The sequence below is a fragment of the Eptesicus fuscus genome, chromosome 21 (genome assembly GCF_027574615.1).
Source record: "Eptesicus fuscus isolate TK198812 chromosome 21, DD_ASM_mEF_20220401, whole genome shotgun sequence".
NCBI lineage: Eukaryota > Metazoa > Chordata > Mammalia > Chiroptera > Vespertilionidae > Eptesicus > Eptesicus fuscus.
The window spans coordinates 40,373,302-40,509,088 of NC_072493.1; the positions used below are offsets into that span (position 1 = coordinate 40,373,302).

Sequence of the window (135,787 nt, forward strand, 5' to 3'; positions counted from 1 at the left end):
GAGGTGAAGGAGGCGGAACCAGGTGGTAGCCGCGGAGGAGTGTGAGGCAGTTGGACTCTGGAGCTATTTTAAAGGGAGAACTGAGGATCTGGCAATGAATTGCATGAGAAAGTTCAGCAAGAAGAGAAAGAAGCCCAGAAGACTTGTAGATTTGAGACTATGGAGAAAGCAAAGAGGGAAATTGGGTTTAGGGTGGGGTGAACCGAGCGAGAGCGCTCTTTGGACACGGGCAATTCAGGGCAGGCCCTGGCTGAAACCTTGCATCCAGAGAGGCCAGGACCACTGCTAGCTGGGGAGTGTGGCCGCACATCCTCACCCTCCTGAGCGGCCCCCTGGGCACTGGGAGAACTGGGGGAAGCCAACAGCCACACTGTAGCTGGACCACTTGTACAAACACGCTCACTCCTAATCCTTCCCCCACAGATACAGTTAGATTCAATTAGAACCTGGGTGTTGAAAATTATTTTACTTGGGTCTCCAGCTCCCTGGACAGATAAACACAGAGTCTTTTTAACATGAGGTGGCCTTTCGGGAGTGGGGGGTGGGGGGTGGGAGGGAGGGGCGGGGGGAAGCCCTTGTGGGTTCTGGGAGGGTAGGGGCCCTAGGGCAGGGTCCTTATAAATCAGGGTGGGGAACATCCGGCCCTCGGGCCATATAAGGCCCTTGTGGTCTGGCCCTGCCCAGGCATTAGGGATGAGTTCATTAAATGTTTGACCAAATATAGCAGGCTAATTTTTAAGTTGATAATTTTTTTATGGCCTGCGAATGATGTTATAAATATCCAAATGGCCCTTGGCAGAAAAAATGCTCCCCACCCCTGTAATGTAAATAAAGTATGAGAAACAGTTGTGTTGTGTTTTTTGGTGTGTCTGTTGAGAGAGAGAGAATGAGAATCTTTAGGCCAGGCCATAAAGGGAAATGACTGAGGCTGGGAGCCTGTGGCGGCCACACACCCCGGAGAGCAGTGATGGCGAACCTATGACGTGTGTCAGCACTGACACGCGTAGCCATTTCTGATGACATGCGGCCGCATGCCGAGGATGAAACATTTGCTGCTCCTGAGGATGAAACATTTGCGACTAGAGTCTTGGAGTTAGTTTTTCCTCAAAGTGACACACTACCCGAGTTGTGCTCAGTTTTTTGGCGAAGTTTGACACACCAAGCTCAAAGGTTGCCCATCACTGCGACTGGAGGGTATAGCACTGCTCATCTTCAGCCATGTGTTGCCATGATAACATGGACATCAACATGTACGTCGTGCTGCCACAGTCCCCACCGCCTAAGAGAAGCCCCAATTGGGAATGTTCATGCGATCCTTAACTATTTACAATGTATGCAATTAAAATTACATGTGTGTATACGTGCACCAAACACTTCCTAAGGGTTGTTTCTCTAGAAAGGCAGTATTGAAAGCAAAGCTTGCCCTAGCCGATGTGGCTCTCAGTTGGCTGAGAGTCATCCCAAGCACCGAAAAGGTTGCTGGTTCGATTCCCAGTCAGGGCACATGCCCAGGTTGCTGGCTTGATCCCCAGGAGGGGACATGCAAGAGGCAGCTGACTGATGTTTTTCTCTCACATCCATGTTTCTCTTACATCAATGTTTTTCTCTTTCCTCTCCCTTCCTCTCTAAAAATCAATAAAAAATCGTAAAAAGCAACAACAGAGTAAAGCCCTAGCTGGTTTGGCTCCGTAGATAGAGTCTGTGGACTGAAAGGTCCTGCATTGGATTCCGGTCAAGGGCACATGCCTGATTGTAGGCTCAATCCCCAGTAAGGGGCATGCAGGAGGCAGCTGATCAATGAATGATTCTCTCTCATCATTGATGTTTCTCTCTCTACCCCCTCCCTTCCTCTCTAAAATCAATTTAAAAAATTTTTTTAATTAATGATACCAACTCCATTTAAACAGAGTAAAGCTGCATTTAAATGAACCTCGTCTTAAAATCAAGTGTTTATTTGGTTATTGAATGCCTAGCTGTGAAAGGTTATATATATTATAACCATGTTTTTTACTGTGATAAAATATATACAAATTTTGCCATTTTAACAAAAACAAAAGCCAGAATAAAGTTGTAGGAAACACATAGCCTGGTTCAAATCTTAGTTTGGCTACTTATTAGCTGTGTGACTTCGAGAAAATTCTCAGCCTCTAAGCCTCACTTTCCAATTCTGGAAAATGGGTATAACAATACCTTGCCGGAGTTTCCAATGATTTATTCTTAGGATAATGCCTGGTGCATGGTGGATGCTGAATCCTTGGCCAGTGTGCCCGGGGCTATTCCTGCAGCCTCTGCTTTTTTCACCACTGAAGGAAGAGGTGAATTAGGAACCATTTGGAAGGTGTTGGAGGCTGAAACTCAAACTGATGCCAAGCTGGGTGCTGGGCTGGAATCTTGCCCCAGCCTGCAAGGCAGGATAATTAAGTCCCATCCCCCGGGGAGACAAGTCAACCAGAGGGAGGCAGGACAGATTTGAACCACTTGAAGATTGGGACTCCAGGCTTTGTGCCGTCCTTACTCCTGCACAAGAACCCAATTCCCCGGGAAGTTTCCTGCAGCAGTTCCACTGCCCCCACTTCATTACTTTTTTATTTTTATAGGACATGATTTTATTGATTTTAGAGGAAAAGAGCAAGAGAAATGATTGGTTGCCTCCCATACATATCAAAATCGGGATCATGTTCAGGACAATGCTCCAACCAGCTGAGCCATACCAGCCCGGCACCACTGACCCCATTTCACAGATTAGGGCATTGTGGCTCTGACCCGTTCCCTGACAGTGAAGGTGGCTCATGAGGGCCTGCCTCCTGAGTTTGAACGTGGCTCCATTGCTTCCCTGAGTGACCTGGGCAAGTCATTACCCACTAAGCCTCAGCTGTCTCATCTGTAAATTGGGATGGCTCCGGTATCTACTTCACAGAGGGTTGTTCCAATTACACCACCTAGTAAACATTCAACTTTAAAAATGTATTTTATTGATTTTACAGAGAGGGAGAGGGATAGAGAGTCAGAAACATCGATAAGCTGCCTCCTGCACACCCCCCGCTGGGGATGTGCCCACAACCAAGGTACATGCCCTTGACTGGAATCGAACCTGGGACCCTTCAGTCCGTAGGCCAACGCTCTATCCACTGAGCCAAACAGGTTAGGGCAACATTCAACTTTATAACCCCACACGTCTCCGCGTATGTCAGGTCCTCTCTGCTGCAGGATCCCTAGCTCTGCAGCTCACAGGCTCACAGAGTAAGCCAGGCTCTGCTTTCCACAGCTGTGTCAGACACTGACCCTGATCTCAGTTCTGCAAACTCCTGCACCACCTGGCCTTGGGCCCTATCTGAGAACAGAGACAGAACACAGAAATCTCGCTGGGGGAGAGAGTGATGTGTGTACATCAGAGGAAAACAGTTAAGGCCCTCCTTTCTCAGCTCTAACTCCCTCTATTTGTTAGAGAATTTCCCCTGATGGTAATTAAGTTGTAATTTGAAGGACAGCAGAGCTCAGGGGTGAAGCCACAGGCTCAGGAGCAGGGTGGGTTTGAATCAGCACCACTTCCTGGCTGGGTGTCCCTGGGAAAGTGACACCACTTCTGTGCCTCAGCTCCCTCTCCTGGGAACTGGAGGTAACTGCCTGCTCAGAGCTGTTGGAAGTCTGGTAAGCACAGAGCCTAGGGCTGGCAGCCTAACAGCGCAGCAGGTGATAGCATGATTGCTTTTTCTTATAAACATTTTTAAAACTTATTAAGAGAGAGGGAGAGAGAAACATTAAGAGACAAAACATGAAATAGTGAGTGGCCAGGGAAAGGTAGACACATAGAACCAATTACTTGAGGTTACTGGACACTTTAAAAAACCTGTACTTACTGATTTGAGAGGGAGAGGAGGGAGGAGGAGGAGGAGGAACATAGATTTGTTGTTCCACTTACTTATGCGTTCATTGGTTGCTTCTCGTATGTGACCTAATTATAGACGGGACCCGCAACCTTGGCCTACCGGGATGACCCTCTTCCACCTGAGCTACCTGGTCAGGACCTCGAATACCAACTGCTTTAAACAGGTATCTCCTCCCATCAGTGAGGGCAGGCCCCGGGCTGTCCCAGGCACTGCTGGGTCCCCAGGATTGCAACACAAGGCTGGACACAGAGAAAGTAAACAGTGGGGGATGTTGATCTGACTGAACAAACAGAAAAAAAGACCAGAAGAAATTTCAAGCAAGGCTGACTCATTCAGAGGAAGAAAGGAGATGGGGTAATGAGAAGCTAGGAAAGATTAAACAGGAAAGAGCAAAAGCTTTCTCTGTCCAATTCACTTTACAGATAGGGAAACTGAGGCATGGAAGGAGCAGAGAGAGGGCCTCTTCATCCGCTCAGAGAGGTCCTGATCCCAGTGCTGGGCCCCATGCTTAGCTGCCTCCCTCCCCCAAGTCCATCCCACTCACAAGGCCCTGGGAACAGACATGCCACTAGAAAAAAACAAAACAGGATTTTATTGTTCTCACATCAAAGGGCAGGTCTTTGCAGGACGGGGGAGTGAGCTGACAGCAGGGAGCAAGCCCCTACTTGCCAGCGATGAGGGGGTTCCGCAGGACCACGATGACGGAGTCCCCGCGCAGGAACATCTTGGAGATGTAGCGGTCCTTGTTGACGGGCTTGGACTTCTTCTTGCCCTTGCCACTCTTGGGGACCTCGGTCCACATCTCCTTCACATTCTCCAGCACCATGTTGCAGTGCCTGGTGGGACAGGGAGTGGGGAGGCACCGGGTGAGGGGGCAGCCTCCCTCCTGCAGCAGCACTGCAGGTCCTCAGGTGCAGGCTGAGGCAGAGGACATCATCCCTCTGCTGTTTCCTCCTCTAAAACGGAGACATTCATGGTGCCCACTCATAGGGCTGTTGCAAAGATTAAATGAATCAACACAGCATTCTTGTAAAGTACTTAGAACAGGGCCTGGCACAGAATGAAGACAAACAAAATGGTCCCTCTCATGCTTTTTGTTGTTGTTAATCCTCACTCCAGGATATTTTCCCACTGATTTTTAGAGAGAGTGGAAGGGAGACAGAGAAACATGGATGTGAAAGAGACACATCGATTCCTTGCCTCCTGCATGCGACCAGCCCGGGGATTGAGCCTGAAACCGAGGTACGTGTCCTTGACTGGAATCAAACCTGGGACCCTTCAGTCCAAGGGCCGATGCTCTATCCACTGAGCAAAACTGGCTAGGGCTGCTTCTGCTTTTTAACTCCCACCACTTCTGGAGGCATCAGCAAAGCAACTGCTTCTCTTTGAGAATCAGAGGCCGCTGGGGCCTGGGTAGGCTCGTGTGAAGACAGTATGCATTACTTCACTCAACAAACGCTTGCAATGAACAAAGCAGACATTATCCCTGTCCCGATGGGGTGTGCATTCTAGTGAGGAGAGGATGCTAAGCAAGTGAACAGAGCCTGGACCTGTAATATGCTGTCATGTGGTAACTGTTATGAAGAAAAACTAAAGCAAGGTGAAGGTATAAAAGGATATACGAAAATATCTTCAAATGCTAAGAAAAAATAAATAAATAAATTAAGAAGAATGAGGAGCCCTGGCTGGGTAGCTCAGTTGGTTGAGCATTGTCCCACGCACCAAAAGGTTGCCAGTTCAATTCCTGGTCAGGGCACATGCCCAGGTTGTGGACTAGATCCCTGGTGGGGATGCATGCGGGAGACAACCGATAGATGTTACGCTATCACATCGATATTTTTCTTTCCCTCTCTGAAAATCATTCAAAAATAATCTCTAAAAAAAAATGTAGGGAGCCCTAACCGTTTCGCTCAGTGGCTAGAGCGTCGGCCTGTGGACTGAAGGGTCCCAGGTTTGATTCCAGTCAAGGGCACATGCCCCGGTTGCAGGCTTTATCCCCAGTAGGGGGCGTGCAGAAGGCAGCTGATCAATGATTCTCTGTCATCACTGATGTTTCTATCTCTCTCTCCCTTCCTCTCTGAAATCAATAAAAAATATATATATTTAAAAAAAAAATGTAGGGAAAGCCCCTCTGGCGTGGCTCAATGGTTGAGTTGACCTATAAACCAAGAGATCATGGTTCAATTCCTGGTCAGGCCACACACCTGGGTTGTGGACTCGATCCCCAGTGTGGGGCATGCAGGAGGCAGCCAATCCATGATTCTCTCTCATCATTAATGTTTCTATCTCTTTCTCCCTCTCCCTTTCTCTCAGAAATCAATTTTTTTTAAAAAAAGAGAGAAGCCGAAACCGGTTTGGCTCAGTGGATAGAGCGTTAGTCTGCGGACTGAAAGGTCCCAGGTTCGATTCCGGTCAAGGGCATGTACATTGGTTGTGGGCATGTCCCCAGTGGGGGATATGCAGGAGGCAGCTGGTCGATGTTTCTCTCTCATTGATGTTTCTAGCTTTCTATCCATCTCCCTTCCTCTCTGTAAAATATCAATAAAATATATTAAAAAAAAGTAAAAAAAAAAAAAAAAAAAAGAGAGAGAAAAAAAGATGAGGAAGCTCTGTGCCTTGCTATGGAGTAACCACCAGGAGATCCTGTTGGGTGAAAAAGGCAAAGGGGAACAGTATACATGGAAAGTTACCTTTTGTAGGAAAAAGAGGGGGTGAGGTAGGAGAAGCCTATCACGCACTTGCTTGTACAATGCAGAATCCTAGGAAGACTCCTAGAGATTGGTGGCAGTGGAGTGACTCAGGGGACAAGCTGGAAGCAAACTTTTCATTGGACTGTTATTTAGTGAAAAAGCCAAGGCTTAGAACTGTGTGCTGCCCTAGCCGGTTTGGCTCAGTGGATAGAGCATCAGCCTGCGAACTAAAGGGTCCTGGTTCGATTCCAGTCAAGGGCAAATACCTCAGTTGCAGGCTGGATTCCCAAAAATATCCTCAGGTGATGAGAGAATCATTGATTGGCTGCCTCCTGCATGCCCCACATTGGGTATTGAGCCTATAACCCGGGCATGTGCCCTGACCTGGACTCGAACTGTGACCTCCTGGTTCATAGGTTGACGTTCAACCACTGAGCCACGCTGGCCGGGCCCCTCCTCCATCTTTATGTCTGATGTTATATTCAAATAATATCTGGGGAAGAGACCTGAGAAATTAGCTATGGTGGGATCCCTGAAGATCGAAACTGGGGGACAGGGAGGAAAGATTTGCCATTCATTGGGTGCCTTTTGCATCTTTCAAATTTTGCCTCAATACAAGCACTGCTCACTCAAGAAAGTAACACAATTAATAAGTAAGGAAGTTGAAAACACCCTAGCTGACTTCCAGCGATGTCCTCAGACCACTGGTTTATGTGAAAAACAAGATGCACAAGAGCACAGGGAAGATTCTCTTTTAAAAACAATTGATTTTGCCCTGATTGGTGTGGCTCAGTGATTAGAGCGTTGGCCCATGCACCAAAGAGTCGAGGGTTCAATTTCTGGTCAAGGGCATGTACCTGGGTTGCAGGTTCGAACCCTGGCCCCGGTTAGAGCCCATATGGGAGGCAACCAATTGATGTGTTTCTCTTACATGGATGTTTCTCTCTCTCTCTCTCTCTCTCTCTCGTTTTCTCCCCGATTCCCCAATCCTTTCCACGCTCTTAAAAAAAAAAAAAAAAAAAAAATCAATGGGAAAAATATCCTCGGATGAGGATTAACAACAAAAAACAATTGATTTCAATTTTATGATATTACTAGTAGCCCGTTTGCACGAAGATTCGTGCAATAGACCTTCATTCACCTGGCTGCCTGCACCAGTTTTCTGCCGGCACCGGGGACCCAGGCCTTGGCTGTGGCCACTGCCCTCTACCTTCTTTCAGGGTCCGGGCTTGGCCCTGGGCGGTGGCCTTGGGCTCAGCTGCACCCAGCGTCCCTGCGACCCGATTGCAGGAGCAGACACCCAGGTCGGCTCGCTCCTGCCATCGTAGCAGGCACCCGGCTGGCGCCCAAGGCCCGGAAAGCCCCGGGCGGCTTTCCGGTCCTTGGGCTCGGCCGCACCGCACCCCAGCCGGGTCCCTGCTCCGATCGTAGCAGGCACTCGGCTGGCGCCCAAGGCCCGGAAAGCCCCGGGTGGCTTTCCGGTCCTTGGGCTCGGCCGCACCGCACCCCAGCCGGGTCCCTGCTCCGATCGCAGCACGCACCCGGCTGGCGCCCAAGGCCCGGAAAGCCCCGGGCGGCTTTCCTGGTCCTTGGGCTCGGCCGCACCGCACCCCAGCCGGGTCCCTGCTCCGATCGGAGCACGCACCCGGCTGGCGACCAAGGCCCGGAAAGCCCCGGGCGGCTTTATGGTCCTTGGGCTCGGCCGCACCGCACCCCAGCCGGGTCCCTGCTCCGATCGCAGCAGGCACCCGGCTGGCGACCAAGGCCCGGAAAGCCCCGGGCGGCTTTCCTGGTCCTTGGGCTCGGCCGCACCGCACCCCAGCCGGGTCCCTGCTCCGATCGCAGCAGGCACCCGGCTGGCGACCAAGGCCCGGAAAGCCCCGGGAGGCTTTCTGGTCCTTGGGCTCCGCCGCACCGCACCCCAGCTGGTCCCTGCGATGGGAGCAGGCGCCCGGAAAGCCACCAGCCCCAGCGTCCCTGTAACGGTTTCCTGGTGGGCGTGGTTGATGGGCGTGGCTTGGTTGGTGGGTGTGGCTTGGGCGTAGCGAAGGTGCGGTCAATTTGCATATTTGTCTATTATAAGGTAAGATGACAGGTCAATTATACTTCAATAAAGCTGTAACCAACACCACAAGACTCCCTGATTCAAATGTGGCAGGATTCATACTAGGGTGGGAGGCTGGGAGGGCTGGAGAGGTAGGAGGTTTATATGAACTAGAGGAGGAAACAGGGGAAAAGAAAAATCTCATCCCAGGAGGTAAACACCAGTGTCACCTCCCACTCCTACAGCAGAAAACTGAACGCTGGGATGATGTGACTCACCCCAGGTCACACATTTTGGAATGACAGAGCCAGTGTTCCAATCCAGACCTATCTGCTCCCTTGTGCTCAGCACTTCCTGTCCTTATTCCCGTTTTACTCAAGAGGAAAGTGAGGCTCAGAGGGAAAGACTTGTTCGTGGTCATGTAATAGCCAGTGGCCAAAATGTTCCAGAATTAAGCCTCAGCACGCCACTGTGAGGAAAATACTTTACAAATGCTAACTAAAAAAATACAAATTACAGCCTTAGCCGACTTGGCTCAGTGGCTAGAACGTCAGCCCTCAGACTGAAGGGTCTTGGGTTCAATTCTGGTGACAGGCATGTTCCCTGTGGCTGAAACACTCAGACCCTAGATTGCTTGTTCATCTTACTCAGGTCTGTTTATTGCTGTCTCTTCAGATGGGGCCTCTCTGATGACCCATGTAAGACAGCACCCCCTGCCCCAGTGCTCCATGTTCTTACCTGGCTTTACTTTTCTCCGTAGAACTTACCAATTCCCGTCGGCTTTCCTACCTGCCACAAGCTCCCTGAGTTTAGGAACCATGTTTGTTTTAGTCATTGCTGTGTCTCCAGAGCCTAAAACAGTACCTGGTACAGTGCACACTTTACGTGTATTAAGCCACTGAACCTTTGCAACCACCATGGTTACTGTCACTGGACAGACAAGATACTCACTTGCCAAAGGTCACGTGGCTGCTAAGAGACAGCGTTGGGACATGAACCCATGAGGACTGGCTCCTAAGTAGATGCCCATAACCACTGTATTGTACGGCTGGAGGGGCAGCAAGAGACAGTCACACCTCGGGTTTTAAGGTGCTTACTCTCCTGGCTTCTGAGGAACCTGGAATGCAGGCTCCTCGGACTGCAGCCGGGACTGATTCTCCAGGCCTGGGCAGAACCCCTCCCGAGACCCCATCCAAAAGCCTTCACCTGTCAAAAGCCTTCACCCGGCCCAGGAGCTTCTTGTTGTTGCGACAGTTGATGAGCACCTGCGTGTTGTTCTTGACGGACTGCGTGAGCACCGAGAGTGGGCCCGTGTTAAACTCTTCCTCCTCCCGCTTCTGCAGCTCCTCCGGGGTCATCTCACTCTTGGGCTTGTTGAGAAGGCTCCTGAGTGCGCAAGTGTGAAACCCACCGGTGAGAGAGCTCGGAGCGGGAGCACGGGTGGTCATGCTCCCGTGTCTTCCCAACCTTTCCCCAACACACCCGCCCTCCTCAGGCCTCGCAGGGCATCACCGTTTGGATGCCTAACAGAGTTCCAATCTTGCACACCCTAGATTGAGCTCCACAACGCCCAACCACCTCAACTTACTCTATCCACAGCCTTCCTCATCCCCATCAATGGTAACACCATCCTCCCAGCTCTTCAAGCAAAAACTGGTGTCAACTGGATTCTATTCTTTCTCACACCCTACATTCAACCTGTGCAAATCCTGTCATCTGCCTCTAAAATATATCCTGAATCCAACCATCTCTTACCTCGTCCCGAACCTCCACCATCTCTCTCCTAGAATCTTACTGGTCTCCCTACACTGCCCGGCAGTGCTCTATGGACCCAAGACCTAAGTCACAACATCTCGCTCTTCAAAATCCTCTCAGAACTCCTATTTCAGTGTAAAAAGCAAAATCCAACGTTTTTACCAGGCCCTGCATCTACCCCTCTCTTTCACTCTGTTTCAGCCACAGTGGCCTCCTGGGTGGTTAAGATAGTAGGCAAATTTTCATCCTGGGCCTCTGCGTTTGCTTTCCCCTCCGCCTGGATGCCTCCCCAGGTATCTCTGTGGTTCGTTCTCTCACTTTCTTTACATGTGTCCTTCTGTGCCAGTTAAGTTACTGTCTCTCAAAATGGACATGAGCATTGTTTTTACTCTGCTCTCTTGTTTCTTTATTCATAGCCCTGGTCACCAAACACACCATATACTTTACCTGTTTACTATTATTACATTTACCACCTGCCTCTTCCCTCCCCACAAGCTGCAGCAAGAGGACTTTTCTTGGGGAGGGGAATTCACTGATAGATAGACCCCAGGTAGGTAAAGCAGTGCTTGATATATGAGCACTTAAGTAATTGTTTAATGGATAAACAACTAAAAATAATTCTGTGTTTCATTATTAGAAAATGTCACGAATTAGATCTCCAGCTCAAATTATCCGGATAGTCCCTCATCTCAAATCGTTATTCCTGCAATTCCGCATTTTCCTCTCGAGGTTCTTTCTGTATTCGTAAAATCGCTCCCGCTTAAAATTCACTTCAGGAAGACTAATTATTTGGAAAAGCCGCCAGCCCGTTATCTGATAAAGCTGTTCCCTCTCCGGAACTCAGGAGCCATCAAAAGCCCCACGCGCGTCCTCAAACTCAACAGAACAGTACGCCACTCGACCCCCAAAATCTCCGTCTCCGCGCCTCGCTCTGCCCATCCCCTTCCACCGGTAGGCGGCCAAATTTACACCCTCCACCCACTCCCGCCGTTTAAGCCTCGCCGGCCTCACATGGTGGCGGTGGTTGCGCTCTCAAAACGCTCCTGTCCTCCGCGTTGCGACGGCCTCCGAAGAGAAAGCGCGAGGAAGGCGGGACTTCCGCTTCCTGCAGCCCACTTCCGTGGGCGCCTGCGCAAACGCAACCAGCGGTGTGGGTGTGGCCTGTTGGTCCAGCGGGCCCGCCTTGGTTCTATTCAGTTCCTTGGTAGAGGCGTTGGGGTAAAAGCATTGCTTAGTGGTTCAGGGTCATTCAGGACCATACGGGTTAGATGTTCCCGACAACGGAGAGAAAAAGAAAGCGGGTCCGATTTAAACCATTTTGTTGTAGAACGGCTCAGGTGGCAGGAGGGAAAGGACGCGCCAATTCTAAATGCCCGCCGGCCCTCTCTTCGGAGGCGCGGTCTCTGATAAGCCAATCCGCTCTTCTCTTTCAGGGATAGACTCCGCCCCTTTCTCTTGGGGGACGGTTCGTTTACGTGTCTATTGATCTTTCCGACTCCACGAAACCAAAGCTTTGCCTACATCCGGGAGGGGCGAGGACTTGAGCCCCGGACGTCCACGGTTTTCCAAGATCAAACGCTTCTCATTGGCTTCCCCTCTCACGCTGAGGCGGAGCCTAGCCCTTCCGCGCTCCCTTTAGGGTTGTGTAACTCTCAGGGGAATCGTCGCCTTAGCCGCTGGGAGGCTGGGGGGGGGCGTGTCCTCAGAACGAGAGTCCCTATTGGCTTCACTGCTCGCGGGAGGGTGGGACGTTGCAGCCGCTCTTGTTGTTCATTGGTCCGGTAATTCCATGGGGTGGGACTTGGCTGGGCCTAAATTCGATCCGCGGTCCGGGACCGGCTTCTGGGCAAAGCTACCATGCGTCCTGGGGGCCGCGGGCGGCCCCGGCTACGGCTCGGGGAACGCGGCCTCTTGCAGCCACCTTCACCGCCCAAACGCCGCCTGCTGCCGCGGGCGCAGCAGCTACCGCTGCTGCTGCTGGCGCTGGCCGTGGCCTCGGCGTTCTACACCATCTGGAGCGGTTGGCACCGCGGGACTGAGGAGCTGCCGCCCGGCCGGGAGCTGCGGGTGAGGCCCGGCGGGGGCACCACGGGGGCCCTCCTCCCTCTCCTCCCTCTACCTAAGGTTTCGGGTGGACGTCGCTTTATCACGTCCTAGCTGCAGATGCTGCAGTTGTGGTCTTTAGGACGCATGCCCCTTGTTAATGGAATAAGGCTTCAGGCTTGTTCTGTAATAGTGGCTCCCCTTTAAGAGGAAGGGTCTGGAGTGGTGAAACTGGGATTCCTGGGCTCTAATCCTAAAGTCATCTATTTGGAAGAGTCCCTTCCTCTCGCTGGGCCTCGATTTCCCTATCAGGATTTGGGTAGGATGGAGGGGATGATGGGCTTAGAGGGACTTTTCCTGTGTCTAGGATTTATCCTAGAAACCTCTGATGCTGGAACCTGCAATTAGGAAAAGGAACCGGGGCTTCTTAGAGGCGACGGCGCCCCGAGTAGGATCAGAATGGGGGTTGCTTGTCACGCTCCGCTCATCTCTTTCCCATCCCACCCCGCTACCCAAGGGCCCATTGATCGCGAGCCTCCCCGAAGCCCGAATGCGGAAGGTGGTGGGGCAACTGGACCCACAGCGTCTCTGGAACACTTATCTGCGCCCCCTGCTGGTTGTGCGAACGCCGGGCAGCCCAGGCAATCTCCAAGTCAGAAAGGTAAAGGGGTCACTCACACCTGACCCCTCAGACCGCTAGGGAATGGGAAATGGGCATTCTGCCCAAGACCCAAAGTGAGTGGAGCTAATCTTACTCTAGAGTGACTACCAGGCTGTACTGCCCTCTGTACTGCCCCCACTAAAAGCCTACTATGTGCTTGGCACAAGTAACTACAGTACCAATGAGACCTTCATTATGCAGATGGGGAAATTGAGGCCCAGAGCAGTTGGGCATTTTTTGCCCAAATCCCACAGCTAGTAAAATGGTGTACCTACGGTTTCGATCCAAACAGGTTGGCTCCAGAGCCGGTGCTGTAACATCTCTATATTGCCTCCCAGAAAGCACCCAGAGTCATTTGAATACTACCCGAGTTCAAATCCCACTTCAGCCCCTTGGAGTGTGACCCTGGAGTAGTTTCCTAAGCTCTCTGAGCCTCAGTTTCCTCAGCTTTGAATTGAGCCCCTGATGGTCCCTACCCCACAGAGTTCCTAGAGCAGGGCCTGGCACACAGTGAGTGCTTTTGAGGAGTGAGCTGTGGTTAGTCTTGGCATCAAGAGGTGGGGTCATACCATGGCACTTAGTAGGTACTTAGCAGAAGTGTGAAAGGAATGATTAAAACTAAAGTGGGACTTGTGAGTCAACCCGACTTGCTCTGCATGGCTCAGGTCACATGGCCCCTTTTCCTATATACTCCCCAGTACCCCCACCCACCTCTCTCTTGCCACTAGTTCCTGGAGGCCACTTTGCGGACCCTGACGGCAGGCTGGCATGTGGAGCTGGACCCCTTCACAGCCTCCACGCCCCTGGGACCACTGGACTTTGCCAATGTGGTGGCCACACTGGACCCAGGGGCTGCCCGTCACCTCACCCTTGCCTGCCATTATGACTCGAAGCTCTTCCCATCGGAGTCAGCCCCATTTGTGGGGGCCACGGATTCGGCTGTGCCTTGTGCCCTGCTACTGGAGCTGGCCCAGGCCCTGGACCAGGAACTGCGTAGAACCAAGGATCAGGTGAGGAGTGGGGGTAGGGGAGGGGTGGAGGGCAGGGGCAACCTCTCCCTTGGTTGAAGCCACCACCCTCCCTTGCCTGGTCTTGTTTTCCTGTCACCACTACACATACAAAGTCACTGGGACCTTTCCGACTCCTGAATGTCAGATCCTGTCCCTTCTCTGCCCCAAATTCTCCCATGGCCCCTACCTCATTCCGTGTATAAGCCAGAGAGTTCTTATAGTGGCCCATGAGATGGGCCCCATCCCACTATCTAGTCTCATCTGCTACCCCTCGCTCATCTTACTCTAGCTACCTACTCCTGTGTACCTCAAATCCGCAAGAATCACTCCCGGGGGAGCATTTGTACTTGCTCTGGCTAGAATGTGCTTTTCTCAGTTATCTTCCTTCATTCAGGTGTCCATTCCGATGTTACCTCCTCAACGAGGCCTTCCCATGATGTGGTGCTTATGTTGATTTGTTTGTCTCACACTAGAATAAGCTCCATCTAGTCAGGGATTTGGCTGCTTTTGTTTCTCCTCTATTCCCTGGGCCCAGGGTATTGCCTGGAATGAAGTAGGATGTCAATGAAAATGAGTGGAAATAGGAAAAAATGAAAAATAAGATGAGTGGAATGAATGAATGAATGAAAACACTAGTTTCCTCATGCTCCTCCCCTGCTGAGACCCCCTTCCCAGTGCCCCAAAGCCTGGCCCTTGCTGACCCCTCAGGCCTCTTCTCCAACTTTCTCTGACCCCTCCTCTGGCCCAGCCCTGGTCCATGTTGCTTCCTTGCCTGGGAACACTCTTCCCTCTGACCCATTTTGCCAGGCCAGCTCCCACTTACCCTCAGTACAAACATCCCTTTCCAACTGACCCGACATGCCCCCAGGCCAATTATCCTCCCCGCCCCTCCTGTGTTCTTTTAGGACCCTATAATTTTTGGGAGCATTTGTCTCCACCGAATTTCACTGTTTGTATAATTATTCATTTCTGGGTGTGTCTCTTTTGCTAAACGGGCTAGAGGAATAATGATAATCAGAGCTAACCCTTTAGTGACTATGTGCCAGTTACTATTCTAGGACCTGGTTCGAATCCTACCCTATAAATAGAACTGTTATTAACCCCATTTCTTTCTTTTCTTTTCTCTCTCTCTCTTTTTTAAACCCCATTTCTACATGAGGATACTGATGCTTTGAGAAGTTAGTAACATACCCATGACTGCCAGGAAGCAGCTGAGTCAGGATTTGAACCCAGGCAGTCTGGCTCAGAGTCTAAGCTCTATGAGTGAGGAGACCTAGTTTGTCCCATTCAGCTTCGCAAGGGGCAGGAAATGGGGGTGGGTCAAGACCAGGGCTGACACTGAGCACCAGCTCCCACAGGCAGCCCCAGTGACCCTGCAGCTGCTCTTCTTGGACGGCGAAGAGGCGCTAAAGGAGTGGGGACCCAAGGACTCCCTCTATGGCTCCCGGCACCTGGCCCAGCTCATGGAGTCTGCACCCCACAGTCCTGGCCCCACCAGGATCCAGGCTATTGTAAGACCAGGGCCCCACTGGGTTCGGTGAGGGCGGGAGGGGGTAAGGTAAGGTTGGCAGCATCCCATCTGGCCTCTCCAGTCCTGGCCTCTCTCCCTAGGAGCTCTTTATGCTTCTTGATCTCCTGGGAGCCCCCCACCCAACCTTCTACAGTCACTTCCCCCGCACAGCCCGCTGGTTCCATCGGCTGAGGAGCATCGGTAAGGGTGACGGGGGAGGCAGGCTCCAGCCTGGGATGCAGGTGGGAGGGCCGAGGTGGGGCAGGCACCTGTCCTCTGAGAGGTCATCCGGCCTTCTCTCTAAGGCACTAATACAAAGGGCAAGACACAAACAGACCCCACAGCAGTCGTGATTATAAACAGGGCATGGGGTCAGGTAGCCCTGGGTTCGAATCTTGGCTCTCCTTACCAGCTGTGTGAACTTGGGCAGGTGGCTCCATCCCTGAGAATTTCCTGTCTGTAAAGTGGGCATGATGCTAATGATAATAGGGGAACATGGTACAGCTGCAGGAAGGGGTAACTAACATTCATTCTTACACTGGGATGACCAGTGCTTTACCTTCAGACCCCCTGCCCTCCTCTGATTTCTGAGCAGAACCTCTGACCCCTGAGGGGACTGACTTTTGCTCCCTAATCCCCACTACCTCCAGAGAAGCGCCTGCACCGTTTGAACCTGCTACAGTCTCATCCCCAGGAAGTGATGTACTTCCAGCCCGGGGAGCCCCCTGGCTCTGTGGAAGATGACCACATCCCCTTCCTCCGCAGAGGTACTGGTTGCAGGGAGGCGTGGGGGGAAGGCGTCCGTGGGAGCCACCGATGGGACCTGGCCCTGACCCCTTCCCAGGGTGGGGGACTGCTGGCGAGTTGCTTAACCTATTTGTGCCTTGATTTCCTCATCTTTAAAATGGGGATAATAGCCCCCATCTCAGTTCCTCTCTTGTTGAGAGGTTGAATGTGCTCATAAAAAATGTAAAGGCCTTTCTTGGACAGGTGTCTGGCACGTAACAAGCATTTGAGAGATGTGAGCTGTTACTGTTTGTGCCTTAGTAATTGCAGTTTCTTCTAGCTCTTGGACTTTTTAAAAAATATATATTTTATTGATTTTTTACAGAGAGGAAGGGAGAGGGATAGAGAGCTAGAAACATCGATGAGAGAGAAACATCGATCAGCTGCCTCCTGCACACCCCCTACTGGGGATGTGCCCGCAACTGAGGTACATGCCCCTGACCGGAATCGAACCTGGGACCCTTCAGTCCGCAGGTGTCGGCTCTATCCACTGAGCCAAACCGGTTAGGGCATAGCTCTTGACTTTCAATGCCCTGGCAGCCCAGCAGAATCACCCGAGGAGCTTAGAAGAACACCCAATCACATTTTGGGCCCACTGAGCCACCATCTCGGGCCTCTGTGCTATTTTTGCAAAACTCCCAGGTGATGTGGATGCACAGCGAGGGTGGAAGACATCTGGTCGAGGGTTTCAGATAGTAGGTTTCAGAATTGGTCTGAGCTCTGGGATCTGCCACTTACCACTGGTTGACCTAAGGCAAATTATGTAGCCTCTCTGAGCCCCCGTTTCTTCTGGGAAAATGAAGAGATTTACACATAAAAAGCACATCTATGTGTATATTCCTAATCACAGTGTTGGGAGGACGAGATAAGATTAGGTATATGAAATGCCTGCTTCCAGAGTGCTTGGCATATAGTAAGTGCTAAAAACTGCTTTTAAAATTTTTACTCTGTAATTTACTCATTCAACAATTATGCATTACTTACAACACCTTTGTTTTTTAAAAAAAATATTTTTATTGATTTCAGAGAGGAAGGGAGAAGGAGAGATATAAACATCTATGATGAGAGAGAATCATTGATCGGCTGCCTCCTGCATGACTCACATTGGGAATCGAGCCCACAACCTGGACATACGCCTTGATGGGGAATCGAACCATGACCTCCTGGTTCATAGGTCAACTGCTCAACCACTGAACCATGCCAGCTGGACTATAACATCTTTTTTATTGATTTGTTCAACAAATACTTCCCAAGGCAGGTACTGAGCAAGGTATCAGGGATACAGTGATGCACCACCAGAATACACCTGCCTCCTGTCTAGTGGTGGGACCGATATTTAGCAAATCTGGAAAAATGCAGAAAGAAGTGCTCTGAGGACAGGAACCCAATGCAGAACAGTGATTAAGAGCACAGACTCTGGCCCAGCCAGCGTGGCTCAGTGGTTGAGTGTCGATCTATGAACCAGGAGGTCACAGTTCGATTCCCGGTCAGGGCACATGCCTGGGTTGTGGGCTCAATCCCCAGTGGGGGGCGTGCAGGAGGCAACCAATCAACGACTCTCTCTCATCATTGATGTTTCTATCTCTCCCTCTTCCTCTCTGAAATCAATAAAAATATTTTCAAAATGGGGGAGGAGGAAGAGCACAGACTCGAGACACAGGGCCTGGGTTCAAATTCTGACTGTTTACTAGAGGCGGGATCTTAGGCAAATCACTCTGCCTACCTCTGCCTCAGTGTCCACATCTGTAAAAAGGCTGTAGTTACGGTGCCCACCTTAAAGGTTATTATAAGGATAAAACGGTGTGTATTTGTGATGTATGGCCTTAGACTAGGGCCTGGAATGGAACAAGTACTATGTCAGTGATAACTATGGGTAAAGAAGAGAAAAAGAGCCTGGTAAAGTAAACCTGGTGAGGCTAGTCAGACACCTGTCCTTTCTCCTGGCCTTTCCATAATGCATTAAATGTTGAGTTTCTCTTAATTTGTGAAATGAAAACAATATACTGGATACATATTTTTAAACTAACATGTACCCTCATGCACTTAGAGCGATTGTTCAGAGTTCTTCAAGCGCCAGAACAGTTATCTCCCAGGGGGAGAGGCCTGGGCCTAGGCTCCTGGGTCAGCCTGGGCCTGAGTCTTCTCTCTGTTCACAGGGGTCCCGGTGCTCCACCTCATCTCCACGCCCTTCCCCTCGGTCTGGCACACCGCTGACGACTCTGAGGCCAATCTGCACCCACCTACGGTGCACAACCTGAGCCGCATCCTCGCCGTGTTCCTGGCCGAATACTTGGGGCTCTAGCCTGCAGGGTTGACTGAAGGAGAAAGACCCAGCAGGGAATGTGCCAGGGGCCCCGGGAGCCGGCGGAGCTCAGGCCGGGCCCACCTCGGGGGTGCTGGCTCGTCCTAAAAAATGCCTTTGGCTCTGCTTGTGCTGTTACTGGAAGACCCTTCTCTCCTTTTGAGCATCTCAAGCTGCCACTCTTCAAAGACATGGGAGAGACCGCTGTGGGTGAGAGCCAAAGGAATAAGAGCTTGGGTCCTGCTCTGAGGGAGACATTGGGCTGAAAAAGTTCGCAAGGGCAACTGCTATTCTTGGTTTTAGCCAGCAAACCACGGACTGGCATCTGGACCAGCACCATCACCTGACCCAGTGAATTCTCTGGGGCTGTTTTTGTGGCAGTTCATTCTCAGAGTGTCAGCCTCGCTATTGCACCGGTCCAAACCCGGCGCCCACGTGGATGTGCCACGTGGGGCCACAGAGGGTGTGCTCGCAAGCAGGAGCAGGAGGTGGAAGCCAATACTTGGGAACTCCAGGTTCTGCAGACCCAAGAGGCAATAATCTCGTGTTTCTGCAAAACATGTTCTGCAGAACGACCCTGATAGGTGCTGCATGAAAAAAGGGACCAAGGAAGAAGGGCGAGCCATTAAATGAGTTCATCGCACAATGTGATTTTCAGTGGAAAGGCAATGCGTTGTTTCCCAAGTATTTCACCCCTTCTTTGGGAAGCACCTCACAGAACTAGGTACCTCAGAAGATACTCTGGGAAACACTGGGATGTTTATGGAAGGAAGGACAGGCCAGGAGTCACTACAAACTAGTTATACCAAACCATCCTGTCTCTTTTATGAGTACAGGAGTGCGAGATGGTGGGTGTAACTCCAACTCCAGGGATGGCCTGAGGAAGTATTTCCCAACCATACCAAGTTTTCAGACTCCACTGGAGTACTTATTAAAAATGCAGACGACGCCCTGGCTGGTGTGGCTCAGTGGTTAGCGTCGGCCTGCACACCAAAGGGTCTTGGGTTCAATTCCTGGTCAAGGGCACATACCAGAAACCTTTCAGTGCACAGGATGCCACCCAACCAAGCCACCCAAGCCAGGGCCTAGTTTTGTGACTTTGATGGAGACCTGGTAGGTAGCAGGGACATCAGGCCAGTATGGAGGGTTATTAGGTAGTAAAGGTGAGCATTGATTGGCCTGAGTCAACGCAAGGCTGGAGAAGATTCAAGAATTCATGGGCTTAAACTCAGGATATCAAATGCGAGGATAAAGAGAAGGTTCTCGATTCACATTCTGCCACAGTCGCTGACATTTATCGGGCTCCTACCACAGGCCAGGCCCCATGAGCACTTTATATATAGCAACTCAGTTTCCCCCCAAACCCTGAGGTAGGTATGGTTTCGGTTCTCATTTTGCAAATGAGGGGGTTGGGTCTGAAATTTATGAACCCGTTGTTTACAGATTCTTACACAGGGCCATGCTCCGAACCCCATGTCCTACCTCCCTTCCAGGTCACCCGTTTGGGACCAACAGATTGTTAACAAAAAGTAGCTCCTCCTGAGGCTTTTCATTGGGTGCAAGTTAAGAGTGGGGTTGGGGTGGGTGGATGGACGGACTAATAACCTCTTAGAGGTGGAACTGGCAGAAGTCCAGGGTTCAGAAAGGGAAATGGACAAACATCAGCCAGAGGGTCTTAGACCACATGGAGATTCCTGTGGGCCACCATGTCCCCTTAGCCTCACAGCCATCCAGAAGTACATGAGACATCATCTCCACGTGAGAGCGGAAGCCGTGTTCGGTTACATCCCCAGCCTGTTTCCCTACAAGACACTGTGGTTGAGTGTACCATGCCCCAGGCACTGGGCAAGGAGCCTGGTGAACAGTTTTTGCGTGAATCCGGGACAAGGATTGTGAGCTCCATTTTACAGATGAGGCTGCTGCTGGGCAAGACGCTGCGTTCCCCAGCTCCATTTGTCCCCCAAACTCGGGATCCCCAGCCTCATGCTCTGAAGGGGCCTCTAGGTGTATTTTGTAAGCACAGTTGAGTGCTCTGGACTAGACGTATCACGCCAATCTTTTGAGGAACCATCAGTATTCTCGTTTTTCATTTTAAGATACAGAGATTCAGAGAAACCCTTTGCCGAAGATCACTGCAGTGTGTCTGGGGGTACATTTCTTTTTATTCATCCTGCTTGACTGGTTGGGCTTATTGGTTTTTTACCAGCCTGGAGTAAAGAACATCTTTAAATATCTTTGCACTATCCCTGCTTCTGATTCTAGAATGCCAATTAAATATTTTTTCACTCTATCCTCTATAACTTTTCTTTAAAATAAAAAATAATATATTGATTTCAGAGAGGAAAGGAGAGGGAGATAGAAACATCAATGAGAGAGAATCACGCCCCACACGGGATCGAGCCTGCAACCTGGGAATGTGCCCTGACCAGGAATCAAACTATGACTTCCTGGTTCATAGGTCAACGCCCAACCACTGAGCCACACCAGCCGGGCTATATAAACTTTTCTTTGCTACTTTGTGGACTTACCTCTGGTTTAATAAATCTTCAGTTGTGTCTAATTTGCTGTTGAGCCACACTTGAGTTTTTACTTTTGGTTATGTTTGTGGGCTTTTTCCTTTCACATCTGCTAGGCTATTATTTAATTCTGAGTTCCCTGCAGATATTTGCAAGCTCTTGTATTCTCATCTGTGATGGAGTCTCATCGTCTGAAGCCTGTTTTTGCTGTTGTTTCTGCTGGTTCTTGCTCATGCTGGTGTATTTCCATGCATATTTGGTTATTGGACTCTACCACTCATTGTCTGAAAATTATGTGTGGGGGACTCTAGGTGACAGTTCCTTACACCAGAGGGTTTGTGTTTGTTTCTGCCAGACATCTCGGCTAGAAGTACCCTGGGAAACATCACTGATGCAAAGCTACCTGCAAACCCACGCCAGAGCCAGCCTACGGCCGCCAATTTTCAGGTCCACCTTTTTCTTTCTTTGGTCTTGTGCTCCCCTCAGTGTTCAGAACATCTGCAATCTTCTGGGTCATCCTTACCTCAGCCTATGGTTCAGTGGGATCTCAGCTATTAGATTTATCGCCTTGGGCAGGCTTTGGCCTTGACTTCTGCCTGCCCCAATAAGGCTACAAATAGGAAACCCGTTTGTCCACATCAGCAAATGCCCTCAGAGCAAAAAGTGGCTTCAGGGCCCCATGTACCTTTCCTTTAAATTTATGGCTTAGTGTATCCTTAACTGTATTTTATTGGCTATTTGATGCTTTAAAGATATTTAACTTATATTTTCAGCAGCAGAGTCCCAATAGTCTGGTCTTCCCTCCACAGGGAACAGAAGTCCCATAAAACCAAGCCAAGATTCAAACCCAGGTCTCTTTTATTCTAAAATCTAAGCATTGAATAACTACTATGGATATATCCTAGTTTCTCTGGACATTTTGATTCCCTGATAAGAATATCAAAGAATGTTAGCTGCCTCTCAAAATCCATTTTCCCTCTTCTTTTATACTTTAATTTCTTAAATGTCTTAATCCCTTTTTATTTAGTAAATAATCAAGTGAATATTTTAAAACTTTCATTATAGGGATATTTAGTAAGAGTTCTTTTGTTGGGCATAACGCATCCAGTTAAAAGACTACATTTCCCAGTCTCCTTTGCAGCCCTTCCATTTGGCTAAGTTCTGACCAGTGAGAAGCAAATGACCTTGAATGAAATGATGTTAATTTGAGGACCTACTGTATAGTGTAGTGCTCCCGGGAGGAAGGGGGTTTCCCTTCCTGCAAAATGGTGATGGCTAGAGTTCTAGCAGTCACGCTGGACCATGGGTTCCTGATGACTTCAGGGCCACCATACCTGCCCAACACTGGATTTCTAAAGAAATAAAAAACTAGCTTGTTTAAGCTACTACTATTTTGAGATTTGAGTCCAAACTGACACAGATGAAGAGTCAAAAATAATTCCATGTTAAGGGACTTGGCTAAGGATCCTTTTCTCAGCTTTTTCCATCTCACCATGCTTGGACCCAGGACTCCCCTCTCTCCCAAATCCCCTCCCTGAACAATATACAAAACCAGTCTGTGCTCAGCCTTATAAATATGGATTTTATAGAAAGGACCAATTCAAAACTGGTCAGATGCCACACGCCAGAGGCTTCCAGAACCACAGGGATGAAAAAACAAGAACAACAACAAAAACAAAACAAAGCCCAAACAGAACAAACAAAAACACCCCAGACCCAACTGCCTGAAAAATCAAGGTCTCAGTTAACCAAGGCTTTTTCTAAAGAAACACATGGCTCAGGGTAGAGACCCTAAAGCCTGAACAAGTACCCAGAGCAGAAGGAAAACAACCAAATTCAAACCCACAGTCCCTGCCCACTGGCCCCCCACGCTGTCAAGAGCGAGGCAAAGGGCTTCACAGCTTTTTTTTTTTTTTAAGCGGTGGTGATGGTAAATAGCTTAAATAATGGGAGGAGGGAAATTTTTATAGTTCAACTTTCTTTTTCCTTCCCCTTGGGGGAAGTGGAGAGACTAGTTGCTTGAGGTTAAGGAGAAAACTGATTTTTATTGTTTTAATGGGGAAAACATGTAGAAATGGCAGGCTGCCATGAGACGTACCCAGTTTGATCTGTGATCGAATGGCCCCCAATTCCTGAAGAGGAGGTAAGCCCTGGCACAGGTTAGGAGAGGTACCAGCCTTGGGTGCTGCAGCCTCTTGGGAGAGAGAACACAGCTCCAGAGACAGAGAATGGGGATGGCTAGGGGGGAGCAGAAGGGGGCCAGGATGGGGGAACCCTTAAGTAGTACCAAAATTAGCTGCCGTCTGCTCCCTGCTGGTGGGTCCCTGGGGCGGAGAGTGGCAGGAAGAGTGCTAGGGCTGAATGGAGAGGAAACTTGAGATGCTAGTAAAAAACACCCTCCACGAGGGTCCCTGGCCCTGGGTCTTAAGAATAGAAAACCAATGGGGGTCAGTCAGTCAGAGTGCTTTCTTAGGTCACCCCCCTGAACCCCAGCTCAGACTGGAGGGGGATGACACTGCCCGGACTGGGGGCAGGTAGGGCTGGTGACCAAGTCCTGGCGCTCGGCACCCACGGAGAGGGGTGGGCATGGTGGGCTCCCCCCCTCCCCTGGCTTCACCTCCCCTCCTCCCGGCCAGCCCGGCCCCCGCCCCCACCAGGCCCATTGCAGGGCAGCACCCAGTTGTTATCGTGCAGACCCAGGCGGCAGCCAGGCGTCTCTCGATCGGCTCGGCGGCAGCACATCCAGTAGGAGCGTCCGTAAGGCAGGTCATGGTGGTAGGGCTTAGGGTGCCAGCGGCAGAGGGACACGTCGCCCTTCTCGTATCTCTTGCGGCACTGCTTACAAGGGTCATCGCGGTAGAGGGGGTCTCGGCTCCAGCGCGAGTCTGTGGCCCGAACACCAAACGCTTCGATGATGCCCTTGAAGTGGTGGCAGGTGCACTTGAGGGCGGCCAGGGCCCGCGTGGGCAGGAAGCTGAAGATCTTGACCAGCACGTGCTCGGGAAGCAGAAGCATGTACTGCCGTGGCTCCAGCAGTCTCTGGATCTTGAAGCGGATTTCCAGGAAGTCGTGCGACACGTGCCGGTACAGGCGGCACAGGGAGGTGTCTGCTGTGCCCTCAGCGTCATCCGGGCCTGGTGCGGTGGCCGGCGAGTCTGCTGGGGGTGGCTCGGGAGGCCCGTCCGGCCCCCGGGACTGGAGGAAGAAGAGCTGGCCAGGTGGGGGTGGCTCCTCAGGACTGACCGTCAGGCACACTGTCTCCTCCTTCACATTCTTGGTACCATCCTTGCCAAAGAAGATGCACTCGTCCACCACGCCTGTCACCACCACGTCCACGTGGAAGCCGGATGCTCCGCAGTCCCGGGCAGGGGGTGGAGGGGGTGCCGGGGGAGTGTCCTCGGGCCTGGCAGGGGCTGGGGCCTCCCCCTCGCTGGCTTCGTCTGCCCTGGCCAGGAGGAACTCCACGTTGCTAGGGAGGGCGTCCCGAGAGGGACTGATGAGCTGGTACAGGTCACAGGTAATCTTGTCCTTGGCTCGGGCCCCTGGTCCTGGGCTGCCCGGGTAGGCACAGCCCGGCCGGCCCCCACTCCCGTTGGGCAAGCTGCCGTCTGGCGCACGGGGCTCTCGGCCATTGGAGATACGGAAGGCGATGCGTACCTCCCCGGGGCCTGGCCCAGGCCTCTCCTCCTTGCGGAGGCCCTTGGCTGGAGGGTTGTCCCGCTGGGCCTCGAAATGAGCCACCGCCTCAGCCACACGGCTGCAGTCCCCGCCACCGGACCGCCGTTCAGACCCCAGCCCCTTGGCAGAACCACCCTGCTCTGCCGACACAAAGACCACGGGTGCCGGGGTGCCGGGGTGTGGATAGTTCTGCAGGGCCAGGGCCGCCCGCTGTTCCACCAGGGCCACCATCTCAGCCACAGAGAGCAGGTCCACATCCTCACTGGCTGCGGCTGGGGTCCCCTGAGCAGCAGGGGGCCCCTCCCGGCCCCCTGGGTCCGGTGGCGCTTTAGTAGGCTCAAGACAGCGCCTCCTCCGCTTGGCCTTGGAGCTGTCGCTGCCCCAGTGCCCCTTGACCTTCATGGAGCTGGCCCGGCTGCCGCCACCACACTGGTGGGCCACAAAGAAGGCCACCTTCTCCTTTGTATTCCCAGGCTTGATCACATACCACGTGTCCAGCAGGACTCGACCCTCGTCACCAGCAGCTGCTGCCGAGAGGAGGGGGGCAGGCTGGGAGGAAGGGGCCTCCGTGGCCAAGGCGGGTGGGGTGTTCTCTGAGTGGGCAGGCCCATGGTCTGGCTCAGCCCTGCTGCCTGCCTCAGAACAGGCCGGCGGCTTGAGGGCGGTGGAAGGTGGGCGCGGCTGGTTCTGTGAGTAGGTGCCAAAGGGCCGAGGGCACCACAGCTGGAAGGGCAGGAGGCCGCCACGGTCCATTGTGGGGAATGGTGGCCGACGGGCGGGGATCACTGCATCTCAGGACCTGGATGGTGGTGGCGTACTCCACAGGCCACCTGGACACGGGAAAGAGGAGGTTGGGAAGCTGGAAGTGCCTGCCCTCCCGGTGCCACCCTGACCTCAGCCCGTCCTGTCGAAACGGACCAAGGGAGACCACCAAGAACTCTATTCCTGCCCCACTGCACAGGTGAGCCAATGGAGGGCCGCCGGGGGGATGGGACCTCTCTTAACACCGTGAGCATGAATGGAGAAGGCAGCTTGCTCCAACCCTATGGAGGCCTCCTGCTGTCATGCTCTTAAACTTCAGTGATAATATCCCCTGACAGCTCCTCCTTTCTCTATTTGTCATCCAGCAGCCAGTTCCTGAAAAGACAAGAATCCCCAGCCCTGCCCACAGCTATCGACTCAAACCCACAGAAGGAGCGAGATGGGTTGGGAAGGGGGAATCTGAGGCCAAGCCTGAAAGGCCCTTAAGAAACTGGCTCCTCCCAGCTCATGGGGCCCTTTAAGGATTTCTTAAAGCCGTGTATCCTCCCCCAGAAAAACGCATACACTTGCACAATACTGTGCAGGTAATTCCCTTAGGCACATCTACAGACCCCTGGGATAAGGAAGCCTGTTCTAGCCCAGCCAGCATGGCTCAGTGGTTGAGTGTCGACCTGTGAACCAGAAGGTCACAGTTCAATTCCCAGACAGGACATATGCCTGGGTTGCGGACTTGATCCCCAGTGTGGGGTGAGCAGGAGACAGCCAATCAATGATTCTAAATCACTGATGTTTCTCTCCCTCTTCCTCTCTGAAATCAATAAACATATATTAAGTAAGAAAATTAAAAAGAAAGCCTGTTCTAGTCTAGCCTCATCAAGTAGCACGGGTAAATTGAGGTCAGAGTGAGGGAAGGTTACATGGTGCAAGACCAGACCCTCAAACTTGCTTTCGGGACTTTTCAATTTAGGCGCCCCCCCCCCCGCCCTTTTTTTTAATATACTTGTATTGATTTCAGAGAGGAAGAGAGAGGGAGAGAAAGATAGAAACATCAATGATAAGAGAATCATTCATTGATTGGCTGCCTCCTGCACACCCCCTACTGGGCATCGAGCCCTCAACCTGGGCATGTGCCCTTGGCCAGAATAGAACCTGGGACCCTTCAATCTGCAGGCAGACGCTCTATCCACTGAGCCAAACCAGCTAGGGCCAGGCTCTCTTAATAATGACCATTTTATTTTGCAACAATTTTGTGTGCATGACCTAATCTCGAGGCAAATCTGCTTATGAGTCAGACATGACCACTTGTCACTGCAGGAACAACAGGTAGCATATCCCTGTCTCAATCCTTCCCTGACCCATCTGTCTCCAGACATTTCGAAACCAAAATACCTTCCAAACCTCAAACCTTCCACATGTCTATAGACCAGAGGTCAGCAAACTACGTATGGCCCGTGGGCCGAGGCTGGCCTACAGCCTGTCTTTGCAAATAGTTTTATTAAAACATGCTTATTTGTTTATGGCTGCTTTCCTGCTACAATGGAAGAGTTGAGTAATTGCAACAGAGAACACATCGTCTCGCAAAGCCTACAACATTCATTATCTGGATCTTTATGGAAAAAGTTTGCTGACCCTTGAAGTGCAGAATATCCTTGTAAATACAGGCAATTCCACAAATACCACTAAAACCCCATCTTTCATGATCCATTCAATATCGACAGCCTCCAAACACCCACAGCCGCCAGTCACAAAGACAGTTCCAATCCTAAAAATCTTTGCCTAATCCCACCTACCACAAAAATTCTTACAGCCTTGCTGAAATTCCAGTTCCTTACTAAAAAAATAAAATAAAAAAAAATTACACACAGCCCCTAAGACCTATAGATGCCTAAGTTTACTAACCACCAATACATCTAAATGCCCAGGAATGGATATTAACACAGCAAAGGTGCTATCCCTCTCAACTTAACCACCCCGAAATCCTCCGATCAGTTCCTATCCTCATCTCCAGAATACCAATGCCCCCCAAAATATCCAGACCCTTCCAAACTCTACTTTAAACTTCCAAACCTATAAATATCCCCTCCAGCACAGAAGACCCCAATCTCAAAGACCCCCTCACAAATCCCAGCCTACCAAGAACTCCTACACAGTAATTTCCCAAACTCACAGATGCCCGAAAAGTCCAGTTTTCTGCAGGTCACTGGGAGCTAATTAGGCACTGTTCTAACAATTCCTGCTAATCCTCCTGGTCCCCAAGAAGCAGGCAGTGCATTAGTCCCTGTGTCCAGATGAGGCACAGAAAGGATAAACCCCAAATCTGAAGCCAGATAGGCAGGAAGAAGTAGGGACAGATAGGCAAATGCCCAGGCGTTCTTGCTCCAGAATTGGAACGCCTGTATTCTTTACTTTGCTTCTAAGTCTCTCTGTGCGCTCCTCAAATCATGTATCCACCAAACATCCCAAACCACAGAAGAGGCCCCTACAACACACCGAACCTGTCACATTATAAAAGAAACCCAAACCCCAAGGCACCCTCTAAGCTCAAGGGAACCCCAAGTATTCCCAAACCCAGCATACACTTGCCCAAGGCCCAAAATATCGCTTCAATACAAAGGGAATCTCCCAATTTTGTAAACGCCCCCCCAGAATTCGCCAACCCCCTGAGACGACCCTCAAAAGCTAGACACGCCCCCCAAGGCACCCTCACCCGCGAGCCCCGCCCCCTGCGGCGGGAGAAGCTGGAAGCCCACACGCATGCGTACAAGAAGAAACGGGCCCGCCCACTCACTCCTTGCCTCCGGCAGTCGCGCGGTAGGGAGCACGACTAGTTTCCCTCCGCCCCTTTGTTGACAGAATCGCGCGTGACGTCCCCAGCCAATGAGCGGCTGCCGTTCGGGGCCGTGCCCATATAAGGAAGGCCTTGGCCAAGGGGCCCAACTTCGAAAGAGGGAGGAGTAGGCAAGAGGTGACGAAGTAGGTGCGGAAACAGCGGCGCGTAAGAGAACGAGGAACAATTCCTAACTTCCTGCTAAACGGAGGAACAAGGCCGGGACCGAGGCCACCACATTCAAGGAGAGGTTTATTACAGGACGTTCCCTTTAAACAGGAGCCCTGATTGACAACTGAGATTTAAAGGGCCAAACAGCTCTGAGATTGAGACTCCAGGGCGGAAGCAGGCAAGCAGGAAGATCTGAGAGTGCCCAGCTTTGGTTGGGAACCATGGGAGCCAAGATTTGGGACAGCGGGATCACCTCACCCTGAAAACCAAACAGCAGAACTCTGCGACGGCTACGGCCAGTCTAAACCCCTGGGCTTGGCATTCAAGGCTCAGGCCCTGTATCCAAAAGAACCTCTCCTTCCAGCCTTTCCAACGAGGCACCCCAAATCTGACTCAAACTTAGTATAAAAAAATATTGAACACCTCAGCAATGACTTTCAAATACTGATTACCTGTTAAAATACTTATATAATTTAGTTAAATAAAATACGAAATCTCTTTTTGACCTTTTTAATGTGGCTAATAGAAGATTTTTTAACTACACATATGGCTTGCATTATACTAGTATTTCTATTGAACAGCGCTAGTATAGATCCTTTTAATGCTGGGCTGATTGAAGAGGCACCCAAAGGTGCCTCCACTGCAGGCACCTGTCCAAGCATCACTTATTTCCCCACCACACTGCTCCAGCCTTACCTGCTTCCAGCCATCTCACACATCGCAGCTAGAAGGGTCTGGCACAAACCTGACCCTGTCCCTACCCAGTTCAAAACATGCCAAGACTCCTCAGTGCTCTTGGGGAAAAGCCCAGGTACCTGACCAATCCAGCCTCATCCCTCCCTAGTCCTCTACACCCGCAATGGGCACCTAATCAGCATAGAGGGTAGTTATAATAGCCTTTTTGATGCTCAGTAGGAGCTATTATCATCTGCATTATATGAAGAAACTGAGGCAGGACAGGCTGACTAACCAGCCCAAGGTCATACAGAACTGGTGTGACGAGCATATTACTGTGCTCTACTCTCTCACTATATATTTGCTGGGGTCTCTGCTCAGCCATCCCCTCTTCTAAGATGCTAACCCCCCAGGCTAGGTCAGGCTCCACCTCTGGGCTCCCACCCTTGGCCTTGTTATCTACACTGAGTGGCCAGATTATTATGATCTCTGAATGCATAATATCTGGCCACTCAGTGTGTGTGTATGTGTGTGTGTGTAGATAGATAGATAGATAGATAGATAGATAGATAGATAGATAGATAGAGATATGAGGCCTGTTGCATGAATTCGTGCATGGGTGGGGTCTGGCCAGCCTGGCCAGGGGGAGGGGACATGGGCGGTTGGCTGGCCTGCCTGCTGGTCAAACTCCTGGTCGAGGGGACAATTTGCATATTAGCCTTTTATCATATAGGATATACACTGAGTGGCCAGATTATTATGCGTTCAGAGATCATAGTGTATTCCTCAGAGCTCTTTCCCTCTAGTCTTTGCATTTGCTGTTTTTGATAACTAGAATGCTTTCCCCCCAAAATCTCCACATAGCTCAATTCCTTATTTCATTCCAGTCTTTGCTCAAATGTCATTTTAACAGAGAGCCTTCCCTCAGCCCTCTTCCTGGAAACTACCCACCTGCCCCGAGGGGGACCTTTGGGTTCCCTTGTCCCAGCCCTACCCACTCTGGGTCATCACTGCCTAAAGATGGATTAGTCTCCTCCCCTGGACTGGAAACCCCCTGGGGGAGGGGAAGAAGGGCCAGACTAGCATGGCCATCGTGGTGTCCCCAGCAGCACTGCCCAGCGTGAGACCAGACGAACCAAAGCTCCCTTCCCTGCAGCGCCACTCCATGTCCTTCCTTCATGAGGCCTTGGCAGTCTCAACTCTGTTTCACACCCAGATCTGTCTGTGCCCTAGCTGGAGGGATCACTGGGGCAGAATTTGCTAAATCCTCACACACTGAGCCAGGAAAAGGCCCTACGTTGGATCAGCTTCCAGAAAATGATCACAACACAGAAAAGCAAAGTAAAAAGATGAAAAAAGACTGACCAAGCAACTACGAACAAAGAGACAAGTAGACTGACATTACCACTTACATTTTTTTTTTTTTTTTTTTTTACAAAAGCAAAAGCTATTATTAGGGACAAAGATGGTGATAAAACAAACTGACCCATTATACAAAAAAGTTCTCAACGTAAGTGCTCCTAAGGCAGAAACCTTAAGTAAATAAGTATCATGTCATAATTTGGCCTCAAAATAGAAACAGTCTTGATTAAAAACAAAAAACTATGTGGCTTAATTACTTGATAGTAAAATAAGAGAAAAATAGTCAGCGATCTAAATTAAAGACTCAAGACAGGCGCTAGAATATGCTTTTAACAATATTTAAGGCTGTTTTTCCCTCGCCGTTAGGCTCAGTGATTAGAGTCAAGGGCATGCACCTCGGTTGCAGACCCGTTTCCTGGCCCGCGTTAGCATGTGTTTGGGAAGCAACCAATTGATGCGTCTCTCTCACATCAATGTTTCTCCCTCTCTGTCTCTTCCTCTCCCTTCCACTCACTCTAAAAATCAACGGGGGGAAAATATCCTTGGGTAAGGATTAACAAAAAATATATATACATTTAAGGCTGTTTGGACGAATGCACTGTGAAAATCAGTCTTAATGAATTCTTTAATGTATGTCTAAAACATGGTATAATACACAAGGTATTCTTGCCACTGGATAGTCTTCAATAAAAGTTTAACTGCAAAATAACAACAACAACAATAACAATAAATGCTCCTAATACTATAGCCTCAAAATATATACAGCAAAAAACAAGATAACAGAGAGTTTGACACATCCACAATTGTAATGAGGAACCTTAACATCTCTCTCCATAGAGATCAGCCGAAAAGATAAAATTAGGAAGGATCCGAACCACATAATGAATACCCTGGACGGGTTGCCCCCAACAATTTGAGAATCGACATTTTAAATCCCTAGCCTGACGGTCAGAGGTTCTCCTGCATGCTGGCCCTGGGTTGGGTGCTCGGGACACAGAGATGACACTGAGCTCACCAGGAAGAGCTCATGGGAAAGGGGCAGACATCCGAAGGAGCAATCAGGACCACCATGAATATATTAGAGAAAATGATGGCCACAACAGCAGTTATCACTGGAGCACTCACTGGGAGCCAGGCTTTGCTCTCGGTGCTCTATAAACATTAACCCACTCAATTCTCATCTCTCACTATTTTTAATCTCATGCCAAAGATTAGGAAATGAAGACACTGAATGGCTAATTGGCTTTGGACACAGCTTTGTGGCAAGAGCTTTGAATCGAATGAACTTGGCTGTCTCCAGAGCACAAGTTCATGGTTTCATTCACTGAGTATACAGAAAACTTTGCAAGGATCATCTTGTTCAGTCCTCAGTACCTTTGCACTCTCTCTGCTCCCCCTGCCCAGGATGCTCTTCCCTAGAATCCACAAGGCTTTCCCCCCTTACTCCTCCAGGTTTGGCTCAGAAATCACCTTCATGAGACCCTCCTTGATTTAAAACTGCAGCACATCCCCCACCCCCACCCCCACAGACATATACCCCTTCCCTGATTTATTTCCTCCTTAGCATGCATTACTATCTACACTGAGTGGCCAGTTTATTATGATCTCTGAACGCATAATAATCTGGCCAGTGTATATCCTATATAATAAAAGGCTAATATGCAAATTGTTCCCTCGACCAGGAGTTCGACCAGCAGGCAGGCCGGCCAACCGCCCATGTCCCCTCCCCCCTGGCCAGGCTGGCTGGACCCCACCCATGCACGAATTCATGCACCGGGCCTCTAACACACACACACACACACACACACACACACACACACACACACACACACTGAGTGGCCAGATTATTATGCATTCAGAGATCATAATAATCTGGCCACTCAGTGTAATATACTATGAACTTCACTTATAAAGTTTGTCAGCTTCCCCTCACTAAAATAAAAGTCCTTCTCCCCCACCCCCGCCGCCGGGGCACTATTTTTGTCTAGTTTTGTCACTGCTATATCCCCAGCTTCTAGAACAGCGCTGAGCATCTGGCTACTCTAAGTGTGGGCCCAGGGCAGCAGCCCCTGGGAGTGTGTTAGATATTCTGCAGCCTACACCTGCTGCGTAAGAGCATGATCTTCAACAAGATCTCTAGCGCTGTGGTATGCACATCTGAGTTTGAGAAACAATGCCCCAGCGCCTCACAGGTGTGCAGCGTATCAGTCTGAGTGAGTGAACCAACGCCTAACACTGCCACTCACTCAGGACATCATCTACTTGGGACCTGGGGGGGGCGGGGAGAAAGCTGGTTCCAGCCACGTCCACCTGTGGAAATCCTGCGCCCAGGACGAAGGGGTCCCAATGCCCTCCCAAGCTGCATGCACTCTCTTCCTCTTGCAGCACCGGCACTGCTGAATGACAACGACCTCCGCTCCACCTGTGGGTTTCTGGAAGGCTGGGGCCTCACCTCAAAGGCGCAGCTCCAGCCTCCACACCTGGCTCACTGGGATAGTTCAGCTCTTCCCACCCCATCCGAGCCAGAGAGCGCTTTCCAGACACAAATCGGGCCATAGCACTCCCCTGCTTAAAACTCTTCCACAAGAGGTGCAAACTCATAAAAAAAAAAAAAAAAATACATGTCCATAAATCCTTGCTCAGGAAGCTACTGGAGAATTTACTTCTCCAAAAATGAAGGGGTAACCAAGAAAAAGGAAGCGATCAGATTAGATAAATATGACCCAGCCCAGAAAAAAGGCAACAGGAATCCCAGGGAGAGACCAGGACAAGCGGTGCAGCAGGTCGAGGGAGGTCTCCAGAAACGCCCAGAAGGAGAAAGGCTGACAATTAAGGAGCTATGTGTGCAACTTAAGATGTAAACAACATCAACAGCAAACCAAAGAAAGAAGAAATGATAAAAAACAGATGCTGCTCCCCTCTCCCCGACCTTGGGGTGCCTCCACCCCAGCGTCAGGGCCGTCAGGGTCATGCCCAGCACAGGGCTGGGCACAGAGCAGGTGCTCAGGGCATACACTTGCTCAATCACACAGGAATTAGCGGCAGGGCACCACGGCCCTATTCCCGGTCCTGCTCCTTCTATCCCCAGCTCTCTAGACCCTGCCACCCACCCCACCACCACTCTGTCCATTATCCTGATCCATCCATACCTGTCTTGGCTTTTAAGCCTCAGGATCTGCTGACCTCTCTCTCTCTCTGGCAAGTTTTCCTTCCTTTCTTTTTTTTCTTCTCTCTCTTTTGTTTAAAGGCAGACTGCCACGTGCAGCGCCTCATTTGGATGTGTCCGGAGTCTCAGAAGCTTGACTACCCTACGTTCTCCTACAAATGGACCTTGAGAGCTTGTTTGGAGGTTCTAACGGGAGCGAAGCTACTCGTATACCCTTCACCAAACACTGGTCCTCTCCTCTGGGGAGGAAGGTCCTCCTCTTAGACGGAGCACAGCTTCAGGAGGGATGCACAAGGATAGGTGAGGGAGGAGGGGGACACCCGCCTAGCCAGCCAGATCAGCCAAATCAACCCTGGCAATCAATGGGGTGACAGATGTCGCAGCCAGATCACCGTCACATCCAAGTTGTCCTTTCTGATTAGTTAATAAGCTCGCTAACAGTAGGAATCATATAAATCCAAACGGTCAGGGTCTAGAGACCCAGGACACAGACAGAACCCAGGAAAGGCCTGTCAGCACCCCAGTGCTCCCCACTTCTGGGGGTGTGACCTCAGGCAGGATGCTTAACCCTCCATGCCTTAGTTTCCCCCACTGTAAAATGCAGATAATAACAGCACCCACTCACGGGTTAGCTGATGACTCACTGAGATCAACCACGGAGAGCATTCAGTGCCAGCTAGGGACCAAGGGGAGCCTCATTACTCAGGTGCTGGGATTATTAAAAAAAAGTAAGACTGCCTAAGAGTTTGAAAATCACTGATGGGAGCCAAAGACTTCTTCCCTCTTTATTTCACACTAGAGGCCCAGTGCATGATTGAATCATGCACGTGTAGGGTCCCCTACACGCTTTCGCTTTTCGCGGTGGAGCTGGGTGCCTGTCCGCTGGTGCACCAGGCCTTTCAGAAGCCTCCGGCTCAGCGGAGGCTTCTGAAAGGCCTGGTGCCGGAGCAGACAGGCATCCAGCTCCCCCACTTTTGATGGTCCGCGGCCGCTGAGGGGGGCTGCCGCAGACACCTGGCTACCCTGCTCTCAACAGCAGGGTAGCCCCCCTCTGTGGCAGCGGATCCGTGCCTCTCAATGGCCGGATAGGCCACTCCGAGTCCCGCCCCCCAGCCTCCCGCCGCCCAATCGTGGGCGAAGCGGAGTGATGGTAATTTACATGTTACTCTATTATTAGATAGGAGGATTCTGAAATTAAACTGATCCTAGTCCCTCAAAAGAACCAAGATATAGCCATTCCTTTGTTACTGTTAGGTATTGGATCTCACTTATTAATTGAGCAGATATTTACAGAGCAGCTACTGTGTGCCAGGCACTGTTCTGGAGAGAGGGACAATAAATACACAGTAAGTTTCAAGGTGGCAAGTGCTATGAGAAACCAACACAGTAAGAGGGATTGGGAAGTATAGGAAGGAGGAAGGTCAGATCTTTTTCTATTTTGTTTATTCATTTATTTTTTAATCCTCACCTGAGGATATGCTTACTGATATTAGAGAGAAGGGAAGGGGGAGAGAGAGAGAGAAACATTGATGGGAGAGAGGAACATCGATTGGTTGCCTCCTGTATGCCGCCCGACTGGGGGATCAAACCCCCAAACTTTCGGTGTATAGGACACTGCTCCAACCAATGGAGCCACACCAGCCTGGGTGGGAAGTTATGATCGTAATGAAGGTGTCAGATGGCATCACAAAGCAGGTAATAATAAGCCACGTCTTTTTTTTTTTTTTTCCACTTATTATTTTTTTAATCCTCACCCGAGGGTATTTTTCCATTGATTTCTAAAGAGAGTGGAAGAGAGAGGGAAAGACAGAGAGAAATATTGATGTGAGAGAAACACATAGATTAGTTGCCTTCTGCACACGCCCTGAGCAAGCCCAGGCCAGGGAGGAGCCTGCAACCCAGGTACAGGCCCTTGACCGGAATCAAACCCGGGACCCTTCAGTCCACAGCCGAAGCTCCATCCACTGAGCCAAACCGGCTAGGGTAGCCACGTCTTTTTAGAAGACCTGTGCTTTTAGGAACAATACGGATTACCACGGCTGCTAGAAATATACCATTAAAAGTGGTTAAAAAAAAAAAAAAGCAGCATTTTGTACAAGTAAGCTTCAGACAAACACAGGCTAAGAACACATTTAAGATGTCAAGAAAAGGCAAAGCAACTTGGAACGCAGACATAGTATTTTCTAAGACAAACAAATAAAGGAAAGAGGGGGGTTGGTGTCACATCACCCCGGGCGCCCAGACGTGACATACAGGAACAAGGATGAATGAGAGGTTGGCAACTTTTCCCCAAAGCTATATGATTACAGATAAGTCACCGAGAGTTGGAGACAAAGTGTTAAAAATCCATGAAAACAATGACAAGCAGGCAAAGCTGGCATGAGGGGCTGAAAGTGAATCAGCAATAGAGAAACCCAAACCAGAAAAATGAGCACAAGTGCCACCAGAGCTGCACAAGTGCCCCAGCGTTGTGGCAATAACGAGCTCCCTGAGGGCAGGCCCCGGCACACAGTAGGTGCTTTATCAACACTGTGGGCTACCCAAGAAATAAACCCACATTTCCCAGAAGAGAAACCTGAGGTCCAGAGGGGTTAAGTGACTCGCCCCAAGTCACACAGCTGATGGGTGATGGAACCAGGATTCAAATCTGGACGTTCTGGTTCTGGAGTGGACGCTCAATAAATTGTTCTTGAAAGAATGAAAATCATTAAAAGACTTCACACTTATTAAGGGCTTCCTGAGCACTAGTCATTTCATATATTAACCTCACCAACTCCTTACAAGAGCCTCACGGCGGGAATGTAGCCCCATGTTACACATGAGAAAACTGAAGTCCAGAGAGAGAACGCAACGCGGCTAAGGACACACAGCGGCAGAGGTGGGGATCTGAACCTGGACCTCTCTGACATCAGTGCTTTTCTATCACAGTCAGAGAACTTGCAAGATAAACTCAGGACCAAACTGTTTCAAGATGAATTTACAAAGTTGCTGAATTGCCATGTGAGGCCCTAATGACCAAAAGTGTGAGGGGTAAAAAAACACAAAACCCACAGTTGTTAGAAATATTTCCTATACCTGGAATTGGGCCAGGCTGGGCATTGGCAAGTGAATTATTTATATTTGGCTGGGGATGGAGATGGGAATGAGGACAGATTGAGTTTCTGAGCACCCCCTCGGGGAGTCACCTTGGGAGCCCAGGGGTAGAGGATGGGGAATTAGAAGTCAGGATATGGGTGGACCTGGGAGAGAAAAGGAAGGAGGCAGCCTGGTTGATGTCTCTCACTGGTCCCTCTCTACTGCCTTCTGTATTTCCCATTCACGTTAAAAAAAAAAAAAAAAAAAGGCACTCGTGTACTGAGCACTTCCTCCAAGCGCTTTACCTGTTTACCTCCATGAACCTCCATTATAACCGACCCGGGGTTACAGATCCCATTCTATAGTTGAGGAGGGGCCAAAAGACTTGCCCAAGGTTACAAAGCAAGTAAATGGCAGAACTAAAATTCAAACGGAAGAAAAGTCTCTGTCCCACTCATGACTCTATTCATGACACTGTACTTCAGTCCAAGGAGAGGGGACTGAATTACAGTGGTGAAAGCCAGACTCTGAGCCCGGATGCCTAGGATGGAATCCTAAATCTACCATTTAATGCTGGATGACCTTGGGAAAGTTGCTTAACCTCTCTGTGCCTCTGCTGCCTTTCTGTAGAATGGAAATACCAGCACCTACCTCTTAGGAGTGTTGTCAGAACTAAATGAGTTAATGTGCACACACAGCTAAGAACAGGGCCAGGCACTTCCTAAACAGTAAGTGTTAGCTGTAATCTAGTAAGTGTTAGCTGCAATAGACAGCGGGGAGCCCCTGCCTGCTTCTGAACTAGGGTGTGCCCAGATCAGTGTCAGGTTTTCAGAAAATGCCCCCGGGGCTGGACTGAAAAGGAGGGAATCCATTAGCACCTGTGACCCAGTCACATTCCTGGGGTGGGGAACTCACCAACAGCTCTGAGCCTGAGGACTCATTGCCAGGGCGCCTCCCCTCTCCTCAGTGGCAAGTTGTTCCCACAATACAGATAAGGGCACACTGAGCTTCAGAGAGGGGAGACTTGCACAGGCCACAAAGGAGTGGCAGAATAAGAGGATCTGCATGCTGGATTACCCACACCCATAAACCACTACACTTTTCTAAATCCCACTGGAGAAATAAGAATGCAAAAGGTTGTCTCGATGACCGGTCTGGTCCTATCACCTTACAGTTCTGACTGTCCAGTTTATCGGGAGTCTCTGGCTGGACTACAAAAACTATCGCTACATCCAGGCTCCTGATCTCATGTTCCCATCCCAGCCCCAGTCCTGGAGCCCAACTCACACACCACTCTACCATTGATTTCTCTTTCCCACTATCTAAACTTGCTCTCTGGTTCCCAATCCGACCCAGAGGCCCACATCCACAACTGGCCTCTCCCTCGAAACCTCCGGACCCCCTCATTCATCTAGCCCTGACCACCCATGCTTTTTCATATCCCCCAGGTTAACCCCCTCAAAACTGCCCCCATCAGGGCCTCTGCCTGGACGCCTAGTCCTTTCTCCAATTCAGGACTCCCTTCCCTAGCTCCGAGCCCCCTTACAATCAATCCCAAAGCTCGACTCCCTCACCACCTCAGCACCCATCCCCAGCCCCCATTCCTCTACTCCCTCCGGCTCCCATTCCCCCCAACCCCCTCCCTCCAGCGATTTCCCTTCGTCCAGCCCTTTCTTTAGTCCCTACCTTTTCCCTCTTGCCACCCGGTCCCGAACCCCCGCCTCGGCTCTTAAGCGTCCCCCGGCCCCCGCTCAGGGTTCTCACCATCTCCCCGCGCCGAAGCTCCCTCAGCTACGCGGGTTTCCCCCCACTCGCTCCTCTCCAGCCTCCCCTTCCGGGTTCCCGCCCCGAAGCCCGCTGGGAATTGGAGTCCGTGGGGCCACGGACTACACTTCCCAGAAGGCAGCACGGCCAAGCTTGGAGGTGGGGAAGGAAGCAAACGCGGCGGGCAGAGGAAAAGAATGACTCTAAGTCCCTGGAGGCAAAGAGAGCACTTGGCAGCGCAGGCGCAAAGAGCGCCCCCGCCAGGCGCTCTGGGAGATGCAGTCCAGCCTCCTCCATTTTGGCCCGGGGCCCTTAGAAAGAGAATTGAGAAAATTGCAAAGGGACGGTTGTGAGAGGTGGAGAATTTGGAAAGAACAAGTTTATCGATTTACTTAAACTGATTAACACAATAATTAACAGTGCCCTGTATTTTGTCAAACACTTTCCCATCCATTTCCCCCCTGGTTTTCTTACCACTACCTCCTAATTTACAAATGAGAAAATTAAGCTTTAGAAGGGAAGATACCCTATGCACTAGGAACTTGTCCACATCGTAGTAGGAATACAAGCTCCACGAGGACAGGCGCCTTTGTGTATCTTGCACAAACACCCGGAACAGCGTAAAATAAGTGTAAAAACAGTGTAAATTCCCAACTTGCCGCATGTTAATTAGACACCCTGCAGACAACCCTAGTAAGAATTATTCCAAAATTATAAATATGGCAGACAGAGATTAAACCTCTTCTCCATGGCAACACAGCGAGAAAGTGATTGGCACTGAAATGTGTTGGACACCAGGGCCTCTATCCTGCATTTACTTTCCAGGCCATCCTCCTCAACGGCCATGCGTGAGCTTTCTAAAATGGAGAGTTTGCTACATCAGAGCACATACATCTTCGCGAAGGGAACTGCTACTAAGGCCCAATTCCAATGGTCCCCTTCTTTGAATGGTTTTCTCAATGTATTGCACTTCGATTAGCCCCTGCCTCACTGTATTCTCAAGCTCTGTGAGCCTTCCAGACAGAGCTGGGAAAATCACGGCTAAATCCCCAACTTGCCGCATGGTGCTTGGCAACAGTAGGCCCTCGTTAGATGCGCGCTGAAGGGAGAGAAGATGGAAATGGGATACTGGAGGGACTGAAGGGGGACAGTCCAGTCCAGAGGTGGCCGTTGAGAAGACCCCGCCTCCTCTCGATTAGGATCCGGGGGCCCAGGACCAGCTAGAGCCCTTAGGGGGCGTGGTCTGTCGAGGCGTGGCCAGGCGGGGCGGGACCCGCAGCACAAGCGTGCAGCTGGCTGCGCGCTGATTGGTCGGCCCTTTGGCGCGCTCCAGCAAAGAAGTGCCAGGAGGCGCGAGGCCGAGTTCGCGCCATGCTGGAAGACAGGGCCCTTGGCCAGGCGCGCATGCGCACGTCCACTTGCACCCTGCCCTTTCCCGCTTCCAATCTCGCGCCCAGCACTCTTGGCGGGAACTGTGGGGGCGTGGCTTGGCCTCAGGGGGCGCACGCGGCTCGGCCCCAGGGGCGCACTCTTGCTCTTCTCAGGCCTCGCGCAAGGTCCCGGCACCAGGGCATTCGTGGCTGCCCCACGCCTGGGATGGGAGCGAGGGGGCCGAGGCCGGCCTAGGGCCCGCGCGCACCGCCAGCCTTCCAGGACCAGCAGGAGACGCAGTTTGACCCGGCTCCCAAGTGTGGGGCTGGCGCTAAACCAGAAGGGGTGCCTCACGCCATTTTGCACGTCCTGAGGCGGGTGTTGGAGGCTGAGGGGAATTGGGGTGGGGAACTGACCGGCACGACCGGCCTAGCTCCACTCAAGAGCAGCGCTTTGGGGCGGCGGCCTCCCGCTGGGGGCTTCCAGGGTTCCAGGGCGGAGGGGCCGGCTCCCACGCTCCGCCCCCCACGCGCCGTGCAGGTGGCGGGTGAGGCGGGACTGGAATAGCAGCGCTGAGTCAGGGTTTGAGGCTGGGCCTCGGTTTGGGGATCCAGGCGCAAGTGTGAGATACTGCAAGGCGCTTGAATAGGTCCGGGGATCTGGGGTCTCGGGATTTGTGTCTGGATGTAACTAGTTTTGGAATCTGAAGGCCTTGGATTTTGTGACTGGAAGCTTCCCTGTTGGAATCCGGAGGTCCTGATTTGAGGGTGTGGGAGTCGTTTTGAGTCCTGGTGTATCATTTTGAGGGCCTGGGGTCAGATTTGAGAGGATTGAAATCTCAGTGTAGATTTGGGGTCCAGAATCTCAATGTAGAGTACAGGGTATGAGATTTAGGGTCTGGAGTCACAGTTTGGAACCTTGAGAATTAAGTTTTAGGGCCTGGAGTCCCTGGAGTATGGGGCTTCAATTTTATTTTATTTTATTTTAGTTGGGGTGGGGGCTTCAATTTTAGAGCCTGGGTCTCAGGGTAGGACTCACATGCACGATCTCTGTTTTGGGGTTTGGGTCATCACATGAGGGTCTGAAGTGACACTTTGAGGGTCTTGAGGTCTTTATTTTAGGATCTGAAGTCAATTTGGAAGGGCTGAGGTTTGCTTTGCGGGGCTTAGATTTCTTTAGGATTTTGGTTCTCGTAAGGTTTGTGGTCTGTTATTTTAATGTTAGGATTGGGGTCATATTTCTGGGTTAGAAGTTGACAGTTGATGGGTCTAGGGCATCTCAGTCTTAGAATGTAGGGTTTTTAGGTTTGGAAGGTCTCCTTTTCGGGTTCTAAATCCTCACTTTGGGAGTTTAAAGTCACATCGTTTTAGTGTCTTAGTATCACAGCTCGGGGATTTCAGGCCACAGTTTCCAGGCCTGGTGGTCTCTGTTTCAGGGTCTGACATCTCACTATTAAGACAAACTCTGAAGTCATCGTTTGGGAATTTGCTCTATAGTTTTAGCTCTGGATCATGATGTAGAGGCCCCCAACGTACAATGTGGGGTTCACGGGCTTCAGTGCAGAGTTTTGGAGTAATAATTTGGTTTGGGGGGCCCATATCTGTGGGGCTTGGGACCACCATTTTGGGATGTCTGGTGTTCAAAGGAGCACTGCGGGGAAATGAAGGCTGTCCATCATGCCGCCCCCTCCTCCTGGAAGCCCGAGGTCACTAACAAGTCTTTCTCTTTCCCTCTTTGCAGATGTGGGGTGCCAGCAGATATTTGTATTTCCCCGAAAGTCCCAAAGCCAGTTCTCCGAGTTCCACTGACAGGTAACCACGCCCCCTCCCAATCTTCCTTACAGCTCCAGCCACTCTGGTGGACAATAATAGGAATAATGTTTACTGAGCATTTTGTTTTGCCAGAGTCTTTGCTAAACCTTTTGTTTCTTTGATATGCTTTCTTTTTTATATGCTTTAATTATTTTTTAAATATATATATATATTTTATATATTTTTTATTGATTTCAGAGAGGGAGAGAGAGATAGAAACATCAATGATGAGAGAGGATCATTGATTGGCTGCCTCCTGCACGCCCCCCACTAGGGATTGAGCCCGAAATCCAGGCATGTGCCCTTGGCTGGAATCGAACCAGGACCCTTCAGTCCACAGGCCGACGCTCTATCCACTGAGTCAAACCAGTTAGGGCCATATGCTTTAATTCTAACAACTCCACAAAGAGTATAACTACTATTTTCAAGGTCAGAGAAGTCTGAGGTGGTTGACAAAGATCATCCCTAAGCCCTTGCAGGCTTTGGCATTCTGAGTGTCTTAAATGCTCTTCCTTCCTTTCTTTTATTCACATATTCATTCTTCCATCAAGCACGTACCAAATGTCAGGGATCTTCTAGAGGGGATTTTCACAGCAGATTGAGGGTTGGATCACTTTTCTCCTTCCCTCCAAAGTCAGGATAAAGAAAAAATAGCCTGGCTGGTGTGGCTCAGTGGTTGAGCATCAACCTATGAACCAAGAGGTCACGGTTTGATTCCTGGTCAGGGCACATGCCTGGGTTGCAGGCTCAATCCCCAGTGTGGAGCATGCAGGAGGCAGCCGATCAACGATTCTTTCTCATCACTGATGTTTCTATCTCTCTCTCTCTCCCTTCATCTCTGAAATCAATAAAAATATATTTTTAAAAAGAAAAGAAAACATAGTCTGCCCTTGCTGGTATGGCTCAGTTAGTTGAACATCATCCTGTACACCAAAAGGTCACCAGTTCAATTCCCATTCAGGGCACATGCCTGGGTTGTGGGCTTGGTTCCCTGCAGCTGTTCGATGTTTCTCCCTCCCTCTCCCTTCCTCTCTAAAATCAATAAAAACTTAAAAAAAAAAAAAAAGAAGAAGGAAAAAATAGCCAGAGATCATCATATACCCTACTGTTTCCACCTCCCCCCATGATTTTCTGTCCATTCATCTCTTCATTTATTAACTCCAAAAATAAGTGTCTACTTTGTTCAAATTCTCTACTTAGGTACTGTGCTCAGAAGGAGCACTCTGAAGAAAAGGAAGAATGCCTGTCCCGCTGCCCATTCCTCCTGGAATCCCAGAGGTCACCAGCAATGCATTCTCTTTCCCCCCTTTCTAGATGTGGGGTCCTTGTATTAAGAAAGACTCTTAGTTGCAGTTAACAGAAACCTAGCTGAAACCAGCTTGAGCCTAAAAGGGGATTTATTGGATTCTTCAAACAAAAAATTCAGAGGCATCAGGCTTCGCTGGCTCCAGGTGGGGGTTAATGGTGTTGACATGAAACTGCCTTTCTCAGCTCAGCTATGGTCCATGTTGGCTTCCTTCTCAAGCAGGCTCTCCCTTTGTTAGGATACGATGGCTTCCAGAAGCTCTAAATCCAGATCTTGCTAACTTGACAACCCCAGCACAGTCTCACTCCAGAATCCATGGACTCTAATTGGCCAAACCTAGGTTACGACCCCAATCCTGAACCAATCTGCTTGCCTGGATCTTGATTCTGAGCTCCCTAGTAGAAGGGGAGGTTGATGTTAGCCTCTCTGAGAGAGGGGCAAGGGTGTTCCCCCAAAGGAAACTATTACCAGAAAAAGGGGGGATTGGATGTTGGTCAACCCAAAACAACAGGTTTATCAATCATAGTTATACAATAAATACCTCCACCCCATTCTCTAATATCCTTTATCCCTAAATCATTCTGACAAATGACTGTTTACCTTCTGTCTTGAACTAATCTTTTGTGAGCACTCCCCCTGTTCCAGGTACTATGTTGAACACCTTCCTGACAAGATCAAACTTCCTAGCCACCTGCATTTTATAAATGAGTTAAAAACAGGCTCAGAGAGATGAAAGCAATTGCCAAAAGTCACACAAGCCAGTGGCAGAGCTGGGATTCCAGTCTAGGTCTGTCTGCTTTAAAAGTTGAAGCTTATAGCCAATTATTATGCTGCCTCTCGGGATTGCTCCCTGATTTGTTCCACTTTGGGGCAGCTCTAACTCTTAAGTTCCTGTGCATATTAGAGCAAATTAAGGACCAGGCCTTGGTTTTCCCACGCCTTATAGAAATTTGGACTGGCTCTTGGTTAAGGCTCCTTCCAGCTCCCATAAAATAAAGGAACTAGGAAGTGTTTAGGCTATTTAGCTCAGGAAAGAGGAAACACAGGAATTAGAGTCATTTGCCATTTCAAAGCCCAAGAGGCTGTCACAAGGCAGAAGGAGTATTCATTAATTCAACAGTTTTGTGTGTTTTTTCATTGATTTTTTTACAGAGAGGAAGGGAGAGGGATAGAGAGCTAGAAACATCGATGAGAGAGAAACATTGATTAGCTGCCTCCTGCACAACCTCCACTGGGGATGTGCCCGCAACCAAGGTACATGCCCTTGACCGGAATCAAACCTGGGACCTTTCAGTCCGAAGGCCGACGCTCCATCCACTAAGCCAAACCAGTCAGGGCAATTCAACAGTTTTTTATTGAGCACCTACTAAGTGCTGAGCATTATTCTAGGAGCTGGGGATCAAGTCAGGGCCACATTATGACATTCATGGCCATAGGCAATTTTGTCTTCCTGGGCCCTTCCCTATTACAGTGGTCAGCAAACTGCGGCTCATGAGCCGCGGTTTGCCGCTCTGTTGACTAATGAGTTTGCCGACCACTGGGATAGGGGCTTAATCACAAGGAACAACAACAGCCTGTAATTATTGGAATAGAGAGTCTAGGTCAGTGGTCGGCAAACTCATTAGTCAACAGAGGAGCCGCAGTTTGCCGACCACTGCCCTATTAAAAGCATATTAAAAATTACAGTTAATTACAGCATTGATATAAAGATGAATATAATCCAAGTTGGATTATATACATTTTTTCTTCTGATTTTAAAGAAATTAAAACATTTTCATAAGCCCCTAAAGGTATGCCTACGAGATGTCAGCCTGATATATAGCAATAAATAAAAAAGACAAAAATCCTTCCCATTGTGGAGGGGTTGTTTATAATAAACAAGATTTCGTATGCTGATTAATAATATAGCAAGTAACAAAAATGTGCTTATTTAGATGGAGTGATCAGAAAAGAACACTCTGAAGAGGTTATATGTTTTTTAAAATATTTTTATTGATTTCAGAGAGGCAGGGAGAGGGAGAGAAATAGAAACATCAATGATGAGAGAGAATCATTGGTCAGCTGCCTCCTGCATGCCCCACACTGGGGATCGAGCCTGCAACCCGGGCATGTGCCCTGACTGGGAATTGAACTGTGACCTCCTGGTTCATAGGTTCAACCACTGAACCACGTCAGCCGGGCAGTTACATATTTTTTAAATCCTCCCCTGAGGGTATGTTTATTGATTTAAAAAAAATTTTTTTTAGAGAAAGAGAAACATCTATGTGAGTTCAGTTGCTTCCCATACACGCCCCGATTGGGGATTGAACCCGCAACCTGGGTATGTGCCCTGACCGACAACACTCCAATTAACTGAGCCACTTGGCCAGGGCTAAAGAGGTTACATTTAAGATCAGCGGTGAATGGGGAAAAAAACCATCCATGCCAAAGTCAGGGCAAAAGAACATTCAAATGGAGGGAATAGTAAGACCCTAAGGCAGAAATAAACTTGGCAGTTTAGAAAAACAGAAAAGGGATCCATGTGGCTGGAGCTGACCTATTCCCCACAGACCCAGAGGGCAGAGCTGGGTAAGTGGGTGAAAAGTATAGAGACTATGAAGAAAGAACCTTAACCATCAGCCAGGAAAGGGGCAGCCTCGGGAGGGAGTATCTGGCTCCCAGAGGCCCCTGTGAGCAGAGCCCAGGTCACACCAATTCAGGACTACTGCCCAGAAGATGCCAGGGGCCGAAACCGGTTTGGCTCGGTGGATAGAGCGTCGGTCTGCGGCGGACTGAAAGGTCCCAGGTTCGATTCCGGTCAAGGGCATGTACATTGGTTGCGGGCACATCCCCGGTAGGGGGTGTGCAGGAGGCAGCTGATCGATGTTTTTCTCTCATCGATGCTTCTAGCTCTCTATCCCTCTCCCTCCCTCTCTGTAAAAAATCAATAAAATATATTAAAAAAAAAAAGAAGAAGAAGAAGAAGATGCCAGGGTTTTGTGATTCTTAATCACCCTTTTGTTCCCTCCAAAAAATGTTTGCATAGAAGGCTCTCTTGGTGCTTTGCAAAACCCAGAGGAAACACCCAAACCCTTTTGTTCAGACATGGCCAAATGTCTGACACTAGGCCTGGATATTTTTTCTTCCTTGCTTCCTGTGTTGCTCCTCGCGGCTCCTCTAGAATGGAAGAAAAGCGATATGCAAAAAATAAATATCAGGGATAGACAGGGCTTTAGAGATCAGCCTACCCAGTTTTCCGCCAAGAATAGAACCCCAACATCCTTGCTCTTCAAAGTTATGGTGTCTACCAGGAGGTAACTAGAGACCAATTGCTGATATTTTTCTTTCTTTCATTCCTTCATTTAGTCAGCTAATATGTATAGTTTTATGTATTCATAGTGGTTTTGAGGAGATGAACTAATGATGTCATCCCCTGTGTAAAGCCCCCTTTTTTTTTTTATGTGCCCACAACCAAGGTACATGCCCTTGACCGGAATCGAACCTGGGACCTTTCAGTCCGCAGGCTGACGCTCTATCCACTGAGCCAAACCGGTTTCGGCTGTGTAAAGCCCTTTAATGGCTTCCTGATGGTCTTAGAACAAAGGCAAAAATCTGTCTATGAGTCTACAAGACCCTGCCTCTTCTGGCTTCTATATCGTTCTGCAGTCTTGTCTCACCCTACAGGACTCTTTGCTTTCTATGCTGCAGACACTACAACTTTATTTCTTTTGGATTCTCCATGCTTTCTTGTGCCACAGGGCCTTTGCACATGTTCCCTCTATCTGAAATGTTTTCTTTTGCTCTTTACCTATTTATTTCCTCTAATCCTTCAGAACAGGTTCTGGCCAGGTTTACTTCTTCAAAGAAAGCCTCATTGATTAGGTGAAAGCCAATAGTCAAAGCTATGCCCTGGCTGTTTTGGCTCAGTAGATAGTGTTGGCCCATGGACTGAAGGGTCACAGGTTCGATTCCCGGTCAAGGGTGCATGTCTTGGTTGCAGGCTCTTAATTGTTTCTTTGTTTTTGGAAGAACAAAAGCTAAAACTCATTTGATTCATTCAGGGTTCATTAATAGTCCATTTTGCCCTAGCTCGTTTTTCTCAGTGGTAAGAGCTTTGGCCCGTGAACTAAAAGGTCCTGGGTTCAATTCTGGTCAAGGGTATTTACCTCGGTTGCAGGTTCAACCCCCAGTCCCTGTCAGGGCTTGTGCGGGAGGCAACCAATCCATGTCTCTCACATCCCCTTCTCTGTATCCCCTCCTCCCATCCACTTCTCTAAAAATCAGTAGAAAATATCCTCAGGTGAGGATTAACAAAAACAAAACACAAAGCTAATTCAAGCTTCCATAACATCAAGCAACACCTCGCCTTTGTCTCCATCAGATCCACTTCATGGACATGTGACTCATGTAGTCACAGAGCCCTAAGCTTAGAAGAGCCCGATGCTTGGTTTAGTGCTCTGCTCTCACCATCTTGAAATGATCAGTTTTTGAACAAGGGGCCCCACATTTTTATTTGTAGTACTGCTCCCCAAGCAAGTTATGTAGCTGGTTTTGGTCCTAGTTGCAATTTTATGTTTGTTTTCGTGACAGTTTGATTAATGACTTTATCCCTGACTATACTGTGGCACTAGAAGGGGCTGTGTTTGTTTTTTATATTTTTACTAGAGGCCGAAATTTGTGCAAGAGTAGGCCTTCCTTCCCCCAGCTGCCGGCACCGGCTTCCCTCTGGCACCCAGGACCTGGGCTTCCCTCGCAGCCCTGGCTTCATCTGGAAGGACGCCCGGTCTAATTAGCATATTATGCTTTTATTATTATAGATTGTTATAGATTCCTATCACCTATCACAGATTCTAACACATAGTTGGTGCCCAATAAGTAATTGTTGAATGAATGAGTGAGAAAGACATTTTCAGGATGTCAGAGTTTGGTTAGGGGGATAGTGTGTCGTTCACACTACTCCATTTCCTCAAGGACAGAGACAGTGATTCTTCTCCATTTCCACGGTGTCCATCCAGCCCAGGGCCAGGCAGGAAGGCAAGGGAGGTTGGGGCAAGTGACATTTGAACTAGGCCCTGAAGGAAGGAGAAAAAAAGATTGATGGAGACAGAGGTGTTTGGGCATTCCTGAAGGAGTAGCAAAAGCAATGGCATATGTGTGTGATTTAGGAGACAGGCTCCAATGTCTTTGTGTCTCCATCTGTTAGGAGAGTGTATGGAGGTGTGTATGGGGGCATATTATGAATTATTAATTCAGGGATTAGACCCCAGAAGTTCATCTGCCCAGGAGTCAACTGCTTTCATGTCCTTTTGTTGTTGTTGTTGTTAATCCTCACCAGAGAATTTTTTCCCATTGATATTTAGAGAGAGTGGAAGGAAGGGGGAGAGACAGAGTGAGAGAAACACAAGGATTGGTTGCCTCCCAAACACGCCCTGACCAGGGGGCCAGGGCCTGCAACCGAGGTACATGCCCTTGACTGGAATTGAACCCACGACCCTTTAGTCTGTGGGCTGACACTATCCACTGAGCAAAACCAGCTAGGCCCTTCCACAAAATACCACGTGTGGGCGTGCACGTACAGTGCGATTGAAACTTTGTGGCCCATGCACAGAAGTCGGTTTTTGGCCTGGGCGAGTCTATTTTGAAGAAGTGGCATTAAAACACTCAAGGGGCCAAAGAGCCGCATGTGGCTCGCAAGCAGCGGTTTGCTGACCACTGAGCTAGGGCATGCCTTTTTTTAATCGTTCATTTAGCAAACATGCACTGAGTTCCTGCAGTGTACCAGGCCCTGTTCTAGGTACCAGGCCCTGTTCTAGGTACCAGACCCTGTTCTAGGTGCAGCTCTCAGCCCAGTTCAGGGGTCAGAGAAGATCATGAACCCTGGGGCTGGGGGACCATAGCAAACATACCTCACCTTCCTGTGGAGTTAGGGTTAGACAATGGGAGAGAACCAAAGGAAGTAAGAGAATGGCCAGCCAGGCCAGGCCATGAGGGGTATTGTAAGCCACATTGAGAGTTTTTGTGTTAAAATATTTATTAATTAAATTGATTGGGGTGGCATTGGTCAACATGAGCATATAGGTTTCAGGCGTGGGTTTCTATGTCACAAGTTCTGTATATTGCACGGTGTGCCCACCCCCCAAATGTTGAGGGTTTAAACTTGATCCTTAATAACGGGATGGTATTGAGATGTTTGAAGCACCCATTAGGCAACTAATGTGTCAGGTTCTGTGCTGGGCGATTTCACACGCTCTAATTTATTTAGTCCTATTGCTAATCCTCTGACCCTGAATGAATATCCTCATGCCCATTGCACAGATGAGAAAACTACGGTCAGATTCATATTTCAGAAAGATCACTCTGATTCTACTAGACAGTATGGATTGGAGGAGGCCAGGTGGGAAGCTGGGAGACCCATTTGTATGTCAGTAAACGGACTAAGCCAGGAGTGCAGGGATGGAGAGAAGGGATCAGAGGAGGAATGGACAAGATTTGGTGACTGATTGGACAAGGGGCTAAGGGATGCTGTCCAGATGATGCCCAGGACTCTGTCTCAGGTGCCTGGGGTGGGGGACATCCCTGAGATGAGGAACAATGAGACAGGAGGTTTGGGATTCAGATACCAAATTCCATTTTGGATGTCCTAATCAAAACCTGTTTTTGGCCCTAACTAGTTTGGCTCAGTGGATAGAGCATCGGTCTGCGGACTCAAGGGTCCCAGGTTCGATTTCGGTCAAGGGAATGTACCTTGGTTGTGGGTACATACCCAGTAGGGAATGTGCAGGAGGTGCTGATCAATGTTTCTCTCTCATCGATGTTTCTAACTCTCTATCCTCTCTCTTCCTCTCTGTAAAAAAAAATCAATAAAATATATTTAAAAAGCAAACAAAACAAAAAACACACCTCTTTTTGTCCCAAAACAGGAAGCCAAGAAAAAACCACACCAGCAAACTCCATGAGTTGGCATTGCTGCTACCTCTGGCCCCAAAGACCAGTAGCAAGAAGCTTACTAAGGTATGTGGACCGAAGGAGTGGAGGTGGATTTGGGAGCTGGATTTTAAAATGTCAGTAATCTGGTTAACTTCCCTTGTCCTGAGAAACCTACTAGTAGACAGACTCTCAGTGACAGCACTGCGATGGGACTGGGAATTCCTGGGAGTCTTTGAGCACATGACTCCAAGATTCTTTCTCACAAAGGAGGCAGGAGGAGCTGGGAGGGGGAAATAGGCAAGGAGCCAGGTAGAGGTCATTGCTTTGGGAGTCAACCAGCCATGGATTTGAGCCCTCCAGCTCCATAACTACAGAACCCTGGGCAGGTCACTCAGGTTATCAGCCTCTCACGCTTTGTGTTTCTCAGCTGTAAAATGAGTAAAGATAACTCCTCCGACCCAGAGATACTGTGAAGCCAAAATGACACAATAGCCATGACAGGCCCTGAATAAATGTCGGTTCCCTCCCTGTTGTGGCCCGTGGGTATCATCTGCACTGGGGAGAAACAGACAAAGCTTCTCTGCGTGTCCCCGTTGGCTATTCAATAAATGTACATGGTGCTGAGCTAACACCTCACTCCCAGTGGGAACAACTTACTGGGAAACTAGGAGATCCTGAAGGCTTGGTGTGATGTCTTCTTGCTATAGTTCCTCTCACTCAGTCATTTATTTGTTCATTCATCAGCCATTTTATGGAAAGATTATTGGATGTCAGAGCTTTTATGATTATGACAAGGGGAGGGAAAGAAATTTGAGACCCAGTCCTCATCCTCTGGGAACTCAGAATTTGGCAGGAAGATAAAGCTTTGAACACAGGAGTAACTGGTCCCAGCTAAAGCGTGCTACTTGCCTCCAGAGAGGGTCAGAGGAGCAGGTGTTTTGGAAAGATTTGCCAGACCCCAACCCTAAGCTTCTCCCTGCCTGCCACATTCCATCAGTCCCCAGTCATGTTGATTCTCCCCCTAAATATCTCTCAGTCATGTGTGCTTATTTTATTATTATTTTTTTGTTGTTAATCCTCACCCAAGGATATTTTTCCATTGATCTTTTAGGAAGAGTGTAAGAGAGAGGGAAAGACAGAGAGAAATATCGATGTGAGAGAAACACATAGATTGGTTGCCTCCTGCATGTGCCCTGACCAGGGCCTGGGCCAGGGAGGAGCCTGCAACCGAGGTACATGCCCTTTACCGGAATCGAACCCTTTGGTCCACAGGCCGACGCTCTGTCCACTAAGCCAAGACGGCTAGGGCCTTATATTAGTTTCTTGTTGCTACTAATTACCACAAATTTACTGGTTTAAACCAAAACAAGTTTATTCTCCTACAGTTCTGGAGGTCAGAAATCCAAAATTAGTCTCACTGGTCTAAAGTCAGGGTGTCAGCAGGCTTGGTTCTTGGAGGCTCCAGGGGAGAATGTGTTTTCTTTCCTTTGCCAACTTCTAGAGGTCACCTATGTCCCTTGGCTCACAGCCCCTTCAGAGCCAGAAGAGTAGCATTTTCAAATCTCGTCTTCTCTCTCTCTGCTTTTGTTGTCATTTCACCTTCTCTGCCTTTGACCTTCCTGCCTCCAGCTTATAAGAAACCCTTGTGATTACAGTGGACCCACTGAGATAATCCAGAATAACCTCCCCAGCTGAAGGTCCTTATTCAGTCACATCCAGCACATCTGCCAAGTCCCCTTTGTCATAGAAGGCAACGTAATCACAGGTTCTGGGGACAAGGACATGGATGTTTTGGGGAGAGGCATTACACAAACCACCACGGTGCTCAAAAATACTGGGGGGGTTTTGTCCTCTGTCGTCAATCGTTGGAGTATTTGGTACACAGATGCTGTCCTAAGCTCTTGGCAGGAAGGGCAGAGATGTCTGGGACACGGTCCCTGCTCTGGAGGAATGACCTTGTGTCAGGGGACAGGCCTAATTTTATCACTGACCAGATGGCCACATCTCCTCATGGAATTCTCCCCAGGCCTCAACCTACTTTCTTTACCATTGATTTTCTACATCTTCATCCTAAGTTCAGTCCTGGGACCCTGCTCCACATACAACCTGAGTTCCTGTCAGTCCCCAACTTCCCACTTGACCAGTCTGCTTAAAGTCCATCACAGTTCATCAGGGCTATGTGACCTGCTCAGTCTGCTGCTCAGTGAACTAATGGGGGCCATCATGTGTGGCCTCTCCTGCGTTTGAGACGGGCTGCAGCTTAGATCTGTGACATCCTAACGCACCATTCTGGCTGGTTAAGCGCCCCCTGCCCTGTATGATGCTGTAGCTTCTTCCTCTGGCCACCAAAGCCTTCAGCATATTACTGATTGTTTTCGTATCTCTGACCCCCTTTACATGCAGAGTTCAGAGATGGCAAGGACCATAACAGATAAATCTCTATCCCCAGAGCCCCACAGAGCCTAGCATAGAGCAGATAATAACCATTGAACAATTGATCCCAATGGACTGAGAGTTCTAGGTGTCAGACCCTGAATGCCAAATGTTTTATGTACATTTTCTTATTTAATCCTCCCCACAAAGCTTTTTTGAGATGCATATGTTTATGCTCATTTTTTGGTTTGAGGAAACTGAAGCACAGAGTGGTCATATTGTGCAGAGAAACACAGCCAGCTTACAGTGAGAGAGAGGCAGATGTGTCTTTTTCCAAAGGCCCACATACTCAACCACTCTGTCATTCAGTGCTCAATAGATGTTTGTTAAATGAATGAATGAATGAATGAATGAATGAATTTCATCTGTTGAGGAAGTTGCAGGACCTGTCCATCTCACCCTCTGAAGATCTCTGGTATTTGAACCTTTGGTGCAGTTCCCAAGCTAAGAAATTTCAATTGCTGAGCCTTTGTCCTGAAATCAGAGATGAGGCCCAATACCCTCCTGCACAAAACCTTTATACCAGTAATAATAAGTAACATTTTATATTACTTTACAGTTTACAAAAACTTCAGCTTAATGAGTGCCCACCATGTGACAAGCCTGGTGTTGGAGATACTAAACTAAAAACATAGTATCTGCCTGGTCTAGTTATAAAAAGTTAGAAAAGGTTCTCATTTAATCCCCTGAGAACTTACCGAAAGTACTCTCACTGTCATCAACTAAGCATTTATTAGGCAACTAACGTATCAGGCTCTGTGCTGGGCAATTTCACACACACTAATTTATTTACTCCTAATGATAATCCTCTGAGCCTGAATGAGCATCTCATCACCACTGCACAGATGAGGAAGCTGAGGCTCAAAGAAGTAAAACAACTGCTCCCAGCACACAGCCAGGAAGTGGCAGATTGGAACCAGGCCCTTCCAAAGTAATAGTCCCTTGCTTGTGTCACATGTGTTCCTTAGTTGGATCATAGCTTCCTTTCGCGGATCAGGTTAAACAATTTCAGTGACTGTCTGTATCATATTTTATGGAACGGTTTCACATAAGTCCCCTCTAGAGACCATGTTTGGGTTTGGAAGATTACTACTAATGGCTTTATTGTTATTCTAGGGATCCAGTACGACCCAAAAAATACTTATTGATGTTCTTCCCTCATGTCTTGACCAGGCTAACTCCTTTCATTATTCAGGTCTCAATTTAAATGCTGCTGCTTCCAAGGGGACTTTCTGAACATCTAAGTTTAATTGCAGAATCCCTTGTTATACTCTTATTCATAACTAGAGGCCCAGTGCACGAATTTGTGCACAGGTGGGGTCCCTCGGCCTGGACAGCAATTGGGGCCGATTGGGGCCCTTCTTGCCCAGTCCTGATCAGGGCTGAGCAGAGCCGGCCTGGGGGAGGGACCACAGGAAGATGGCCGGCTGCGGGAGGTTGGCTGTGGGAGTACACTGACCACCAGGGGGCAGTTCCTGTGTTGGGCGCCTGCCTCCTGGTGGTTACTGCACATCACAGAAACCGGTCGACTTGTTGTTCGGTCAACTGGCTGTAATGGTTGCTTAGGCTTTTATATATATAGACTAGAGGCCCAGTGCACGAAATTTGTGCACGGGGGGGTGGGGGAGGTCCCCTCAGCCCAGCCTGCACCCTCTCCAATCCGGGATCCCTCTCACAATCTGGGACCACTGGCTCCTAACTGCTCACCTGTCTGCCTGGCTGATAGCCCTTAACTGGCCCCCCTGCTGGCCTGGTCACCCTCAACTGCCCCCCCCACCGGCCTAGTCACCCCCAACTATCCACCCTGTGGGCCTGGTTGCCCCATGCAGCCTGCTGCTCAGTTGTTTGGTTGCCCCTCGCTACCCACCTGCCACCTGGTCACCCCACGCAGCCTGCTGTTCAGTCGTTTGGTCGCCCCTCACTAACACCCCTGCTGGCCTGGTCGCCCCACACAGCCTGTTCAGTTGTCCATTCGGTTACGATGGTTGCTTAGGCTTTTATATACATAGATGCTTAATGATAATTTTGTATGATTTATGAGTTGATTAATGTCTGCTGCCCTCACTATATGGTAAGTTCCATGAAGGCAAACTAAAGTATGTCTAGGTCATCCTTACACACTTGGCCCTTAGTGGGGAGTAGTCTTTATTTGTTTGTTTTGTTAATCCTCACCAGAGGATATTTTCCCACTGATTTTTAGGGAGAGTGGAAGAGAGAGGGAAAGATAGAGAGAAACATCGATGTGAGAGAAATACATCAATTGGTTGCCTCCTGCAGGTGCCCCGACCAGGGTAGGAGTGTGCAACCAAGGTAAGTGCCCTTGACCGGAATTGAACCCAGTACCATTTGGTCCGCAGGCTGACGCTCTATCCACTGAGCCAAACTGGCTAGGGCAGGAGTAGCTCCAATACCAATACCAATACCAATACCAATACCAATACCAATACCAATACCAATACCAATACCAATCAGTGTTTGGTGGCTGGACGGGTGATGCCTGGTGGGCAGGAGTTTTCACACTTGGTGCTGTGGGGGAGATTCACTACTTTAGCAGTCATTGGCTAAGCCACCTCTCGATTCTGTGTGCTTGAGATATAGAAATCAGCTAGTTACAGTCTCTACCCTCAGCTAATCCAAGGTCAGTGGAAGGGAATGATGTGTGAACAGATAATTATAAAACAGTGTGGCAAGTGCCTTGGTGGAATCAGGCCCAGGGTGTTATAAGAGTGCCTAGGAGGGACATCTGACCCAGCCTGGGTGAGAGGGGGGAAGGGAGAAAGCTTCTGGAAGCTCAAAGGAGGAGATGCCCGGAGAGGGAGTATGTGGGAAGAAGAGGAGGCTTTGCAGAAAGACAACACGGCATGTGCAAAAGGCCAGGGGTGGGAAGCTGAACAGTGTGCCGGAAAACTGGACCTGGGTTTAGATCCCAGCTTGGCCGTGTCATCTCTGTAACCTTAGCAAATGCCATTACACTCTGAGCCTGTTTCCTTACTTGTAACGCTACCTTGCTGGGCCACAATGAGAACTAAAGAGCAAAATAGAAACATGCCTGTCAATGGAGGAATTGTTGGGGTGGGGATTGGGGTCCTGGAGCCTTTCTGCCTCTGGTCTCTGGCAGCCTCTCATTGTCTCAGGCCCCCACTCTTGTGCATAACCCTGTCTTTCTTTTGTGGGCAGAAGGAGATTCTGCAGTACATCCTGCACTACATTCAGTACCTCCAGAGAAACATCGATGTGGCCAAGGCCTTGCTCAAATTCCACACTGCCAATGGGGAAGGTGGAGCTGGGGGTAAGTCCGTTTCCCAGGGCCTGCTACGTCAGTATTGTCCTGCTGTCAGGGACCCTGGTGACTTCAACCATTCCAGGCCCTCCAGGATCACACAGCCTCACATCGGGGCAAAGTCAGAGCAGGGTGTCTGGGAAGACTGTGCGGGGAGGGGTCTTGGCGCTGGGCCTTTGAGGACAGTAGAAGGGGGAGCCCTGCCAAGTAGAAGAAACAATCTGAGCAAGCGTGCAGGCATGAGAAGACATGTGTGGAATGTCTGGGGACAGCCAAGCAGATGGGTGTGGTTGGAGGGGCCATGTAGCATCGAAAGGACAAGCGCGGGCTCTTGAGCCAGATCCTGACTCAGATACACGTCTTGTTTCCATAAACTCTCGGTGCTTCTGTTTCCTCATCTGCAAAACGGGACTTAGACCAGTACTTCCCTCCTGTGTTTGTTGTGAAGATTAAATGAGTTAGTACAAGTAGAGAGTATTGTAGCACGATGCCTAGAACATGCCAGTCATCCAGTACTGTATGTGCTGGGTGCTATCATTGCTGGTGTAAAACATACACAGGCAAGAAGGGTAGGAAAGAGGAAGAGACAAGATCCTGAAGGCTTTTGAGCACCCGCCTGAGGAGGGAGATGAAGATGAGACTTACTGAAGGACTTTCAGCCAGGGCAAGCCATGATCAGGTTTTTGCAGGTTTTGTTTTGTTTTGTTTTGTTTGTTTTTTAATGTTCTCTGTGAAAATCTTTGACATATTTTAAATATATTTTTATTGATTTCAGAGAGGAAGGGAGAGGGAGAGAGATAGAAACATCAATGATGAGAGAGAATCATTGATCGGCTGCCTCCTGCTTGCCCCCTACTGAGGATCGAGCCAAACACCTGGGCATGTACCCTGACCAGGAATCGAACCAGTGACTTCTTGGTTCCCGGGTTGATGCTCAACTGCTGAGCTCACTCAACACTCGGCTGGGCTGCAGGTTATTTTTTAGAAAGAGGTGCCTAACATCTAGCATGGAGGATTGGTTATTAAGTGAGAAACTGGAGTCAGGGAGATCAGTGAACATACTTTCAGGAGTGGTCCAGTCAGGAGACAATGCAGCCCCATCTGGCATGATAGCTGAGTGTAGGTAGAAGAGGGTACATCTGGGAGGTGTTAATGGGGAAGAACTGAGAGGCCTGAGGGAGACCTGGTGACCCAGGATGGGTGGTGGAACCCTCGCTGTCTTGAGGAAGGTAGGAGGAGGAATTGGTTTGGGGTGGGGAAAATGGGGGCGAATTTGGGAAACACTGAGTCTGTCTTCCCTCTCTGCCAAGGCCCAGAATGGCCTGGGGAAGCCCCAGTGTTCTCCCTGCACCTTTGGTGCCTGACTGTGCAACCTCAGACAAGTCTGATCTCCTCCCATGGACTGGGGTGGACCACCCCGCACCCTGCCCGCATTGGGAAGCATTGTCTGGGAGGGAGGATTTGGGAGGGCATGACCTCTCTCCTTCTTTGTCCTGTGCAGGGCTGGGCCGGAACTCCACTGTGGGCTCAGCAAGGCAGAGACACGTCACCCCATCCAGCTGCCTACACTCTTGTCAGTCCTGCCTTGGGGGAGCCTGTCAGAAACCTAGGAAAAAGAAGCTGACCCGAGTGTCAGGTACAAGCTGTCAGTGGAGGCAGACAGGAAGTTGGGTTCAGATGGAAGTGGGGCTCCTTCTCCAGGGTCATCACACCCCTCGGAGGCCCAGTCAGCAATCCTGAGCCCCTAATAAGGCTTCAGAGTCGGACACGCCTGGGTTCAATTTCTGGCTCCTCCTCTTACTAGCTCTGAGACCGGGAGTGCACTGTCCTCTGAGCCTCATCCTCCTCATCTGGAAATTGCAGTGCCTGCCACAGGGAGGTCTTGAGGATTAGGAGCCTGAAAACGTACCACTCAAGCAATGCTTAAGTGGAGAGGCATATGCCAGTTCCCAGTGAAGGAAAGCTACTGTCAGCATTTATTGTCTTTATGGCCAGTAACCCATCCCCGGCCAGAGAATCAGGGAGCATGGACGTCAAGGAGGAAAGACCTAAGAGTGAAAGACCAGTGTCCTGGGTCCAGCCTCAGCCTTGCTGTGACTCACTACATGTCCTCTTCCTTTTGCGGGCCTCAGTTTCCATGCCTTTAAAATGGGAGTTGGACTTAGTCAGTGATTTCCAGCCCTGGCTGCACATCTGAATCATCCAGGTGCCTTCAAAAGTGCCTGTGCCTGTGTCTCACACCAGAAGGTCGGTTTCAGTGGTCTGAGGTGTAAGCGGGGCTTCAGTCTTTTTTCCAAGCTGGCAAGGTGATTCCAGCCTATTAGCAAGGGAAGGGAGTGTCAGACTGTGGCCTGTAACTAAGGATCCAGGCTTATCCAGGAAGCACTGATGAGTGACTGGGCCAGGCAAAGCTTTGAGACAGGTGGTTGGGCCCAGAACAAAGAAGACCTCCCACCTGAGCCATCTTCTAGTGGTACTCAAGGCCCAGCCGCATCTGATGGCATCTCTCTGCTGTCCCGGAACGCCAGACCCGGGCCCAGAACCCTTGTTGCTGTCTGGCCCTGGACAAGCCCAAGAAGCAGGTGACCCCTCCCCCAGACCAGAAGGGAGGAAATGTGGAGGGGACCAGCACTCCGCCAAGATGCTGCATTGTCTTTGCCTTAAGGTGACAGAAATAGAGGAAGGTCCTGGCTGACATTGCTGGATGTGGCTAAGAACAGCGTTACTGTGACATCTCAAGTTGGTCTTCCCTCATCATTAATTCAGCCAGTCACTTGTACACCCCTCATTAGGCATCCGCAACATCCAGTCACAGTCCTGGTTAGCTGGAACGTCAACGTCTCTCACCTCATACAGCTATGGTCTCTTTCCAAGTGTTCTTTTCCCTTCAGGCTCTGCTGTGGGTGTAAGGGCAGGACAGAGTCAGTGCCACCCTTGTAAGGGCTGCGAGTGGCAGAACTCTAGGGACTCCCTGTCCCTGTACCAGCTTCAAAAGGCGTGATGGCTCACTCAGCAGAGAGTCAGGCGAGAAAGTGGGCAAGGGAAGACATGGCCTGAGCCATTCTATCCTCTATCCACCTGTTCAGCCAGCCCTTACTCTCTAAGCATTGCCTCGGCCAGGCCATGTGCTGGGTGCTGGGGACAGTCCATTGAAGGAGTCACACACTATCACTGACGGTCCAGAGTGATCCCAACACCCTGGGGTTGTCCAGGGAGCGTGAGGGCCCAGAGGAGGCGCCTGGCCCACCTGGGGAGGGAGGGCTTCCCAGTTTGGCTAGTTATGTGGCTTTGGGCAAGTTACTTAATAGCTCAATGCCTCAGTTTACTTAACTGTAAAATGGGGGTAATAATGGTACTCTTTCACAAAGGGTCAGTGACTAGTATGTAGAATACTTACAACTGTGCTGGCCATGATAAGCACTCTGTACTTGTTTGCTATTATCATCTTCATCGTCATTTTTCCACTTAAGGATTTTATCTTCCTTACACCTTCTGATAAAGGAGTGGAATTCCAGAAACCTAGTGCTGATTTGGGTGGCCCCTGAGCCCCATGCAGAGGTCCCAAAGCTTGAGGTTTTGCCTAGGATGGGGGAGGGGAGGCTGTGGCACCTCTTCACCTCAGCATCTGTGAGTCTGGCAGAGGAGTGATCATCCTAAATTGCCTCCTTAGGCAAAAACAGTGTCCAGGATGATGGGCCTTACCCTGCCTTCGGGGCCCAGCAAGGGGCCGAGAGGACCTATTTTCTCTACAGAGCACAGCCCTATCCCAGGTAAGGAAAAGCCAAGGGCTCTAGGTGGGGGAGACTGTGTTTGGTCTGGAATGGCTGAGGGGCAGTGAGGAATTAGGTTGATTTACATCTGATGGTGTCTGTGGCGCGAGCACTGCTGTGGGCCTAGCTTTCCACAGGCATCATAAGCTCGAAGGAGAGATGGGCCCCAGCCTCTCACCATATCCCCGTCTCCCGTCTCACCCTTCTAAGCCATCCTTACTAGTCACACAAACTTAGACCATGTCAGTTTGTGGCTTAAAGCCCTCCCTCAGATCCCAGATATCTTCATTGGCATTTGAGAACTTCTCTGGCCTCAGCTCACCTTGCCAGCACCCTCTCCTGCCCCTCACCCATGAAACTTACCCTTAACACCTGCAAATACTCACCACTCCCCCTGGGAGCCATGCCCTTGCCCCCTCTGGACTCTGATCCCTCTTCCCAGCAAGCCTGGTCCCCTCATCTCTACCTCCTTCAGGCTAAGCTCAGTGCTATCCTCCCTCCTGCCCTGCCCACCTGTCTGACCTCCCCAACCCCCCATAACTGTGTGGTCAGTGCCTCATTACAGCTGTCTCTCCTCACAAACCTTGAAGCTCTATGAGGGCAGCACCTCAAGCTGACTAAGCTTGCTGCCCCCAGCTCTCCCCAGCAGCCAGCATGGAGTGATCCCTGTCTTACCTCACAGTGGGCAACACTGAGTCACCCATCGGGGAGGTAGCTCACTCAGGGGCACAGCATTCCCAGCCTAGGGATCCGGCTCTGCCTCTTGAATTCCACCTCTTGCAGGTGCAAGCTGGTGTTCTACGATTCCAGTGAGGAGATGGACAAGGAGGCCCCAGACACTGACCCTTGGCTTCCTGCCTGGACCCCAGAGGGCAGCCCTCATGGTGACTGAAACTCTGTCTCTCTTCCTTGTAGGCTGGTGTGGGGCCTTCTTGGTACCTCCCTTCTGAGGATCTCAGTAGAAGGGGGGAAAGTGGGAGGGTGAATAGATGTCCGCTAAGCACAGGGATGGCAAGCACACAGTCACTAGCCATTGGTTGCCATGGCAGATATTGTTAATCAAGCATCACTGTTTCTGGTGATCCCAGACACTACCTCAGAATCCTTCTTAACACAGCTCCGGGTAGCTACAATCATTCTGTCAGATCTGACACATTATGATACTGACTAGAGGCCCGATACACGAAATTCGTGCAAGAGTAGGCCTTCCTTCCCCCGGCTGCCAGTACCGGCTTCCCTCTGGCACCTGGGACCCGGGCTTCCCTTGCAGCCCCAGCTTCGTCTGGAAGGTCGTCCAGAAGGACATCCGGTCTAATTAGCATATTACACTTTTATTATTATCGATTTTTTTATTTTATTTTTTTGGCCATCCCTGGTATAATGACAGGCATTGTGCCTCTTAATTTCCTCCACCAAGCACTCAAAATGAGCAGTTGACAGTCATCTTTCCCCAGCATCTGGCACCATCTCCTCAAAGCCAGCGGGGGCAGAGGGCAATCTGTGACCACACCCCAAGCTTGATGTTTCCTTTTCAGGAAGCCCACTGGCCTTGGAGCCTCCCCAGATTGACAACTGGAGTGTGATGGGCCAACCGAGCGAGATCCTAGGTCTCAGTCCTTCCCTCTTCAGCTCCCCAGGGAAACTGCTGCCAGAACAGGTCTTGGAGGATGGCAGCGAGTACCTGACCCAAGGTGAGCATGCAGGGCTGGACCTGACCCTTGGTTCATTCAGAAAACACACGGTGATCCCACCAAGTAAGTGTGCAGCCTTGTGCTGGGCAGGGCTGGATGCCCAGGGATGAATGCTGTCCGGGCCCTGCCTCGAAGAGCCCATAGCCTAGTGGGGGTGTGGGGGAGCCCCAGGCCGGCGTGGGGAGCGGGAGGCTCCAGAAGCCTACAGCAGGGACCAACTTGCTCTGCCTAGGGGGAGAGGTGGCCCCGGGGAGCTGGCCTGGGAGCTAGATTTGAATATGGCGGAGGAGATCCCGAAACCTAGGGAGTGGCACAGAGCCCTGGTGCCGTGAGGGAACCATTTTCATCCCAACCTCTGGCTTCCCTCCCGGACAGCTCTCTTTGAAGAGGTTTTCTTAGATCCTGTGTCTTCACCTTCTGCCTGCGTGCTGGAAGTACCCCTGAGGAAGGTAGGCATCGCTCCACCCCTCCATCCACAGGAACGGCCGTCCTGCTTTCCGTGAGTCACTTGCCTGCTCGATTCACTCATCCATCCCCTCAACGTTTCCAGAGACTCATCTGCTCATCCTTTGAATGCTCACTGTTGGCCACCAGGCGCCCACCCTGTGCTGGGCACTTGGAATGAACTAGACAAAAGGGATGAGAGCTACAAGGCTGTCAGGGCCTGGCTGGTGTGGCTCAGTGGTTGAGCATCAGCTCACGAACCAGGAGGTTGAGTGTCAATTCCTGGTCAGGGCACATGCTCAGGTTGCGGGCTGGTCGCTAGTAGGGGGCGGGCAGGAGGCAGCCAATCAGTGATTCTCACAATTGATGTTTCTCTCTATCCCTCTTCCTTCCTCTCTCTAAAATCAATATATATATATATATATATATATATATATATATATATATATATATATGTTTTAAACTGCTAGGTGCCCATAAAAGACCCCACATAATATTACAACTGCTCTATGAGACCAAGGTCTCTGGACCCCATTTGACAGAAAATAGATGAGCAACCTCAGGAATCCTCAGTTGGAAAGAGCTCCCTCCCAAGCCCCACACTGACCTCTGTCGCCACTGTCTGCTCCAGGAGCTCGCTACCCATCTGACAAAGGGGCAGCCCCAGCCCTGGTCCCCAAACCATTCTTCCTCCAATGTGCGTGGGCGGGGGCACTGCCTCCCTGAGTAGTGAGTGGGCAGTAGTAGGAAAATAGATCCCCTTAGTGGAGGCTTTAGTAAGTGCCAGGCACTGTGCTAGGTGCTTCTCAGCCCTGCAAGACATGTAGTGAGCACTCGTCTGTAGAGGAAATTGATGCTTAGAGAAGTTGAGACTTGCCCGGGACATCATGGCTACCATGTGAGGTGGTAAACTGATGCGATTAAGAGATATTGCCCCCAAAATAGGCAGAAGAGCTCAGCCCAATAGAGTCCCCCTCTGACCCCTGTGGGAACTTGGGAACATTTGTTTGAATGTCCAGGGGGTGTTTGGATGAGGTTGTCTTAAATCTGAGACATTTCTCATGCTCATTTCCTAGGAAAGCAGTGACTTGGGGCATGAGGAGACACCAATGTCTGCTCACATCCCCTCCCAGGACACCCCCCCCGAGGCTCCTGAAGACCTTTCTGACTCCCACAGCCTGGGCCTGTCCTCAGCGTCCCTGGACCACCTCTCGCTGAGTGAGGACAGCCAGGCGTCGTCCAGCTCTGAGGGCCTGGACACCGACGTGGACACAGAGATGGTGTGGAGGCAGCAGGTGAGGGGGACAGCCGTTGAGGTGGATCCCGCTTCTCCTGCCAGCTCTCATCTCTCTGCCCCCACCCAGGACGCTCCGGCCAACCCTGCGGACCTGAAGTCCGCGAGCGATGAGGATGGAGACTACACGTGGACCCCCACCCGGCGGGTGTCCACCTTGCCCTCAGCCAGGAGGAAGGGCAGGAGGGGCGGGGCAGACAGGCGCCCCGTGAAGCTCAAGAACAAGAAAGCCGCCTGCCCCGCGCAGCCAAAGAAAAAGTGTGTCAATGGCTTCATCATGTTCTGTAGGATGAACCGGAAGCAATACATCCGGTGGGTCCTCTTTGGCTGCCCGCCTCCCAGACCATGTTGCCCGCTGCTGGCTGACCCATTGGCCCCGTCCTCAGCCACACGTTCCCCCAGAAAATTGCTTACATAACCTGAAAAAAGTCAGGGGTAGATTAGGTTCCGATGTGGGCCCAAGCGCCCACAAGATGCTGTCTGGAGTCCTTGTCCCTCTTTTGGTGCCACTCTCTCCCAGATGGGCTTCCGCCTCAGGCAGGTGGAGCCGGCTGGGCAAGGTCAGTCCTGGGCAAGGCTCATGTCCTGGCCCCCATCCTAGCAGCCTTGTGGGAGGAGAGCTCCTCATTCCTAAGTTTGCAAGAAAAAGTTCTTGGGTCCGACTTGGTAGATCAGGAGCCCAACCCAGAACCCATCATTGCCAGCCTGAAGCTGGGGGATGGGAGGCCCCCCAAGGCACAGGGGAGAAGATCCAGGGGCTGATATTGGGAGCAGTGGATACAGGTGGCGTCTTTCCAACAACCATTTAGTCAGCGCCCCCCTTTTTGATGCCTCAGCTCCAGGGTGTAATGGGGGCCTTTCAAGACACCTAACACAGGAGGGAAAGAGCTGAGTCCTCAAAGGAAAAGCTGAGGCTCTGAGAGGGCAAGGGTCAGGTCAGACCTGGGTCTTTGCCCAAGCAGGCCTCCCCTTACCGCCTCCCTCCTGTCCCAGAGCCTGCCCGGGCACTGCATCCACAACTGCCACCAAACAGCTGGCCCAACTCTGGCGGGAGATGACAGAGCAGGAGCGGAGACCATACAGGTGAGCAGCCCAGCGGCCTGCTGGGGCGGAGGGCCTCCCTCCACGCCTCACCCTGCGTGGCTGTCAGAGCCTTGAGCTTCATGAGATTGGAAACAGGCTGGGAGTTTCCTGGGGTGGGAGGTTTGGGTGTTGCAAACTTATATGAAATATTTGGGGTGACAGAAGTAGAAAGGTGCTCTACCTTGGAGCTTAGAAGGGCAAGTACCTTAATTTGGGATTGGCCCCGCTGCCCTAAATTTCTTCTGCCCTCTCTGCCGCAGGGCATTTCTCAGAGCAGGAAACTGGGTCTTCCCTTTCACTAGGCCTCCTCCCTCTCTCCCCACTTCCTCCTCCCCTCCTCCCTCTCCCCTCGCTCTGAAAACCCCCTCCCCTTCACCTGTCTCTCAGTTGGCCCTCAGTGTGCAGAGACTGTAACAGGAGTGTGGGGCTTCAGCAAAGTGCCCCTGTGGAGTCCTATTATATAGACGGGCCCAGAGGTTCGCCCGCCCTGTGGGACCAGGTCAAGCCCTGCCTCCCTTTCAGCTCAGGCCCTGGCCACTGCAGGGCCAGAGCACTAGTGGTGAGGCAGAGCCCGAGAGGCCAGTGAGGAACCGCCCATCCCACTGCCTCTCCCCCCAGCATCAAAGCTCGAAGGTTCAGCCGCCAGCACAATCGGATTGTGAAGCAGGAAAGCTCCAGCAGCGAGGATGAGGCCTGGGGGGTGCCCAAGCCCTTCTACCAGCTGCTGGCCGACAGGGCCCGCTGCTCCGCACAGCCCGCCTCTCAGCCACCGATGAGCGGGTGACCACTTCGCCTCTCCTCCTCACCACCTCGCCGCTCCACAGCTCGTTTGAAACCTGGAGCCCATGAGGAAGAGGTTGCCCCCTCCTGGGCCTCAGCCCTGCTAGGCAGGTCTCCTTGGCCAGTTCCCGCAGGCTGGGAGGGGGTGGATTTATTGACCCCATGCTTTGTGTGTTTGCCTTGTATGTGGACAGCTGAACTCTGCCCTTCTCACAGCTCCTTTCTTCCCTGGGGAGGGAAGCTCTGAATGAAATGCAGGGAGAAGTTAAGGAGATGGGGCTCCCCTCTGACCTGCCTTTGTCTACCCCAGAATCAAATGGTTTCAACCCTGTTCATTCTCACCTTATCCTACTCCTCCCTCCCCTGTTCTATTTATAGGTTATTTATTGTTGCCAACAAAATAAAGTGGAACCCTTGTTACCAGCAAGGGAGACTAGGCTGCCCTGGTCCCCTGCTCCCGCAGCCCTGGGGGCGCTCCTTCCACCTGGATCTGGAGGCCCCAGGGTTCGAAGTTTGAAAGAAATCACACTCTCCCTCCTACCACAAACCTGATTTCCACCCCCAACCCCTCAGGGTGCAGGGATCAGAAAGCCAGAATCTCAAATTGGGTTTTGTGTGGCTCAGTTTTTCTTTGGGAAAGTTGTTTGGAAAGTAACCCAAACTCCTGGAGCTTTTAGTTGTCTGTTAACTTTATTTTAATGAAATGTAGGCATAACATGTCCTAGAAAAATAAAGATTTAGGATACAAACTAGACACGGGGGACAAGGTTGCCCCGCGGGTGCGGGGATCTTTGGTCTGGGGCTGGACGTGACAATGAGGGCTGCAGTCCAGGGGAGCGGAGGGGAATCCTCGCCCAGGCCACCCCACACCTGCATTGTGTTGCAGCTGGAAGAGCCCAGCTGGGAGGCTGTCAGTCCCTGGGCACAGGACTGCCCGTCCTCCACCCTGATTCCAAGCAGTTCTGAGAACTCTGGAGGTCAGTGGAGCTATTAATAGTGTTTTAGGGAGTGATAGGGAGAGGGCTCAAGGGGGTTGGAAATCCAGCCATTTTGCAGGGTTTTCAGCTCACAGCTCGTACCAGGTCAAGGGGGGCAGAGCTCCTGAGTCAGGACCCCCCAGATCTCCCCACATATATGGGGCAGAATAAGGAGAGGGCTGTAACAGAGGAGGCTTCCCATCCAGGGGGACGGTGCCCTAGGACAGGGAGTGACGGGTGAGCCCCGCACGTCCAGGGCTTGGAGGTTAAGCAGCCGGGGAGAGGGTGTAGTGTATGTGGAATCTTCAGATCAACAACTGTGTTCCTGAAAGGTTCCCTCCTCCCAGCTGTCCTGGATCTCAAGCACCGTTGTCAGGAGAGGCGATGGGGACTGGCGGGGTCACAGTTCCAAGGGCTCTTCCACAGGCACCGACTGTAGCTGGGTCAGGACCTTGGTCTCAGCTTCCAGCCCCTCCTCCACCTCGCCCCCTGCTGTGGCCCCCAGGAGCAGCCCCTCAGGGTCAGGGTCTGGGAGCCTCAGCACAGTGTGGGGGGCCTGCGTCCCCAGCCCCTTCTCTGCTTCTAGCAGCCCCTCTGTGCCTGTGCTCAGTTCCAGTCCCGATGGCCAGATGGGCACGGCTGCAGGTGACAGCATGAGGCCCTCAGGTGGGGGCGCAGGGAAGCCAGCCAGGAGGCAGGAGGAGTCTGGGGAGAAGGGCAGGCTGGCAGCAATGGTGGCGGCAGGGGCAGGCGGTGGCTGTGGCAGCTGCTGGGCAGAAAGTGCGCCGAGGGCGTGGGCCTCTGGGAGAGCGGGGCTGGGGGCCACGGGGAGGGCTCCTTCGGGCACTGAAATGGCCGCATCTGGCTTCAGGGGCAGGGCCAGGCTGGGGGCAGGCGGCAGGACCTGGGAGACCAGCATGCTGGTGGGGAAGGTGGCCGTGAGGATGATCTTGCCCTGCTGCACGGCCACACCTGTCACGATGGGACTGCCAGACACAGGGTTGGCCAGGAGGAAGTTTCCTGTGGGGAGAGATGTCAAGGCACAGGGTTAGAGGGGGCTGCTGGCTGGGAGCAGAGGTGGCAGTTAAGCTGCTGGAAGGCAAGGGGAAGGAGATTAGCCAGAGGCAAACCGATCCCCTCAGAGTGGGATTAAGTCTGGGTGGTTTGAGCCTCCGCACAACCTGGCACAAGGGGGTTCTGGGACATAGCAGGGATGAGCTACCCCCAACCCAAGCCCACCAACAGCACTCTCCCTCCCTGAGGTAACTACCCCCACCCAGGCTGGACGGAGGCAGAGGGGTACCTGGGGCAGTGGCCGGAGGCAGCTGCAGGGCAGTCACGCCCACCCCGGAGTTTATCAGATGCACATTAGTAGGGCCCGCTGTAGCTGCCACCTTCACGGGGCTGCCTGGCCCAGCTGCCAAGAGCTGCAGTGGCCCCACAGCTTGTGGCAGAGTCACCACCTGTGAGGTGGGCACCACCTGGGGCAGATTCAATAGTGGGGAGGTGGGGCCCAGGCCTGCAGGGTACCCCGGGGGTGGGGAAAGTGGCACCACTTGTGGGGCAGCCACAGAAGCCACTGGACCTGGGGGCAGAGGAAAGGCAGCAGCCGGCGGGGGCCCAGGCACCACTTGGGGCAGAGGCACTGGCACCTCCTCTCCAGGTGTTCCCAAGGCAGCCACCGGGGGCCCCTTGGTGTCAGGGGCCTCAGGCTGAGCTTCCTCCAGTCGAACCTCCCCGGTCTGAGGGTCCAGGACCAAGGAGGTCTTGCCCTCGCTGGGCCCCGTGGGGCTAGGCTGTGGTGGGGGGGCGCCCCCACCCCCTGTGAGCAGCAGGGGGCCCAGGCTGGAGGCTTCACCCAGGGCCAGGCTGTTGATGATGACAGGGCTCCCATTGAGAAGCACCGCTGGTGAGCTGCTGGCAGCCAGGAAACTCCCGTTCACCAGGATGGAGGAAGAGGCAGGGCATGGCGCAGGAGGGGCGGCCCCAGCCAGGAATATGGAGCCCTGGGCAGGGGCCTCCGTGGCCACTGGAGCCACCCCCCTCTCCAGGTCCTCAGGACTGCGGCTGGACTCATCCTCAGTAGCGGGGTTCCCATCAGACTCGCTGTTCAGAGAAAGGATTGTGAGTTGTGGCCCTGAATGCTGTTTCCCCACTGGCCAGCTTCCCGCCCAGAGCTGCAGGAGCCTCCCCATCTTCCCCCAGCCCAAACTTTTGGGAACAATGGGGGGATGCAGGTGGGGGAGTAAGAAGCCTCCTCTCCGAGACCACCTAAGGCCCCCACGGGCAGAGCCTCTGCAAGCCCTGCCTGGACATCACTGCATGAAAGCTAAAGCTGTCCCGATCCGGAGTGAGGAGGCCGGAGCATCCAGGCTGCCCGGTCCCGGGGTCAGGCTGAAAGCAGCCTGGAGGCTGCGGAGCCGGGAGGTGGCCGCCAGCTCAGTCCTCGGTGCCCTCCTCCCAGGGCGTCAGAGGAGGGAGGGAGAGGCTGGCGTGCTGGGTGGGAGGGGAAGGGCTTGGGTTACAGGGAAACCGGAGCTGGGGAAGGTTCACGTTTCACAACAAAGACAGACGACCGACCACGCCGTTTGGGCCCCGGGGGGGGCGGGGGGGTGGCGGGGAAGGGTGTGTGAGAAAGCCGGGGTCGGGGAAGGACCGGGCAGCGCAGCGGCCAGAAAGAAGCCCCGAAGCCGGTGCAGGAACAAAGGCCCCTCCTCTTTCCCCGTAGCCCCTTTTTCTCACTGTCTCCCCAGTCTAGCCTACACGGATGGGGATCTAGGATGGGGTCCTGAGTGGAGCAGAGGAAAGAGGTCTCCCAGCCTCCGCGAGAGAAGCAGCGACGTTGGGGAGAGGGCCGGGCCGTGTGCCCGCGGCATCCACACTATTCCTCACGCCTGGCGGGCGCCAGAGGTGTGAGCGGGAGGCATCGGAGGAGTTCGCGCGGCTCCAGGAGGGGGCTGGTGGGTAGCACGTTCCTGGGAAAGCGGGACTTGCGCTGCCCGGGTCCCCTCACCTCTTGCAGGGCGCGCCGCCGCCGCCCCCGGTCCGGTCGCGCTGTCGCCGGTTCTTGAACCAGTTGCTGACCTGCGTGAGCGAGAGGCCGGTCAGCGTGGCCAGGCGGCGCTTCTCGTCCGGCGTGGGGTAGCGGTTGCCGCGATAGCAGGCCTTGAGCGCGGCGCGGGAGCGCTCCTTGAAGCAGTAGACGGTCTCCTCGCCGTCCCAGATGGTCTTGGGCAGCGGGAACTTCTTCCGCAGACGGTACTTGTCCACTGCGCCCAGCGCGCGGCCCCGGGCCCGCTCCGCCTCGTGGTAGCGCGCGCGCAGGTAGAGGTCCTGCAGGAAGGCGTGGTGGGCAGCGGGGAAGGGGCGGCTCTCGAGCAGCCGGTAGAGCTCGGCGTACTCGCCCCGCTGGAAGGCCACCAAGGCCCGAGCGCGCAGCACCGGGTCGCTGCCACGTAGGCGCTCGGCCGGGGGCAGTGCTCCCAGGAAGCGGCTCAAGCGGCCGGCATGGCCCGCCTGTAGCAGCGCCTCGCAGACGCACGCCACCTGCTCCGGCGAGAAGCGGAGGCCCGTGGGCGGCTCGGCAGCGGCCTCGAGGGGCGACCCGGGAACGCCCGGGGACCCCGGGCCCTCCGCTCCCGCCGCCGCTTCGCCCGCCCCGGCCCCGGCCGCCGCCGCCGCCTCACCCTCGGCCGCCTGCAGTGTCTGCAGGAGCTGGCGCGCTTCCTCCTCCTCCTCTTCGGTCGCCGCCGCGGCCACCGCCTCCCCCCCTGCAGCCGGCCCCGCGTTCGGCTCAGCAGGCAAGGTAGCCATGTTTTGCAACTTTGGGAAGTTCCTCCCTCCTTCTCCTCCTCCCTCGGGCTTTCCCCAGCCCCCTCCCCCGCCCGTCCCCCCACTCCGCCCCCCCCCCGTTCGCGCTTCCCGATCTTCTCCCCCTGTCGACCCTGCGAATCCCCCAATGCCTGGCCCAGCGCCCCAATAGGGTCTCCCAGGGTCTGTGTGTGCCCGTTCCCCTCCTCGTCTGTCCGTGATTCTCCCTTTGTTTTCCCTCCGCCTCAGGCCGCTCTTTTTGCCTCCCCCCGCGTGTGCCTCTTGCTCAGGGCCTCAGTTTCCCATCGGGACAACGGAGAAGGTAACGGGCCGTCCGGGAAGGCTAAGGGCGCGAAGCCACCTCCGCCCCAAGACTGAGCTTCTGCACGCCTCCGTCTCCAGGGTCCTCTGAATGCCCCCACACTCCCCATCTCGGCCTGCGCTCCGCCCCTCGGAATTCCCGGCTCCACAGGGGGGCGGGTCTGGCACGGAGAAGGGGCGGGCGAAACAGGCTAGAAAGTTTGCTGTAACTTTTCTAAAGCGTAAGTCCCTGGAACGGATGCGCGTGGCCCGCGCAGGCGCAGTAGGAGGAGGATGGACGCACGCGCGGCGGGTGCTGCCCACTTCTTCCCCGCGAGCCGGTGGCACAGCTGGGCCACAGCTGGACAACGGGCGGTGTCTTGGGGGTGGGTTGCCCGTCTGCCTCCTCTATTGGTCAAATTGTTAGGCCACGCCCCCTGACACCCACCCACGTCCCTGATTCGTCCGCCTCGGCTAGTCCCCGGCAGGCCATTGGCCGCTTCCGCTCGCCTTCTGATTGGCCCACCAAGCAACCTCTTTCCCGCAACGCAAACAGCAGAGACCGCCGAGTTCAGAGCTTTGGGCAGACAAGGGAGCCTTTTATTCACGAGGGTCGGGGGTGGGGTTCCTAGGTGGGGAGAGACAATAAATACCGAGGAAGGTCGGGGTTTCAGTGCATCCAAAACGTGGATTAGGGTGCAGGGTCCTGGAGCTTTCAGCCGGTCGGAGGACAGGTCAATAAATACCCAAACCGCCCAGGCGGGAGGAGCCGGCAGAGGCTCCGAGAGCAGCGCACGTGAGGAGGGCGCGGGAGGCCCCGAAAAAGCGGGGCTAATAAAAGCGGACGGTTCCCGAGAGCAGCGGGGCTCGCGCTAGACATTCTCTCGCAGAGAACGGGCGAGCAGGGCTTCATGCACAAGGATTGGTGGTTTTCGAGCCGATGTGGGTGGGGTGCGTGGAGGGTGACAAACAGATGGCTGAGCTCTGGCCCTGATGCCTTCTCTAGATCGCAGTTTGCCGATCTACGTCGCGGCCTCAGCCAGGCCGGAGGAAGTGGTCCGCGTTTCCACCCACAGCACCACGTCGGGTTACAAGCCTCCTTTTAGCCCCGCGCTCCGGCCTTGGGCCCGGCTCCTCCCTCCCCGGCCGCCAGGGGGCGGGCCGGATCACAAGGCTGCAGCTGGGGTGGAGACCCACACTTGGAGTGGTGTGAGCCGGGAGGCGATGTAAGTGGCTTCTGGGCCGAGCCCGCGTCACCCAACCCTCCAGCGGGGCCCGAGTGGAGGACAGGCCGGGGCTCTAAAGTTCAGGGGACGAAGACGGCTCCTGGGCGGCGCCAGACCCGGGCGGGATGGCCTGCGCAGGCCACCAACCCAGTGCAGCCCAGGGCGGCGGTACCAGCCAGAGCAGCGGCGAACAGGAACAAGGAACGCGCCTCCGATAGGCCAGACCTAGGGTCCTGCGGAGGAGAGGGCGGGATCAGCGCCAGTGTAAACGGACACCTGATTGGTTGCTGGGGCTCGCCCCGCCCCCTTCGTAGACGGTTCCTCATTCTTCCCACCCCCAACAACTCGGGCAGCTGTGATTGTTCGGCTTGCAAGCCTGTGGTCTTGTCTGACCGCTGTCATTGGCTGCTTTTCTAGCGGCCTGTGTTGATTGGCTTCCAAAGCACCCTCCCCCGGCAGAAGCCCAGCCCCATAGAGGTGCAGCTAAGCACAGGCGGCTTGGGGCTCCTTGAGGAGGCGGGGGACGCGGAGGCGGCGGCGGGTGGGTGGGTGTAAGCAGCCGGACGTACCCTGGCAGGGAGCAGCAGGTGGCGGCGGTGCATGGGGCTTGGCCCCACCAGCGGGCACTGGCCCAGAGCCACGGCCGGGGGGCCATCTAGCTGGAGAGAGAAGGGACAGGTGACCCAATCGGAGCCCGGCCACCTCGGTGGGGGGCGAGAGACGGGGAACCGAGGTCGGGGAGGGAATCGAGGGATTTGGTGAGAGGCCTGAACCGTGGGAGATCTGGTGGATATGGGGCTGAAGGGAAGGTTCTGTTGCCTGGAACCCCAAAGGAGTATAGGTGAGCCCTAAATCTGGACGGGGAGACGGGGACAGGGTCTGCAGAGGGGGCAGCAGGCTTGACGCAGGGGAAAAAGAGGGGTCTTACATGGGAAGGTGGATCCGTGGCCCGGGGACTGGGGACCCCCGTGACAGCTGGAAGGAGAAGAGAGAGGTGTAGGGTGCGTGCAGTGACTGAGGAGGACAGTGGCGCGGTGTGCCTCAGCCTAGGCCACTCTCCCTCCCCCAGGTGTCCGCACACACTGGCGAGCCCACCTCCCCGGGTGCCCGAGGGAAAGGAGGTGAACGAGGGACTCACCTGCTGCTCCCTGCGCCTGCAGCCCCTCCATCCGCTCTTGCAGCTGCTGGATGTGCGCCTCTAGGTCTCGGTTCCTGGCATCAGCCTCGCGGAGTTGACTGAGGGGAGGTAAGGACCGTGAGCCCTTTGGGGTCCCTGAGAGAGGCTGCTAAAGGTAGCGACAGGCCCCTGTGCCCTGACCCCGACCTGGCGAAGTTCTGGTTGGCCGTGCGGATGGCCTCCAGCTCCCTGCTCAGGCTCTCCCGGGTGAGCATCTCTTCCTCCAGGGCCTCCTGGAGCTCCTGCAAGGTCACCGCGGCCTCTGCCACATCCGCTGGGATTGCCACCGGAACTGCCACTTCAGCCTGCACATAGGGACTGGGCTTAGGGCTGCCTGTGGCTCCGGGGGCACCCGAGACTTGGGCATAGGTTCCAGGCCTGGGATCCTCTCTTGCCTTCTACACTCCTAGATCTTTCTGGAATCCCCACAGTTCCTGCGATGATCCAGGCACCCTCCCTCCCTAACCCACCTCCCGCCCTGGTCTCCAGCCTGTCATGGGCTCCACTTCCAGCCACCTCCTTACAGGAACCAAAGGGTTGTTCCTAAAACACTAACAACGTGACCACGTTGCAGCCTTGCTCAGAACGTCTCCAGCTCCTCGTGCCCGGTTTGGTTTGGTTTGGTTTGGTTTGGCCTCTGCAGCCTCCCTCCCCTCACTCTTCACCCCGCTTCTGCTGGAACAGTTCAGCTTCAATACCCTCCTTTCAGGGTCAAGGACAAACCAGCTGGTTCCCACCTCAGGGCCTTTGCCCTGAAGCTCTTCTCTGCTAACGAGTGGGCACTTTTCTTCCCCTGGGTGGTCCCCCTCCTGCAGGGCTTCCCCTGCCCAGAGAGTCCCCTGCACACACACTCAGTGCCCTCTGATCGTCTCTGACTGAAGTAACACGTTTCCACCTCTGAGTCCGCTCAGAGGGCTTATCGCTCCACGGCACGCACTACCCTGGAAATCTTGGCCTCTCCTCCAACAACTCACCTTTTCCTCTGGTGGGGGCACCGTGGGCTCCAGGCTGGGCACTTGCACAGGTGGCTCAGGCAATGGCTCGGCCTCCAGTTCCATGGGCATGGGGCCCTGGACCTCATCGTCCCTGGGGAGGGGGAGAGAGCCAGGACTCCCTAGCCTCTGGTCATGGGGCAGCTAGATCCAAAGACCCGTGGTTTGAGGAGGGCGGGCAGAGTGAAGGGAACAAGTTGCTAAGTCGGTGTGACAGGTCTTCCTCTTGGGAAGGAAAGAGCCTGCCCTCCGCATGGCCTCGGGGCCCTGGGAGCTGCCCTCTGCACCTTCTGTGGGAACTCGGGGAACAACACCCATGTTCTAGGGCCCCTCATCGCCTCCCTCTCCATGTGACCTTTGCAGATCCCTCTCCTTAGGGCCTCGGGACAGTGAGGGGACCCACTGAGTGGAACACTGCCCAGCTCTGGCCACCTCCAAAGGTAAAGCTTTATGACTGTGTGTGGATCCCAAGACTGTGACCCTAGACATCAGCACCCTCCCTCATACCGGCCGCTGGGCGGGGGACCCACGCTCCCTACAAATACCAAGTGGCAATAAAAGTAGTTGTTCCTCCCAATCCAGCAAGCCCCTCATGGAACTATGTCTCAAGGACCTAACCATCGGCACATGCATGCAGCCTGGCTTAGGGCAGAGGACAGGCTAACTGAGTCCTGACCTGCACAATAAGGAGAGTGTACACAGCGGGTCAGGATCAGGTTGTAGTTCATTCATAACAAATGGTGTTTGTCATACATTGTCGGGTAACAAAACAGGCTACAATGCAGCAGGTTCTTGAGCTGCTAAAAATGTGTGTGTACACATGAGCCAGGGACCGTCGCTGATGTTGGGCTTCCTTTCATCCACATATTATAATTTACTAATGCCAAGCAATGCATTATTAGTGGGGTTCATGTTTTATTTTTTATCGATTGATTGATTTTAGAGCAAAGAGAAAGAGAGAGAGAAACATCGATTTGTTGTTCCACTTATTTATGCTGTCATTGGTTGATTCCTGTATGAGTCCTGACCGGGGATTGAACCCACAACCTAGGTATTTTGGGGTGACACTACCAACTGAGCTACCTGGCGAGGGCTAGAATTAATGTTTTAAAAAGGCTTTATGTGAGTGACTCATTGAATTGGTGTTGTCCTAAGATTGATTTTAAAATTCTAAATTTTGCTTTCTAGGATTCTGAGGTCCCATGACTCTGTACTAGAAATCTAAAAGTGGCTCCGAGGTTTCACAATTGAATCTTAAAATTTCAAAGTACGTGATCTGAGATTTAAGGCCCTACAACTCTGTGTTCCGGAGTCCTTGGTCCCAAGTCAGTAAGGTTCCAAGACTGACCCTGCAATTCTACTGGGCGCTGATGGGCCCGGAGACTGTAACCCTGAGCGGCCTCCTGGGGCCTCGAGGCCGGCACCCCCAGCCTGCTCCGCACAAGCCACACAGGGGCAGCTCTTACCTGAGGGCCATGCACGAGTAGGAGTAGCCCACAAAAGGCAGGTGGATCCCCAGCGGCATGCCTTCCCGCATGTCTGACAGCGTCTCCTAACACAAGAGAATCAGACAGGAGGTGACCACCAGTTATGTCTTAACTTAAATTTCCCCCCAAACCCACCCTTAGGACTCATGTAAAGTGTCCCTCCGTCATTTATTGTGTCCTGTTTCCCTCAAGGTGCCCGTAAATACGTATCAGTTTATACTTCTCCAAACTGGAAGTGGATGCGGGACCAGGGCAGTGCCCAGCACAGCTGGGGGAAGTGTTGAGAGGCGGCGGCCTCGGGAGGAAGAGTTTCCTATGTGCTTTCCTGCCTTCCACCTCCTCCTTCGGGTTCGGCTCCGGGAGTGCCCTGATAGTGCCCTTCTCCAGGAGGCCCTACCCCTGGTCTCCTTCATCCCAGCCCTGATTTCTCTGGGGTGTCATTGTTTGGGGACATGTGTCCCCCGTTGGACTGTGAGTCTAGGCCACCGCTGGGTTCCCAGCCCTGGACAGGCACAGAGCAGTTGTTCAGGGGAAGAAATTGGGTCAGGACCCCAGGAGACGGGCACTGAGGTCACCCGAACTTGATGGAGAAGGGATGAGGGGAGCAGGGGTCGCAGGTACCTACCCCGCCCCCGCTCACCATGGCAGTGAGCCCATCTTCCACCACATCGAAGTTGCACGTGTCGGTGGCTCCCTCAAAGTCCGGCGTAAACGGAGGCACGCTGTCTCGGAGACCATCCCAATCGAGGCCGAAGAAGAAAGGATGCTTCTGGAAATCGCCTGCTCCGTTCCGGCCCAGCCGCGTCTCCGGGGGACACAGCAGTCGCTGGATGAGGTCGCGAGCCTCCTCGGGGACTCCCGCATCAGCCAGCGGCAGAGAAAGGTGCTCCTGCTCAGAGGGAGAGGAAAGCGGGGCGTCAGCCGGGGCGCAGGTGCGGAGGGGTCGGGGCTCCGGGGGCGCTGCTCACCTTGTAGTGCACGATCTTGCCGTAGGTCTCCGCCGTGGAGTCGGCGTAGAAGGGCGTCTGCCCGTAGAACATTTCATAGGCGAACACGCCCAGGGCCCACCAGTCACACTCGGGGCCGTAGCTGCCCGTGCCCGGCCCGCCGCCCACGGCCTGCAAGATCTCGGGGGACAAGTAGTCAGGGGTGCCCACAGCCACCAGCGACCGAACCTGGGTCAACAGAATCAGAGTTGGGCTCAGCCCCACCCACTGAGCCCTGGCCCCGCCCCAGCGCTTGGCCCCGCCCCCTGACAGCCTTGGGGTGGAGCCGGCCGCCCTGAGTGGCCTCCTCCCCTTCGCCCCTCCCAATCCAGGCCCCCCTCTATCCTGGCTCTGCCAACACGCGTCACCCGCCCCACACTCCGCCCCGGACCCCACCCCTCATGGGTGGCACCGGGCGGGCGCACCGCTCACCATTCCGTCCGCCCGCAGCTTGAGGCAGGAACCAAAGTCGGCCAAGCGGATGTGGCCGCAGCGGTCGAGCAGGATGTTGTCGGGTTTGATGTCCCTGCCCAGCGGGAAGATGGGAGTGGAGGGATAGGTGAGCCTCCCTCCCGCCATCTCACAGGCTCAGGCCCCATTCTCACGGGGACTAGACTCCCAACTCCCAAGCCTCCAGGCCTTGCCCTCAGGCTGTCTCCAGGTCCCTCTCCAGGCGCTGCCCCGCTGGGCTCCACCATTTGTCCAGGCCCCACCCCCAGCCCCTGAGGCGCCCACCTGTGCACGTAGCCCAGCCGGTGCACCGAGTCTATGGCCATGACAATCTCCGCCAGGTAGAAGCGCGCCATCTCGGCCGGGATCCGCTCCCCGAACTTGCTCAGCAGCGTCAGCAGGTCCCCGCCCACGTAGTACTCCATGACCAGGTACTGGGAGGGGGCGTGTCACGGGGGTCAGTCAGCCCCTAGAGACACCTCGTTCCTGGGCAGCAGCAGCCCCAAGGGAGCCCCAGAGGTCTTCCAGGCCAAATCAGAGACCCCCCCTCCCCTCCAAAAACCCCCAAATTCTTCTCTAGGCAGCGATTCACTCCCCGAGAGAAGAGAACCCAGAGGCCTCCTGATGCTCAGAGTGTAGAGCTCCCCAGATACCCACACAGACCCTGCCGAGCTCTCCCATTCCAGGTAAGATCCCCCAAAGGCGGCAGCTTTCTAGAGCCCCCAGAATCAGCCCTGGGAACGGACAGGAAGGAACATCCGCCATCCGGGAAAGGAGGCTATTCCTTCCACACACAGCCCCCCACCCTAAAACCTCTCCCTGCCCCGCCTCCTTGATTGACAGCCTTGGGGTGGAGGTTCGACCCCGTAGTCATCGGGCCGGGACTCACCAGGTAGTTCTCATCCTGGAAGGCGAAGTGCAGCTGCGTGATCCAGCGCCGGTCCCCGTTCACCAACACGTCCCTCTCTTCGCGGAAGCACGACACCTGCGGGGCAGCGGGCGGCGCTGAAGCGGCTGGGGGTCCGCGGGAGGGTCCCCAGCGCCCAGCACAGCCAGCCCGGGCCTCACCTCGCCTCTCTTCAGCATATCCCACTTATTCATGATCTTCATGGCGTACACCTGGCCCGTCTGCTTCATCTTCACGACCGCTACCTGAAGGCCGAAACGGGGTGGCTGGGGTGGCGGAGGTGAGGAACACCCCAAAGCCCAGACGGGACGCCACCAAAGCCCCGCCCACCACGCCACGCCCATTGCCGTAAGCCCCGCCCCTGCTGGGTTTAGGTTCTAAACTCATTCATCAATTTCTCAGGCCCGGCCCCCAGGCTCGGGACCTGCCGGCGGCAGGGAAGGTCCGGGCTCCCGCTGGCGCGGGGCTCACCTCGCTGAACGCCCCGCGTCCGATCACCTTCAGGATCTCGAAGTCATCCCGCTGCAGCCGGGCCTCCTTAAGCCTCGCCGCGATGGGCTCCACTGGGGGCGGGGGCGGGGCGGTGAGAACCGAGGGTCACCGGGACTGACAGTGGAGACGAGGAGGAAGTCCCACACACTGTTCCTCAGTCTCCCCTCTCTGATCCTCACTCTCAACCTCCCCTTCTCTTTGCTCTTCCCTTTGTGACTGTTCGCCTCCCAAAGGCTGCCCCACGTAAACACTGTGAGGTTTGGGGGATGCAAAACTGCCCTCCTACAGAAGTGGGATGCCTGGGAACCCCTTTTTGGACAAGGCAGGGGGCTCTTGTGGGAGCAGGGGTGGGGTACGGGGGACCCCAGAACAGAGGGAGGACAGGCCCAGTTCTAGCTCCTTGGGCTTCAGGCCCCCACCCCCAATTGGGATGATGGGAACAGGGTCCGAACATGCAGCTTTACGCTGTCCCTCTAGGTTCAGAGGCAGGCGGCTCCTGGCCCACACTTAGGGAAACACTGACTTGGGGGGCGGGGCTGGGAGATGGAACTGAAGAGGGGACAAGGCCATAGTGGACCCGCATCCAGGGCTCCGGGCCCAGTTCAAATGTGCTCTCAGTCCTTGCAATCCAGGAGCAGCGCTCTGCTCTCCCTTACTTACAGGTGGGGACTCAGGGCTCAGACAGGTGAACTCATTTGCCCAAGGTCCTATAGCTGGGAATGTTAACCCAGCAGTTTGGGAATGCGCGGTTGGGGGTTGGGGGTTGGGGGTTGGGGGTGGAGGCAGGAGACGCAGGGACTTGGGAGAGGGAGGCCTAGACCCCCAGGGGTGGAAGCCACTGGAGACCTCGGGGTAGAGTGGAGAGGGGATGGGGGTGAGGAGGAATGAGGGGAGATCCAGTGGTTATGGAGGGGGGCTAGGAGTCCGGATGGGGTTCGGGGAGAGTGGGCCAGCAGGGAAGAACCAGCGAGGGCCCAGGATTGGGGAGGGAGGAGAGAGCCAAGGCATTGAGCCCTTTTAAGGCAGTGGGAACCCAGGCCCCCTCCCCCGCCCAAGCCCGCAGGGGAGGGGCCGCAGGAGGCTGCTCGGGCCACAAAAGGAGTGCGCCTCCCAGGAGAGCCAGACCCCTGCCCCCACCACAGGTCTCAGTTTACCCTGCAGGTCAAACGGCATCCTCTGCAGAAAAGCGTCTAAGAGAGTGACCAAGGGGCTGGGGGGAGGTGGGGGTAAGGCTCTCCCAGAGGCTGAGTGGCCTTGACCTCCATCTTCCCATCTGCGAATTGGGAGGTAGGAGGAGGAGCAGGGCCTGGGTTCTGAAGAGATGGACACAGGAAAGGAGGAGAAGGCAGAAAGAGGAAGCCGAGGGGCGGACAGAGCCTTAGGACCCAGAGCCAGTGGAGGGCCAGAGTGGCAGACTGTCACAGACAGAAGCCCAAGTGAGCCTGAGCCCTGGGCCAGGAGAGGGTGGGGACAGACGAGGCAGGAGGCGGAGGTTCAAGCATCTTCCCTCCGGAGGACTGGACCTATTTCTGGGGAAGACTTGGCAGGAAGGGGCTCTGCGGGAGACGCGGAGGGTGGAGGTCATGAAGAAGTAACGGGTCTGTGGAGCTGGAGTCAAGGCTGACCTGTGCAGACTACAAGGGACCGAAATGGATGGGGGTTCCTCCTCCTGGGGGCAGACAGGGGACAGGATGGCTCCTGTCTCTAGAGCTGGTTGTCCCCTAGGGCCTGCCTGAGTCACTGAGCCCTGTCAGTGCCTGGGCACCTGTTGGGGCAGCTGGAGAGGCTGGCGCCTAACACCTGCCCGTGGACCGCGCCCCTGGCAGCTGCCCCGTCCTCTGTGCTAGCCGCTGTGCTCTGGGGACCAGGGTGGAGGCCATAGGGCCATTTTGGTGTGTGTGGGCACCTAAGCGACAGGACTCCCAGCATGTCCCTAGGCCTGGACTTGGGGAAAGGGGTGCAGGGGGCCATGGGAGGCTATTCCCAGCCCAGCCTACCATGGCTTCCAAGTCATGGCTCTGAGTCATGGTTGCCCTGGCCTCTGCTGACCCCACTCTGCCCGGCAAGAGTGGCTCAGGGGTCGGGGCATGTCACCCCAAGAACCAGTCCCAAGCTCTGGGCCCCTGAATAGGAAGCTCTCCCCATGTCTGCCCTGCCCTCCAAGAGCCACCGGTGCCCAATCCCATTCCCTGCCTCTGCCCTACCCCCACCTTGCAATGGGGAGGGGGGCATGCAGGCGGGTACTCACCCCACTGCAAGAAGTCGGCCACATACTTGTCCTGGGCCAGGTCGGAGGCACCCAGCTCCTGGTGGACGCCCAGGAGAAGGTCGAGCAGGGGCTCCAGCCCCAGGAAGCCGGGGTCCAGCACCAGCTGCTGGAGCCGCCTCAGCCGCACCTCGGCTGACATGTCGGGCAGGCAGCACCATGGCCCCCTCCCCGGGCCAGGGCCTCGGGGTCCTCCCGTCACGGGGCCTGGCAGCCCCTGTTCAGGCCCCAAGGCCCCGGCTGCATGTCCGCCTGTCCCTGGCTGTCCCCTGGGCCTCTGGCCACTTCTCTCTGCAGGATGCAGAGGCCTCCTCCCCTTCTCCCCACCCCTTGGCCGGCCCCCTCCCGCCTACCAGCCTTAACCCCTCACAAGCCAGGCCCCCCCCCAGAATGCTTCAGTGTGAGACTGGGGGGTAGAGAATCTCAACCATTCAACAACCCTCCTCCCCCCAATAAAAGGCGGAGTACAGAGGAAGCTAAAGCAACAGGTGTGACAGGCCCAAGATGAGCCCTCCCATTCCCCAGAGGGGGCCAATTAAGGACCAGTGACCTGTAACACCCCTCCCGAGCCCTGGAGCTGCGGGGAGGAGAAAGGGGGGAGGCTTGGGAAGGGGGGCAGGAGGCCAGGACAGCTTTGTGGGTGACTCAGCTGGGATTCAGACTTTGGGACAGTTTATATTTAGCCCTCAGGCCTTCTGCTTTACACTCTTTTTTTTGGCAGGAGGTGGGGAAGGGGTGGTGAGAGAATTGGGAAGGGAGGCCCTCAGGAGCCAAGACCAGGGGTGACACCGGCCAAAGACTGGGGGAGGCAGAGGAGCCCCCAAAATAGCTCCTCGGGCGGCATGCAGCCACATTCCTGCCCAGGCCAAGATTAGAAACAAACATGGGGGGGGGGGGGGTGGAGGGCGGGGCAGGAGAGCGAGCCGGGAGGGATTTCGTTGTCCTTCCCAGGCGGCCACCCTCCCGGAGGAAACTGGTGCCTGGACAGCTGGGCTGGGCCGGCCGAGGCAGCCGGAGGCCAAGACCCGTGCTCAAGGGCGCTCGCTCTGGGCCTTTGGCGCTGCCTGGGGAGCCCCCATTTGGAAAGACCCTGTACGTTTGGGCATCTTCAAGCAAGGCTGCAGACTCCCGCTGAGGACTCTGAAGGGGGGCCCTGGTGGTTCTCTTCCCTCAGGGTTTGGGGGGTAGACTCTCCTCATCCAACGGGCCCTGAGCACATCCCTTCTCCCACCTTGTTTTTCCTAGTAAACGGGGGCAGGAGGCGGCAGGCCTGGCTGCTCGGCCCCCATTGAAGTGGACTGATGGGCACACGCTCCCCCCAGCGCACACCCACTCCGACCTGCTTCCCCAGGCGCCAAGGCCCTCCTCTGGCCTCTGTGATTTGTTTCCTGCGCCCATGCAGCCTGGCTGGCTCAGCTCTACTGCTCTTCTCGTTCCTTTTCTAATCTGCACTGGAGGACCAGCTTGGAGGGAGGGAAACACTGATGGGCTGCCATGTGCTCCATCTCCCCTGCCCATGCCGACCCGGCAGACCAGCCATCTCTCAGTGCTGGAAAAGCCCACCAACCCAGCCACCTGGCCAGGGCTCTAACTTCCTAAATAAACTTTATCTTAAAAAAAAAAAAGTGGATTGCTGTAGCCCGCAGTGAGCATGCACACTCCCGCCACACCTCCAAGGAAGGGACCAGAGACGCTGTGAAAACAGGGAACTTTAGTATAAATAAGAGGTGCTGGGGACAGGAAGGGCCCCAAAGGGCTTCCATAACTTAACACTTTTCAGAAGCACGAACACCAGCAGGGGAAATGGGGTGTGGGGTCAGGAGGGGCAGGCCGCCCTGCCCTGCCCGCAGACTGAGGGGCACACTGCGGAGCTGGGGCTCTTGTGGGTGGGGAGCTTCTCCCTCCGCCCCCCATGACCAGTCACATGCTGGGGACAGGGATGAGGCTAACACTGATGTTTCAGCGGAAGGGGTCGTTGTACTTGGCAGTGGGTGGGGACAAGGCCGAGGCCACATGAGCCACTACATCCCCCCAGGTTCTAGACCAGTCTGGGGGGGGACTCTCTGCCCCCCAATTTGTGCAGGGTGGGGGACCGGAGCAGTCCATCCGCCATGGTTAGTCTTGTTAATAGGTTGATCCGTGAGGTCAGCGGAGGGTTATGGCTAGGAGGCGAGGCGGGGCAGGGAACCCAACATCCAGGGCTTCACACCACGGTGCCACTTGGGGAGTTGCCTGGTTGGGAGGAGATGCCCTGGGGAAGATGAGAGGGGAGACAGCAGGGGTTAGAGAACATCTGAGGTCCCACCACCCAGGCCTTGCCCTTCAGTCCACCCCAGACACCCCCCACCCCAGGATGCTGCTCTAGGTTCTGGAACTTCATCTCAACTAGCTTCCCTGTCCCAACAGGCAGCACTTTTAGGCAACAATTAAAGTCCTAGGTGATCCTGAGCAGAGGAAGGGGTAGGAGTGGACGTGGGGAAGAGGGGAAAACTGGGGTCCCCTTCTGAGGGGGGGGGGCCTGAGATTCTGGGGGGGAAGAGAATTCAGGGACAGTCCTACCTCTACCACTGACTTGCTGGGTGACCTGGGCCAACTTCCTTCCCCTGTCTGGGCCTCGGTCTCGTCAGTGAACTAGGGAGATAGAGGGGTCTCTTTCAGGACTCACAAGACTCCCCAAATCCCAACACCTCACCTGTGAGGCTCTGAGACTGTGCTCTAGGTTCTAGGGATACAAGGCACTATGATCCCCAAACCTCCCTTCCCTGGAACCAAGTCACGGCTCTCAGATGTGACATGCTGGGCGCCAAGCCCAGACCCGAGGAGCTGAGACATCGGAGTCCACGGCTCCAAGGTTACAGGCGCCCGGCCCGTGCTCCACCCGAGCCCCACGGCCACCCCAGGAGGGCGCATCCACCGCCTGCTGCCCCTCTTCAAGCCTCGCTGTCCTAAGTGAGGGGCAGGGACCTGGCCGAGTCACACAGGGAGACGTGCAGAACTGGGCCCGAGCCTGGTATTCCTGTCTGTGCCTCCGGCACCCGGCTCATACCCCGACAGCCCAGAGCCAGGCCGCAGGGCGGGCCCAAGGCTCAGTCTTGCCCACAGAATGTGACCCGCAGTATCCAACGTTTCATCATTTAAAAATCACATTTCCACAGAAATACGGATCTGGCTTCAAGGAACAAGTGGCGAGACCTGGCTGTGCTGGGCTGTGGCTGCCCTTCTGGTAGCTGGCCGTGGTCCCTACCATACCCCGCTCTCTCCTACCTGACCGTGTGGACTGCTGCCAAGGGTTCTAGACCTATGGGGAGATGTGGCAGGGCTTGCTGAGGCACTAAGTTGGCCATGGTTGCCCCTCACCCTATGGGCTAGAGGCTGTGCTCTCCCCAAACCCGCCTCTTCCTGAGTCCCAGGTCCCGGTGGGCCGGGGTGGCCGACTCACCGCCTTGCCCGGCCGGGCCCAGGTGCAGATGAGGCCCTCCTGGCAGGCGGTGATGATGCAGTCCTCCAGGAACAGGAGGACCGTCAGCCGCTCCTGGGCAATCTTCTTGCACACCAGGGGCTCGAGCAGGGGCACCTCGTGGATGCGCGGGCACAAGGCCGTACCCAGCACCTTGGCCGGGTCCAGACGGCTGTGGGGAACAGGGCCACTGGGCTTGTCCCCGCTGCTGCCGCCCCCGCCACCCCCCCGGCTGATGTTGCCCAGGCTGTGGTAGCGCTTGTGCTCCTTCTCCGCCCCCCGGTCCCGCCGTTCCTGCAGCGTGAGCGTGGCAAAGCGGCCGATGCTAAACGGAGTGCCCGGCTCCGTCACTGTGCCGGGGCCACCCGCCTTGCCACTGCCCGCTGGGTGTGGGAGGCTGTTGGAGCGGGACAGTGAGCGGGGCAGGGACCCGGGGCCGGGCTCGCCACCCCGAGAGCTGCTGGCAGCAGGCGGTGTGGTGCTAGGCGTGCCGGGGAGCGTGCGGGTGCGGGCCAGGGGCGGGTGCGGGTAAAGCACGTCTTCGGTGAGGTCCCACAGGCAAAACTGCGTGTCCTGGCCGGCCGAGCCGAAGCGGTAAGTGATGGAGCCGGCCTTGGGCATTGGGGAGAGCGGGTCTCCCCCAGTCGAGCCTGGGCCGGCCACCTCGGGCTCCTCCTCCTCCTCGACACTCCGTTCCGCATCACCACTGGCTGCTGCCGCCTCCTCGGCCCTTGTGGTGTAGGGGTCGAAGGCCACAGCATTGACCCAAGACTTGTGGCCGTGGCCGCGGGCCACCACGCGGCCCTCGGTGAAGGACCACACGGTGACCAGGTCATCTTCGCCACCCGTCACAACATAGCGCCCATCAGGGCTCCAGCACACGCAGAGTAAGCCCCCAAAGTAGCTCTTCATGAGCCCCCGCAGGAGCATGGAGTCAAAGTGAAAGACGCGCAGGCAGCCGTCTTGGCTGACACAGGCCAGGTGCCGGCCGTCAGGCGAGAAGGCAAACTCGTTGAGGGGCCCCTCACCCACCGCCCACTTGGCCAGCGGGTTGCGGGGTGCCTTGCTCTTGGCAGCGTAGACGGCGAAGCCCTCCCCCTGCTTCAGCAGGCTGTACTGGGGGGGTGCCGACGCGCATGGGTGGCTGACGTTGTACAGGTACAGGTGGCCGCTGGCGTGTGATGCCAAAAACAGGCTCTCGGACTCAGGCAGCCACTTCAGGTACGTCACCTTGGTCTTGTCAATCAGCCGCTGCCGGGAGAGAGGACGGGGTTGGGAGAAGGCAATCAGACACTGACAGACCTCCTTCCCAACCTGGTCCCCCAGGAGGCCATCTGACGTGGCCCAGGCCCCCTGGGAGAAGAGCCCCACTCTAGGGAAAGGGCGGTCATGGGACACAGAAGGGCGGCTTTTGATGCAGCCACAGAGCTCCATGGAGCCTCGCTGTCCCTTTTGGCAAGGACAGTCCTGCCTTCCAGGGAACTGTCTTCTGTCTAATGCCCCCACCATCTTTCCATGTCGGGCTCAAGGCAATAAACTGGCCCGCAGGCTCTCAGCTCCCCTAAGGAGCCGTTCAGGTCACTGTTCCAGCCCCAGCACAGAGCTTGGCGCACAGGAGGTGCCTGGCAAGTGTTTCCTAGACACGTGAATGGCAACCCCACCCTGCATGCAGCTCATCTTTGCTCCTTTTCTCCTCATAACTCGCATCCAATTCTTCAATAATATGCAGAATCTGACCTCTGCTCACCCTGAACCCCAACCACTCTGGTCCCAGCCACCATCAACCCTGTAGTGGCCTAACTGGCCACTAGGCCACCCCTGCCCATGTCCATTCTCTACACCCTTGCCAGATAGCTGCCATTAGAGTGTGAGTCAGCACCTGCGCCCTCCCACTCTGAACCCCAGGGCAGCCTTTCTCAACCAGGGCTTCAGAGAGAACTCAGCTCTAACGCCCTTAGGCATCCATCGAATGAAAGGAATTAACTTCTTTTCTCCGTATCCCAGTTGCTTCTCATTCTTGGGAGAATTGAGAAATAATCAGATCAAAACATTTCTGTTCTATGGCTCAGATGAACCCCAGGGGAGAGGCTCTAAAAGCCCGCCTTTCCTCAGCCTTCCAGCCCCTGCACTACCTGGCCCCGCAACTGACTTCCGGGAGCTCACCCCCTTCCCTCCGCAGCAGTGACTGCTCTGACCAGGTCCTGCTGCGGGGCTTCTGTCCCCGCCGTTCCCTCTACTCAGAATGTCCTTCCCCGGTTCACTCTTCCTGCCTCCTTCATGTCTCTATTTCAATGTCACCCTCCCAGTGAGGCCCTTCCTGACCACTCCCCCACCTCCCCACGCCCCCGCCATGCCCCTTCGCTGACTCTTCTCCGCAGCACTCAGCACCTGGCGAACCGCATACCCACTGGCTGGATCACTGTCTGTCTGCCTGGCCAGATGAAAGCTCCAAAGACGGGCCCTCTGTTTTGTTCACCGAGATGAGACATCCCCAGTGCTGAGAACAAGCTGGGCCCTGAACAAACGCTCAATAAGTATTCTGTGACTGGGTGAGCTAGTGCATTTTTATTCCATCCACTGTTCCCCTCACTCCCTTCTGCCATTCATGCAATTCTGTGTAGATGGAACACGCTTCTGAACAGAGACACAGGGCACGAGTACCCACAGACAGGCTGCTCGCTGGCATTTCCTCCTGTGCCAAGTCTGCCCAGGACTAAGCAATCTCCATGCGTGATTCTACAACAGTCCTGTGAGGTAGGGATGAAAACTCCATTTGCAGAGCAGAACTGAGGTGCCAGGAGGCACTGTCACCTTCCCAAAGCCACACGGCGAGGAAATGTGGTACCGCAAGGATTTGAATCCAATGCCCACAGGGCCCAGAATGTGAAGGCCTACGGCTCTGACTTAAAACCAGTCCAAATCAGTTCTCTAATCTGCAAAATGGGCCTCTCAATACCTAACCAACCCATTGGTTGGTGAAAACTCCAGGAGTAATGATTCAGCATATGGCTAACAAAGCACAGGGCCTGGCACAGTAGGCGCTGTGTCATTATTAGCTATCACACCGGCTGCTGTCTGTCACCCATCCCACACAGCTGTCAGTCCACCCCGCTTTTCTCCCTCATCCTGTCCCTCTCAGGCCCACACTGCTCCCCAGTGAGCCCCCGTATAATGGCCAACAGTATGCGTGTAGCTGGTGGGAGAGAAGGGAAGGGCCACTCGGGGGCCACAATCACCTCTTCATTGAACAGCTTGCTGGTGTCCTTCTTGATGAGATCCAGGTACTGCACCTGGCCGGCTGAAAAGCCCACCAGCAGGGAGATGGTCTCTGTGGCAGCAGTGAACTGGTTGAAGTCGTGGCAGGTGGGCTGGGTGCCCTTATAGATCCGCTTGTCAATTGGCTTGTTGAGGTCGATGGACTTAAGTGATGGGAGAAAAGGAGTTAATGGCTTCTACCACTGAGGAAGGAAGAGGGTGTTGAGGTTGGGGAAAACCACTAAGAGGAAGCACGGTTAAACCCCCGAGGGAAGTGGGTAGGTAGATGGGTGAGTGAGGAGGGAGGGAGCAACCACAGACAGGAAGAGGGACCCAAATTTCATACAGAACAGAGAAAAAAAAGACAGGAAGGACCCCCTACCCAGGGCATAAGACCACAGTGCCTCCCCAAAGCTGGACCCCTCCAACTTCAGGGACACCCTTACTCACAGCATTAGGGTTCGGGGTCCCCATAGTCCCTGAGCTCTGATTCCTTTCCAGTCTTACCTCATAACCTCAGCCACCTCCTCTGGGTCTTAGCAACACAATATTCCAACCCTCGTCCCCCCGCCCCCAAACTCAGGGTCACCCAAATCCCCAGGCCTCTAGAGCTCATCTCAGGAGTCCCTTCACTTCAGAGTCCCTAAATCAGTTCAGGAACCATTAAACCTCATGGTACCTTCATACCCTCTGGACTTGCAGGATCCCCATCACTTCTGGGGACCACCATAAACTCCAGGGGTCTCATCCCTCTGGCACCTAGATCACCGTAGAGACACCCATCACACCTGAGGATGTCCCCTCTGGGCTCGCATCACCTCCGGATCTCCCATCAGCTCAGAGATTCTCATTTCCTCCAGGACCCTCATTAACTCCGGAACCGGCATTTTCTCTGGGATCCCTAGAACCTCTAAGCCCCCATCACTTCCAGAATCCTGACCTCTGGCTGCCCAGGTCTGGAGACGCCCTCCTAACACCTCCACAGACTGCAATCCCCCTGGGTTCTGCATCACCTCAGGATCCCCTGTCACCTGCAGAATGCCTGCCACCAGAACCCAGGAGGATCTCCATCATCTCGGATTCTCCATCACCTCCAAAATACTCACCATCCCAGAACCTCCGCCCGCCCCTAACCCCCATAACGGGGGATCCCAAATGACCCCAAGGCTTCCCATCACCTCCAGGATGCCCGGCACCGGGAGGCCTCCCATCACCTTTTAGGGTGATGCATCACCCCTAGAACCCTTTCCCCCAGGGATGTCCATCACATCTAGATGCCTATCTCGGGGCCCCCTACCACTTCTGGGTCACCTAGGGACCCCCAGCCTCTCAGCACCCAGGCCGCTCACCCGTTGGCTCCCGCGGCGGCAGCACCCCGGGTAGAAATAGAGCTCGCGGCCCAGGTTGAAGCAGACGCGGTCTCCTCCGGCCCCGAGGCCCGCGGGCGTGGCGGGCGGCTCCCCGGTCCCGGCGTTGTCCGGCTCTCCGAGGCGCACGAGGCTGAGGCGCACAGCGGGCAGCGCGGGCCCGGGCCCGGAGCCTGCGGGTGGCGGAGACGACGCGGGGCCCGCGGCGCCGGGGCCGGAGGTGGAGGCAGGGCCCGGCGGGGGCTGCGGCGGCTGGGGCGGCGCCGGGGTCTGGGCGGAAGCCGGACCCGACCTGCGAGCGGCGCCGTCTCCGGGGAGCAGCTTGTAGAAGCCCTCGCGGGTGCGGAACTGCGACTTGATCTCCGCGCAGTCCCCCATGGAGGCGCCCGGGCCCGCGCCGCCCTCCGCGCCGCCCGCCGCCATCTTGGGCGCCCCCCGGGCCCCGCCGCTGCGCGACCGCCGCCCGCCGCCGGGCCCCCTGCCGGAAGCCGCGGGCCCGCGCCGGAAGAGGTGGGGTCGTCGCCCGGACGACGCCTCCTGGATTGGCAACGGGGGGGACGAGCCCGGCCGTCGCTCGGGTAACGGTTCTCGGTCTCCGGGCGGGGCGAAAGGTGGGCGCGGCCTTGGTGCCGGAGACGACCCTGTGATTGGCTGCGGGGGCGGGGCCGCAGGGAAGGGGCGTGGCACTTTAAAAGAACATGTCCCTAGCAACGGCGCCCTGGGAACCGTTTGCCTAGCAACGGAGAAACCCTCCAGAGAAGGCCCGTTTCCTCCCCTGGCCTCCCTGTGACCTCACAGATGACCCCAGAGACTCTCAACATACACCCTCCTGACTTCCAGTGTTCCCACGGACATCCAATCTCCCCCACTGGCCGCAGCATCGCCAGCCATCCCTCCGCACCGCTGTGGAGCCCCCAAATCTCACTGACCTCAAGTCTCCATAAAACTCCTAGGACTTCATCTGGCCCACTGCTGGTTAATACCAACCCCAAACATCTCCATACTTTCCACCAACCTCCAGTATGCACCTCCATGACTCACTATTGTCAACAGTCTCACTCGGTCCTCCAACACCCACCTTCGATTCCAATATTTCACTGCGCCCGTAACCCCCCCCCCGTGTTCCAAAGATCCGCCAGTAACCCCGAATCTCCTCCTGGTCCCAGCCGTCCCCACAGATAGCCAGTGCCCCTGACTTCTGCTGAAGCCACTCTGCCCCATCACGGATAGTCCGAGACCCACTTATTCGGTGGCCTCCCAGATTAGTCACCAAATGTCCCCGGGCCATCTCCCTCACACTCAGCAAGCCCTACAACGAACTAACTTGGCGTCTTACTCCAAATCCTGCTCCTCTCCTGTGACCCATTCTTAGGGCCAGCATCACCCCCCAGACCTGAGTGTCTGCCTAGACTTGTATAGCCCCCCCCCCCCGGCTTCCTGTCCCCAGGTCCTGCATTCTGTCACCTGAAATCCTCTTTTCCAGCCCCTTCCTCTGCACAGCCACGGTCCCACCTGCTCCTCTCCTGCTCCGGGCCCTGAACCAGCCTTATCTCTGCTCTCCCAGACTCCTGTCTCACTCTCCTGTCTCCCCTCCCCTTGGCACCTAGAGCACAAACTTGACCAGGCCCTCCCCTGCTGAAAGTCCATCTGTGGCTCCCTAGTGCTCTCGGGACAAGTTAAGCCCTGAGTGATCTCTTCCTGCCATCTGCTTTCCCATCACCTCTCTCACCACGAACTCCTCACACCGTGTCCCAAAAACTGAGGTTAGAGAAGCTACCTCAGTACATCACACTCTCTCTCACCCTTGGGCCTCCTCACATGCTGTTCCTCTGTTTGGAATACCCTTCCCCACTCTGCCCTCCCCCCCCCCCCTTTTTTTTTAAGTTGAGGAGGAGGAAGGGAGAGAGAGATCGATTTGTTGTTTCACTTATTCATTCATGGGTTGATTCTTGTATGCGCCCTGACCAGGGATCAAACCTGCAAACGTAGCATATCGGGCTGATGCTCTAAGCAACAGAGCTACCAGCCAGAGCTGCTCCTGACCCTGTAAGCGTCAGCTGAGGGGCCCTGTCAGTCATCCGGGCAACACCGTCTGGGTTGTCATTGCTTGGGGGTGCGCCTGTTTCCCCTGTAGAGTATGAGCCATGGGAAAGCAGAGGCTGCTTGCTCATCTCTGCTTGCTCATCTCTGGGCTGGACTGAGCTGACAGGAGACTTTTTATTTAATTTTTATTTTTTTAAATCCTCACCCAAGGACATGCCCGTTGGTTTTTAGAGAGAGGGGCAAGGAGAGAGAAGCATCGATGTGAAAGAGAAACATCGGCCGGTTGCTCCCCTGGTTGCCTCCCGCATCCGCCCCCTCCGGGGATCGAACCTACAACCTAGATATGTGCCCTGACCGGAAATGGAACCCTCGGTGTACAGGACAACTGAGCACACAGGCCGAGGCTCCCGGAGGCACGTCATGCCCCGAGGAATGGACAAGGGAAACGGGGGAGGCTGTGCGGAGCAGTGTCGGTGTTCCCAGCAGAGCCCATCGCCCTGACGCGGAGGTCACGTCCGCAGGCCGGTGAGCAAATGAATGAATGACCGGGCCGGAACGCCAGGGGAACGTTTCATTTCGAGCAGCTGCCTTCCAGGGGCACAAAGCAAACCAACAGCGAAAACACAGCTCCGAACTACGCGAAAGGAGCAGCGCGCTCTCTACCTGCCTGGGGGAGGGCGCTGTGCGGCCTCAGTCCTCCGGGTCCTCATCCTCGTCCTCCTCCTCGTCCTCCTCCTCTTCCTCCGCAGCCGCCAGCGCCTGCTCCTGGGCAGCCTTCAGGGCCTGCTCCTCCTCCACCGTGGGGTCGCTCATCTCCATGATCTCCAGGCCGCTGGGGTACTCCTGCTGGACGGGCGGCGGCAGCGTGGGGTTGAAGTTGTCCGGGCTGTACTTGTGGCCCCAGCCGATGTACACGTTCTCAAACTTCCTGGAGGGGCAGTGAGACACCGGGGAGTCCTCCCTCCGAGGCCCCAGCCTGGGCGTCGTTGGGGGGGGAGTCAGCACAGACACAGCGCGATGGAGAAGCTGTGCGCGGCGGGGAGAAGGGTGCCCCTGGGTTGTTCTGTTCCCTGGTTCCCCAAACACCGTGCAAACACCAAGTGCCACGCGGCGGCCAGCGGTGGCCGCTGAGCCCGGGGAACATGGCTATAGCACACGCAAAGCACCGAGTTTCTAAACGGATTTACTTTTCTAATCTCATTTGGGATTTCTTCTTCGACCCACGGGTGATTCAGGAAAGTGTTCATTTCTACGTGTGTGTGGATTTCCTTCTGTTACTGACTTCTAATGTCATTCCAGAGTTGTCAGGAAACTTATTTTTCTCTGATCAATCCTTTTAAATCCATTAAGACGCCGAAACCGGTTTGGCTCAGTGGATAGAGCGTCGGCCTTCGGACTCAAGGGTCCCAGGTTCGATTCCGGTCAAGGGCATGTACCTTGGTTGCGGGCACATCCCCAGTGGGGGGTGTGCAGGAGGCGGCTGATCGATGTTTCTCTCTCATCGATGTTTCTCTCTCATCGATGTTTCTAACTCTCTATCCCTCTCTCTTCCTCTCTGTAAAAAATCAATAAAATATAAAATAAATAAAATAAAATAAAATAAATCCATTAAGACTTACTTGTCTTACGGCCTAGCATATGGTCTATCCCGGGGAATGTTCCATGCGCACTTGAGAAGAATCTGTATTCTGCTGTTGTTGGGTGGAGTGGATTTTTTTTTTTTTTTTTTTTTTTTTAGTTTTAATTCATTTAAATTTAAACAATAAAGCCAATACTCAACTCGGTATTGGAAACATCTAAGTCTGACTGGGACAACTTGGGTGCATGAGTCTACTTTTGCAATTGGAAAGGTTGTGAAATGTGGATATAGGTCAAGTATTCCCAATTAAAATGTAGGTCCAAATTGAGATATGCTTGTAAGCATAAACTCAGCTCAGATTCCGAAAACTTAGTATGAAAGAGAAGAATATAAAATAGCTCGTCAATCATTATTACATTATTGACTTCATGTTGTAAAAATGTTTTGGGTATTTGGGATTAAATAAAATATATTAAAATGAATGTTACCCCAATAGGGGATGTGCACGAGGCAGCCGATCAATGATTCTCATCATTGATGTTTCTATCTCTCTCTCTCTCCCTTCCTTTCTGAAATCAATAAAAATATTTTTTAAATGCAAAAAAAAAAAAAAATGAATGTTACCTGTTTATTTTTACCTTTTAAAAAATATTTTTATTGATTTCAGAGAGAGGAAGGGAGAGAGAGAGAGAGAGAGAGATTGAAACATCAATGATGATAGAGAATCATTGATTGGCTGCCTCGAGCCCACAACCTGGGCATATGCCCTTGACCGGAATCGAACCCGGGACCCTTCAGTCCACAGGCCGATGCTCTATCCATTGAGCCAAACCAGCTAGGGCTATTTTTACCTTTTGAATAAGGCTACTGGAAAATTTAAAATGCCATAGGTGGCTCCTGTTTCATTTACGATGGACAGCACTGGTCTACATGTGGGGACCCAGCTAGCAGTGACAAAACTGTGCCTGCGCTGAAAAGGGAGGAGATAATACTCAGGACAGAATCGGTCGGGTCCCGGCCAGCTGGAGTCTCCCCGGTTTTAACTGGGGAAGAAAAGAGGAGAAAATAGGAGAATAAACTGAGAGGCAGGGTGAGAGGCAGAGAGAAGTAGGGAGAGACAGAGAGACAGAGAGACAGCAGGAGAGACGGGGATGGAGAGGTTGTCATGGGAGCAGTTTGACTTTGATTTTGCTGATCCGGAGGCTGAGCTCGCTAGGAAGGCAGAGTCCGGGCCTCCACCCCAGACCCATGCAACCACAACCTGAGCTTCAGCCAGGTCCCCCAGCCAGTCCTAGCACTCACGAGACACTCTAGTCTAGAATGTCCTTCTGCCTACTCCCTCCCCCCATTGCTTCTTTCTTCCCCCAGAGATTTCAGATCAAGGCTGCTTTTCTCAGGAACCCTTCCTGATCCCTTCCAGGCAGGACAGAGAAAAGCTGTCCCTCCATTGGTCCCTCCATTCTCCTTAGTGTACTCATCTTAGTTTGTGACAGGGTTTGGGGGAGGGTTTGCTGGAGGAGTGAGTGGGGGGTGAGAGATGTTACGCAATTAACGCCCATGCTTCCTGTGTCTGCTCCCGGGGCAGCATCCACATCTGCCTTTCCAACCAAGGGCCTGGGGCCCAGCACACAGCGGGCAAACAGTGGTCTTTTATAGTGAAAAAAAAAAAAAAAGGATTGATGGATGGATGGATAGATGAATGGATGGGTGCCTGGATGGATGAATGATTGGGTGGTGGGTGGGAGGGTGGATGGATGAGTGGTTAGGGGATATAGGGTGGATGGGTGACTGGCGCTCCCAATTCGGATCTTTTGTTTTCAGAGGGATATTGACAAATTAGGGTGTGGCCAGAAGTGTGCTGGCAAAAGCAAGCGTGCCTCTTCCCTGCTTCTGGAGGAGAAGAAGTAATCATTGCCAAGCATGTGGCGATGACATGAATTCCCACCTAGACTGTGTATCATGGTAGCAAATAGAAAAGGAAAATCTCTGAAAAAGCGCCATGCCACCTGGTGGACGGACCGGGTAAGTACGCTCGCCCTGTGGCCGCAGGTGGCGCCCTCTAGTGGTTGATCAGAAAGGCTGGGATGTGCCTGGTAAGAGGGGTGAAGAGGCTGGTGGGAGTGTGTAGCTGCAGGTGGGAAGATGCAAAAGTGATTTCGGCCTGAAAATCTTTGGGAGCAACAGGTGGGGAAGACTTCCGGCCCATAGAAAGAAGACCTTCAAATGGGAGGAACTGGCAACGGGGCCCCGGACTCTGCTCTTGTCAGGGACACCCCAAAGGGGACTCCTGAGTCCCGTCAGCTGTGACGCATGCAGCAGGGAAGCCCGGGCCAGGGGACCAGAGACCCAAGTTTGAATCCCGCACTTGCTGTGTTCCCTGGGGTCAGCCCCTTCCCCTCTCTGGTCCCCCATTCTCTTTTCCGAGGGGCTGCCCTCTTGGTGTGGGGTTTCTCATTTAGGCCAGTGGAACCCCTGGAAGCAGAGTGAGGGGCTCAGCCTGGGGGGCTTCCAGAAGCGGGGCTTCCCTCCCCATCTCTGCCCACCCCGGTGAGTTGCCCAGCCGGCCTGTGGGGGCGCCCTCCCCCGGGAGACTAGGAGAAGACCTACTTGCCAATGGCGAAGGCATAGGCCCCGGGCCAGAGATTGGAGCGCACGACAGCCACGGAGTACTGCGGGCAGAGGCTGCAGGACACGCGCGCGGTCCAGGGTGACATGTGCATGATTTCTGTGGGGACATGAGGAGCACCAGGAGGTCAGAGGCTCCACGCTGGCTGCCCACGCCCTGCACAGCCCCCAGAGGGAGCGGGGGAGGGGTGAGAAGGGGTGTGGAGGGAACTGTGGTGATTGACAGCACGGCCTTCAGCGCTGGCGCCCTGTCATGGCCACCCCCTTCCCGTGCGCCCAGGGAGTCAGGCCATCTGTCGGACCCTCAGTGCCTGCACCCGGAAGGGCCCCAGACAGGGCAGCCGCTGCCCGTCTCCCCCCGGCTGGCCACTGGTTTGGACCAGAGGGCAGAGGGCAGCGCACGGGTCACAACATGGGCTCTGCCCACACCCACTCTCAGCCTCCCCGTCCTGCTCCCTCCGGGACCTGAGGCCCCAGCCTCAGGAGATGACTGTCCCTTCTCCCAAAATCCAACTCTCTCTCTGTTCCCCAAGCCCACATGCCCCCAGCTGGGCACTGCCCGGCCGGGCGCCAGCCGCCGCTCACAAGGTGGACGCTTTCCCGTAACCCCAGGAGGAGGCGCTGACATGATGCCCGTTTTGTAGGCGAGAGAACAGCTGAGGCTCCGAGAGATGACCCTGCAATCTTCTAGCCCATCTCCCCGCCACCCCCCACTTCAGGCTGGTGGCACCAGGTGAGGGAGACCTTTACCTGCATCTTCTGAGAGTGGCGTCAGCAACGGGGGCCCAATCTCCTGCTCCGCCTCCTCCATCCCCTCATCGGCCTTCTCCTCCTCCTCCCCTAGCTCCTCCTCCTCCTCCTTCTTCTGCAAAGGGTTCACCCAAGTGCAGCGGCCCTGGAGGTGGGGGAAGTCAGGCGGACAGAGGACAGAGGACAGCCTGCACTCTGGGAGGAGGTGAAGGGCCAGGCAGGCCCCGGAGAACTGTCCTCAGGGACCCAGGTACGGGCAGGGGGACAGGGTTAGTCACAGAAGTTGGGGGCAGGAAATGGGCCGAGGCAGCTGTTGCATTGAGGCAGGGACTCCTGCTCCTGCTAGCCATGTGGCCCCCATCTGAGCATCCATTCATTCATTCATTCATCAGGTACTTATGCGCACCTGCCATATACAGGCCCTGCTCTAGGTGCTGGGATGCACCCTTGAGGAAAGAGACCCCAAATCTCTGCCCTGTGGAGCCGACATCCGGCAGCCGTATCAGCCTGTGTTCCCAGCTGTGGAATGGGGGTGTTATAGATGCCTCTTCCATCGGATTGTTGTTGGGTTACACGAGATACTGAGGCGCTGACCCGTGTTTGTTGAAGGAATGAGTGGACCCAAGTGCACGGTATATTGCAGAGCTCAGTTTCATCAACTATGAGATGGCAACGAGGGCTGTACAGATCTCCAAAGGGGTTATTCGGATTCATTAAAACCTTGTGGAATCAGCCCTGACTGGTTTGGCTCAGTGGATAGAGCGTCGGCCTGCGGACTGAAGGGTCCCAGGTTTGATTCCCTCTCCCTTCCTCTCTGTAAAAAATCAATAAAATATATTTAAAAAAAAAACACCTTGTGGAATCAATAAGTATTTATTGAATGAAAATATTTTAAGCCGCCCTAGCCAGTTTGGCTCAGTGGATAGAGCCTCGGCCTGGGGACTGAAGGGTCCCGGGTTCAATTCCTGGTCAAGGGCATGTACCTTGGTTGCAGGCACATCCCCAGTAGGGGGCGTGCAGGAGGCAACTGATGGATGTTTCTCTCTCTTCCATGTTTCTAACTCTCTATCCCTCTCTCTTTCTCTCTGTAAAAAATCAATAAAATATATTTAAAAAAAAAAAGAAAATATTTTAAGCCTATAGCCAGTGTTTCCGTGAATGAGTAAATAAGTGGGTATAATGTTCAGGCCCATAGGCATTCAATAAATGAAGGTCCACAATCTCTTATCCACAACTCCAAAACCCGAAAAGAAAAGCCCTGAAAATCGCAAGTTTGTCATGAGGCATTTGGCCGCACCCCTGACCTGACCGGCGGGGGGCCGTGCAGTTTTGCGGCAGGAAGGACGCGGAGGCCTTTGAGCCCGGGCTGCAGCCCCAGCCTGGCCCGAGGCGCTGCATGCTCCATGGGGCATGCAGTTACCTTTTCAAAATCTGAAAAGCTCAGAACTCCAGCAGGCATCTGGCCCCACAGGATCCTGACTTTTCCTTGACTGACTGAATGAATGGGGAATGGATGGGTGAGTGAATGAATGAATGAGGGCTAAGCACCGTGGCTAGCAGAGAGCAGGTGTCTGCTAGGACTGGGGAGTCACACCTGAGCCACCCGGCTCTGGGACGGGTCGGGGCCGGGTCCCGGGGCCTCACCTGCGGGAGGATGTGCTGCATGTGGTGCACCCAGTTGGCCATGGAGTCCACCAGCTCAAACACGGGGATGCCCTCAAAGTCGGGGTTCTCCTCGAAGGAGTCTCGCCCAGCGCCGCCCTCCTCTTCCTCGTCCCCCTCCTCCTCGTTGAACTGGTAGAAGCCGAGGGGGCTGATGTGTGTGGCGGCCGAGATGCGGGCGATCTGGGCCCGCAGGTAGTTGGCCTCGTTGCCCGGGAAGGGCGGGTAGCTGATGACCGGAGCGTCCAGGTGGCCGGTGAAGAACTTCTTGATCTTGCGGGCCTGCACGATCTGGATGGGCGTGACGTGCGGCAGCCGGGTCCACGGCCGGCCCGGCTCGTTGCACACGAAGTACAGGTACTTGTTGGTGCCCGAGCGGCTCTCCTCCTTGGGGATGACGGGCGGCGGCTTCCACATCTGCTTGGGGAGGATGTCGGCGGCCTTCTCCTCATCCTCCTCGCCCTCCTCCTCGCCGTGGGTGTCGGTGATCTCGCCACCCTCCATCAGCTCCACCTCCTCCTCCTCCTCCACCTCCTCCTCGCCCTCCCGGAACTCCACCTCGGCCACCAGGTAGCTGCGCTTGAGCCCCAGGATTTTGCCCCAGAAGCGACAGGTGTGGATCGGCTGCTGCTCCACCAGCTGCTTCAGGGCCAGGAAGAGGCGGAAACTCTCGTCGGAGCTCAGGCCCACGCCGCCCTGTTCGAAGTAGAAGGCTGACTCCATGATGTTGGGCACGGCCGTGTCTGCCTGCAGAGGGGAGGGTGGAGGGCAGAGGGGAGGAAGGTGAAGCCCTGCTCCCCGGCCTGGCTCTTCTGGAGCCCAGAGAGCTGAGGTGAGGGGTGACCCAGCTGCTCCTGCCGCCCCCTGGCGTTGAGAAGCAGGGCCAGTCCTTGGGGAGGATGTCCCTTGATGGAAAAGGCAAAACCACACAAAGAAAAAATCCCTGGCTTCTTCATCCCTCCCCCTTGTTCCTGCCTGGAGTGGGATGCGAGAGCTGGAGTTGCAGCAGCTACACTGGGACCATGAGGCCACACCCGTCTCACACCCTGATGGTGGTGGAACGGAGAGGCGGAGACTGCCTGGTCCTCAACGGCATCACTGGCTGCCTTACCCGCCCCCCCCCCTTTCTGATCATGTTTACTGTTATTGCAACTAAATGCACTTTTAAGAGATACCCCAAGTCACACAGCAAATGAAGGGAAGAGGCTGGTCTTGAACCCAGGAACCAGTGATGTTGGAGGATGGTGGCGATAAATCCTGCCCTCACTGCCTCCTTTTTCACCGTCTGTTTTGTTCAGGGAGAGAGAGAGAGAGAGAGAGAGAGAGAGAGCAGAAAGGGAGCAAGAACAAGAAAGGCAAGGGCTGGGACTAGACTACAGGAAGGTTTCGGCCCAATTGCCCCTTATCCATTTGGCCACAGGCTGTCCCAATATTTTCTCATTCAGTCAGTCCAGAAATCTCTATTAAAGATCCAGTGAGTACCAGGCCCAAACTAGTGCACGCACTAACATATAACAGAGAACAAAACTGATGCGGCCCTTCCCCATGAGGTCAGCACAACCTGCCCTTGACCTTGGCCTTGGCCTTGGCCAGCCTGACCGAGCAGGGGAACCCACAGCCCAAGCCAGGGAGACAGCATGCTCTTTTGCCAGAATTTGAAATCAGATGGAGAGAAAGGGGGGAGGGTGGGCGGGCGGAATAATGATCGCACCAAAGCAGTCCATGCCCTACTCCTGGGGCCTGTGAACATGTGAGCTTACAGGGCATAAGGGACACGCAGGTGTGATCCAGTGGGGGATCTGGAGAGGGAGAGATGGCCCTGGGGGAAGTCACAAGGGCCTTGATAAGAGAAAGGAGGAGGCAGGAGAGGTTGAGAGGGTGATGGCAGAAGCAGAGGTCAGGGTAAGAGCTTCGACGATGTCCCCTGCTGGCTTGGAAGACGGAGGGAGGAAGGAAAAGCCAGGGAAACAGGCTTTTCTCCCACGAGCCTCCATCAGGAAGGCAGCCCTTGCCTTCCCCTTGGTGTTAGCCCAGTGAAACCCAGTCCACCGGCCTCCAGAGCTGTCAGAGGGTACAGGAAGTTGTCTGAAGCTACTAAGTTTGTGGTGATTGGCTCCAGCAGCAACAGGGAACTAACCGGGGGCCAACTTCTCCGTGTGGCTGGAGTGGAGACACCTATGTGTGTAAATGTGAAGTGGCTGACTCTCTGCACGGAGGGACGATGGAGGCCAGTTTACAAAAAGAAAAAGACAGGACCAAGCCCAGCTGGCATGGCTCAGTGGTTAAGCATCAACCTATGAACCAGGAGGTCACGGTTCCATTCCTGGTCAAGGGCATATGCCTGGGTTGTGGGCTCAATCCCCAGTGTGGGGCGTGCAGGAGGCAGCCAATCAATGATTCTCTCTCATCATTAATGTTTCTATCTCTCCCTCCTCTCCCTTTCTCTCTGAAATCAATACACACACACACACACACACACACACACACACACACACCCTACCTAATAATAGACAAATATGCAAATTGACCGTACCTTCGCTATGCCCGCCATTGGCCAGGAGGCGCGGGGGGGCAGGACTCAGGGTGGCCGGGGTGGCCGATTGGGCCGGCGGGACACTGAGCTCGCATCGCCAGCGGTGGTGCGAGCTCAGCGTCTGCACCATGGCTGTGCTGCGGCACACAAGGGGCCTCTGGGGCAGCAAGCTCACGTCCCTCTGCGGACCATCAAAAGTGGGGGAGCTGGGTGCCTGTCCATTCCAGCACCAGGCCTTTCAGAAGCCTCCTGAAAGGCCTGGTGCAGCAGCGGACAGGCACCCAGCTCCCCTGTGATTGAAAGCGAAAGCGTGTAGGGGACCCTACATGTGCATGATTTAATCATGCACTGGGCCTCTAGTATATATATACACACTGAGTGGCCAGATTATTATGATCTCTGAACACATAATAATCTGGCCACTCAGTGTATATTTTAAAATAGATCTTTCCCTGGGACCTCTTCTAAAATCTCCACCCTAAAAACCTGTAGGAGGGAGGACCCAGTTCATTCTCCCTCCTGGGAGCACGCCAGAGTCTTTCCCATCCCCCTCTCCACCCACCCCCCAGCTCCAAGGACCCTTCCTCTGCCTCTCTAACTCCTCTCCTCAGCCCATCTCTTCTACGAATTACTCTCCCTACCTCTGTGATTTAAAAAAATATATATTTTATTGATTTTTCACAGAGAGGAAGGGAGAGGGATAGAGAGTTAGAAACATCGATGAGAGAGAAACATCGATCAGCTGCCTCTTGCACACTCCCTACTGGGGATGTGCCCACAACCAAGGCACATGCCCTTGACCGGAATCGAACCTGGGACCTTTCAGTCCGCAGCCCAACGCTCTATCCACTGAGCCAAACCAACTAGGGCTCTGTGATTTTATATATAAATGTTCTCTTATAGTTTGAGTCTCGCCTCTGAATTCCTTCCTAGCCAGAACTCCAAGTACTGAGGTTGCTGAACCCAGGTCTGGGCCCACCCCATCCGTCTAACACCTGGTGCGGCTCCCGCTGCCTACAACACGACCACATTTAAATGATCTCACCCTGCCCTTCCGGCCACTGCTGATTGGAGCAAGAGTGGCCAACTGCCCCCAGATGACAGATCAGACTCTGCTGCTCCCCCTGCCAACTGCTTCTTTTGGGATGGGAGGGTAGGGGTGAGGGGAGAAGACAGCCAGCCCTCGGGGCCCCTTGCTGGGAGCCACCTTGCCAGCCCTAGACTGCTTGCAACCTGACCATCAGGTGTGATAGTCACATGTCTCCATTTCTGCGACATCACCTGTTTCCTGCCTTAAAGTGACCTGTACTTCCAGCAAGTATAGTACGGTGTTGGTGTTTGGGCTGTGACACCATAATACTAAAGCTAGTCTAAAATTATAAAAATAGGAACTTTTCAAATCAGAGGCCACAGTGATGAGAGCCTCAAGCTCCCAAATAGCCAGCCCTGCCCTGCGGTGACCACAGCAAGCAGGAAGCCAGCCAGAGAGAGAAGGCACAGACTAGAGAGTCCAGAAACAGACCGAGTGTCCAGGTAAACATCAATGGCAGAGGCGGCATTTCTCAGCAGGGGGAGTCATGGCTAGCCATTGGAAAGAAATAGAAAATGAGAGTGAGAGCCCTTCCTCCCATCAGACAGAAAAAAATCGACACCAATAAGAGAAATATGCAAATTGATCATCACTTTGTGACATCCACCAGCCAATCAGCAGTGCGTATGCAAATGGACCCAACAAAGATGGCGGTGGCCCCACCCCCCAGCCGCTCCTGGCCTCTGGGCAGCACACATGCAGGCACAAAGCAGCTGGGTGGGGCGGACGCCTGCTCTGAGGGGGAGAGAAGAGGGTGGAGGGAGCTACAGGAGCGGCACTCCGGCTGGAGCAAAGACTGAAGGCAGCAGCCAGAGCAAAGGCCTGGGTCCCGGGTGCCGGAGGAAAACCGGTGCTGGCAGCCAGGGGAAGGAAGGCCTATTGCACGAATCTTCATGCAATGGGCCTCTAGTGTATATATAATTCTGAGTTATCAATTTCTTTTGAGTCTCTTCCAAGAAGCCTGCACAGACCACAAACTTCCACTTTTTTGCCCTTCTACAGACCTCACATTAAGACCTCCAGCTCCGTCGGTCCTAGCCCGTTGGGTTCAGTAGGTAGGACATCAGCCTGTGGACTGAAGTGTCCTGGGTTTGATTCAGGTCAAGGGCACATGCCCAGGTTGTGGGCACGATCCCCAGTTGTGCAGGAGACAGCTAATCAATGATTCTCTCTCATCATTGATGTTTCTATCTCTTGTTCCCTCTCCCTTCCTCTCTGAAATTAATAAAAATATATATTAAAAAAAAAAGAACTCCAGCTCCAAGTTCTAAGGGGCGGATCCTCCCAAGAGATTGAATCTCAATGGGGTGGAGCTTCAAAAGCCACAGAGTTCTAAGGAGGCGGAGCCTCTAGGGGTAAAGCATCTTGAGGAGGCGGGGCCTTAAGGGACTTGATTGGTGTGTGGGGTTGGGGTGTGGAGGATGAAAGGTGCAGTTCTAAGGGGGTGGGGCCTCCCCAGGAGAGACTGTTGATTTGAAACGCAAAACTATATTCTCAAATAAAACTGAACTGTCCTTCGTGCCTAAAACTTGTATTCCCAAGTGCACTCTGCTCACCAGGGCTCATTTCTTTGCCAGATGGTTGTTGCTGGTTCTCTCACTATCCCACCCCGCTCTCACCAGAATCCTAGCATCTCAGAAGCCAGCACTGACAAACAGCATCTGCAGTTTGGGCAGAGCTTAGCAGGGCTTTGGAGGTTGAGGTCCTGCCTTCCTGGTCCTGTCTCCAGCTCTGCCTAGCTCGTTCCCTCTGAGCCCAAGTCCTTCTTCTACAAATCTATCTCTCTATATAAAAGCCTACCTGACCGTTAGCTATGATGTGCACTGACCACCAGGGGCCAGACACTCCAACTGGTAGGTTAGCTTGTGCTGGGGTCTGGCTGGTCGGGACCAGGCTAAACAGGCCGGACATGCCCTGGAGCCTTTCCTGCGGTCCCTCCCCTGCTGGCAAACCTCTTGCATCCCTCCTGGGCCCTGATTGTGCACCAGAGAGGTCCCTCGGCCTGGCCTGCACCCTCTTGTAATCCGGGATCCCTTGGGGGATGTCGGAGAGCCAGTTTTAGCCTGATCCCCACAGGTTAAGCCAAGGGACCCCACTGGTGCACGAATCCGTGCACTGGGCCTCTAGTAAGAATATAATAAGTAGCAGTTGCCTTGCGAGTTGTTTCAGGGTTGAAAGGAGACAACACTCCTGAAGGTCTTTGCACAGGGCGTCAGAGGCGTCAGAGGCGTCAGAAGGATCACAATCAGAGAGTCCTCAACAATGTTTCTTGAATGTGTGAAGGAATACTTCACCCGAAGTTCAAGCAGTCATCCAATTCTGGAAACTAGTCGGCGGGAGAGCTCTTAGCAGGTCTCAACTTGCAAAAGGGGAAACCGAGTCCAGGGGCTAGGGGACACTTCGGTGCTGAGAGGTTCCAGGAGGCAGTGTTTCCCAGAAAACCCTGCACAGCGGCACTACGTGGGAGGGAGGAGGGAGGGATGGCGGGAGAGGCCAGCCTCCACCTCCCCATGGCAGCTGGGCTCAGCTTCCTCCAGAGCAGAGCTGACCAGCCTGTCCTCTGCTTCCGGCCCTCCCAAGGCGCCCCAGTGGCCTCAGGAGAAAGCCTGCACCCCTCAGCCTGGCACTCAAGGCCCCCTGTGACAGCGCCCCTCCCCCCCTCCACTGAACGCACACATGAAACTGAGATCACCTGCATTTCTGGAGTCCACATGCTCCCTCACTTCCAGGCTTCAGCACAGGCTATGCCCCAGTCTGGGCCGCCACTCGCCCGCCACCCCTCCCCGCGGGCGCACTCACCACCTCCTCCTCCATCTCCTGCTCGCCCTCCACGCCGCCGCCCCGGATGAAGAGTGTCTTCTGCTTCTCGGCCATCTCGTAGGTGGGCTGCATCTCGGGGTCATTCCGCAGCGAGTCCAGCTTGGGGTGGAACCACTCGAGCTGTGTGGTGCGGTTCAGCGACTCCAGGATGGACAAGGGATCCTCCGGGCGCTGGTTCAGGATTTTGGTCAGCATGTTCACCAGGTGCTCGTACCTGCCTCCGGAGGGAGTGGGAGGTGGGGGGCGTTACTCACTCGGCTCACTGCTCTGCGCCCGGCCCTGTGCCTGGCGCTGGGGACACAGTAGAGGAGACGAGAGTGGAGCTGACATTCTGGTGATGGAGATAGACATGAACCAAATATGCAAAACTCATGCTGTCAGGGGTGGGAATGTCTAAGGCGACAATAAAGCAGGCGATGGGGCTGGGAATGCCAGGGATGGGTGATGGTTGGCAATGTTCAGTAGGAGAAAGGAAAATAATTCCATGCTGATCTCATTGAGGAAAGAGACGCTGAAATCCTAAGCCAAATGGCACCCAGCAATTGCTCACAAGGATGACACGCCCTGATTCAAGTGGATGAATCGACAGGGGTGTACGACTGGACTGATGTTAGGAAAATAGAAAAAGACTATAACCCCTCATGACCGTGTGTTAAAGGGGACCTGTAAGATCACCTCAGTAGGTGCAGAGAAATTGTTTGATAAAATTCAACACCCATTCAGGATTTAAAAAAGAGGCTGGGAAACCAAGAATAGAAGGCAACATTTAAATAATCCGATAAAGGATAGCTACAAGTAACCGACAGCACACCCCAAACATAATGACGAAAGACTATAGTGCTCTCCCCGGTAGGGGGTGTGCAGGAAGCAGCTGATCGATGCTTCTCTCTCATCGATGTTTCTCACTCTCTCTCCCTCTCCCTTCTCTCTCTGTAAAAAATCAATAAAATATATATAAAAAAAAAAAAGACTATAGTGCTTTCCACTATGCGACTGAGGATGCCCGCTTTCCCTTCTGTTTAATGCTGCAATGCAATCTGACAAGAAGAAAAGCATTGCAAAGGAAGAAGCCACTGTCATGGTTCACAGATGATGTGACAGGGGATGATGAGCTAAGGGTGTGCCTTGTGTGTGGGAGGAACACTGAGGAGGTCATATGGCTGGAGGGGAGTGAGGGAGAGGCTTGTGGTAGGAGGGGAGGCCGGCGTGGGAACGGTATGGCAATGGTTTCCATTCACCGTCAGGCAGTGAGCAGTGTTGAATTCTCACCACAGTCATCTGAGGAACAGCTGTGGTCCGCACTCTCCGGATAAGGAAACTAAGGCTGAGGAAACTTGAGGTCTGAGTGTATTTGGTAGCACAGCCAGGATTTAACACCAGGACCAAACTGGTTGGCTTTCAAAGCCATGCATATCCAAACACCCGTGGTGTGGGAACCCTTTGGCAGGGTCCTGGGTGCGGTGGAGGGCCGTCCATTGGGAAGGGTAAGGAGAGGTCAGCAGCCTCTGGCCAGGGCTTTTCAATAAGGGAACTTGAAGCTAGAGGGCTGGGAACTGCTGAGGAAGTGCGACTGGCTGATTTTGACTAGCCTCCAGGAGATGAAGTTTGGAGAGCAGGCAGGGGCTGTTATACGTAAGGCCTGGGAGGAACGTGAACCTTCTTTTGAGGACCCTGGTTCTGAGCATGGGAGGGATGGGGGCCAGCTTTGTGCTTTAGCAAGACCTGCCACTTCTGCAACCTCATCTCCCACTGCCCCTTCTTCCCTCCGCCCCCCCCTCGTTCTAGTCACACAGCTTCATTGCTGTTCCTCAAACACAGCAAGCCTTAAAGCCGTCGGGCTTGCTGCCCCAAACACTTGGTTATTTGCAAGGCGCTCCCCCTTGCCATCCTCAGGTCACTGATTAAATGTACGCTGCTCAGAGGCCTTCCCTGACCTGTGCTATTTACCCTCTCCCCTCATCCTGCCTTGTTTTTTCACCTTATTACTTATTATATTTACTGTCCATTCTCCCAGCAGAATGTGAGCTTCATGAGGAGGTAACGGGGAAGGGGGCTGAGAGATGTATTATGACTACAGCCAAGTGGCCTGGCTAGTGCCTTCCCCAAGCAGGAAAGGTTAGTGAGTAACAGGGCCACGTGAGCCCAATCCCTGGTGCGGGACTTCAGTCTCTGCTACCTCAGAGCTGTTGTCCCGATACGGGCCCTCATTCCTGTGTGTTTCCTCCTCTGTGAAGTAGGGACAGTGGAGGTGCCAATCTCAGTGTGAGAACTCGGGGTCAATGTGTGCAGGACTGACTGGCACAATGTCTGGCAACTATTGTATTTTTTAGCTATTGTCAGTATTTAGCCTGAGTTAGATGGCTCCAGAGCCATCCCCTGACTGAGGAGACCCCAGAGCCTGAGGGAGGGTCTTGGCGGGGGGCCTCTCCCCGCCGGGGTCCCGCCCCTCCCCCGCTCGGAGCTCCCTCTCACAGGCTGAGGTCGCAACTGATGCTGGTCTGCAGCAGGTAGGCCTTGGCGTTCTGCACGGCCAGGTCCCGGGGCTCCGGCTCCGACACCTCCATATCGAAGGGCATAAAGCCCAGCTCAGAGGGCGAGAACTGGAGGGAAGGGTCATCCCGCATGTAGGGCCCATGCTGGGCTTCCTCGCTGAACTGCTGGAACTGCTGGAACTGCTGCTCTTCCCTCTGGTACGCGGCGGCGAACTGGGCCATGGCGTCGGGCTGGGAGTCCTGGAAGGCGGACTCCAGCTGCTGGAAGAGGTTGCCCTGGCCCTGCTGCAGCTGCTCCAGCATCAGGTTGGTCTGGGTCCTGTCCTCATCCAGGTACGGTTGGCGCTGGAAATCCGAGGTCGGGTACGCGCTGCTACCCTGAGGCTCCTCATATTGGCTCAGCCTGGCTCCTGGAGGCCACCCCTGGCCCGCCAGCACCTCCTGACTGCTCCTCATGGCTCCCAGCTCCTCCGGCGGCACCTCCGCGGGGAGCGTGAACTGGACCGAGGGGGGCTCCCCGTTGCGCCGCCGATCAGAGCCCTGGGAGCTGCCCGAGGCCAGCTGGGGAGGCTGCTCGGGGTCGGGCGGCGGGTCCCCCATCGTCCAAAAGGGCGCGCAGGCTGCTCCGAGGGAGGCTTGCAGACAGGCCGGCCAGTTGCCCGCCCGCGCACACGCCCAGTAGCTGCCGGTTTCCAAGGAGGGCGGGGCGGGCCGTTACCAGGGGAGGCGAGGCGCGGGCCGGAGTGGTTTCCGGAGTGGTTTCCGCGCAGGCGCAGCCCAGGGGGCTTCCAGCCTCCAGCCGGCCGCCCGCGCACCCCACGCCGCGGGGTCCCACGGCCGAGGTGCTGAGATGAGAGACTACACCCGCGCCCCAGACCCACGATCTTTTTTTTTTTTAATTATTTTTTTTGAAAGGCAAAGCACCCCCCTCGCCCTCCCCCCTCTCCCCCTTCCCCACCAAGCCCGTCAGCTGTTCCCCTTGGTCTCGGGGTCCCCGGCTTCCTCCGCGGCCGTGGAGGGGGGGCTGGGAGTCTTCTGTCGGTCTTCTCCGGCGGGGGTGCGGGTCTGGGGGCTCTTCTCCTCCTTCGAGGCGGCGCCCGCTGCGGCCTCCTGGTGACAGGAGAGGGGAGCCGGTCAAGGTCAGCTCCTGTGGGGTGTGCCGCCCCCCACCCTTTGGGCATGGAGACACGCTGCACCCCGGGCCCTGGCGCGTTTCTTCCTCCGCTGCTCCGGTGGCCAGCCCTACCTTAGGCAGGGGCCCCTCAAGACTCGAGTCCAGCAAGGTGGCCTCCGGCAGCCCTGAGTCGTCGTCCACGCTGATGAAGATGGCCGGGGTCTCCCCCTCGGGCCCCTCCTCCCGGAAATCCACGGCTTCGTCCGGCGGGGGAGGGCCCGACCTGGCCGAGGCCGAGACCGAGGAGGAAGAGGAGGGGGCTCCCACTCCCCCAGGCTTCAGCTTCTGTTCCTCCTCCAGCTGCCGCTTTAAGGCCTTCTCCTGGGCCAGCCGCAGGCCCATGAGGTCCTGGGGGGGCCTGGGGGCGGGGGCGGGGGCCGGGGCCAGCGCCAGGGGCTCCAGGTCATCCTGGGGGCGGGAGGGGCACACAGCAGCTCAGGGTGAGTGAGGGCTAGGGCCCAGGCTCCTCTCAGATGGCGGCAGACAGCAGGATGTGCCCCGAGTAAGGGCAACCGCCCCCCATCCCACCTCTCTTTCAGCGGGAGCCTCCCAGAAAGACGCGGTGCCAGGCCGGGGGACCCTCACCTCCTCCAGAGGCCCTGCAGGGGCTTCCTTGGCCTCCGGCTCCTGTTTGCCACTGGCCTCCAGGATGGCCATGATGGAGTTGGGGATGTGTGCTTGCTAGGGGAAGAGCAGGATGAGGTGCTGCAGAGAGCTCTAACCCAGGGACCCCTCCTGGGCACCCCAGATCCCTGGTTGGTCCCTGACCCTCCAGAACCCTTGCCATTCTGTGGCACTGCAGGGCTCCCCTCTGCCCACTCCCATCCAGTCCCCCGGGGCTGGACCCCCAGGGCCAACCACCCACATGTTGGGATACCTGGTGGGGGGTGAAGGAGCGGACATGGGCCAGCAGGGGCTCCCGGAGCTCTGGGCACTTGTCAAACACGGCGCCCAGCTGCTGGGGTGGCAGCTGCAGGATGACCTGGAAGCTCTGGGGCTTGGTGCGTTGGCAGCACTTGATGAAGCCCTCCCACACTTTGGGGTACTTCCACACCTGGACGGGGCAGGGAGGAAGGGGGCATAAGGGGGCGTGCAAGTGGCCACCCTTGGAACCGGAAGGACCGTGCCAAGATGGGGCCTTGCTGGGGCTCAAACCCCTGCCGTCAAACAGATTTCCTTTGGGCTGCACACAGCCCTGACCCCCTCACAGAGGACCTAACCTCCTCCCCCGGCTCCCCAGCAGCGGGGGCAGGACCACAACGTGGGAAGAAGAAAACAGTGACCCCTCCACCTTGGTCTCCCTGGGCCAGGCCCAGGCTAAGTGTTGTGAGCATCGTCTCATTTCATTCCCACAGCAGCCTCCAGGGGGCGTCATTCGCCCTGCGAAACAGAGGAGGCCCCAGAGATGCAGGGACTTGTCCAAGGGTTACCCTGGTAACTAGGGGCAGAGCCAACATTTGACCCCAGGTCGGTGTGAATCTGCATTTAACCTCTAAGCCAGAGGTAGCAGCGTGGCAGCCTGCGGGCTGAATCCAGTCTGAGGGCTTGTGGAAGTTTTTTGTGTCATCACGGTATTCCTGAAAACCCAGACTTCTAGCTTCTCTTGAATGCATCAGCTCTAGGATGCATCCTGCCTGGGTGCACAGTGGTGGGGGGAAGGGGCAGCCATGCCTCTCCTGGGATGTGCACCCCTGAAGTCTCTGCCTGCCTCTAGCATCCACCCACCCATCAGGTAGCTACCCCATGGCTGACGTAGGACCCCTGGAGCGCCAAGGGCAGGGCAAAGGGGCTGGCCAGTGTCATCCGGGCTCCCTAGGGGGAGAGGCAGGCAGGCTGGAAAAGCCTGCGGTTCGGCCTCATCTAGCTTTAGTGTCCTGCTGCAGCCAGTCACTGCCGGGGGCCTGGATGGTCCAGGGCGGGTTACCTGCTTCATGATGAGGCGGGACAGGATGTTCATGACGAAGCCCCCCAGGCGGGGGTACATGGTCAGGGACTGGATGACGGTCCTCATGAGCAGCATGGGCAGGGGGCTCTGCTCCATCAGCTGCTGCATCACCACGGCCAGCACCTCCGACGTGTACACGTTCCGCTCCGCAAAGCACAGGTTGGTGGCTGGAGGAGGCGGAGAGCGGGCCTGTCCTCTCTGCCCAGCTGCCCCCGGGAGGCGGGCGCACCACCACCCTCAGAGAGCTGTAGCCCCGTTTTCTGCCCGTGTACACACCCAGACCAACTTGCAGAAGCTCCGGGCAAAACGGGAGACTTCCCCCACCCAGCAGAGGGTCGCTTTCTCAGGGGACTGGCCTGGTCCTTGCAAGCCTGGTGGCTTGGCCCAAGGGCAAAGACATGGCCAGCTCCAGCAAGCCCCACATTGGACACAATGGGGAGACAGGGCCCTTTCTCTCCGAGGACAGCCCTTGGAGAGCTGAGGCAGGAAAGACGTTGCCAACCGCTGGGAACCCGTGCTGGCAGCACGGCACCTCCACCCCCACTAGGCAGGAAGGCAGCTCCGAATCCCATCAGCACCCCCGTAGTGGACAGAGAGATGGCCCTCCACCAGCAAGGGACCTCCACACCCACCCATCAGGGCATAGGGCATGTGCTACTGCTGGGGCACCAAACCTAGACTATGTGGGGACACGACCCACAGAGTAATGAGGGAGGGGTGAGAGGAGGAGGGAGCCGAGCCTGGGCATACAATCAGCTCCCGGGCCAGCAAGGGCCCCCGGAGGGCTGGGACAATGCAAGCACCCACGAAGGCCTCGGGGTCTGCACCCCGACATCGGTGGGACAGGTGGTGCTCCAATCCATTGTGCTAATGGGGAGGCCCCAGCAAACTGCCTCTGAACCCCCTCTTCCCCAAACACCACTGGCCATGTGAGTCTGTCAACCAGGAAGTCTTTATTGAGCTAAAAGAAAGGCCCCCCATACTTGAGAGGCTAACGGAGAGCAGGGTGGGCACTGTAAGGAACGGGGCAGCTCCCGTTAGGAAAAGGGGGGAGATGAAGAATGACAGGTGACAGGGGGGAGGAGGCTGGGCAGGGGACAGGGCGGGCATCTGGGCCAAAGGGCAGAGGACAGTGTAAGTGAGGAAAGTGCCAGAGCACCTGCCGGACACGAGGCGCTGCTCCTCCCCTCACTTCCAGGCGTCCCAGCTCCTATCTATTTTGTCGCAAAGCCTCCTTCCCTCTCCTCCCCCTCAGCTCTGCCCCAGACTCCTCCTGGGCTTCCCACTCGGCCCTCTGATCCACCCTCCACACAGCAGACTGAAGGGTCTTTTGAAATTCAACCTGACCTTGCACCTCCCAGAGGCCCTGGAGATCCAGCCCTGTGGGGGCCCAGGCGGGTTTCCTCGAGGACTACAGGCCCTGCAAGTGCATCTCTTGGCCTCCCATCTTTCCTTTCTCTGGGATGGTCCTCTCTTCTGCTGCCTCACCCGCTTATCCTTCCGTGGCCTCAGCTCAGGTGTCCTCCCCTCTGGGCGCCCCTATCCCAACCTGGCTCACTCTGAGCTGTTCCTGAGGATGGATTGTGACCCCTGCAAGGGCAAGGTCAGAGCCGTCTCTATCCCCGCTGGGTCCCTAGCACAGCCCAGCACAGGGCTGGCTGAGCGGAAGTGCTCAGTGAGTGAATCACGGGACTAGACTTGAGGGCAGGTCTCGTTATAGGAAACCTCACCAGAGAAAGGGAGGTTTAATGGGGCATTGCTAATACTATCAGCTATTGGGGGTTCCGATGGTGCACAAAACAGGACTGGACTTTAGATCTGGAGCTTCTAGTCAAGTGGAGGCACTAGAGCCTGAGCAGAGAACGTGCTGGGAACTGACTGGACTGGGTGCTGGGGACCAACAGCTGGCGGGGAGAGCGCTGAGGCTGTGGCCTGGGCTGGCAGGAGGCAGCGGTGGGGGTGGGGGGTTCCTCAAGGCCAGGCCTTGCTGACATCTCCAGGGCTTGGTTCCCACGTGGGAAATCAGGCACTAAATCTAGATCCACGAATGGGCTCGGGGTGGCGGGGGCTGTGAATCCCCTCAAATTGGACACAAAGACGCGTGTGCTTATTGTCTTTGGCTGTGGTCGGCAAACTGCGGCTCACCAGCCACATGCGGCTCTTTGGCCCCTTGAGTGTGGCTCTTGCACAAAATACCACGGCCTGGGCGAGTCTATTTTGAAGAAGTGGCGTCAGAAGAAGTTTAAGTTTAAAGAATTTGGCTCTCAAAAGAAATTTCCATCGTAAATTGTCGTACTGTTGCTATTTGGCTCTGTTGACTAATGAGTTTGCCGACCCCTGGTCTTTGGGAACGAGCCTGTAACTTTCCTCAGATCATCAAAGGGGCCTGAGAGCGTAAGCCCACCCCTGGACCCCGGCTTCCAGACCCTTCCACGAGGGCCGAACCGTCCGAGGGCTGTGGAAGTCTGCCTTTTGTTTCATCACGGTATTCCTGAAACCGACTTCCAGCTTCTCTGGAAGCCGGCCACTTTCTGCTCTGGGATGCGACTGCCTGGGGCACCGTGGGGCAGGGCCGAGGGCTTTACATGTTATAGGCCCCTCCCCCGACTTAAAGGTGCAGAGCTTGCTGGGGAAGGCTGGGTATGCAGCCACTGAAGCGGCTTTCAGGCCAGACAAGAAAGACATGAAAGCACAGTGACAGGAGGGGAACCGCCACGGCCCCTGAAAGGAGACGGGAGGAACCAGAGGACAGCTGTCTTCCGAGGAGAGCAAGCGACAGTGAGGGCGTCCGCTCCAGCCGCACCGGAAAGCTTGGCTTCTGGACCAGAAACCTTCTCGGGGAGGGCGTGGTGGGGGCGGGGGGAGAGGGGGGCTGGGAGCCGAGGGAGAGGCTTCCCACGGAGTGGAACCGGTGGGACCGGCAGGACTGCGATTCCAACTCAGGTCCACTGACTTCAGCTTCTGTTTTACTTACGACACCACTTAGGTGCTGTGTGGCCCCAAGCAAGTTCCTTAACCTCTCTGGAACCTCCATTTCCTCGTCTACAAATGGAAGTCCACAGACTCACCAGGTACCGGGTGGTGTGGATTGGTAGGCACCCTGTGAGGCACCCAGGAGAGCCTGGCTCAGAGTGGGTGCTCAGGCAGGAGGGACAGCAGCTCCCATGAAACTGCAGATGGTGGTGAGCCTGTCACCTTGTCACCATCACCACCCCCACCCCACGGTCTCCTGTCCCAACTGGACTCGGCATCTCCTCCTGGTCCAACCTGGGCCCCGGTGCCCTCTGCCCACCCACACACTAGGCTGCACGCTCTGCTTCGCTCCTTGGGCTGGGGCTGGGGAGGGAGGGGCTCCCCAACTTTCTTGAGGACAGGTCTGTGCCAGCATGTGGTACGTGCACTGTTTTCTTAGAAGGAGAAGAGAAGGAAGAAGAGGAGGAGGAGGGAGGGGAAAATGGTGGGTGTTGGAGCTCTGTGCTGGAGCTGTAGGTGGCATAACGGCCGACTCGGTGGATTCCAGGGAGGCAGGGGAGCTGAGGTTCTTCCTGGGTCCGTGGGGGCCAGGCCACTTAAGGGGGGCGGGGGGAGCCTCACCTTTGATGATGGACTTCATGTCGCACTTTGCAGAGTCGATGTTGTGTAACGCAATCAGCAGCTCTCCAGGGTTCAGCGGGGACAAGGCCGAGTTCCCTTCACCTGCAGCGGGAGAGAGTGGGGGAGGGGAAGGGAGGAGACAGTATGGAAGCCTAAGTGGAGAGATCTCCGAGTCCCCCGACTGGGGAACAGTGAGTGGAGATGAGGCGCCCTCTGCTTCAATGGGGCTGGAGGGGGGACAAAGGACACAGAAAGAGGGGGCCAAAGAGGCAGCAGCTAGAGAGCCATCTCCTCCTTCACAACACAAGGCCTTCTCTCGCTCTCCGCCCCCCACTGGGTCCCGAGTTAGGGCAACATCTGAGTGTGGTTTGGTGGTCTCTCTCCCCGCACTGGGCTGTGTGCCCAGGGCCAGGATGAGCTCATGGGGTCCCGAGCACAGGGGACACTCCTGGGCACTTGCGGGGCTCACACGGGTGCCGCGGGAGCGGCTGGGGATGGCCCTCGGCAGGCGCCGTGGGAGGGTCCCGGACACTCCACGTGCGTGTTTTAAATCACCAGGTTTGGGGAACAGCCTCCAACACCCACCGGGGTAATTTTTCTAAGTTTAACGTTTGTTTCTTTTTTAAAGAAGTATGTTTTTATTTATTTTAGAAAGAGAAGGAGGGAGAGGGAGAGTAACACTGATGCCTGGCTGCCTGCACACCCCCCACTGGGGATGGAGCCCGCACCGGGCATGTGCCCTGACGGGAATCAAACCTGTGACCTTTGGTGCAGGGAGGACACTCAACCCCTGAGCCACACCTGCCAGGACAAGTTTTTCTTTCTGACCCTGACAAAAATGCCCCTCCCCCACAGCTTGAGGGGTTCAGGCAGGAGCTGAGGAGCAGCAAGAATGCCTGAGGGAGAAAGCACTTGGGTCCTGGAATGGAAGACCGAGCAGAGTCAGCCCCAGGCTCCACATGCGGCTCCCTCTGTGGGTGAAACCGCCACCCAAGCAGCACAGGTGGGGGGAGGAGGGGGAAGCTTCGAGGCTGGGACAGGTGTTTAGACGGTGCTGAGTCTGGATGGCAGCCCCAGGGAGCAGGGCGAGCCCTCTCTCCCTAAAGGTGGCACCACAGCCTCACCCCCGCACCTCATTTCCGGGACCCTCCTTCCGGCCTGACCACGTGAGGGGGGCCTCCCAGAGGAGGGAGCCGAGGCGAAGGGCAGGCCGGGGCAGGGCAGGCAGGACCTACCATGCTGGGTGCCCAGCAGGCGGTTGAAGACCTCCTTCACCACGATGGGGTTGAGCTTGATGAGCTTCGGCAGGGCCTGGATCACTTCTTTCTACAGGGGGGGGGGGGAGGGGGCAGGTCAGCTGCCTGTGGCTCGCCTAGATGGGGGTTGGGCTCCGGCCTCTGATCCTTTCCTCCTCTCACTCCCTCTGGCCCCTTAGGGCTGAGCTTTCTCCCCAACTCAGTGACCACCCCACCTTCCTCACGCCCCTGCCAGGAAACGTACCCCCTGGACCAGCTCACTGACTCCCCCCACAAATGGCGTGTTATCATCATCACTCCCTCTGTACACACGAGATGGAGCTCACCCAAGGTCTCAGCCCACCGGGAACAAGACCCAGGGGAGCACATGTTGGGGGCGGGGGCGGGGGGGGCTTTCCTACATGCTGGGAACAGATCTGCTCTGTGTTTCCCTTCAGGCCTCAGGACAGGGGGACATCAAGGCTCAGGGAGGGGAGTGGCTTGCTTGAGGTCAGATGAGGCTGAGGCTGAGGCCGAGCTGAGGTTGATCCCTGGTCTGACAAGCCCCAGCATGCGCTCACGGGGTGGGGTGGGGGGCATCCGGGCATCCAGTTCCCTACCTTCTCCAGCCCATTGAGCACGGGGATGAGGAAGCGGACGTCCGGCAGCCGCTTGTGGTAGAGATCCCGGACGCGCTTCACCAGCTCCGGGGAGGGCGGGACTGCAGGCAGAATGAGGAGGCGGCACGGGTGTTGGGGTGGGCGGGGTGGGGGGCACTGAGAGGGGAGAGATGGTGGGGGTGTGCGGGAGAGGAGGGGAGGAATAACTTCAATTCCGAGCAGGAGCCTTGGCCCTGGTTTTCTAAGTGCATTTGGCCACACGCTGTCCTAGATGCAGAAACTGAGGCCCGGGGGTGGGGAGGGGCCACAAGAGGTCCAGCCGTCTGGGGACCCAGCAGCTTTAACCCCCAGGTCCGGGGGGGGGGGGGGCCTGGGCAATGGAGGGAAGGAGGCCAGGGGGACTCCCCGGGGGCACCTTTGTCTGTGAGGCTGTGCAGACATCTCGTGACCAGAGTCTCAGCCCCCTTGGGGCAGTTTTCCACCAGGAGCAGCAGCTCTGGCGAGTTCATGCCCATTCCTCGGATCTGGAGGGAGAGGAGACAGGGAGGCCTGAGCAAGGGGCTGGGCGATGTGGGGAGGACGAGGGGCCCAGGGCGAAAGCTAGGGGAGACCCAAGTGTCAAGGGCAGGGTGGCTAGGGGGTGCTGGGACTCTGGGTAAGAACTGGGGACAGTAGATCTTAGAAGTTCTCATCACTAGAAAGAGAAACTTAACGGATGTGAACTAAACTTACTGCTGCAGTCATTTCTCAATACACACATATATTAAGTCATTACGACGTATACCTTAAACTAACACCACGTTATGGGACAATTTCATCTCCACAGACCTGGGGGGTGGAGGGGGGGGAAGAGCTGGAGACAGTGCTCGGAGCACGGGAAACGGGGAAGGTGGGGGGCAGGGCAGAGCAGCTTGGTCTCTTGCGCCCAGTCTCACACGGATGCGCCTCCTGCGGCGTGCGGCCTTCGCAGCACCAGCCTCCTGCGTGCAGGCCATGCCTTTTCTCACTGTCATCTCTACCTAAGCGACCTTCAGTTTCTCAGTGAGCTTTTCTGGCTTCCGAAGGCATCAGGGACACCTGCCCTCCCCCCTCCGGGGCCGCCAGGGCCCCAGCTTGGCTGCTGCCCCGTGAGCACCCAGCACAGGGAGCCGAGGGCCCGGCTTCACGTGACTGCGCCCTCCTCTGCCACCGAAGTGAGTGGGACCGACAAGGCTTTGCCCTCAAGGAGCCGCACTGCAGGGCCTCACCTTCAGGCCGGGGAGGCCGCTGCCCGCTCACACGAGCCTACCATCCCCACTTATAGGGAAGGCCGGGCTGGATCCCGGTGGCAGGTATGTGGGCATTAAGATACACACTCTCCTTTTGATTCTGTTGGGAACGTTCCGTAATAAAAGTATCGGAGGCAGAGACATGAGTGGTTTCAAATCCAGCTGCAAATTGGCAGGACAGACGGACATTCCAGATCCCAGGTGCCAGTTTGCAACTGAGTTGCTTCTCATGGGGTGACCCTGCGGCTCCAGAGGCAGGGGAGGGCCAGCTCATAAATGACGTTTACACGAATTCCTACAACAAACTCGGGGACTGCACCCCGCCTGCCCGCCATGTTCGCAGAGTGAGAAAGTGAGAGGCAGCTCAGCCTGTGTGGCTCAGTGGTTGAGGATTGACCTATGAACCAAGAGATCATGGTTCGATTCTCAGTCAGGGCACATGCCCAGGTTGTGGGCTCACCCCCAGTAGGGGAGGCGGGGCGTGCAGGAGGCAGCCGATCAATGATTCTCTTGGGTCCTGGCTGGTTTGGCTCAGCGGATAGAGCATCGGCCTGCGGACTTAAGGGCCCAGGTTTGATTCCGGTCAAAGGCACATGCCCAGGCTGCGGGCTTGATCCCCAGTAGGGAGCATGCAGGAGGCAGCCGATCAGGGATTCTCTCTCATCACTGATGATTCTCTCTCTCTCTCTCTCTCTCCCTCTCCCTTCCTCTCTGAAATCAATAAAAATATATTTAAAACAATGATTCTCTCTCATCACTGATGTTTCTATCTTTCCCTCTCCCTTCCTCTCAAATCACTAAAAATATATATTTTTTAAAAAGAAAGTGAGAGGCAGAATGTGACCTCAGGTCTGTCCAACTCCAGGCTCTAACCGTGGGGCCGCCCTGCTGTCTTCTCACGAACGACGGACGTGTCCACGACCCACAGCTGCAGAGCAGCTGGGCCCGAGTGACCACCCTTAGAGCTGAGCTCCCGCCGAGGTGGCCACAGCAGGGGAGGGGCAGGGGAGGGGCCGGGGGAGGGCCTCACCGGCTGCTCGATGACCCGCAGCACCGTCCGCTTGATGTCGGCGATGGCCTCGGTGTACACAGCTGCCAGTTCGTGGATCAGCTTGTGGTTCTGAGGGAGGAGGGCCAGGTAGAGGTACAGACACTGCTTCACGGTCTCGTCGGTCCAGGGCGCCGCCACCTCTGAGGGGCAGGAGACGGGATCAGGCCGGCCCACTCCCCTCCCACCCCTTCCCGCGCCCCGTGCCTGCCCCTTCTTGGGGGCAGTCGGAGAGAGCGGGGCCTGGAAGCAGACTCTCCTAGGGCAGGAAGCCAATCATCAGGGAAATGGGGTGGGATCAGGACTGCCCCCCTTTTAGGAACCTCTGCACTGAATTCCCACCTCGTCCCCTCTGACCACCAATCCACAGGGCAGCAGTCTCCCCTGCCCCTCTCCTGCTCAGGGCACGCGAGTGCTCTGTGCCCTCGGCAGGAAGTCCCAGCTCCACAACTTGCTCCGCCCGCCAGGCCCTGTGGGGCAGCCTCTGCCCGGGGCTCTGACAGCCCCCCGAGCCCTCACTGGGAGGCTCTTCCTTCCGCACCTCCTCGCCTCTGGGCCGCACGTGGCCAGCGCCTCTCGGGGAAGGTTCCCAGCACCCAGGCTGTGCCGGGCGCCTGTGCTCCCAGGAGGCCCTGTGCTTCCCTCCAAGCCCGAACCTTCCAATTCAATGGCTCCTTGTCTTAGGGCCCAGGTCTCCCCATCTGTAGTTCTGGGGGGACCAGGCCTTTGCTGAGGGAACAGGCGATGATCCTGCCCGGTCCTCCTGGAGCCCCACAGCTAGCTCTCCTGTCCTCCGCTCTCAGCCCAACGTCCCTTCCTCCGGGGCATCCTCCCTGACCCCTCAGGTTGGGCCAGGTGCCCTCTGGGCCCCTAAGCTCCTTGGTGGCGCCGTCCTGGGCGTGCTGGTCTGGCTATTCCTCTGCTGTGTTCCCCAGTGGGCGGGGCGGGGCTCAGCTTGGATCCAGCCGTTTCCAGGGTCCAGTCCAGAGCCTGGGTCACAGCACGTGCTCAAGAGGCACCTGATGAATCGGCACCGAACCTGTGTCCTTGTCGGCTCCAAACAGCACCGATGGCGGGTTGGGGTGGACCAGGAGCTGCAGGTAGTTGAGGGCAAACTTCTCTACGTACTCGCGCAGCTGTTCCTTCTCATACATGCGCTTGATGAACAGCAGGGCCTGGGAGCGCACCTGCGGAGAGCGGGGGCAGACGGTGAGCGGGCCCACGCCTGAGAAAGGCCAGGCCAGCTGAGTTCCCTGCGCCCAAGGCTGTGAGCCCACGCAGGGTCCCGCCTCGCTCGCTGCCTCCTGCTCAGCCCCCCCCCCCCCCCCCCCGTACCACCTGCCTTGCTTGCTACGCTCCAACCAGAAGGAGCTTTCCTCACTTCCTCCAAGGGGGCAGCATTCGCCCTGGCTGTGGGACCTGGCAGAGGTGCCCAGTGTTTGGAATGCCTGCCACGGGCCATATCCTGGGTCACTCAGACATCCCCTGCTGGGAGCCCTGAGCACGGACAGGGGCCGGGCCCCAACAGCACCACGGGCCGAGCCGGAGCACACGGAGGGTCTGCCGAGCGAACGGCCATGGGACACCAGGAAGGGAGCTGGCGTGAGGCTGCCACAGGGACAGGGACAGGCCCTTTCAGCACACGCACGCACATGCGTTCCCTCTGCCCAGAGCACACCGTCCGCGCACCTGTCAGGTCTCGGCCCACACGCCTCCTTCTCCAGAAGACCCCCGCCCTGCCCACCCCCATCAGGTGGGTCAGGGCTCCCAGCCACCCAGGCAGTGTCACCGCCCGCTGACAGGGCGCCCTGCCCCTCCCCTGCTCAGCGCCCAGGCCCAGCACAGCGCCAGGCGTGAAGGGGGCTCCCCCCACGGGCGGAGTAAGAGCAGGAAGGGGACTGCCTTCCCGGGAGGGCGAGTATACACGTGTGCACATTCTAACAGCTTCATGCCATCACACGTGGAAACACCACCACCACCCAGCAGCTGCTGCGCGCAGGGCACCTCCCGGGGACAGGGGCGGCACCGAGGCCGGTCCTCAGGGCAGGAGGGGCTGCGGGGAGTCACCTTGTCCTTCTCATGGGAGCTGAGGTCCAGCAGGACATGCAGGTACTGGAACTGGCGGGACGGGCGCTTGAAGATCAGGTCTCGGAGAGTGGACATGCCCAGGTAGGTGCGACTCTGGCAAGAGGGAGGGACCCGGCTCAAGCCGCCTGCGGGGGGCCTCGGGGGGCTCTCTTGCCTGGCTCAGATCTGGACCTGCCCGCACACACCCTTCCACGAGGTCTCGGCTGGGTGCCCCTCAGACCCCACGCAGGGCCCCGTCCCTCCAGGATGCGGGGACAGGGCGCTCCGCTGCCCGGCCTCACCTCATCCTCGCAGTACTTGCGAATCACCTCCAGGGCACTCTCCGTGATCAGTGGCGCCTCCAGCACAACCTTGGTGAAGATCCTGCGGAGCGGGAGGGACAGGGAGCGGCTGCAGAGGACGCCTGGCCCCCCAGTTCCTCTGAACCAGAGCTCAGAGGCGGCCCGCCCTCCCGCAGCGGCGCGCGCAGCCCACAAATAGCTCTGAGGGCACAGAGCAGGCTTCGCACGCTGCCGGCGGGTGACCTGGGTGGAGACGTCACCTCTCTGAGACTCAGTTTCTTCCCTTTGTCCACTGGGGACTCCGAGCTCTCCTCATTTAATACAGCAACAGGAGGGAAAGGTGGGGGAGGGGGTTGCTATTTTAGACGTGGAAGCCACAAAAGAGATAACGACGGAGTCAACGCTGGTGGGTGAGAAGGAGCCAGCCATGCAGTGTGGGGAGCATTCCAGGTAGAGAGAACAGGAAGTACCAAGCCCTGAACTTGGCATGTTCAAGGAATAGACGACAGAGGCCAGTGTGGTGCCAGTTTGGGGGTGGCAAGGAGCAGAGGGGCACAAAACAGAGGCTAAAGAGGTAGGAGGGATTGGATCCCACAAGGTCCCAGGGCATGGGAAGCGCCTGCAATGTATGCCGAGAGCAATGGAGAGCCAGAGGAGGATTTCAGTGGGCGAGCAGCACGGGATTAGCATTATCCAGTGTCCCTGGCTGCGGGGTGGAGAGCGGAGAGATAAGCTGGAGGCTGAGGACACAGAGGAAGGCACAGAACCGGTTCAGGCGAGATGGGGCTGGAGAGAAGCCTACGAGGCAGCACTGTTATTTACAGGTGAGAAGGAGGCCAAAGGGTGAGGGACAGGCTCAGCCAGGTGCAAACAGCAGCTGGAGATCAAGCCCGGGGTGACCAGAGCCCACACTGAGCGCCCTGCTATGGGCCTCCAGCCGGTGGGGAGAAGGGAGGACGGACACACGCGGGGCTGACTGGGTGGGAAGAGAGGGAGCTAGCCAGGATATGGAAAGGAAAGGCGGGACACAGGAGGGGGATGCTTGGGGACGGGAGGGTGCAGGGCCGCCCCTCACCCATCCTTCTGGTCTGGCTTCTCCTGCAGGCCGGAGAGCAGGCGGATGAGGCAGTCCTCGTACTTGTCCAGGGAGCCCGCGGTCCCGGCCGCGAGGTAGGCGTTGTACTCCTGGTAGAGCCAGGCGAAGGCCAGGTCCAGGCGGGCCCGGATGTCTTCCAGAATGAAGGACAGGACCTCAGCCTTCAAGCCGGCGTCGAACTGCGTCACGAGGCTGGCCAGGATCTTTATGCGCACCTGACAGGAGAGCGAGCGCGTTGGCAACTCCCGCCCAGGCTCAGAGCACCCCCGTGCAGACCCGAGGGTAAGTGAGGAAGGCAAGGTGGAGAGCCTCATGCCCAGCAGGTCCCATTTTGGGGGGGAAATAAAAAGGAGAAAAAAGTCAATCATTATAGAATAAAACGAGTTTCTAGGAGCAGGACCCATGCACTTAAATACACCAAAAAAGATCTTGAAGGGTTCCTGAATTTGTCTAGGGAAGGGGATGGGGTGCAGATATCTCTCTCTATAGCCTGGAGTTCTTTAAACTTTTTTTTTCTTTTTTAAAAAAATATTTTTTATTGATTTTAGAGAGAAAGGGAGAGGAAGAGAGAAACACCAATGGGTTGCCTCCCATCTACAACCCGATTGGTGATCGAACCTGACACCCGGGCATGTGTCCCAACCAGGAATTGAACGGAGACCTTTTGGTGCATGGACGACGCTCAACCGACTGAGCCACACCAGCCAGGCCTGGAGGTCTTCTTTAACAGAGTGTTTATATACGACCTGGTTAATGGAAACAACCTTGCCCTGGCCAGGTGGCTGATCTGGCTGGAGTGTTGTCCTGTACACCGGAAGGTTGCAGCTCCAACTCCTGATCAGGGCACACACCTAGGTTGTGGGCTCCATCCCCGTTGGAGGCGTGTACGAGAGGCAACTGATCTGTTTCTTTCTGAAGTTTCTCACTCTTTCCCTCCCTTCCTCTCTCTAAAATCAATGAACATGTCCTCAGGTGAGGATTAAAAAAAAAAAAATACATCTTCAAAAAATGGGAAGTCACTTGACTGAGGTTACAATGCCAGCAAGTGACAGAACTGGGATTTAAACCAGGTATGTGTGAATCTAAACAATAAAAATAAAAATAGCGTTAAGCACAGAAAACACAACAGCAGCCCTCCGTGTGTGTGTGTGTGTGTGTGTGTGTGTGTGTGTGTTCCTTGCAGCCAGCCCTGAGAGCTGAGGCGCTGATGATGATGTTCCTTGCTCTCAGCAGTGAGAGCCGCTATCTGCGTGGAGATGGAGAACAGGAGGCTTGGAGAAGTGGTCGCCTGGTGAGCGGCCGAGCTGGGAATGAGAGCCAGGGAGGGGCGTCTCTCTGCTGTGAGGTAGGCTCTAGGACGGGGACTGGAAAGATGGATTTGGGGGGACAGGGCGCACCTGGGCCGCCCCGCTGCAGGCCACGGCCTTCTCAGCCCGCAGGATCCGCTTCACCGCGCCCAGCTTCATGGCCTCGACCTGGGCGTCCGTCAGGGGCTTCAGGACATCGCTCAGACGGAAGATTTTCTTGCGCCCCCCGGCACCCGCCAGCCTACGTGGGAGAGACGACAGGGACACAGAGGCTCGGAAGGTCCTTTCTGGAGCTTGGGCCCAGCCGTGACTCCCCAGGCCACACACACACACCGCACACTGCCTGCCTGACGCCCCTGTGACCCCGCGGCACGGCAGAGCACGGGGCAATGAGGAGAACGCTCTGGTTTGGTAAAGGGTGTGGCAGGGAGAGCGGCCATCAGGAGGCAATGAGGGAGCGGAGGTCTGAATGAGGAGGGGACGATTCGCACAAATTCTAGGCAGGGAGAACAGGAAGTGCAAAGGCCTTCAAGTGGGGACAAGAGGGGAACGGAGAGCCTTGGAGGGGCAGGAGGTCAGCACGGCCCCGCTGACTGGACCTGGGCAGGGACCGGCTGGATTGTGGTCTGTGAGGGAGGTAATAACAAGGACAGTGATGGTGACAACCAGCAGCGCTTATGACATGTTAGGAACCATGATCATCTCAACCCTGAGTTAATTATCTAACCATGACTGTGGACTCAATTTAATTCTCTCTTGATCCTTAGAGATAGAAAATATCATCCTAGTTTTATACATAAGAGGATGTTTTTATGTAAAAAACTCCACAACTCCTAAGGCCCTGGTCAGCGTATCTAACTGGCTAGGGCAGTGGTCGGCAAACTCATTAGTCAACAGAGCCAAATATCAACAGTACAACGACTGAAATTTCTTTTGAGAGCCAAATTTTTTTAACTTAAACTTCTTCAAAATAGACTCGCCCGGGCAGTGGTATTTTGTGGAAGAGCCACACTCAAGGGGCCAAAGAGCCGCATGTGGCTCGCGAGCTGCAGTTTGCCGACCACTGGGCTAGGGTGTCAACTCAGGCACCAAAGGGTGGTGGGTTCGATTTCTGGTCAAGGGCACGTAGTGGGTTGCAGGTTCGAACCTCAGCTCTGGTCGGGTGGGTATAGGAGGCAACCAACCCTTCCTTCCACTCTCCAAAAAAAACAAAACAAAAACATCATCCCTGGCTGGTTTGGCTCAGTGGATAGAGCATCAGCCTGAGGACTGAAGGGTCCCAACATTTGATTCTGGTCAAGGGCACATGCCAGGTTGTGGGCCTGATGCCCAGTGGGGGTCATGCAGGAGGCAGCCGGTCAATGATTCTCTCTCATCACCGATGTTTCTATCTCTCTCTCCCTCTCTGAAATCAGTAAAAAGAAAAAAAGACACTGTCTCTGTTTATCTTTGTCACACACACACACACACACACACACACACCCCAGCACCTGCGGGCACTCACCGGGGCTGCGTGACGGGGATGATGGGCTCGGGCCTCCGCTTGGCCTGGGGCGCCTCCTCCTCCAGGGTGGCCATGGAGCCCAGGGAGCCCACCACGGAGATGGCCTGGCCCTGGGCGGACAGGCGCCGCTTGATCAGGACACTCTCGGGCTTCACCACCTTCTCCTCCTTGGGCTCCTCCTTGCACTGCTTGGTCTGCTCCACACCTGAGGGAGGCGCGCAGGCTCCGGGCACGTCCGACCACGTGACCCGTGCAAGACCCGCCCGTGTCCCAGGCTCTGTTCTAAGCCTCGGACACACAAAACTCTGCAAAATGCACGTCTGGAACAGGTAGGCTTTGTGTCCCTTTGCAATACAACCGAGGCTCCGACTAGAAATGCCATTCACTGCTGGAGGGGCTAATGGAACAGCCACTTCGGAAAGCGGATGGACATTTAATGGCAACCAACACACCCTGACACATGACCCAACAACTGCATTATATGCTCAGATAAATGAGGGCACGTGTGCATCAAAACATTTACACACAGATGTTCACAGCAGCCTTACTCACAACGCCCAACACTGGAAACAACCCACAGGTGCGTCCGCAGGACGGCGGATAAACCAATGGTGACTGCGCGCCTCAGGGAGTAATACTGAGCAAGAAAATATAAACTATGGTTCACATGCCAACACGGGTGAATCTCCAGAACTTCTGCTGAGCAAATGAAGTCAGACTTTCCATGATCCACTTATATGAAGTTTGAGACTAGAGAAAACAATCTCTGGAGACAGAAGTCACAACAGTGAGCACCTATGGAGGGAGGATGTGGGAGTGTTGACCAGAAGGAACTTTTTAGAGTAGAAATGTCCCTCTTCCCACTGCATCGCCATCCGGGTGGTAGTTACACCGGTGCACTCACTTGGTAAAAATTCACACGTAAGAGTTGTGTGTGTTGCCCTGGCCGGTCTGGCTCAGTGGATAGAGCATTGGCCTGTGGACTGAAGGGTCCCAGGTTCAATTCCAGTTAAGGGCACATGCCTGGGTTGTGAGCTCGGTCCCAAGTAGGGGGCGTGCAAGGAGGCAGCTGATCAATGATTCTCTCTCATCATTGATGTTTCTATCTCTCCCTCTCCTTTCCTCTCTGAAATCAATAAAATATATTTTTTTAAAAAGAGTTGTGTGTGTCACTGAATATAATTTGTAACTCAATAGAACTGTTGACATGAGAAAACACCCGAGACTCGCCCTAGCTGGTTTGGCTCAGTGGGTAGAACATCAGCCTGCAGACTGAAGGGTCGCAGGTTCGATTCCAGTTAAGGGCACATGCCTGGGTTGTGGGCTCAGTCCCCAGTAGGGGGCGTGCATGGAGGCAGCTGATCAATGATTCTCTCTCATCATTGATGTTTCTCTCACTCCCTCCCTCTCCCGTCCTCTCTGAAATCAATAAAAAATATTTTTAAAAAACCACACAAAAACACCTGAGGCTCAGAGAGGTTAAGAAACTTAGCCCAAGTCACACAGCTACTGAGTGACTGAGACAGTCTGGTTCAACTTAGACATCAAACCCAGTCTGTTGGATTTCAAAGTCCAGGGTCTAAAATACCGAGCACTTAACAGATCTACAGGATCCGTAACTATTTCATTACTATTTTAAATATATTTTTATTGATTTCAGAGAGGAAGGGAGAGAGAGAGAAACTTCCATGAGGAGAATCACCGATAGGCTGCTTCCTGTGGATCTGTAATTAACACCTAAAATCTCATGTGACTTTTCACCTGCTCCACCATGAGGAAGCGCCCGTCCAGGAAGGAGAAAGCAGGAGGCCCAGGGCCAATCCCTGGTCTCAGTCGGCTCCGTGTGCCACTCACCTGGCCCCAGTCCCGCGGCCGTCATCTGTGTGGCCATGAGCCGCGCCAGGTGCTTGATCTGGGCTTCGGTGCCTGCCGACTCCACTGGGGTGTAGATGGCTTGAAAGGAGGCAGGCATGACCTCAGGCAGGTACACCATGCTGATGAGGACCTGTGGGTGCCCAGGAAGAGGAGCCCTTTCTTACTCAGCTCCATGCCCAGGCCCCTGGGGAGATGGCAGTGACTGTGCCAGACCTGGGCCTACTCTCATGGGGCTCAGGCTCCTGGGGCAGTCAGAGGGGCCACGAGTAAGGATGCAGTGTGGTGCGTGATGGGGGAAGGTGAAGGGGCCGTAAGACACATCAGGAGGCCAGGGACAGCTCTGGCTCCCGAGGAGCTGGCACCTAGGCTGAGGTCTGAGAGGAGGATAAGAATCCGGCCCGCAAAGGGTGAAGTCTTGCTGTGGGAGGGGCTATGTATTCCAGGTACAGGAGCAGCATGGGTGGAGGCAAAGAGGCAGCAGAGCTAGTACCCTGCCCAAAGAGAGGAAGGAGGTTCAGGAAAAAATATAACACGGACCAGAAACTGACTTAAAAAAAAAACAAATCAGTATCCTAACAAAGCATATCCATGTCTGTCAGGAAATCATAACAAGACAATTTCAAACTAAGTTTAAACTTGGAAGTTTAAGCACATACTTTAAGTAATTAAGTAATTACAAAAAGATAATGAGTTTCATAAGTATAAATCAAAATGTGTGGGATGCAGCCAAAATGATACTTAGATGGAAAATCAGATCCTTAAATGCTTATATTGGAAAAGAAGACAGAAAACTAATAACCAAGCATTTAACTTAAAACTGTGGGGAAAAAACATTCAAAGAAAGCAGCAGGAAAGAAAGAAAAAGAAAAAGACAGTAGGATATAACAGAAAAGGTTACAAAAAGAATATCAACAATTAAGAGCCAGTTCTTGGAAACCACTGAAAACAAGCAAATCTATGGCAAGATGGAACTAAAAAAATAAAATAAAATAAAAAAGGAGTAAGGAGCCGAAACCGGTTTGGCTCAGTGGATAGAGCGTCGGCCTGCGGACTCGGGGGTCCCAGGTTCGATTCCGGTCAAGGGCATGTGCCTTGGTTGCGGGCACATCCCCAGTGGGGGGTGTGCAGGAGGCTAGCTGATCGATGTTTCTCTCTCATCGATGTTTCTGACTCTCTGTCCCTCTCTCTTCCTCTCTGTAAAAAATCAATAAAATATATTTAAAAAAAAAAAAAAAAAGGAGTAAGGACACAGAGTGGCACATTACTACAGCAGGTATTGTAAAAGCATAAGAATCTTGTAAACAACTTCCTGCCAATTATGTGAAAAGGACAATTTCCCAGTATAATAAGGAGAGACAAGGTACGAGTTAACGGAAGCCAAATCCGACAGGGACTGAGGCAAGTTGAATTTAAGTTTTACCTACGAGGACACAGAGGGAAATGGCAGGGATCTGAACAGGGAAGTGTCATGACTTGCATGTTAGAAAAATGCGACAGCCAGGAGGTAGGCGGGTGGTGCTCCGGGTGAAAGGACAGGGCCTGGACCAAGCCAGGGTCCGGGGATGGAGAAGAGGGGCAGGATCGGGGGAAGGCAAAGAGCTTAACTCCCAGGTTTCTGGCTTAGAAACTAGGAGGCTGGTATGCCAAGGACACAGGAGGGGCCACGGCCTGCAGAGAAGTGTAGAGAGAAATGTCCTAAGTTTAGTTTCGACATGTTGAGTCTGAGATGCCTGTGGAACATCCGAGAAAGACGCAGGAGATGGCTGCATACCCAGGCCTGCAGCTCACCAGAGAGCTGAGCTGGAGGGCAAACCCCTTCTCGCCACTCTCATGACAGAAGTTCCACTCCATTCCCCAACAACTGGCCCCGGGGGGTCTCCAGGCAGAGAAGGGAAGGCTGAGGGTGACTGCCGACAAGCGTGGGGAGACGCATTCTTCCACGAGCACCCGACAGAGGCCTGGGTGCTGCGACAGCCAGAGGACAGATGTGAGGCTCACTCCTCCCAACCCCCAATGAGCTCAATCCAGCAGCTCTTTGTGCGGAGCAGGGTAACTTGGGGAATCTGAGGAAAATGCTGGCCATCCTGCTCCCCAATGCTAACCCCACACCACTTAGCACACAAGTCATGGGGTTAACTCTCTAGTTAATACACCCCTGCCCCTGGGGTGAGCGTGAGAGTGAGTGGGTTTGGATGGGAACTCAGACCACCTAAAGAGGAGCTGTAGGGGGTGGTGACCAGTGACCCCTGAAGGAGGAAAGGTCAGAGGGCCCACTGCCCCCCCCGCCCAACTAGAACAGAGGGTGTTTCAGGACGGATGCCATCTGCAGAGGTGAGTGTGGAGAGGAGGCAGGAAAAGGACACAGACCCTTCCTTCCTCCCGCCCTGCGGGGACGGCCCCACCCTTGCTCACCAGGTTGGCCACATTGTCGGGGGTCAGCAGAGGCTGCAGGAACTCGGCTGTGATGTCTGTGTCGGACTGGCCCGAGATCTGGGCTGAGACCTTCGAGGTTCCCGACGGGCCTGGTTCCAAGTCCTTGTCCTCGTCGTCTTCCCCCAGGTTGGGCTCTGGGAGAGAAGGAGACAAGGTACTGGCTCTGGAGAGGCAGCAGGTCCCCCTCCTCCCAGGGAGCCAGCGGGCCTGGCCGCGCAGCCTCGGCAGCCAGGAGCAGTGCAGTGGACGAAGACCTGGTTGCAGGCCTGGCTCTGCCATCCAGGGGCCGTATGACCCTGGGGAACTCACTGCCTCTCTCTGGGCCTCAGTTCTCATCTGGGAAATGGGAATAAGTCAGCCCAGCCCAGCGGATCACACTAAGCTCCAAGAAGATAACAACTGGTTAACTAGTAATTTCCAGAGCTTCACTGTTTAAAAACCTCTATCTCTGAAACAGTGCTCAACGTCACCAGGTTCGGGGAAATGTAAACAACGCAGCAAGAGCATTTCTGCTCCTATGACGGACAAGGAAGTAAAAGGCTGCCCCGCCTGTGCTGCGCCGTTGGTTGAGCATCGATCGTCCCATGCACCAAGGGACGGCAGGTTTGATTTCCAGCCAGGGCACATGCCGGGTTGTGGGTTCGATCCCCCCGGTAGGGGGCATGTAGGAGGCAGCCAATCAAAGATTCTCTGTCATCATTGATGTTTTTTATCTCTCTCCCCCTCTCCCTTCATCTCTGAAATAAAAAATATATATTTAAAAAAGAAAAGGTTGGTGTGACAGTTGTTGGTAGGGGTGTGGACTGTGGAAATGTAAAGTGGTACAGCTTTTTGGAACGGCAATTTGTTAGGAAGTCAAAATTTTAAATGTGCACACCTCTTCAACAGAGCCGATTCCACTTCTACATATCCACCCTAAAAACGTCTATTTTCAAGGTAAAATGTACAGAGAATTCACGGCGGCCCTGACAGCACAGAGAGGGGAAACACGGCTCCGTCAGTAGGGACAGGCTGGCTGAATACAAGCACAGTGGTTCTGGCTCAAGGAAAAACACCGATCATGTGAACCTTAGAAAAAAGCGTTCAGGAACAATCACGTTCCTTGAAGTTGTATTTATGAAAATGGAAAAACTGGAATGTTGGACAGGGTGATGATTTAAGTAATTTGTAATGTTGCATCAACCAAAGGCACATGTAACTTAATTACAAAAGGTTGAACAGCTCAATAATGGGCACTTCATAGAAATGCAAATGGATAATAAACGTAAAACAATGCGTAGCCTGACTCCAACTCAAGCAAGAAAGCAAATAACCCTAGGATATGGTTTATACCCAGAGGTTTTACAGACTGTCCAGGGCTGGTAGGAGTGGAGTGTGTAAACTTTAAATGCACAAAGCCTTCGCCCCACCAGTCCCATTACTAGGAATCTGTCCTGTGCCTGGAAACATTTGCAAGACTGTTATACTATAGAAATCTTTATACTTTAAAAAATGAAATGTCCATCTACAGGGGACTCGTTAAAATGGCCCACATGCACTCCAGACGATTACTCCACCATTAAAAGGATGCAGTGGATTTCTATGTGCAGATATAGAAAGAGCTCCAAGATGATTACTCAATAAATTAAGGTATAGAACACTCTATTTTGTATGCTTAATAATGGGGGAGGGGGGGGGAACAGGTCCCTACCTCACTCCTTATATCAAAATTAATTCCTTATTTTTTTTAATGAACCCCCCCCCACACACACACGATTCTTTCATACATGTTCTAGAAACAAACATAAGTGATTTTTAAAAAATTTTCGAGTCAGGAAGGTTGCCATGATTGATACTATTGATAAGTAATGTAACCATTAAAAAGTACTTAAAAAAGAAAATCCACATAAACGAAACAAAAGGAAGGAGAATTCTACACCTATGAGGCTAAGTGTAATACCTGGGGAGTGGTTACTTTTGGGGAGAGGCCCAAGAGGGAGACTATTTTTATTCTGTTCCTTTCTGTATAATTTAAATAACTCGTAATTACTTTAGAGTATACTCTACACTTTAATAACTATTTTGATATCATTTATGTCATCACATTTACACAATGTAACTATAACATTAATAAAAATGGAGATTAGTTTAATGAAGTAACTGAAACACTTTAAATATGGTCAGTCTCTGCCACCCCTCCTGCCAGGCCCTGCCCGGCTCCTCCGCTCACCCAGCTTCATCTTCTTGAGCGAGGAATCCGAGTCATCTCGAGGCCGCTTGCGGGCATCCTTGCTGCTGGGCATGTTGCGGGTGATCTCAGCCTGAGGGGTGCCCAGGTCCACCAGCAGGGTGGTGATCTGGGCCTGGAACTCTAAGGAGGCCGGGTGCTTGAGCACATTCAACAGGTGCAACTTGAGGTTCTTGCGAACGCTGCTCACCTGAGATTTGGCCAGCGTCGGGGGCAGGTTGGCTGAGGAGAAACAGGTTTCTGCTGTGGACAGAGCCCGCGGGCCTTAGTCTCACTTCCCGAGCCCCAGCAGTGCTTGCAGGCGTCTCCTGAAAGTTCCTTCACGCTCTGATCGAATGTGTAGCCTTCCCTCTATACAAGCTTATGCTTCAAACCCCCCGAGAGGTTTTCATCAGTGTTACAACCTAATCCAGAGAGAAAACGTACCCTTCCCTTTATTACATAAGAGCCTCATCTCCCTCCATCCCTGGACTGGAAATCCCAATGTGCCTCCCCTGGGGATGACTACAACCATCACCTTCACCTCCAGAATGTCCCAACCGAGCTGCTCCCACAGTTCACTGCGGGGCCTGCCACCAGAATGCCTAATAGTCACCTTGGTGAGCGAGCCTCCCCTGCTCCAGAGCAAAAGAGGACGCCCGTAACTTTGCCTGCCCAGCGTCCTTCCCCCCTTCCTCGGCCAACAACACTCCCATTCTCCTTGGAGGGAACCACCCTGGCTCCATGCTCAGTCCAAGTGGGCAAAGCCTCAGGGCCAGTAAGATCGCAGCAACCCCTTAGCCACTGTGATTGGTTCAGATACAGGCTTGTCATCTCTTCTCGGCCAATCAGAAACAATGAACATCAGGTCACGGACTTTGCTGGAATGATTGGCAAGGAGACACTCTTTCTGGGGTTGCCAAGTGAACAGAATGGAAGCCTGGAGCTACTGGGGGCCATCTTTGCTACCCCCCAAGGGAAGAGACACAGAAGGACCCCAACATGGAGACAACAAACCAACAGATGGAGACAGAGCCATGATCTGCACGCACTCACATCTCAACTCAACTTTCCAGTTTTGACATGTGCACAAAAGCAGAGAAAACGTACAATGAATCACCATGTACCCATCAACGTTTTGCTTATTTTGACACATGTATCCTCCCTGCTTTTTGGGGGGAGGGAGGAGAGGCTGGAATGTTTTAAGGTATTTCACAGACATCGTGTCATTTCACCCACATGTCCCTCAATAGTAAAGCCAGCGTTGAACCAGGCTTGTCACACGCAACAGAAAGGTTCCTGTGTAACCTAGAGAGCCCTTCTTTGTGTCCACCACCTACTAGACGAATGACGCATCTCTCAGGAGCCCACCACCTAGCGCTCACATTTCCTCAGCAAAGAGCCGACGGCCGGGTAGTGGGGGGGGAGGGGAGGACCAACCTACCATGCAGGGTTTCATAGGCCTGAATCACCTCAGACATGAATATGGGCCTTTGGCGGGCGATACTGGCGAGGGAGCCCAGCGCTGTAGTCAGGTTGATGGAGGAGATGGCGGGGTGCACCATGAACTTGAGGAGCTGCTCCAAGGCTGCCTTACCCTCTTCCCACAGCACGTCTAATGAGAGGGAGAGAGAAGGGAACCAGTTAGTAGGAGCCTTTCTCCCAGGACTCTGGAGAGAGCAGCCTTTGGGGCCAAAAGGAGAGCGACCTTGTACATGGATGGCTGTGATTGGCTGAAAAACAGAAAATTCAGCACTGATGAGTCTTATGAGACTTCATGAGTATAAAGATGTAGTGATGAGACTGCTCAAAACATGAAATAATTTTAAATATCCAACTACCAGAATCTGACTGGATGAAGTATGTTGATGTAAACGCTGAGTACTTATATATGTGTACGTACACACAGAGAACTCAGAGTCCCTTGTACCACCACTCTCCTTGAACCCAGTCCCCAAAAGTTAACCCTTCATAACTTTGCTGGTTATCTTTCTTTGCAAAAACACTGGATAAAAAATGGAATAAACCCAACCAGCATGGCTCAGTGGATGAGCATCGACCTATGAACCAGACGGTCATGGTTTGATTCCCAGTCAGGGCACATGTTCAGGTTGCAGGCTCCATCCCCAGTGTGGGGCGCGCAGGAGGCAGCCAGTCAATGATTCTCACTCATCATTGATGTTTCTCTCTCTCTCCCTCTCCCTTCCCCTCTTAAATCAATAAAAATGTAATAAATAAATAAATAAAAATAGAATGGGATATAACCATACTATGGAATATTGTATAGCAACTGAACATGACTTTCTTTCTCTGTTATCCTCACCTGAGGATATTTTTTCCATTGAGTTTTAGAGAGTAGGAGTGAGGAGAGGGGGAGAGAGAGGGAGAGAGAGACAGACAGACAGAGAAAGAGAGAGAGAGAGAAAAAAAACATGGATGTGAGAGAGACACATTGATTGGTTGCCTCCCTCATGTGCCCTGACCAGGTGACCAGGGCTGGGGATCGAATCCACAACCTAGGTACGTGCCCTTGACTGGGAATGGAACCCGTTACCCTTTGGTGTGTGGGCTGATGCTCTATCCACTGAGCAACACCAGCCAGGGTGAACATGATTTTCATAGGGAAAGATAAAACTTAAGATAATACTGTTGAGTTACAAAGGTTGTCAAACAATATGGAAGAATAGCAGCAGTGGAGGAATGCTTACTATGCCAGCCATATTAATTACTCACAACCTAAAGTATATAATGACCCCCAATTACCAATGAAGAAACAGAATAGGTCGCTGGCCCAATAGAGCAGAGATTCAAACACAAGCCACTACACTCTAATATCTCTCAGCTGGAAATCTAAAGCATGTCCTGTTTTCTGTAAACAAAAAAAGTCACCAAACGTGAAACTAGGAACACATACAGGCAGGTATCTGTCTGCATGGAAACGTCTGGAAGGAAACAGTATTCTTAGCAGTACTTTTCTCTAGGAAGCAAGACGGGGGGCACTTTCCCTTTTACCCTCCACATTCATTGCTCAACACTTTAGTGGTATCAGCGTCCTACTTCCGTAATTTGCAGTTGGAAAAACTAGCATTTACTGAGCGCTCACCTCCTCCTGGAGCCTGACTAACTGTCAGAGGGTATACCATCAACTCCATTTCCCAGAGGAAAGTGAAGTTCAGAGAGAGAGAACTTGCCCAAGTTCATACAGGAGCGTATGTAAGTGGTGAAGCTGGGATTTGAACTTAGTGTCCAGGCGCTTAAGCACGGCATTATACTGCCTCCAGAAATTAAAAACCAAGTAGAAAGGGAGGAGGAGGAAGAGGAAGTGAGTGATAGGCGGCACAGCTGACGGGGGGCGCTCACTGTATTGGATGTAGGGGTGGTCACGCGGCACGCGGTCCAGGCTGATGTCCTGCTCGTGGCGTCGGGGTATCTCCGAGTCAGCCATGCGGGGCGACAGGGTGACAATGAAGGCCTCCACAAACTTGATGGCGTGGGTACGGACACCGTCGTTGTCGGAGTCCAACAGCACAATGATGTCCCCGGCCATGGCGGACATCATGTCCCAGCAGGCCTCCTGCAGCTCGCTGATGACCCGAGACTTCACCATCCACTGGGAGCGGCCAGGGAGGAACGCACAGACAGAGAAATGGGGACAAGACATCAGTCGCCAACTCGTCCACACCCAGATATCCATAAACGATGATGAAAATTCCATTTGGCCCTGGCCAGTGTGCTCAGGGGTTAGAGTCGGTGTGAGCACTGAAGGGTCGCGGTTCGATTCCGGGTCAAGGGCACCTACCTGGGTTGCGGGTTTGCTCCCTGGCCCGTCAGGGTGCGTGTAGGAAGCAACCAGTTGATGTGTCTCTCTCACAGTGATGTTTTTCTCTCTCTCTCCCCACCTCTCTCCCTCCCATCCACTCTCTCTGAAAAGTAATGGAAAAAATATCCTCAGGTGAAGATTAACAAAAACAAACAAACAAAAATAAGAAAAAAAAATTCATTTGGGAAACACTGGGTTACAGCTGTCCCCTGCCCGTGCTAAAGGATACTGGGGACAGGACCAGTGGTGATTAAGAGATCTGGTCCTGCCCACATGAGGTTCACAGACAGTGACCACCCAGAGTGATGAAGGCTCAAATCTTAAGCGAGACAAAGGACTAAGAATGCTGACCATAAGAGGTGGAGGCAGAGACTAAATGAATTCATCTTTACATGATCGTTAATGAACACACCATAGTGTGTTCTTTTCCTTACAGCACTTACTACAACCCAAATTAATATTTCTGTGATTTCTTTAAAAGTATGTTTTTATTGATTTTAGAGAGAGAGGGGAAGGGAGAGAGAACAGAGAGGGAGAGACAGAGACATTGATGTGAGAGAGAAACATCAGATCAGCTGCCTCCTGTATGAACCCCAACCAGGAATAGAACCCACAACCTGGGTATGTGCCCTGACCAGGAATCGAACCAGAGACCTTTCGGTGCATGGACGACACTCAAAACAACTGAGCCACACCGTCCAGGGCCCTGTGATTTCTTAATTAGGGTGTGTCTAATGAGCACCATGATGGCAGGACTGGCCCATCCATCTTGGTCACAGAAGAGCTCCTTGGGGAACGTTTGCTGAACGCGTAAACGTATAAAGGAGGGGTTCGTGGTGGTCCCTGACCATTGGACGACATTAACATCAGACCCGTTGTTGTCTGTTCCCAAAGACCAACAGCACCTCTTGCTCAGAAAGAATCTGACCTGACCCTGGTTCTGAACGCGAACAGATGAGTGTAAATACGACGTGTCAGCCAGGATGCCCGGGGCGGGGAGCCCTACCTGCAGGGCCACCTTGTAGAGCTGGGTCATGGTGAGGATGGCCCTCTTCACCACATTCACGTTCTCGTCCCTCAGGAGCATGTTGAGGTTCGCGATCAGTTTCAGCAACAGCTCGATGTCTCGCTTGCTGGGGATGGAGGAGAAAGGGCAAATCAAGTCCGTCTCTGGGCAGGTGGAAGGAAGCTGGGCTCCACGAGGAAAAGGAAGTCAGGGTCAGTGTGTCAGGAGGCTGGAGTGGAGGGGGGCAAAGGCAGGGAGGGCACCTCTCGTTTGCCAGCACATCCGGACGCTGAGAACAGTGGCTGGCACCTGCGGACACAGCTGCCCCTGAACCCTCTATTTACACTGCTCATGCAACCCCCACTTTGCCCTAAGAGACCCCTGCTGTTCAAGTAAGGGGCAACAGAGCTAGACACCTGTATGAATCTGGGCAGCCAACTTCGTCTCATTTAAAATAGTTACCTACCTCATAGCTTGTGAAGATTGCAGCAAGACATGTGAAGTGCTTAGAAGGGTGTAGAAAGCATTTGACTAATATTAGCCATTACTACGTTAAAACACTTTGTTTTACGTAATCACTAGTTTTGTTTACTAGTTTGTTTACCTAAGTCTGAGGGCTCTGAATGAGGGGAGGGACCCTCTTCAGTCTGAGCACTAGCAGAGTCTCGATTTTTGCTGAAGGAAAGAATGAAAGGCCTTCAATAAATATAATAAAGAAATTAAAGAAGGCCACACCTAGAACTCAGAACATAAATATCATTTTCACAGCACATTACCACCTGAAGCTAACTAGTCAAAAAATATGAAACGCGGCTGTCAGCTACATGAAAGCAGGAACAAAAATCTGTTTTTACTCGGTTATATTCCTGCAGCCTGCACAAATGCCTGGCACATCGCAGGCAAGTCACACACAGCCGCTGAACGAATCATTTTGCTGTGGGTTTTTTGCAACTCTGAAACTTAGCACAAATTCTCCGAGTAACAGGTGGAGGTTGAGAATTTGGGCAATGGTGTTACCAACCCAGCTTAGAATCCCAGCCCGGCCACATGCTGCTGTGTGGCCTCAAAAACTCACTTCCTCTCTCTGAGTCCGTTTTATCTTTGGTTAAATGGGCCAAAATGCATAGTATTTTTTTGAGAGTTGAATAACAAAGTAGGTAAAGCATTTAGTACAGTGCCTGACGAGAAATTTCACAAAATAAAGGCTATTTTCTCACAGTCACAAAGCAGCTGGTAAATGTTTAATGAAGAAGTGACTCAGCTTGAGCAAGTCCCTTTAACATTCAGTTTCCCTTTCCATAAGAGGAGGAAAACCAAATCTCCATCCCGAAGGCTGCGGTGAAGATTACAGGCGACCACAGAGGACAGGAGTTAAGAGTGTGTGGCAGAGTAAGCATTCCACAGGGTTACTATTCTGATTTAAATTCTTGCTCAACAAATACAGTCAGCCCCTCCTATGTGCCAACACTGTTCTAGCCACTGGGATACAGGTTCTGCAATAGAGAAGTCCTGCCCTAGGGAGCTGACATGCTTGTGGGGATGCATCCAGGTAACGCCAAGAACACGATAAAGAAGAGTGCAGCCCGGCCGGTGTGGCTCAGTGGTTGAGCATCGACCTATGAACCAGGGGTTCACAGTTCGATTCAGTCAGGGCACGAGCCTGGTTGTGGCTCGATCCTCAGTAAGGGGCA

At 54.1% G+C, this 135,787-nt stretch overlaps 9 protein-coding genes and 1 long non-coding RNA gene across 23 annotated transcripts in view; 3 read left to right on the top strand and 7 right to left on the bottom strand.

Moving 5' to 3' along the window:
* Nucleotides 1-4,456: 4,456 nt before the first annotated feature.
* On the bottom strand, nucleotides 4,457-11,680 carry SNRPD2 (small nuclear ribonucleoprotein D2 polypeptide). The gene is made up of 3 exons (XM_008158335.3): nucleotides 11,388-11,680; nucleotides 9,828-10,007; nucleotides 4,457-4,723 (listed from the first exon to the last, which is right to left on the bottom strand). Coding segments are annotated over exons 1-3 (357 nt in total). The 5' UTR covers nucleotides 11,390-11,680; the 3' UTR covers nucleotides 4,457-4,548.
* Nucleotides 11,681-12,106: 426 nt separating this feature from the next.
* QPCTL (glutaminyl-peptide cyclotransferase like) lies at nucleotides 12,107-21,234 on the top strand. Its single transcript, XM_008158333.3, has 7 exons — nucleotides 12,107-12,443; nucleotides 12,937-13,080; nucleotides 13,809-14,090; nucleotides 15,449-15,601; nucleotides 15,702-15,801; nucleotides 16,251-16,367; nucleotides 18,543-21,234. Exons 1-7 carry the CDS (start codon nucleotides 12,234-12,236, stop codon nucleotides 18,686-18,688), a joined length of 1,152 nt encoding a protein of 383 aa, XP_008156555.2. The 5' UTR covers nucleotides 12,107-12,233; the 3' UTR covers nucleotides 18,689-21,234.
* A 1,995-nt stretch (nucleotides 21,235-23,229) lies between these two features.
* FBXO46 (F-box protein 46) lies at nucleotides 23,230-38,745 on the bottom strand. Of its 3 annotated transcripts, none has more exons than XM_054710928.1 (3): nucleotides 28,433-28,457; nucleotides 23,901-25,712; nucleotides 23,230-23,442 (listed from the first exon to the last, which is right to left on the bottom strand). In XM_054710928.1, the coding sequence occupies exons 2-3, from the start codon at nucleotides 25,633-25,635 to the stop codon at nucleotides 23,249-23,251; spliced, it is 1,929 nt and encodes a 642-aa protein (XP_054566903.1). In that variant the 5' UTR covers nucleotides 25,636-25,712; nucleotides 28,433-28,457; the 3' UTR covers nucleotides 23,230-23,248. The 3 variants fall into 3 exon arrangements, with proteins under 3 accessions (XP_054566903.1, XP_054566904.1, XP_008156554.1); XM_054710929.1 differs by lacking the exon at nucleotides 28,433-28,457 and adding an exon at nucleotides 28,352-28,375; XM_008158332.3 differs by lacking the exon at nucleotides 28,433-28,457 and adding an exon at nucleotides 38,685-38,745 and having other exon boundaries at nucleotides 23,359-25,712.
* Nucleotides 38,746-41,795: 3,050 nt separating this feature from the next.
* MEIOSIN (meiosis initiator) lies at nucleotides 41,796-65,258 on the top strand. Its single transcript, XM_028135126.2, is given in 15 exon segments — nucleotides 41,796-41,866; nucleotides 50,060-50,162; nucleotides 55,689-55,800; nucleotides 57,293-57,420; nucleotides 58,320-58,435; nucleotides 58,437-58,513; nucleotides 58,516-58,530; nucleotides 59,462-59,561; nucleotides 60,345-60,445; nucleotides 61,097-61,252; nucleotides 61,628-61,701; nucleotides 62,773-62,991; nucleotides 63,061-63,302; nucleotides 63,984-64,073; nucleotides 64,692-65,258. Coding segments are annotated over 15 exon segments (1,770 nt in total). The 3' UTR covers nucleotides 64,858-65,258.
* A 210-nt stretch (nucleotides 65,259-65,468) lies between these two features.
* SIX5 (SIX homeobox 5) lies at nucleotides 65,469-69,681 on the bottom strand. Of its 2 annotated transcripts, none has more exons than XM_054710922.1 (3): nucleotides 68,844-69,681; nucleotides 67,416-67,936; nucleotides 65,469-66,850 (listed from the first exon to the last, which is right to left on the bottom strand). In XM_054710922.1, the coding sequence occupies exons 1-3, from the start codon at nucleotides 69,641-69,643 to the stop codon at nucleotides 66,231-66,233; spliced, it is 1,941 nt and encodes a 646-aa protein (XP_054566897.1). In that variant the 5' UTR covers nucleotides 69,644-69,681; the 3' UTR covers nucleotides 65,469-66,230. The 2 variants fall into 2 exon arrangements, with proteins under 2 accessions (XP_054566897.1, XP_008156551.2); XM_008158329.3 differs by having other exon boundaries at nucleotides 67,134-67,936.
* Nucleotides 69,682-70,520: 839 nt separating this feature from the next.
* DMPK (DM1 protein kinase) lies at nucleotides 70,521-80,199 on the bottom strand. Of its 8 annotated transcripts, XM_028135139.2 has the most exons (16): nucleotides 79,906-80,199; nucleotides 78,124-78,193; nucleotides 77,637-77,723; nucleotides 77,327-77,410; nucleotides 77,148-77,243; nucleotides 76,544-76,692; nucleotides 76,241-76,334; nucleotides 75,791-75,997; nucleotides 75,448-75,711; nucleotides 74,802-74,887; nucleotides 73,318-73,429; nucleotides 72,491-72,648; nucleotides 72,305-72,402; nucleotides 72,095-72,141; nucleotides 71,736-71,825; nucleotides 70,521-71,399 (listed from the first exon to the last, which is right to left on the bottom strand). In XM_028135139.2, the coding sequence occupies exons 1-16, from the start codon at nucleotides 80,082-80,084 to the stop codon at nucleotides 71,247-71,249; spliced, it is 1,974 nt and encodes a 657-aa protein (XP_027990940.2). In that variant the 5' UTR covers nucleotides 80,085-80,199; the 3' UTR covers nucleotides 70,521-71,246. The 8 variants fall into 8 exon arrangements, with proteins under 8 accessions (XP_027990940.2, XP_027990933.2, XP_027990934.2 ...); XM_028135132.2 differs by lacking the exon at nucleotides 78,124-78,193 and having other exon boundaries at nucleotides 71,736-71,821; nucleotides 75,463-75,711; nucleotides 77,637-77,728; XM_028135133.2 differs by lacking the exon at nucleotides 78,124-78,193 and having other exon boundaries at nucleotides 75,463-75,711; nucleotides 77,637-77,728.
* LOC114228627 (uncharacterized) lies at nucleotides 76,309-77,182 on the top strand. Of its 2 annotated transcripts, none has more exons than XR_003614757.2 (4): nucleotides 76,309-76,367; nucleotides 76,470-76,689; nucleotides 76,839-76,944; nucleotides 77,102-77,182. It is a non-coding gene; the product is annotated as an uncharacterized LOC114228627 (long non-coding RNA). The 2 variants fall into 2 exon arrangements; XR_008554986.1 differs by having other exon boundaries at nucleotides 76,482-76,689.
* A 1,420-nt stretch (nucleotides 80,200-81,619) lies between the features above and the next one.
* Nucleotides 81,620-88,575, bottom strand: DMWD (DM1 locus, WD repeat containing). 3 transcript variants are annotated; one of them, XM_008158328.3, is made up of 5 exons: nucleotides 87,985-88,575; nucleotides 86,617-86,799; nucleotides 83,363-84,631; nucleotides 82,483-82,554; nucleotides 81,620-82,174 (listed from the first exon to the last, which is right to left on the bottom strand). In XM_008158328.3, the coding sequence occupies exons 1-5, from the start codon at nucleotides 88,423-88,425 to the stop codon at nucleotides 82,127-82,129; spliced, it is 2,013 nt and encodes a 670-aa protein (XP_008156550.1). In that variant the 5' UTR covers nucleotides 88,426-88,575; the 3' UTR covers nucleotides 81,620-82,126. The 3 variants fall into 3 exon arrangements, with proteins under 3 accessions (XP_008156550.1, XP_054566901.1, XP_027990900.1); XM_054710926.1 differs by lacking the exon at nucleotides 87,985-88,575 and adding an exon at nucleotides 87,315-87,381; XM_028135099.2 differs by lacking the exon at nucleotides 82,483-82,554.
* Nucleotides 88,576-90,222: 1,647 nt separating this feature from the next.
* On the bottom strand, nucleotides 90,223-106,308 carry RSPH6A (radial spoke head 6 homolog A). The gene is made up of 6 exons (XM_008158400.3): nucleotides 105,577-106,308; nucleotides 103,084-103,318; nucleotides 96,644-97,408; nucleotides 95,000-95,144; nucleotides 94,232-94,349; nucleotides 90,223-90,973 (listed from the first exon to the last, which is right to left on the bottom strand). The coding sequence occupies exons 1-6, from the start codon at nucleotides 106,194-106,196 to the stop codon at nucleotides 90,736-90,738; spliced, it is 2,121 nt and encodes a 706-aa protein (XP_008156622.2). The 5' UTR covers nucleotides 106,197-106,308; the 3' UTR covers nucleotides 90,223-90,735.
* A 237-nt stretch (nucleotides 106,309-106,545) lies between these two features.
* The window catches only part of SYMPK (symplekin scaffold protein), a 36,345-nt gene continuing 7,103 nt past the window's right edge, over nucleotides 106,546-135,787 (bottom strand). Inside the window, exons 7-28 of the mRNA XM_028135096.2 lie at nucleotides 134,097-134,223; nucleotides 132,631-132,880; nucleotides 130,715-130,885; nucleotides 129,274-129,513; nucleotides 127,044-127,198; nucleotides 124,611-124,761; nucleotides 122,757-122,961; nucleotides 121,343-121,493; nucleotides 119,925-120,160; nucleotides 118,850-118,931; nucleotides 118,548-118,661; nucleotides 117,520-117,667; nucleotides 116,463-116,623; nucleotides 114,580-114,688; nucleotides 114,165-114,265; nucleotides 113,545-113,635; nucleotides 112,310-112,411; nucleotides 108,695-108,882; nucleotides 107,648-107,824; nucleotides 107,356-107,451; nucleotides 106,843-107,178; nucleotides 106,546-106,706 (exon numbers count right to left, since the gene is read on the bottom strand). Of these exons, the coding sequence (XP_027990897.2) occupies nucleotides 106,563-106,706; nucleotides 106,843-107,178; nucleotides 107,356-107,451; nucleotides 107,648-107,824; nucleotides 108,695-108,882; nucleotides 112,310-112,411; nucleotides 113,545-113,635; nucleotides 114,165-114,265; nucleotides 114,580-114,688; nucleotides 116,463-116,623; nucleotides 117,520-117,667; nucleotides 118,548-118,661; nucleotides 118,850-118,931; nucleotides 119,925-120,160; nucleotides 121,343-121,493; nucleotides 122,757-122,961; nucleotides 124,611-124,761; nucleotides 127,044-127,198; nucleotides 129,274-129,513; nucleotides 130,715-130,885; nucleotides 132,631-132,880; nucleotides 134,097-134,223 (3,535 nt within the window). The 3' untranslated portion in view covers nucleotides 106,546-106,562. The remainder of the gene's footprint in view (nucleotides 106,707-106,842; nucleotides 107,179-107,355; nucleotides 107,452-107,647; nucleotides 107,825-108,694; nucleotides 108,883-112,309; nucleotides 112,412-113,544; nucleotides 113,636-114,164; nucleotides 114,266-114,579; nucleotides 114,689-116,462; nucleotides 116,624-117,519; nucleotides 117,668-118,547; nucleotides 118,662-118,849; nucleotides 118,932-119,924; nucleotides 120,161-121,342; nucleotides 121,494-122,756; nucleotides 122,962-124,610; nucleotides 124,762-127,043; nucleotides 127,199-129,273; nucleotides 129,514-130,714; nucleotides 130,886-132,630; nucleotides 132,881-134,096; nucleotides 134,224-135,787) is intronic.

Excerpts from the sequence above, each read along its gene's own strand:
- SNRPD2 (XM_008158335.3), bottom strand. Across the intron at positions 4,724-9,827 it reads CGGGTGAAGGCTTTTGACAG|GCACTGCAACATGGTGCTGG; the intron begins GTGAAGGCTTTT and ends CTGTCCCACCAG.
- QPCTL (XM_008158333.3), top strand. The coding sequence starts at position 12,234 with ATGCGTCCTGGGGGCCGCGGGCGGCCCCGGCTACGGCTCGGGGAACGC. Across the intron at positions 13,081-13,808 it reads GCAATCTCCAAGTCAGAAAG|TTCCTGGAGGCCACTTTGCG; the intron begins GTAAAGGGGTCA and ends TCTTGCCACTAG. Across the intron at positions 15,602-15,701 it reads CCACCAGGATCCAGGCTATT|GAGCTCTTTATGCTTCTTGA; the intron begins GTAAGACCAGGG and ends CTCTCTCCCTAG.
- FBXO46 (XM_054710928.1), bottom strand. The coding sequence starts at position 25,635 with ATGGACCGTGGCGGCCTCCTGCCCTTCCAGCTGTGGTGCCCTCGGCCC. Across the intron at positions 23,443-23,900 it reads GACGCCTGGCTGCCGCCTGG|CCATCCCCATTCTCTGTCTC; the intron begins GTCTGCACGATA and ends GCTCCCCCCTAG.
- SIX5 (XM_008158329.3), bottom strand. The coding sequence starts at position 69,643 with ATGGCTACCTTGCCTGCTGAGCCGAACGCGGGGCCGGCTGCAGGGGGG. Across the intron at positions 67,937-68,843 it reads GGCGGCGCGCCCTGCAAGAG|CGAGTCTGATGGGAACCCCG; the intron begins GTGAGGGGACCC and ends TTCTCTGAACAG. Across the intron at positions 66,851-67,133 it reads GCCTCCGGCCACTGCCCCAG|GAAACTTCCTCCTGGCCAAC; the intron begins GTACCCCTCTGC and ends CTCTCCCCACAG.
- DMPK (XM_028135139.2), bottom strand. The coding sequence starts at position 80,084 with ATGGTGCTGCCTGCCCGACATGTCAGCCGAGGTGCGGCTGAGGCGGCT. Across the intron at positions 78,194-79,905 it reads GGCCGACTTCTTGCAGTGGG|CCCCGCCCCCCAAGTCAGTG; the intron begins GTGAGTACCCGC and ends TCCATCTCCCAG. Across the intron at positions 75,998-76,240 it reads AGCTGCGGGCGGACGGAATG|GTTCGGTCGCTGGTGGCTGT; the intron begins GTGAGCGGTGCG and ends CTGTTGACCCAG.
- DMWD (XM_008158328.3), bottom strand. The coding sequence starts at position 88,425 with ATGGCGGCGGGCGGCGCGGAGGGCGGCGCGGGCCCGGGCGCCTCCATG. Across the intron at positions 82,555-83,362 it reads GGGCCCGGCCGGGCAAGGCG|TTCACTGACGAGACCGAGGC; the intron begins GTGAGTCGGCCA and ends CTATCTCCCTAG. Across the intron at positions 82,175-82,482 it reads CCAGCAAGTCAGTGGTAGAG|GGCATCTCCTCCCAACCAGG; the intron begins GTAGGACTGTCC and ends CATCTTCCCCAG.
- RSPH6A (XM_008158400.3), bottom strand. The coding sequence starts at position 106,196 with ATGGGGGACCCGCCGCCCGACCCCGAGCAGCCTCCCCAGCTGGCCTCG. Across the intron at positions 95,145-96,643 it reads TGCAGCACATCCTCCCGCAG|GGCCGCTGCACTTGGGTGAA; the intron begins GTGAGGCCCCGG and ends CCCCACCTCCAG. Across the intron at positions 90,974-94,231 it reads TATGCCTTCGCCATTGGCAA|GAAGTTTGAGAACGTGTACA; the intron begins GTAGGTCTTCTC and ends CTGCCCCTCCAG.